The sequence below is a fragment of the Arvicola amphibius genome, chromosome 4 (genome assembly GCF_903992535.2).
Source record: "Arvicola amphibius chromosome 4, mArvAmp1.2, whole genome shotgun sequence".
NCBI classification, from domain to species: Eukaryota; Metazoa; Chordata; class Mammalia; order Rodentia; family Cricetidae; genus Arvicola; species Arvicola amphibius.
Window position 1 is genome coordinate 49,113,927 of NC_052050.1, and position 144,179 is coordinate 49,258,105.

General features: G+C 47.4%; 1 protein-coding gene across 3 annotated transcripts; it reads right to left on the reverse strand.

The window, feature by feature from the left end:
* Window positions 1–30,237: 30,237 nt before the first annotated feature.
* Window positions 30,238–70,558, reverse strand: Wscd1 (WSC domain containing 1). Of its 3 annotated transcripts, none has more exons than XM_038327394.1 (11): window positions 70,359–70,558; window positions 69,887–70,012; window positions 68,819–68,897; window positions 60,983–61,666; window positions 54,345–54,459; window positions 52,408–52,592; window positions 49,007–49,128; window positions 37,493–37,652; window positions 36,303–36,467; window positions 33,855–34,055; window positions 30,238–31,183 (listed from the first exon to the last, which is right to left on the reverse strand). In XM_038327394.1, exons 4-11 carry the CDS (start codon window positions 61,398–61,400, stop codon window positions 30,831–30,833), a joined length of 1,719 nt encoding a protein of 572 aa, XP_038183322.1. In that variant the 5' UTR covers window positions 61,401–61,666; window positions 68,819–68,897; window positions 69,887–70,012; window positions 70,359–70,558; the 3' UTR covers window positions 30,238–30,830. The 3 variants fall into 3 exon arrangements, with proteins under 3 accessions (XP_038183322.1, XP_038183323.1, XP_038183325.1); XM_038327395.1 differs by having other exon boundaries at window positions 68,819–68,900; XM_038327397.1 differs by lacking the exon at window positions 68,819–68,897.
* Window positions 70,559–144,179: the final 73,621 nt, after the last annotated feature.

Sequence of the window (144,179 nt, forward strand, 5' to 3'; positions counted from 1 at the left end):
ACTGAAGCATCCAAGACAGCACCATGAAAGTATGTCTGTCCCGAGAAGGTGAGGACTTCCTGCCTGTAAAATGGGAATGGCCCTTTCCATGGCTCCTGGTTGTGGGGAGGAATAGAAGAACAGCTAGGCATGAAAGTATAAAAGTACAGCACCTGTCCACCTCCATGGGCCCTGGGAGCATAGCAGCCCTAACCCCCCACCCCCATCTGCTCCTCCATAGAACCTAAGACTCAGCAGAGTGTGGCCCTGCTCTGAGCCAGTACAGGCTGCTCAAGCTGAGCCGCCCCCAGCCGCAATGACATTCAACAGGTGCTGCCTGTGTTTGCTTAAAACATTTCAGGGAGTAGCAGCAACACACTGGCTCAGGAACGCGCTGTCTGCCATTTGAAGCTGAGCGGGAGTGGGGCTTCCGAACACATCCCCATGCAGAGATCGTGGCATAATTAGTATAATTATTAGGGGGTTAATGAAGCCGGGAACAGCACATCAAGCACACATTTAAACAAAACCTTTTTCTAAAGTGGGAGAAATTTGCCTGCGCGACTTTCACTCTTGCCCTCTCTTTTACAATTGGGATTTCAGAGGTTGTGCTTGCTATGTGGGAACGGGAGCTCACTGCTTGCCCAACCCTGGATCTTTACTCCCAAGGATACCTGCGACATCACTAAACAGGGGTGATAGACACAGTTCTTTCACGGTTTCTTTTCTAGCTGGTGACCAGTGCTGGAAATTGCACTCCCTTTCTGGACTTTGCCCTCAGTTTTCTCTCCACTTTAACTCTCCTAGGTGGAGGCCGCCACATTCTCGCATGAATGAAAACATCACCCTGTACTAGTTCCAGAGTTCCTCTCAGGGTACCTTTTTCTTAGTCTGGGTAACCCCCAAAGGGATCAAGAGACACTCATTGCATTACTATAATAACCCGGAGACCAGGATGGGAAAAGAACATATGGGAAGGCGGCAAGGTAATAGCTCCATCTTAATCTGCGTATAGCTAAGGTCCAGAGGGCAGCTTCCAAAGTCTCAGGTCTTGCGCGGAATCATCCTGGTTTGAACTGGGTGCAGAAGCTGGATGCGGAGATACAGGCAACGTCAATTACAGGTTGGAACGTGTCTTCCAAGCCCTGAGCCAAATGACCCAAGCTGCTGCTGTATATTTTAATTTTCAGAGGAAAATACAGCATCAGCTGCCAGACACCCACTCTCAAGACAGCTCAGTTTAAGCATCAGATTGTCCTACATTCCCTCGAGTGACGTCAAACCTCTGTGAAGCTGGGTGTGAAGCAGCAGCTGGGATCAAATGCCTAGACCTAGTGGGAATCAGTCGGAGCAGGGAATGAGGGCATCGGTGCCCAGTCAGACTCCAAGCCTGGGAGTGTTTAGGCAGTGACCAACAGGTGCATGCATTCCAGTGTGTACGTGTGGTTAGTTATGGGAAAAATTGACTTTCTGTTTTCCGTCCTCACTTTTATGTACCGTTACAAGTGGTGGCTACAGTGTTAGGATATAAATACCGTTAAAGCTGCTTGACCCATGCTACCCAGTAGATGCAACTGATAGTCTGACCTTTTGCTTTTTTGTTTATCTGTCCAACCTTTCGGCCTAGGAATAAGTTCTGTGTGAAATGACCGTGACACAGAAGCTTCGGTGAACTGTGGAAGTTTGGGAAACCCTGGGTGAAGGGCTGCCCCTGAGTGGATGTAAGTTTCTAGGCCCTCAGGCTCTCTGTGCCACAGGCAAAGGGGCCTCCAGGAGCCCCAGGGCAGCCTTTGGGCAAAGCAGCACTGGTGTGGGCTTCTGGGAATGAAGGCAGCTAGGAGAAGTATGTAGAAAAAAAACACAGAAAAAGTTGCTAATGGAAAAGTACTGCCACAGTGCCTACAGTATCAGAGCATCTCAGGTTGTAAGCTGTGCGAAAACGGCCTGGACATCCTGCTCAGTGCAGTTCTGACTGAGGGCTCTAGAAGCCTGAGGACCTCTGTTCATAGTGTAGTCCAGGCTGTTGTTGTGACTATTGGTCTAACTCTAGCCCTTTCATGCGCGCGTGCACACACGCACACACACACACATGCACGCACACACACAGACATGCACGCACACATGCATGCATGCAAGCACACGCACACATGTGCACACTGGCTTCGTTGAGAACTCTTCAATCCAAGATTAATATAGAGTTATTGGGAAAGCCCTGGAACCTGACAGCTCTGAGCTAACCCAGCCCTTCCACATACCTGCCACTCCTACTTACCCCACCTCACCAATGGATAGGACACTGAATACTCTGGACAGTGAGGGTTTTGGATTAGTGAACTTGGAGCTTGATCATAGCAGAATAGAGCCTAGAACCATCATTGGCATGCCAGCATCTGGGGACTGGGATCTTCCTGGCTAGGAAGTCCCTTGGATGGACAGGATGGACAAAGCCCATTTTACAAACAGAGAAATAGAGGCCCAGGGATGAGCAAAGGCATGAGACAGGGACTCGGAACATCAGATCCCATACTCAGGCCATTCCCTATAGTTGGTGTGTCTGTTCAGATCATCTTGAACCTCAGATATGGAAAGTAGATACATAGCAGCAGTAATGTCCCTACTAAGGTACCAGGGGTTGGAGTTCACACATGAGAACTTGGGGTACCCTGAATGAAATACTGTGGGAAACATGACCACCATATTTCAAATCACCCTGTCCCAGATGTGAGGCAATGTGTCTCCTGGAAGCTGGGTGTGAGTGAACAATCTCCTGCCTTCCGTGGACAGGAATCAGGAATGGCTTTTGGTGACAAGCTATGGTTTTCCTCTCTGGTTCCTCATCCTGTATGGGAAGCTGACAGTAGTCTTTATAGAGCAAATGAGCAGGTTTCTCCACCCACATCAAGACCATGAGCCCAGAGTTTGGTCCACACAGCTCTGGAGGGGACAGCAGAAAGGAAGCAAGGTGAGGGTGCATTTTGGTGGCAGAGGATCAGTTTGGGTCCTGGTGTTTCCTCTCAGCTATCTAGGTATGTATGGCACATCCCATTCCTCTCATCTTGTTCCTGGTACTTAAATGGAGCACCTGGTCCCTTCCCATGCAACCTTATCAGATTTCCCAGTAGAAGAGGCTGAAGATGACTTCCTTCCTAGTGATGTGGGTCCTGCCCAACACTGTCATGGAGTTGCCTGTGTTGGATGGAATCTTTCTGTTTCTCATCTGCTCTGGGGAATGAGTTCATCATCATCACCCCAGAGGAATGAAGAGACTCCAGAAATGGACCAACACTTGCCTGGCACCAACACCACAGGGGCCCCATCTGCCAATGAGGGAAGGTTTGCTGTCATTTCTTAATTTTTTGGTTCTTTTGCTATGTGACATTATGGGTACAATAGCTGACAAATGGGGCCTCTAATTAGTTGCTGCGGTGAATCTTAGTGGGGTATGGGTTCTTCATCTGTATGATATGGGCCATCCCACTTACTTTGCAGCCCTTGCATTATGTCTTGATGACCTATGATGTAAGACAGCACACAACATGGAGCTCACTATGCGGACGGAGGGCTCCCCAGAAAGGAGATCTGAGAAAGGGCAAGAGTCATTTGGTGAGAGCTGGGTTTACGTGTTCAAAATGGGTGACTCAGTGCCGGGTTCAGATGAGGGTCACAGCTAAAATTCTGTTTCTGCTAGATGACTTAATATGGGCCTCAGACAGTCAGTGGGTAAAACCCATGGCAGGTGAGGGGCAGAGCAGAGGAAAGTTGGAAACCCCCTCTCCTGAGTGCCAAGCACCGCCGAACACGGGACTTGCACATGCTCTTCTGGGCCGTGGGTTCATGTGCTCTCGTATAATTTTCTGGGCAATGAAAGCAACTCTCATTTCCTGTCAGTTTTACATCAGAATAGTGGTGACAAGCCATGACAGGATGCTGTGACAACACCACATGTGTCTTTTGAAGCTAAGATTAGGGGCTTGGAGTTCTCCCCAGGCCCCCAGTTCTCCTCCTTTCCTGCTGTGCTAACATTCAGATACTCACTCTGGGACCAAGGCTTCCTTCAGCAGATGCCAGAGGATGCTGAGCCCTGCCTCTGGCAGATTAGCCATTCAACATGTGACTCCGTTTAACAGTTGCCACTTAAGGGGGTAGGGTGGAGGTCACTGTAGTCCTTGGACTCCCTGGCTCTCTGTGGAGGGTGTCTTGCTACAGCTAGTCTTCAAATGCCAGTGAGAAGAATGTCTGGGAAGGCCATCCTGGCTGCATTGTTGGCTGCCTGCCACTGTGGCACCACAGATGGGCAGGGAGATGTGCTGAGATGGGTCAACTCAGGAGCAGGAGTCTCAGTGACTGCATGCACTTGACCTGGGTACCTGCACAATAGAGGATATTGTCTTTTCTCTGCTAGGACCAGAAACCTAGTCTGTACCCATGTCAGAAAGTTCAAATAACACACCACACCACACACACACACACACACACACACACACACACACACACACACACAGAGAGAGAGAGAGAGAGAGAGAGAGAGAGAGAGAGAGAGAGAGAGAGAGAGAGAAGAAAAGGCAAATTATAAAGAAACAAAAGGATTATTTCTGAGGAACAGCAACTGCTATCATTTGGGTGACATTATTCTAGGCTGATTGTGTATGAATGTGTGCGTGTGTGTGTGCGTGTGTGTTCATGTGTGCATGTGTGTCTATGGACAACATTGCTATTTACCAACTGCTATCTAAGGAGGGCAGGTTCTGTGCAGGGAGTGGCTGTTGGGAGTTGACCTGGAGCCTCAGGATGGGTTTGGACACGTGCAAGGGTAGCCTAGATGTGGAGCTGGGATGAGGGAGGAGAAGGACTGAATTGCTCTGCTTCATAAAGAGAGAAGAGCTTGCATGTCCCAGGGCCAATCAAGAGCAGGAAGGAGAGCAATAGAGCTGAAAATAGAAAGAAAACGAAAGTGAAGCCCCAGCCCAGCAGCAGGCTGTGCCTTGCTTGAGGGAGTGGCCAAGGTACTTCTATAGGGCCACCTCATGACTGAACTACAAGGTGCTTGCTTTGTTGCTATGAAAGGCTGCAGCAGGCTCTCAGGAGCCTTCCACAGCATCCCTGACACACACAGACTTATGAGTGTGCAGGGAAGCATTAAAGAAAAGGTTTACTCAACAGAGGTACAGAAGACAGTAAGATAGCCCTGACTTTGAGGACATTCAGCAGAAGGGGGGAAAATGGGCTGGGGCAGGAGAGGACAGAGAACCTGACTGTGATCTTGTCAGCAATGTTCCTTCAGCAGTCCATGGAGATTGGGGTTTCTCAATGTATCGGTTGGGATTTAGACAGGCATTTCTTAGATCTGCAGCTGTAGGCTGGCCCTCATCACCAGGGATGTGTATGCATGTTTATGGGCTTTGTTTAAGTAGAATTTTATTTCACTTGCTGTTTTATAGCTCTTTGTGCTCATCCCTGCACTCTTGTATCTTGGCCCAACACTAAGTTTATGTCTAGTTTGCTTTTCTTGCCATCTAGACAGTGAGTTATTAGACAGGAACTACAGTGTCTGTAGTCTGTGCCCTCCTGATGGGCTCGAGGCAATGTCCGATACTTCTGTAATAGCATCTCTCCATTTATATCTTTACACACTTGTTGAGGTGGCCACTTGAAAACTAGTTTCAGGTCGGAATAGGAAAAAGAAAAAATAAAACCACCACTCTGATAAAACATAAATAGCATTGGTCATTTTTCCTTCCTTCCACCACTGAATGTCTGTTTGAAGGCCAGGCCAGCATGTGTGGGTGGTGGTGTGATTTTTAGTAAAAAATGACCAGTGCTGTCAGGCTGTTAATGGTACAGTATCAAAGCTCCTAATCCCAGAAGAGCCAAAGGAGCACAGTGCAACATCCTTCCTGTGCACTGGACCTGGGTCTTTTGGGCCTTTAATACCTACTCAGATTCTAAGCATGGGCTGTGACCGCAGTGTAGTAGTGGGCAGCGTGTGCTCAGGGAATGGATTTGTGACTCATGTGAGCAGATGCCATTTGGCTCCATGTAATGTCAGGGACTTTCTGAGCTGGGTGTTTCCTAAGATGTCCATTCACAGTACAAGCACAAGTCATTCCCGGCTTGCTTTCTGTGCGGAAGTCTGCGATGCTGGAATGAATTGGGGAGGTGCTATTCTTCTCCAGCTTTCCAGAGGAGCAAACAGAGGAAGAAGGGGCTTGAACCCTGGCCTTTGGGAGTCAGCCTGCATACTCTCACCAAAGGCCAGATTCCTGGGGGGTGGACGGAGCTCTGGATCTCTGTCCCTGTATAAAGCACCTCTCAGGCAGAGCTGCAGATGCAAGATTCATCCTCCCCAGGTTTCCCCATCTGTGTGTCTGTCTGGCAGCTGTGAGCCCAAGGGGGGGCATTCTAGATGGGCTACGCAAATGAATAATTCAATGACAAGTGAATAATTTCCATGGCAACCTTGCTAGCCCATGACCCACTCTGCCACCTCCAAGGGCCCGGTTCACCCTAATAAAGAAACACATTTGTCAGACGACACAGAGCGAACTGGGATAAGGCTATTTCAAGGGAATAGGAATGAAACTAGGTCAGCTGATGGCAGCAGAGCGGGACTTGCAAGAGTCCTGTCAGCAGGCAGGTGCTGGTGGAAGGTCCTGCATCATGCAGGGCTGGAAAGAGGCCCCTTCTGATGGGGGAGAGACATGGAGTTCAGCTCCAGGCTGTCCTGAATGCAAACTCCACATTATTCAGCAGCATGCTTAGGTCCCTGAGACACTACACTGTCAGGACCTAGGACACTGCATCATATTGCTTTCAGAGTAGAAGAAGGGAAGTGAGGCTGAGAAAGTGCCTCTTGGAATACATCCTAGGTGACTTAGCCATTGAGCAGGCATTGAGGATGAGAATGGAATCAGAGATCCAGGCTCACCATGGAAGTAACCACCAGCATACAGTCAGGACCTGGTGCCCCACACTTCTGTGTGCATAGAAGGGCATTCATTCCTATGTTTCTACAGGATACCTGGTTACCATGTCTGGGTGGGTTTAGGAAGCACTGGCTACTCTAAGACAGGCCTGGGAAGTCTGGAAACTCCATGCCCATCATATGCTATTCTTAGTGTTTTTCTCCAATGCCCATGCTGTTCACTTAGACGGGGCTTCTCTGTGCTAACCATGCAGAGCGCCCCCGATGATTTGGTTTTAGGCTGATTGACCTACCTTTCTTAGATACTTCTTTTGTAAAATAGAAATAACACCTCCCTCATAGTATTATCCTGAGACTACATAATGTATGCAGTCTTGAGATAAATACTTCAGTGGCAGTGGTGCCTGCATTTGCTGTTACTGTTGTTTGTGTGAAGGTGGTAGAGGCATCTTCCAGTACGTTGGCTCACAGCATTCTTACCCAAGCCTTTGGTTCTTTGAGACTTACATCCTATGTAAGCTGCTGGTCAAATAGAGGCTTATTGTTTCTTCCTCCTTTCAATAAGAGGCAAACGTGGAACCTAGAACCATGAGGCCAATCCAGAGGAGAGAGACCCTGGCAACCTTGGGAGCATGTCTTAGTTGCTTTTCTGTGGTTGTGATAAGATACCATGACCAAGGCAACTTATAGAAGAGTTTATTGGGGCCTTCTAGTTCCTGAGTGTTAGAGTCCATGTCTGCTACTTGGCAGGAAGCACGGCAGCAGGCAGGCAGGTGTGGGGCTAGAGCAGTAGCTGAGAGTTTACATCATTATCCACAAGTACGAGATAGAGAGAACTAGCTGGGAATGGTGTGGGCTTTTGAAGTCTCAGAGCCCACCCCCAGGGACACACTTTCTCCCACAAGGCCACACCTCCTGAGGGCCACACCTTCCCAAATAGTTCCACCAACTAGGGACCAAGCATTCTAATATATGATCCTACAGGTGGTCATCCTCATTCAAGCCACCACCACCACCAGGTTAAAGGCACTAAGCAAACAAAACAGGAAAACTGCTCTCATCCCCAGGAGTGAGTAGTACCCTCCCAGTAGAGAGAAGGGAGCCTCACAAAGAGAGGCAGGTGGTGGCCCAGTGCCCCACAGACTTCTCATGACTGGAACCTCATTCATTGCTGCCTCCCTTAGGGTTCTGGCAACTGGAAGAATCCAAGGAGAAAGGCAGGGTGGAGAGCAGAGGAACGGTCTTAAAGGCTGCCTCCTCAGAGGGGAACACTTTGGAGTGCAGCACTTTGGACGGAAGCCACGGAGGACTCAAATGAAGTGACAATCTGCAAGGGTGGTCTTTCTTTTTCCAACCCGGCATGGCTGCCAACAGCAAATAACATCATCTCAGGCCGCGGGAGAACCGCAGCTTTCGGGAACTTTGGTCCTGTCGATGCAAATCTCTCAGCACTGCCTTCCGCCTTGGCAAAGATGTCCTTCTAAATTACATTACTCACACTGGCTCCCACCGTCATCGGTCATACACTTTGTATTTTATCTGCGGGCCATCATCAAATATGCACTGATTTGATTTGGAACCTTCGGAGTCATTAGGGGTCAGTGCTTTCCTTTTGTGTCCCTTATGGTTCGGTACACCAGGTAAAGAGGATACTAGGGGTAAAAATAATAATTAATAATAATGATACCCAGGAATCTGAAAATCAAGAAGGACCCACAGCTTGGGGACCTAGTGGAGCTCTCTTCCTGGGTCGAGGTTAATTGTTAGAGCCCTTGGTGGGTAATACAAAGCCTGCGCTAAGAAGAGGTTGCAAACTCGAGGTGCTATGAACCTGATTTTGAATAGTCTGGATGCACAATGACCCACTGTAAATACAAGAATGGCCATATCCTGAATTTGATCACAGAGCAGAAGGGCATGAATAGGGGCTCCGAATAAAAGATTCACTAGGCACATTGTAACAATGTTAATGTCTCAATTCTCATAAATGTACCCAGACTGAGCAAGGTGTAACAGTGGAGAACCTGGACAAAGGCAATTCTCTCAGTTTTGTTACTCTGTTTCTGGCTTTCAAAGTGCAATCATCACACGATTGCATAGCCCTTGGTCCTCGAATCACAGTTCCGACTTCAGTGGAAGGCCAGCCTGTGCTTCTGGATACACGTGATGTGATGATCAATGTGGTCATGCTAGCTCCATGGTCTCTCACTTGTCCCTCTAAACTGCTGGCCCCAGGAAGAGGAGGGTGAAAGCTGACTTTAAGGTGCATCAGCAGAGAGGGAGCCATCTCCTTCCAGGGGATGGTATTAAACAAAGAGAGCTTCATCTTCTAATCACATTAACTCACCCCAGGGGGTGTTTCCCGGCCCATTATCACATGGAGTGGTTGACTGGGTCTCCATTTGTCACGGCAAACATCAGGCATATGGTAATGGTCCCGTAAAACATGCCCTGTTGGGTCTTAATGTCTATTTAATGACACCTGCTATGAAGGCTCCCATAACTGAACTCATAATGGGAGATGAGGGGATATTAGATTTTGGTGAAAGAGAGTTCTCTGAATGACAGGCTGCCTCTCTCCAGGAGGCCCGTGCTGGGCTGGGTAGGGTGGGAGTGGTGGTGCTGGGCTGGGTAGGGTGGGGGCACCTGGGTCTGAAGCCTCAGAATCTAACTGCAGCATGGATGCTAAGAGATATAATGGCGCTAAGTCCTCTGTCCTAATGCAGGCAGGGACACTGAGGCCCTGAGGGAAAAGCACAGAATGGGTCCAGTGTGGAAACAGGGCTTTGCATCTCTCCTGTTAACTGTTAATCTGTGATTATAAGTCCAAAGCATTTCACCGGCTGCAAAGGAAGATGGAAGTTAGGTGACTGTAGAAAGTATCACGGCTGGGGATTTAGTTCTGGGGAAACTGTCCAGCCTCCCAACCCCTGTTTTATCAAAGTGTACTAATTGCACAAAGTAATGCTTCATTATAAAATTCCATGTGTGTACATAATATTCTTTAATCATCTCCGATTGTGGTATCACTTGTTGGCCCCCCTCCCACTGATCCAACTTAGAAAGGCCTAAGCCAGGGCTATTCCGTGACAATGGAGAGGATGGAAGTCAAGTAGAGTGTGTACAGGTGCCCAAGGATGCCACTGGGAAGTCAAATTCCCTCCACCCACCTGCTTTGTCAACCAAGGCATATGGCTTTGTCCTTACCCTCACACACTGACTAGTTCTTCCATACATAAACTTCCGAGGAGAAGACAGAAGCTTCTCATGAAGCCTGTCCTCCATTTGGGAGGCGATTTCCTCACCAAGAGTCCCACCTGCCTCCTGTTAGCCGGAACTGAGATGTGGACACATGGCTGCTCGTTTCAGGAAGGGAGTCTGGAAAGAACATTTTTCCAGGGTGTAGTACCGCCACAGTGAAATCCATGGGCGTTGGGGTAGCAACTAGCTATATCTGCGTAGCATCAGTTAACTTCTTTGATTCTTACAGCAAGCCCATGCTATACCTACAGCTGATGCACTCTTGTGAATGAGGGACTAGTGGGGCAAATAGGTTTAGATTCCTTTTTTTTAAAAAAAAAAGTTTATATAACCATTAGTTAGAGTGGCTGGGGATAGCAGGCTTGTCTGTGACTCCCATGGGTCCATAAGAAGCCTGAGGGTAGGACTGTATTTTCATCATCTTGCTCATCTTCCTGCATTTACATCACTGGGCGTCCTGGTCAGGAGGATGACTGAGTCCCTTCTTGACATCCTAAGGAGAATCTATTCCTGTATGCCCCTATTTCAATACAGAATAGAGGTCAGAAAGACCTCTGTCCTGGCACAATATGCCTCTAGGCCCAAGGCATCGGGGACTTGACTGTCTTGGACTCATTTTTGTTGATTACCAGCCTGGCCATGCTGAGTTGAGCACAACCAGACTCCACAGGTCTGCATTGTTTCAGAGAGTGTCTTCAGGAAGTTGTAAGTGTGTTGCACTGGTTCCGTCACTGGGTGTGGCTGACGCAGAGGATGAAAGGCTGAGTGATCCCCGAGTCAGTCCTACCCAGTTACAAGTGTGTTTCACTTGCACCTTCCAGGGTGTTGCCCAAAGCACACTTTTACTACAAGAAAATGCATTGGATATCGACACACGGTAAAACTGCCTTTAAATCCACTTCTTTGCTAGCTCATATGGTCTGTGAAAGAGGAAAAGGCAAGCTCGTAATTACTATAGATTTTTTTAACATATTCACAGATAATTGCTTTTGACTATAAACAAGGGCAGTTGCAAGAATGATTATTTCATCTATACTTGGTTTGCTTTGGGATAAGAACTATGGAAGGCGTCTTGGGATGCAATTATTTGAGCACACATCTTTTGCCCTCATTTAACAGGATAGGATATGCCTCATCCCAGCTTACAGCCATACCTCATATGTCCTGGTGCCTTTGCTAAGTCTTAGCCCAAGTGCTCTTCATCAAACATATGAGTAAATGAAGGAAGGAAGACCAGAAGCTTCTGGAGGAGATAGTGTAAGACCCTGAAGGGAAAGGGCTCCTTGTTTGTGGTTGTTGTCTACAGTTATCTATCAGTCTGAGTTAGCATTTGGACTCAAAAGAATGAGGGTTTAAGCACCTGAAGTAGTCCAGTTGTATTAGTTAGTAGAAGTGTTGGTAATGCTGCATAACAAACATCTCCCAAACTGAGTGATATAAATAAAACAAGTGTATTCTTTAAGAATAGTGGGTCTACAGGTTGATGGAGATGTTGCCTGGTGTAGCTGGGCTTGGCTAGGTGCATCTGCTTCATGTTATTGCTTCATTGCCTGTGAGTTTCTTCTGGGGTCTAGTGTGAGTGGCAGAGTCTCACTGGCAGGTGGTTTCTAGTGGATCATTAAAGCATGGTCCAAGAAAGCTCAGCTGTGTCCAGACATTCCACACCTTGGATTGCATTGTATTTGCCAGCTCCTTGCTCATATAAACAAACTGTACAGACTCTGTGAAAGTCAAGTCAGAAAAAAAAACATTCTGTAGATTGCTAGGCTGTGGGCTGAGTGTGCCAAGTAAAAGTCTACATGACAGAGAAGAGGCTGGGGAGATGGCTCACTCAGAAGAGAGCTTGTCATCCAAACACGAAGACCTGAGTTTGATCCCTCTAGAGCCAGTGGAACACCATGTACTTGTAGTCCTGGAAGACGACTGGAGGATTTCTGGGACTTGCTGATCTGCAAGTCTAGCAAAAACTACGAGCTTCAGATTCAGTGAGAGAACTCGTCTCAAAAAACAGGGTGGAGAGTGATTGAAGAAGACACCAAACATGGACCACTGCCCCCCCCCACACACACACAGAGAGAGAGAGAGAGAGAGAGAGAGAGAGAGAGAGAGAGAGAGAGAGATGAGCTGGAATCTACCACAAAGGAAACCCTAGAGATAAAGAGTAGGGTGTAGAAAAGTGAGACGACAGAGAGAATAAAGAGGAGCTAAGGATGGGGAGGGAGGGGAAGTGAGGAAGCTGCATCTAGGTTACAGGTTTACTGAGTTAGGGCTCTTAATAACATGAAAGGTTAAGACTTCCTCCGAGCAGGCCCAGTCTAAACCTCAGAAGCATAGGATGCGTTCATTAAAACATTCAGAGACACAGTTTCCTGAGTCACGAGGTCTGCTGATGAGAGCGAGAGCAGAGGTGTGGGTATTGGGCACTGTTGAGATACCCACTCCAGCTCTGAGACTCCGTGTACCCCAGGCCAGCTCACCCCTCATGCTAATGCTCCTGCCCCAGCCCCAGGTCATGCCACCCAACAAAGATTTTCTTCACGGACACTCATCGCACTTTGGTCCTAATTGTCTGTACCTGTGACACCATCATTCAGTCCCTTTCTGAAATCCCCCATGTTCTTGGGTCCTACCTCCCGGTCCGCATCTGTGCCTGCTGTGGCGTGGGACAGAGTGACCTCACCTGGACCGACTGCCACATGGAAACAGTGACACTACCCCCAGCCTGAATTACAGCACGAGTTCAAGCCAGCAGTGGCTTCGGTGCCATCTTCACTTCCCTTCAGTTTCGGGGTGGCTTTGTGCCTGATTCATTGAGGTCTCTCCCAAAGACCCAGCCAGGGTCTGGCAAGCTGGTGTGCTGCGGTGATGCTTCCACGCTTCCATGCTTCTTTCTTCCCTGTGTAGACAGGAAGCTCAGTATGACCTTGAGTTACAAAGTTAAGCTATGCTTTCTGCTTCCGGGTCAGGACTTCAGTCCTGTCCTTCCTCTCCATCTCTCATCAGCCTGCCTCACGCTGAAGTTACTCCCATGCTAGTGTAAGTGAGCCTGTCTCTTAAAGTGAGTGCCTCCCTCCCCACTAACCCCATCCCTTTCACCACACAAGGTTCAGCTCAATGCTGCTTTGTACAGAAAGTACCTCTGATTTCCCACCAGGAAGCACCTCCTGCCTCTGAACTCCTAGCTCATCTCTGCCTCTTCTGGAGCACTGGTTAGTCAGCCCGAGCCACTGTCTTCTCTGCCTGCTCCTCACTGGATGGATTTCCAGGTCATGTGGTTGGTATTTGTTCCAAATTTTGATTTAATCCCAGAATTCAGCCAGTGATTTAAATTGAACCGGGTTTTAATAAACTACTCAATACTTGGCCTACAAATTGGGGTAGATGGTTGGGGGGGGGGGGGGGAGGGTGGAGAATGAACACTCCTATCCCAAGCTTGTATTTTTGGAAAACAGAAGGGAGAATCCATGTTTTTTTGAATCCAACTCTTTGCAGAATTATTTTGTGGTCTCTTTCATTGGGCCAATTACATTTATGAAGATAAATTATGACAGGCGAGAACCCACTTGCATGGATTACTGTGTGCTAACTACATAATTAGCGGCCTCGTCTAGGAAGGGAGTTTGTTAGATATTTCCGTAAGAAAAAAAGACATTATGATCCATAAAAACAATGAGCAATGATAATTTCATTTTTATTGGTCATTTAAAAACATTCACTGATAATTCTCCCCATGCTTAATAGGCATATGTTTGCTTCCTTCAGAATACACCCATAAATGCATCGCGAAAAGCACTCTTACATAATCGCTCAGCCTCGCTTCCATCATCAAAGACTTTCAAAGACGGAGAGTGTGGGGTGAGGCAAGGGCATTTGAGCAGGTGGTTCCCATTATCCTGAATCAGAGCCTGGTACCTGGGCCAGGTCCAGCACTCACAACCACACTGTTCTCAAGCCAGAGGAGCAGCACACCTGAAAGCTCTTATCCCTGGCTTTCATTTCAATTAGCGAACAGCCTGAAGCCACAGACTCTCCTCTCTCCTGATAGTCCTGAGGCTCTGGAAGTCCTTGCAGGAGACCTGGAACCCCGGGCCAAGCCAAGGGCAGGGGATGATAAGCGCTAACTATAGGCTATAGGACTGAAGGACCAAGGCTGGCCGCGAATGAATGGAAGGTGCTTGAAGGCTACATGGACCAGACTCGACTGGTTGAGACTTCTCAAATTCTATCCCTTGAGATTGTGGCAAAGACTTCAAGCTCATTGCCACTGCTTCTTAGCTCTTCTGGAAACAGAACTGGATTGTTGAACACCCTGGGAGCTAGTTAGCAGCCTCTCATGTTCAGAACAACAGCAACAGCAAAAGGATGCTTTCATGTGTTTCCAGAAACATGAAAAAAGAAATGGTTTCTATATTACTAGTGAAAATTAGATTCTACACATGAAGTGTGTGTGTGTGTGTGCCTCTCTCTCTCTCTCTCTCTCTCTCCTCTCTCTCTCTCTCTCTCTCTCTCTTTGTGTGTGTGTGTGTGTGTGTGTGTATGTGTGTGTGTGACTGCTGGATTCAAGATACACTTTCTCACCATTACAAGGCCAGCAACCTACGGAGAACAAGGGGATGGAGTCGCTAATTGGTATCCTCTCAGAGGGGCTCGCTGACCTTGGGAGCATGCTGATTTCATTCTAGAAATAATATTTACCCAATAATTTTGCTTTGAAGTGATTAGATCCCCACATCTGTGTGTGTAAGGGCACCCATGAATGTGTGTGTGTGTGTGTGTGTGTGCATGTGCAGAGGTGTCTCATATGTAAATAAATATATGTATGTGAGCACATGTCTAAGTGAGGCAGAAATTGTATCTATCTCTGTATGTGTGCGCATGTCTTCACGTGTCGGCATTTATATGTGAATGTGCATATGTGTGAACTTGTAAGCTTGTATGTGAGAGTAAAGGTGTTTGTATGCATGTATAAGTGTGTATGTGAAGGTGTGTGTGTTTATGCTGTTTTTCAATCTCAGTGTTTCTTTATTGCTATGTCACCAGAGTTCTCCCAGTGCAGAGCAAGTGGAGCAGAGGGCACATAGGGGACACCCCTGAGGTCCTCCTCTGAATATCAGATACTTGGCTCTTGTCTTTTGTTGCCTCTGTATAAGCCCCAGGTCCTGTGTCCACTTCCTGATCTAAGTGTGTCTGACATAGTGTTCTGTGTGACTTATAGTTTTACAGATTGTTGCCATGGTTTTATCTCCCCAGTTTTTGCATCAATGCCCTTGCTTTCACCAGTGCCCATGGTCCCCGCTGCTCACCATCCATCCTTCCTCTTGTCCTCTGCATCCCATTGGCTTCCTGACTGTACTATGGCATCGTGTAGCAGTCTTGGGTGAAGTTTGCGCTGGAGGATAGTGTAGCACAACCTGAAGGAGCCCAGGTGATCCACCTCTGCTGGAGCTGGACACAGCTCTACAGTCCATCCTCCCAAGGATACTCATATTCCTTGGCGTGCTTTTAAAATGACACTCACTGGAGTAGCTGTGACAGTAAGTGCCTCCGTGGAATGCTACTAACCAAAGAGAAGGCTCGCTTTCATTGCTTGGATTCTAGAAAATGTCTTCCTGAACTGAGTGAATAGACAGCTTCTCTAGCTGGTGACTTTTGTCTTATTCCTCACTTGATTGCTAACATATGTCTGATTCATCAAACAGTTAACAGTTCGCTCCAAATGAAGCCAGCGGTTACTATGAGAGCTGCCATTTTCAATGGGACCATGGGGAACTCCATTCCTTACCAGTTAAATCAAAGTCAGCATAATATCTGCCTCCTGGGATTGTGCTGAGGACCAAGGACAGTCACATTCTAACTCTCCGTAAATGCCATCTGTTATTATTGCCGTAGATGTTGTCACTGTGACTGAGTGACAACGGGGGTGAACAGCATGGGTCCTGCCCATGAGGAATTCACAGTCTAGTTGGCAAGGCAGATAAGGAGCGAGAGGCAGCAGGATGGAGACGAGACTGTGGAGATACCACAGGAGAGACTCTTCAATTCTGCCTGAGAGAGAAGAGGCTCCCGAGGGAGGCAGGTCCATTCAGTTCAGGCTATGAAGGATGCTTAAGACTTGAATGGTCCAAGAGGGGAAAAGGCATTCTGAGCAGATGGAAGAACTGCCGTCTAATGTTGGGGCAGCTGGCCCAATCCCTGCGTTCAGGGGCGTGGCTGCTCCAGCGGGGTAGCCATGCCCCTTAAATAGGATTGGGGAGCCGGAAGGTGCCCGTTCGTTTGCCCCGCGCTCACTCCGCTGGACCCTTGGTTCTGTAAGTTCCCTTATCTCCCTTTGTATTAAAATTGAATAATTATAAAAGGACTATTTTTGGTTATTTCCAATCTTCGCCGCTTCAGTCTAAACTGACTAACGAGATGGACTAAAGCATACACGGGAAATTAGAGTCATTAGGCTTGTGTGGCATGTTACAGAAAGTCTCCAGTGCCATGCCAAGTGGGCCTCTGTGTCTTATTCTGCAGGCCATGGAAAGTGGTTCTAACATCTTAAGCAAGGGATTCTGGCTACTGCCAATGGTGAAAGCTGTCATTATATATATAAAAAATAAGTGCATTTACTCAGTACTGAGAAATATTTTCAGGATTAAGAGGCCAGCCTTTCAGCTTTTCAGCGAGGTGGGCTGCTATCTGGCAAGGGTCAAAAAGGTTGACCTTTCAGGGGCTGTGGGACCCTCATGTCCAGAGCAGGTAGCCATCTTGAGCTTCCCAAGGACCGTGAAAAAGACAGAATTTAGCATCACTCAAGATTTCTTCTATTTCTCCAGCTCTGGCGGGGTTTGGGGGACGACGACTCTGAGGGGGAAATCACATTGAAGAAACTGAGGCACTGAGGTGAATCACAGAGGAAGTGGCAGCCACATGGGCCCGAGTTTCAGTCATTTTCCTGCCATCTGACTTGTTGTGTGAACACCGGGGACAAACAACTTCACCTTTTGGAAACCTGATTTCCTCATCTGTCAAAAGAGAAAGTTTCACAGAGCTACAGGAAGGACTCAGTGAAGGAAGACTTAGGAAGCTTCCATCTGGGTGCTGGGCATACTACAAACCCTCGCTAACGGGGCAGTTATTACAAAGACTGCTCACACGGGCCTTCCAACCCCCTCTGTCCTCACTCTCCCCCAGCTGTGCTCTGAGCAGGGCTTGGCTGGCCGCAGGATGTACTGCTACAGGAGAGTGGGAGTGGAGTGGAGAGTGCAGCCCCCGGCCCGGAGCGTGCAGCCAGAGGAGAGCAAAGCTCGGTTACCCATCTTTTAGCACTTCCCCTAAGAGGCCGAGAAATGTATCATGTGTCTTTTCCCTCTCTTGGACCTTTGAAGTATGAGCTATAAAAGGTAAAAAAAAAAAAAAAAAAAAAAAAAAAAAAAAAAAAAAAAAAACATCAACGGCGCTCTCTCCATGAATATTTATTGAGATAGCACTTTTAATACAGAGCCATTTGAAAAGTGAATCTCTGAGGAAAAACACATCTTTTGCAGCCATTGATCTTAAAATATTTCCTATGAATACACTTGCCACTAGAAAGATGACGCCCCGCTTTTTAGTATTTGTTCTGGGTGAAATCACAGATCTGGCCTCGGTGGTTTTCACAGGCTGAATAGTATTGACAAAACCATCTCCTGGACCAGATTCAACTTTTATTCTAGCCTCTGGTATGTTATTTCCTGTCATTTTCCCCCAAGATGTCTCTGGGACTCACAACAGCTGGTACACACTGTTAGCGGGTGACCCCAAGAGCAGGTGGTGAAATCATCTACATGAATGCTGGAAGGGTTTGGAAAGTCGTGTTGTCCAGTACCCATCCTCGCATGTGAGGATGCTTTTAAAGATTCAAATAGGATTCACCTCGCCACCCTCCCATTGGACAGGCCAAGGTTAAAAGGGTAAGAACTATGAGGTCTGCGTGGGGCTGTGAATGCCAATGGAATCCATAACTCCACTGAGAGCAGAAATATGAATTGTTACAGACCTGTCAGAGAACAGGCCACACATTGATTAATATGAAAATAGCACATGCCCTTTGAATCCCCAGTTTATACTTTGGGGACTCCAGCATAAAAACGCCCCTGTGGAGTGAGGCTGACTGCAGCCTCAATTGTAACGAATCTTGTTTCAACATCAAGAATCAGCCTGGATATGCACTCCCACAGAGGGGAGGTGGACAACCAAATTGTTCCCTGATTCTGCCGATTAGTGGTCTCAAGCCAGCACTTTTGATGTTATTTAATGTTACTTGTATGTATTATCTTGTGTGCATGATGAACAAACATAAACCAGAAATTTTAAAGAGTTCAGACAAAAATAAATAGGGGTCAAAGTTTGAATATGTTTCTCCTCATGTCAGTGGGGTGGAGCCACCCATATGAGAAACTCATCTGCAGAAGCTCATGTTGCATACGAAAGGAATGAACAGAGAACATGACTCAGCAGAAAAGAAAAAATCAGGGTGTCCATTGTATGGCCATATGTCCTCCTAAGTTCTGTCAGTATTTGTGGGTGGAGGTAGATGCAGACATGGCCACTTGTTACTACACATGTGTTATCTGAGTTTATACAAATGCAGAGAAAGGAGCGGATGTTATTATGCCTATTCTCTCGGGCGGGGGGGGGGTGCTCATAGGAAAGTGGGAAAAAGACAGATTTGGGGAAATGATTTTGAAAGGTCACTGAAAATGAGAAATATCAATAAAAGGATGCTAAATGAAAAGAGCTGGAAGCTATGAATAGACAGACTCAAGCCTGTAATCTCAGCACTTGGGAGGCTGAGGCAGGAAGATTACCAAGTTCAAGAACAGCCTGATCATCAGACTTTGACCTTGTTACAAAACAAAACATCTGTGCATCTACGGGTCATTTTAGCTCATCTTGGTCAAACTAAATCAGCATGAAAAGGGACAAGAGGGGCTGGAGAGATGGCTCAGAGGTTAAGAGCACTGACTGCTCTTCCAGAGGTCCTGAGTTCAATTCCCAACAACCACATGGTGGCTCTCAGCCATCTATAATGAGATCTGGTGCCCTCTTTTGGCATGCAAGCAAACATGGAAGGAATGCTGTATACACAATAAATAAATAAATCTTAAAAAAATAAAAGGGAACAAGAGAGTGGCATGGATAAATGAGAGAACTGACTTGGTGAGGTGACAGTGTTTGTCTTGTATTTAGATCATCATTTTAGGACTATATGCAATGCCACCTTCTCAGCATAGTGACACCATTCATCCTGCAGAGACCTCAGAATGACCATGTGACAGGCTCCGTGGACCCACATTCCCATGTGTTCATTTCACACAGCCAAGAAACAGGACAGGGTCTCTCAGGTCTAAGCTCAAGTCAGCAAAACTAGATTCCAATCATTTCAGCCTAGGCTCTAAGGCTGTAATGGTCCAAAGAGAGACAAGTCACAAGGTCAAATCCAGTGTCTGCTCATAAATGGTTATGACAGTGACAGTCCTGAGGGAAGGGGAGAGTGTCTTCTAAAGGTTCACAGCCAATTAGTGCTAAAGTTTGTTCTAAAACCCAAGTCTTTGGAGCTCCAAGGGGGGAATTTTCCCATTCACTGAAGTATCATTTGCTACCTCCCAGGGCTGGTGACTCTGAGAAAAGATGGCTCTGATTGATGAGGTCAGGGCAACAAGAGGAATCAACAGGAGGCATCTCTGAGAAAACGAGAGGCTAACTCACTAGGAACTGCACTTTATTAAAGAGTCAGAGTAGGTGATGGGGTCCGTAGTGGTTAGTTTTTCTCAAAGTCACACAAAATGCCGTCTTGGAAGAGGGAAGCTCAGTAGAGGAACTGCCTCTATCAGGTCAGCCTGTGGGCACCCCTGTGGGATGTTTTATTGATTAGGAAGGCTCAGCTCACTGAGGGTGGGGCCGCCTCTTGGGTTATAAAAAGTAAGCTGAACAAGACTTTGAAATGAAGCCACTAAGCAGCATCCCTCTACAGTTCCTGCTTCTGTTCACGCTCAAGTTCCCATCCTGAATTTCCTCAATAATGGACTGTGATTGGGGTGTATAAGTCAAATAAACCCTTTCTTTCCCAAGTTCCTTTTGGTGGTGTTGTTCATCAAGGCCACAGAAAGCAAACTGGGGCAGAAACTGACAAGGAATGAGACCTCTTCTCACATTGCTAAGCTATGCTGCGTTGTCAGGACAGGGCTACCTGAGACAAGGACCCTTGACCAGGTGTAAAGGAAAGAGCAGGAGCCAGTGCGGGCATAGATGCTGCCCCTGCCTTAGCTAGGAGTAGGACAGTAAGGTAGCCACATGTAAGCCTAGCCACACCAGCACAGCTGGATGGGCTAACACATGATGTCGCTGGCTCATTTCCATCTATTGTTCTTCTGCAATTGAAAATACACATAAATTTGCATACGGCATCTCTGGGCCAAGATATTTATTCAGTTAGAAGATTTGCTCTCTGGCATCCCAAGCACAAATTGTCCTTTTCCTGGTCCTATACAAAATCACATGGATCTTTATGTAGCTCACGGCTCTGAACTGCAGAGCCAAGTGCAGTCCACCGAGAAGGGGGGTGGCACACGGGGGAGGTCCTGACAGTACCTGTAGAGTGAATATCGGCATCATCATTCTGGGTACTCAGAGGAGCAGAAGGCAGCACCAGGCCCAGGATGCCACCCTTAAGGGAACCCAGCTGTGCCAGAGATGGCCCCACTGCCCCTGGCTACTGGGCTGTTTGAGAGGAAAATTGAATTATAATCTTAACATCCTTTGTACATTTAAAAATTTGTCAGAGCAATTAAATGCTAATAAGGCAAGGGAGATTAAATGGATAGTTTCCTTAAAGATTACCCTCCACCACCCAAGGTCAGGTAGAAATTGGAAGTAATGTAGTGGTGGAGTCCTATCACTCTGGCTGAATAAATGTCACATGAAAGCAAGGAGTCATTCAGTTTTCTATATTTGAACATCTCATTAGACTCTGTGTCATTTAAAGATGTATCGGTGGCAGAAAGGTGACACTTGAGGTCTCTCATGGTAAGCCAAGCCCTTCATTATCTGATGGAGGTTAATGTGGCCATGGTATGGGGGGAGCCTTGGCATATAGCGGACTAATGCATTCCGTTAAGAATAGGTTTCATGGTGGGCCGGGAGCGTGGGCCGTCCACTAGGGTGTCTAGCCAGAGTGATTCTTGCTGGTTGCATGACAGGTAGAGGCGGAGACCATGAGAGAAGTGATGGCAGGGCTGGGGTTACGGTACTTGCTGTGCTGTGCAAGCATGGGAACCTGAGTTTAGAGCCCCAGGAACTTTGTAAGGACAGGCACACAGCAGCATATGTAATCCCAGCATTCTTGGCAGTGAGATGGGAGGCAGAGACGATGGGGACTGGCCTCCATAGCAGCAAACGGGAAGAGGTTCTGTCTGAAACAAAGCAGAAGACGAAAGCCGATATCTGAAGCTGTCCTCTGATCTTACACACGCCCTATGGCATGTAATGCCTATATATGTGCTCTCTCTCTCTCTCTCTCTCTCTCTCTCTCTCTCTCTCTCTCTCTGATTAAAAACAGTGATAACCATGGTTGGAAGCGATGAGATGCTAGAAAATCATCCTCATCTCCAACAACAATGAAGGCAGGAGCCCAGCAGGATTACTGGTCCAGAGAAACTCAGCTGAGGATGCTGAAGGCTGTATAAGGGCGAGGTGAGGCCCAGGTGCAAGAAATCTCAAGATGCCTGACTTCAGGGTAGGTCCTGAGGTTTACTGTCTTTGGAGGTTTGTGCTCTTCTGCACTCCCGGACTGGGTTGGGCGACTTGCTTCTCATGGGTACAGGACTGATCAGTGATGTGATGCCATTTCCAAGAACTGGTTACAGAAGATGGTGTTGGTAGCTTGCTCACTGCCTCTTTGGTTGTTAGGGATTAAACCCAGGGATTTATGCAAATGTTTTTACCAACTGAACTACATCCCAAACCCCAGAAGGGAGCCTTCTATCAAAAGAAAGCAGTTCTGCTGTAAATTTAGTGGCTGGTTTTAGGTGAGGACCTATAGAGCCATGAGAGGTGGGGAAGCTGCTATTCTCTACCTGTTCTGAGGCAAAGAAGACCAGCACAGGCTCTGGTGTATAAGCAAGATGTGGAGCCTGTTGTTAGACTGTCTTTCTGAGCATCCATGGTCAGAGATTTTGCCAGTTTGTATCCTGTTCTTCTCCAAGAGTTAGGAACAGATGATTGGCCACAAACTAACGTGGTGGCTCAAAGCCGCACTCAGGCAGAAATTGGTGTGTGCCATGTTTCTCTCCTCCTCCTCACACCTGCCGCTCTGGGCACTTTCAACCCAGACCAATCTCCGAACTATTTAACAAACCGCTGGTAGCAACACTCCACCAACTGTCTTCCTCAGCATCTCCCAAATGGCAAAGGCACAGTTGTGTTTCCCAGGACAATACTATTTTCTTAGGAAACTCCTAGAACCTAGGTGATCTTAGGTTTCCATTAGTTCCTCTTTATATTCTACTTACAGTTTCCTGGCCTGCTGTGCAAACCAGGTTCTCTGCTAGTGGCAGAGATTGCAAAGGTAAGTACAAAATGCACGCTGTCCTTGGCTCCAGCGGCTTAAAATTCTAATGATGGCAATATATAAATAAAGCTTTCCAAGAGAATGAGAAGCTTTGGAGAACATTTTCATTGAATTAAAAGAAGCGGATAAAAATAAAGAATGGGAGAGATAAAGAAAAATTATCGTTACTATTATCGTTACCATAAAATGACTATTAGACACTGTCCATTTGAGGGAATGTGATCAAACTTGAGAAGCCAAGCGAATGCAAGTCCATCTGCTATGATGTCATTGGTGAGGCCCTGTGCTTTGAGTGGGATAAAAGACTTATTTTTTTCACATGATTATGTGGATGAATTAAGCCAGATTTTAGAATCGACAAGCTAGATGAGGCTTTAGATAATTCGTAAGCTTTAATTGTTTTTAAAAGAAGATATTGAGATTCAGAGAGAGGACATACTTGCCCAAGGCCATGTAACAAGCAAATTATCCTCCCAGATGGGAGCCCAGGTCTTCTTGGTCTGAGTCAGCATCTGTGTGAGGCTCTTAGGATGTCTGAGAGTTTCAAAGGCCTGATATTTTAGGACTGGCAATAGACTGATCAGCAAGTATCTCTTTCTCATATATACATATATATGTATTTATATAAAATAATAGATGAGCTATCTGGTAGTAGGCCAAGGAAGCACATGCTTCATTCCAACAGTCACTGGTGCTTTGGCATTGGCTCACTTGATTACTCTTCCTCCAGCAGTCAGAGCTGCCATCCCCAGATGATACAGTGGTTCACTCCCACTTTGGAAGGAAGGGCACACATCTAGCGTGTGTCTGGAGGTGGCCCAGCATACTTCCTCTGAGCAGCTTTCCAAGTACTAAGGATGCTTGATCGATGGCCCTAAGGAGGGAACTCGAGCACTCACTGTAAAGTCTCTTGGCAAAGGATTAGCAGTGAAATAAACAGTGTCACTTCCAAATGAGCCGATAAGCACATTTATTTAATTTCCATTGAGTTGTTGGAATTTTTTTATATTTGTGTATAGAGGGAAATCTATAGTTTCAACCACAAAGTGGTAACTATGGACAAGGATACTCACATTAACCTCTGGAGATCCTTGCCTTTCTCTACACACCAAAAAGACCTCCACCCTGGCGTTTAGGACATTCGCACTAGGACATCCAGACTTTCCAAGAAGAGCTAAAGGGAAGAGACGAAATCACTTCTTTTGTCCCTCCAATTTCTAGTCCACAATGGGGTTATGGGGGCAGGGCAGAAGAGAGGACTCTACTTGCTTTACCCCCCCTCCCCTCCAATGACGCTACTCCTGTAATACCCCATATTTCATTTGGAGAAAAACCACAGCTGGATGGTTCTCCACACCTGGTGCATTAGGTTTCTGTTTGCTGTGACAATACACCTGTCACAAGTACTTGAATGAAGGAAGCGTGTACTTTGGTTCACAGTTTGAAGACACAGTCCATCACTGAAGGCACAGCACAGCAGCTAGAGGATGAGACAGCTGGACACACTACATCAGCAGCCAGGAAGCAAAGGCAGACCAGTGCTGGTGCTCAGCTTGCCTTTTCCTTCTTCACTCAGTCTGAGGTCCCAGCCCGTGGACCGGTACAGCTCACAGTCAGCCTGGGTCTTCCCGCCCAACGAACCCAATCTAGAACCTTCCTCCTAGACACGCCCTAAAGTTTGTCTCCTAGGTGATTCTGGATCATGTCTACTTGATGCTCAATACTCACCATCGTACCTGCCTTCCTTCAGGAGGCAGTTTACAGCACATGCAATGGATCTGTTATTGCTTGAAGTGAGCCTCACCTGCAGTCTGAGTCCATTATCAAGAATGTCTCCCAACACCACAGATTTTCTCCACAAATGCATTATGAGAAACACAACAGGGCCAAGCTTTTACAGTTGCTATAGTTGTTACCTTGGTCTTCTTTTCCGCCAAGCGGAGACAGTAATCAAGTAGTAACAACATCAGAGGACTGAGGTGGACTGGGACAATGGACAGTGTAGCTCAAGTATCCAGTAGGAATTCTTTCCTAAGGACGTCCAGGTCACCTTCATGGACTGACCTACACACTTGTCTTGGCACAGCTTCTTACGAAGTCTCTCACATTCAGTCTCACACTGAAGAAAGTAAACTTTCAAATCCCAGAAGCTTTCTTCCTTACCGAAAGTGAGAGTGACTTCATCGTGGTCTCAAGTCATTTGGCCAATTTAGAGACCCAGTGTTACCTGTCTCCTCTTGCGCATCTAGTTGGGGCTTATAAGTGTTACCCAATGTTCCCAGGAAAGTCTATGAACTTGGCTCACATGGTTGCACAAGGACCAGTCGCTGTAACCATAGAGGTGGACTATGTTATTGATGTAAGTGCAGACCAAGGTTTCTACCTGATGATGGTGAGACTCACACTACGTGAAAATCCAGAAGAAATGAGGGGCTGTGATGACAGAAGCAGGGGGAACAGACATTGGCAATGGAGCCAACAGCCACCAGGCCTCTCATTTTTGGGGTGAGAGACTGAGAACAAATCAAGCTGGTCATCACACTCCCCATCTCTCAAAACCCCTCTACTCATCCTTGTTCAGATCAACATGCCCCACACCAGTAGCAATCAACACGCGATCAGAGCAATCAGCTCCTCCCTAGCTCTCCGTGGGCTGCTTCGGATACACTGGATTCTAACATCCCGTTTCCTGAGTCTAAAAGAAAACTGGGCCCTAAGGATTTTTGCAGCCTCAAGAAGAACCTTCAGTTCTTCCTCCCTGCTCTTGGGGCCGCCATGAGAACCAAGGAGCTCTTGCTACTTTTAAGAGGAAAAACTGCATTCTGATGTGCAAACACGCTCGCATATTCATGCACTCAAAATCTAATTTTAGCTGCAAGAAGCTTCATTATAAGATGTTCACATAATTAAGCAGTTTTCTTCTCAGGGCCTGGGAGCCTGTCTATTCTTCTCTCCCATTTACACATCACTGAAATTATCAGAATGTGTTTTAGTTCTTTAAAATTATATATTTTGGTTTTTCCAAATTGATCCACAACAGGAGATAAAATCCATGAAAATTGCATGTTTTAAACACAGGTTTGTGCCACTTCACAGCCTTGCTACTGGAGTTGGAATCTGTAGACGGTTAGGGCTTTGCTGTTCTCTTCTAATTGGGTCCCGATGCAGTTGTCACACGCCTGCTTTGCAGACAGATTGGCTTTTATGATTTGGCTAGTGGGCATAGGATCATCCTCTCTAGTGAGCAGCTGAGAGTCATTTATGAGTCAGATGGACTTCTCTAAAAGGGTGGGCAGATGCCCCCTCCTAATGAAGCTGATTGGGTTGACCTGTGGAAGGTCAGCTGCCACCACAGGGCCTTTGCACTCATTTATTCATGCAACACAGTGAGCCATATGAATTGGTAGCGCTCCAGCTGCCAGGAGGCAAGGCCTTTGGGTACCTAGCAGCTGTGAATGTATCACCCCAACTTCCCAGATAAACTCTCTGGAACTGCTATTCTCCCAGACTCCTGGGATGGCAGGGGAAGACCAGGGTATCATGTCTGGCTGCAGACCCTGCCAGGTATCCCTCCACACTTTGCCCTTTCATGCCTTCCTTCCTTTGGGGATCTATTGGGTGACCAGCAGGAGGCCACGGATCATCTCAGGAAGACTCTAGCTCTTTGCTCTCCAAAGTCTGACATCATGTCTGCTGTGTATTTGAGACTCTGGGACGCCGGTTTTTCCTGGCTTCCCTTCAAGGTATCATGGATTCTCCTAGGGAACTGCCTCAATTGTTTTTTCAAATTGAATGGTGAAGATATCCCAAGCCTGCAAAGATTGATGGAAACTCCAGCCTTCCCAGATTTATGCTGAACTGAGTGATCCTAAGAGAGGGCCAAGAATAGGTTCCTTAGATTTGGTCTTTGCATAGTGCCTTAAATATCCTGCATGCTCCATTTATGTGATTTCAAAAGGCTATTATTTCCTTTGAGTAATTCATTCCTCTATCCTGTCTTCAAACCCCCGAACTCTGCCTTCCATGTGATCAATTTTGCTGGCAAGGTTTTCCATTGAGTTTCTTATTTGATTTATTGACTTTTTTTCATTTCCAGTTTAATTTCAGTTTGGGTTTTCTTTAGAATTTCTACCTATTCATTGAATTCTACTTTCATATCCTAAATTTCATTCAACTGTTTGTTCTCTTTCCACACTTCAGATGCTTTATTCCCATTCTGAGTTCATTCTGGTGTCTGTCTGTGTCCTATTTGAAGTTTTTGAACATGCTTATAATAGTTCTTTTGAACTCTTTGTCTTGCTTTTTTTTCCTAAATTTTTCTCACGAGGGGCGCTTACTATGGGACTGGCAATTCTTATCGGGGACAGGCTGTCTTCTTGTATTGCTTATGTTACTCCAGGGAGACACAGGCGTCTGATGTTAGGTTGAAGGGCCTGCATGACTGAATAATGCTGAGCCCAATAGCCAGGGATTCTTAAACAAAATTTCTAGTGCCAGGTATGGCACTCCCTGAGTTGCTGGCCATTGTCTTCTTAGTTAGGGTTTCTATTGATGTAACAAAACACCATGACCAAAAGCAACTTGGGGAGGAAAGGGTGATTTCACCTTACAGCTTATTAAGTCCATCACTCAGGGAAGTGAGGACAGGAACCCAGAGCAACAACCAGGAGGTAGGAACTGAAGCAGAAGCCGCAGAGAAGTGTTCCTTATTATCTTGATCCTCAGGGCCTCCTCAGCCTGCCTTATTAAACTATTTAGGACCCTCTACCCAGGGACGGCACTGCTTCCAATGGCCTGAATCCACTAACAACAATCATTCATCAAGACAATGCACTGCAGAGTTGCCCACAGGAATATGATTGGGGCATTTTCTCAGTTCTGACCCTCTTTTCCAAAGAGACTTGAGTCTGTGTCAAGTTGACAAAAAAAAACTAAGCAGGGCAGCCAGCCATGGAGGCCCCAGAGTCATGGGAAACGAAAACAACGTGCATCATTCTTCTTGAATGGCTACCAGAACTAGTTGATAAGACACTATTGCTAAAGAGATCACACATTTTGTGTGCAATACACAGAAAAATAAAGCTGTAGCTGAGCTGGCATCCTCTCCCCTGACGGCCAGCTTTCACAGTACTGAAAGGTGCTAGGCAAACTACTGGCCGGGGTGCAGGGAGAAAGACTTTGTCATAGTTAGTTCTCACTGTCAACTTGAACCTCCTGGGAAGAGGGAACTTTAATTGAGTTTTCCCCATAATATTAGCCTATAGCCACATTTATGGGCATTTTGTTGATTGGTAATTGATGTGAGAGTGCTCAGGTCATGGTGGGTGGTGCTACCCATAGGCAGGTAGTCCTGGGCTGTAAAAGGGAGGTAACTGAGCAAGTCCAGGAAAGCAAGTCAGTAAATGGCTCTACTCCTCACTGCTGAACAACGGGATACTGATGGATTCTGGGAATGGGGCAGATACTGTCTTCCTCACTGATGATGCTGTGTCCTCACTGATGATGTCGTGTCCTCACTGATGATGTCGTGTCCCCACTGATGATGTATGTCCTCACTGATGCTGTGTCCTCACTGATGATGCTGTGTCCTCACTGATGATGTCGTGTCCTCACTGATGATGTCGTGTCCTCACTGATGATGTGTACTCACTGATGATGCTGTGTCCTCACTGATGAGCTTGTCATGCCCCAACAAATAGTTTCAAACCTGTGGTTTCACAGATGGCCCTGATTAAACTTAGTGGGTTACAAAACAAAACAAAACGATATGGGTGTGGGAATAGGACTCGTAGGCAGGAGGCAGGGTGTGATTAAAAAGGATAGACTCTACAGGAAGGACAGGCAAGCTTAGGAGCAGATATACAGCTAGCGGAGGCGTTCTGTGGTACATACTACCATCCTATATTCCCAGATAAGAACACCTACCTAGCCAGGGAGCAGGTTGGGACCTTTCCATGACCATCCTCTCAACTGTCCACACTGCTTCTCCTTCTATAAGCTTTGCTTGGGTTGAGGGATGTCTCCCCGAGGGCATTCCAAGGGCAAGACCCTATGCCTTGCCAGGGTCACCTCTCATGGAGAAGCCCTATGGAGTTTAGGCCCAACCTGTTCTTCACCCTTGCCAGGGCCCATCAATCCCTACCTCTTATGCCCTCTCTTGTCCCTTGCTCCCAAACTACATCCATTTCTGAGCACAAGACATGCAGCAAAGGTGACCTAACAAGGCTTGTGAGCATAAGCAGTTATTCTGGTCTCAGGCTGGCAGGCTAGGCTGAACTCTAAAAGGCTATGAGAGCCGAGTCCATTTCTACGTCCCTCCTCTATCCCCACCTACCCACTCCCTCTTCCTACTGCAGAGGTAGGGGGACCTCCAAACCTCCGCACATGCACACATGCTGTCCTTCCTTTCCTAGAAGGGCCTATTCTCGTTTAAAACCACCTCTAGACTGCCGTAAAGCATTCCCTGAAGATCCTGGGGATGTAGCTTACTTAGCCATTCTGATATAACATAACACATACGTTCCTCTGTGACTGGCTTCCCACACCCACTGGGACAATCCCACACTGGTGAGATGGGCGGGAAGAAGGTCACACCCATCATCTCCCTGTGAGTAGCACAGAGGGCAGAGTGGGGGGTGATTAAGGAAGACTATATCCCTATCTTACTGTCTTTTGATGAAGACATGGACCAAGGATGGGGAACAAGGGTAGCTACTGAAATAAAGCCTGAAGTGTGGTAGAGGCAGTGTCTTGTTAGCAGTGACAGGCAGAGTCAGAATGAATGTGGTATCAGGGAGGGCTCTGCCACAGGGGGTGGGCAGAGGCTTTGTCAAGCCTCTTCAAGGAACACACAGCACTCTGTGCTCTTTTGTGTAGCCCAGGCTAGCTTCAGACTCACTATATGAAGCTGATGATGAGCCTGAGGGCCTGAGTCTACTGCTGAACCTCCAAAGTGCTGAGAAGGAAGGTGGATGTCTCTATACTTGGCTTGTATAGAATTTTCTGTGTGACCTCCACAAGGCATGGGCTTGCTAATGTGAGGGGCAACTGCTCCTAGTGGTCCCTGAGATGACCTATCATCTAGGGTCTCTTTTTCTCACCACAAACCCCTCCTGCTGGCATGTGGTCTCCCTTGAGTCTGGGGGGTCCCCTGTAGGCCAAGCTGCCATCCCAGCCTCTGGCGCTCACTCCGTACAGACAGGGTTTGAAGCTGCAGCTTTCCAAAACAGTTGGGTGGAGAAGCAAGCGGACTACTCTTAGATGCCCTGGTGTTGTTAGCTAAAAGAGGGTAACAGCGCTGTGTTGAACAGTAGTGGCTGTTCTAAGGTCAGCATGTGTATGCTTGCAGAGGGGGGTGGGGGCAGCAATGGGTCCCATGCTGCCACAGTGTTGCCAAGTCCCCATCCATGGAGAAGAGAGAGGCAGAGACACAGTGGTTTGCAGTGCCAGGATGTCACAGCACACACATTTATGGGATGTCAGACAAACAGCCAGGGTCACACAGTACCCATCAGCAACAGTCTGTCTGTGTACCTCCATCCCCCCACTCCCCACTGTACTGCCCGGAGCAGTACCGCCAGCCCAGAATGGTATTCCAGAGCCAAGGGCCCCAAAAGTCCAGTTTGTGCCCAGCTGGACCCAGGAAGCTAAAGGCCTCCCAAAGCCTTAAGTGTGTGCACGTGTGTCTATATGAGGCAGACAGCCAGTCTCTGTAAGCATACACCCTGGCACCTGTATGTATGTATCCACATCTGGCTGTGTGTGCAAAGCTGGGAGTGTCTGGTCCACCCTATTCAAATGGCTTAGGCACATTAAAATGGGCACTGTGAGTGGTGGATGATGTCTAAGTGTGTCTGAGGATGTGCAAGTGTCTGGCAAGGAGTGTCCTGCAATGCGCATCTGTCTGGGCAGGCTTGGTGGATCCCCTGCTCATGAAGTTGCACCCGCGAGAACACCTTGCTGACTGTGCGCCAGCAGCCATGCAGCCCAGGGGTCCACAGATCAGTGCACTAGAGCAGTGTTCAGCCCATTAGTGCAGCTGCATCTCAGCAGGACCAGGTAGCCAGGGTGGGCATATCATCTGGGCACATACTCCCTGGGCAGGCCAGCCCAGTTATGGTCACGCAAAGCCTGGTCCACTGTCCGGATATAGCCATTGATCAGGTCCTTCATCTCCGGGGTGAAGGGCTCCGGGTCATGAGGGCGCCGGCCACGCCGCCTGAAGCTGCCCTCTTTGTTGTTCTCGACACAGAGAAGCCGTTCCTCGCTCACAGAGACGTTGAGGAAGGCCACCATCTCCCGCAGCGTGGGCACCAGACTGCGCCGCAGCTCTTCGTAGTGCACGACCAGGAGCCGCTTCCCGTACTTGAGCCAGTCTAGGACGTGCGAGGACCACCAGGAGGCGTAGCTATTCACAAAGTCTGGCCACTCTGAAACAGGGAGAGAAGTCCTGAAGTCAGGGTTGCCTCCTGGGGCTGCTGGCTCTGTAGGGTCTGTTGAGGAGAAGGTGCTGCCTGTTTTTGACCTCTCGACCTAAGGCTGGCCCACTTGGGTGTCCAGTGTGAATGAAGGGTTCCTGTCAGGTTCAACTTGGCAGAGGCCTAGATCTGCCTGAAAGACAGTGGTCTTGGGTACCATTTTAAGATAGATATAGCCTGCCATGTACCAAGCGAAAACTGGCCCTCTTTTGTGTGCTGTGAGTTCTTTGACCTTTGGGACTATCCTGGACAAGGAGTGTGGTTGGGCCTGTGGGCCCCAGGGCATGATGCCATAGCAAGAAAAAAAAGGGGTCAAAATCAAGAGGAAGCCCAAGCAATCTGTCTCTGTGCAGATGACCCCATAAGCATCTTGACCTTGTCCCTTGGGCACATTGAATTTTAAGGAGAGGGTGACACTCAGGGTTCTACTGCCTGCCATCTGGACCAATCTGCCTGCATTCTCTAGGGCAGTGGTTCTCAATGTGTTTTTGGGGCGGCTGAACAACCCTTTCACAGGGATTGCCTAAGACTACCGGAAAACACGGATATTTACATTATGATTCATAACGGTAACAAAATTACAGTTATAAAGAGGTAATGAAAATAAGTTTATGGCTGGGGGTCACTACAACTCGAGGAACTGTATTAAAAGGTCGCAGCATTGGGAAGGTTGGGAACCACTGCTCTGTGAATGGCAAGTGGTTAATGTATGCCATCAGCTTCTGGGCCCCAGGAAGATGAGGGTGCTGAGTAGCTCTGTCCGTCGTGCTAAGAGAATGTGGTGTGTGAAGTATGCATGCCAATTTGAACCCATGACATCGCTGGGAGGCAGGATGCAGGATGGAGACACAGACAAGGGGGGAGCTTCAAAGCTTTTGCAGATCGGTACCATGAGATGCCTTTTTTTTTTTTTTTTTTTTTACAATATAAAGAAATTATTTTTGGAGTGAGAAGAGTGTGAAAACAAAGATGGTCCCAAGTAAGAGTTTCCAATGATGGGCAGCAGATCTACTACACACCTAGAACCCTAGTGCTCCAGAGGCTGAAATAGAGAATTAGGAGTCAAAGCCAGCCTGGGGTACATAGAAATTTCCAGAACAGTCTAAGCTGAATAATATTTTGTCTAAAATATTTCCATATTGTCTAAAAGTTTCCACAGTTAAGCTACTGATATGCCTGGCATGCTATGGCTTGCTTTCTGTCATCTTCAAAATAATCCTATGAGATGAGACAATCCTGGTCTTGAAGATGGAAAAACAAGCAGACAAACAAACAAACTGATCTCTTGGGAAAAGGCTGAAGCTTGCTCAGGGTTCTAAGGCTTGTAAGCTGACCTGAGCTCAGCATGAGTATTGCAGGCGGATGGGGCTGATCTCTTGCCACTGTCCCTGTATGCCTGAAAGCAGAGGATGGTTGTTGGGGTTTGGCCTAGGCAGAAGGCACTACGGATGGAAATGACTGGAAACATCGGGTCACCGGTTAGCCCTGGAAGCACAGGTTCAGCTGGTGCTGGCCCTGTAGCATCTCTACCCAATGCTGGCCTGGGTAGCACAGGTTCAGCTGGTGGTGGTCCTGTAGCATCTCCACCCATGCTGCCCTGGGTAGAGCTTTGCTCATGACTTAACTGACATCGTCACCTCCATCAAATATCATCATAATGGGGATGAGAGTTCAATCTATGAGCAGAGGGGGCAAAGACCAGACCGCAGTGCTTCAAGGGCAGGCTCTTCAGCCAGGGCCTGACAAATGGTAGAATTTCAGGAGATGAGGTCAACAGGATCACTTCATAAAGAGAGCGTCCGTCCCATATCAGGAAACGAGGGTATTATGACTGAATGTCTGTAACATATATTGACGTCCTTAGACCTGAATATGATAGTGTGTATAAAAGAGGCTTTGGGAGGACAATCTAGGTTAGATGAGGTCATGGGGGGGTATGGCCCTTGAGATGGGATTAGTGTCCCTACAAGAAGAGAGTCTCTGACATATGGCCATGGAGTACTGTCTGAAAGCTGGGAGAAGGGCCTCACCAGACATGAAGAATAAATAAGTTATTTAAGTCCCCCATCTCCACTGCCTTGTTATGGTTGTCCAAGATGACTAGGAAGCAGGATTAAGACCCAGCCCTGCCCACCACGACCCAGGTACCCTGGACAAATCAAGTTACCTTCTGGGCTCATCTGCAGAATTACTTGGACAGTGATTCCCCTTCAAACCACAGAAGAGTCAGTGGGGGCCGCTTAGGAAGGACCATCATGCTAAACCCTGGACACAGACCAGGTGTGCACACTCCCTTCTCACTTCTGAATGGCAGGTGAACATGGCCTCCTGATTCAGGCTGAGGGGCAGACGGGGACATGTGCACCTAGGGCTGTCTCAGCTCTATGCAAGTCCTAGGCCTATGTGACCTCGCCACCCACCACTGGGGGTGAATAAAGGAGGATTTTGGCTTGCCATCAGCATGGCAGTCATATAAAGTGCCATACTGTGTGGACAGAAAAAGCTTGGGGATGATGGGGAGAAATGAGTGTGACCAGGCCTTCCACAGCCAGGAATGTGTATTCTGACCTTGCACCACCCTACTATACCCGCCAGGCCCCTGCCCAGGCCATCCGCCCCTCACCTTTGCTCTTCCAGTTGCGGTCAGGGGCATAGCCCAGGTGTCCAGCGCATTTCCTATTAAATTCGGCAACTAGAGATCTGTAGGGGTTCCGGATCAGCAGAATGGCAGAGTCAAACATCTCGATCTCCCTCCGGCCACTCTCATGTGTCTTCACACAGATGGTGCGCCGGCTCCGCCAGTGGTCTTTCTCACCCTTGAACCCTGCTCAGGAGGAATCAGAGGACCTCTGTGGAGGAAGGTATCCTCACCCCCACTTGGGGTGATCCCACTTCCACAATAACACAAGGACTGATGAGGGGGTAATGGGGGTTCTATGAATGGGGACAGGAGAGGCCTTCAGAGGAGTGACTGTTGTCTCAGGGAAAGTGTGAACAGGAGGTGTCTACCAGTAGGGAAGAGGATGCTCACATGGGCAAGAGGCAAATTACCTCCTGCAGCCCCCAGGGTCTGATTATAGATACACATGTTGGACTTTCCAGGGAGATCATTTCAGAAGAGCATTGTAAAGAATTTTGGCCCAGATGAAGACAGAGGCTCAGAGTGGGTATGTGACCTACACAGTGTCACACAGCATCCTGACACCTGTGTGCCCTTGAGTGTTCCTGTGAAGCTCCTATCTTCTAGTCACCTCTCCAGGAGAGACAAGACAGCCATCATCGGCCAGTGACTGTAAACAATAGTAGCCTCCCTATGACCTTATGCCATAGCCTCTCACAGGTCCCTGGACTATCACACGTGTAAAGATTCTCTACTACAGGATCCAGGGCAAGTCTGGCAAAGGCCTCACCCACGACATTTGAGGACTCATAACCCTACTCCCATGAGTGGAGGGTTGTCCCCCAGACCAATATCTCTGCTACCCACACCCTCCCTTGGATCCTTGGTGAAGCACTGTGCACTTAGAATCGCAGTGACAGCTGATGGAAAGGAAAGCTCAGACTGGACTCATTGGTCCCCAGAGTCACAGGATTCCACAAAGCTCTCGTGGCTCCTTGTGTTGGACTTTGTTTGGTGGCTAGTGCTATAACTTGGTAAGACTGGACTCAGCTAGGAGACAAGGCTCTGGGCACACCCGTGAAGGATATGACACTGGCCACATCCATGGGGGACAATCTTGGTTTGGGTTAATTGAAGGAGCCACACCCACCCTAAAGGAAAGTGACACCCTTGCCCTGAACCAGGTCCTGTGACACAAAGGAGGAGGAGGAAGCACCCATTGCTTTTCTTTTTCCTGACTGCAGACACGGCCACCTCAGTCTTCGGCTCCCTTGACTTCCCCAAAGGACTCCATCTCAAACTGTGATCCAAATAAACCCGCCCTTCCTCGAGTTGCTTCCGTCAGCGTTATCTTGTCAAAGCAACAGGAGGAATAAATATGACAACAATAAAGGAACAAGAGCAGACCCCAACTTTGAGGCGGTGGACCAGAAGGTGGTATGGTCCAAGTGTGGAGCACAGGGGCTTAAGGGAGCAGAGCAGGAGAACCCACAAAATGGGATGCTCTGGAGGCTTTCTGGATGATGCCCAGAGTCCCTAGTCCATAGGTCAGCCTCATCCAGGATACCAAGCTCAGAGAACAGGCTCCTTAAATCCCCATAAACTTGTTTTGGGGTTTTGAAAACATAGATGCCTCCCTTCGGTAGTGGTGGCAAAGCATCCATATCTAAGGTGGCATCAGCACTTTTCTGGTACCTGGAAAACGCAACTCTCAAACCCAGAACTGGGGGTTGCCCACCAAAGCTTGCTACTGTCATGGGTCAAACACCAGAAGCATTTGCCTTGATTGATTTTTACCAAACAGGCTAGGATGCCATTAAGAGGAAGATTCAAACTATAGCCAAATGAATGCTAGGTCATGTCTGAGAGCCCACAGCCCAGGTGCCTCTTGGCAGCCCTGAAGCTGGCAATTCCACTCTTTGGCCACTTATCTGCATGTGAATCCAGGCAGCTGGGACAGGCCTCCTAGGCAAATATTGTAGGTCACTACAGACTGGGCACAGGGGTCAGTGAGAGAAAGCAGGGCCGTGTGCTTATCTGGCAACTGTCTACCGCATCTGTAGGTGCCCTTAGCATCTCAGGGAAGATGGGCTAGGCTACACATGCACAACCAGTTTAAGAACTTGCTGCCAAGCACACTAGGTTGTTTGGTTTCTGACAGTATCAGCTCTTTTTGCAAATCAAACTCTGGTGCAGAAGCCCAGAGCAAATGCTGTACCCCGTGACAACTGAGAAATGCATTTTGCCAAATTTAGACGCCACTTGACTTGTCTGAGGGTCTGCGTTCTTGAGCAGCACACAAACTTGAGCTGGTTAAGTTAATTTTCTCAGCATAATGAGGCCTCCTTACTGTCTGGGGAGCTATGGGGGAAATTCCAGTGCTCTGAGGAGGGCTGGTTGGTGAGGGGACCGTAGGGGGCTGCCTCTTCTTCCCCAGCACCCCTGGCTTACCCTTGTTGTACAGGGTTCCATCGAAGTAGTAGCTTCCTGTGTAGAAGCCAGTGGCATGCTCAATCAGGTGTCTTGCCCATGTGTTCCCAGCTCCAGGGAAGCTTGACAGAGCCACAAACACTTTAGACTTGTTGGGCAGGAACCTCCTGTCTGTGCACCGGGTGTCTGAAAGCCCAGAAGTCACCATGGAGTCACTCACCCGCACTGTGATCTCAGAGCTGTTGCTGAAGTCCTCTGGACAGGGACTGGTGATTAAGCAATTTGTCACCTGTACCTTGAGTGACTGGTGATATAATAAAGCCTTCCATCCCTGGTGGTTGGGAGTTGGGTGTTCTGGGGACACTCACCCCACTCTATCTCTTTGGGACAGCCTAAGTGTCTTGGCATAACACAGAGAACTCCAGATTCTGCTAGGGGAGATGGACAGAACTCTGTCTGGACCCAGCCATGCCACTGCAGCGCAATGAACTGAAGCTGGGCTGATCTCAGGCCAACAGCTGTGCTTTTTATGGTCTCTCCCCAGGGTTGCTGGAAGACATACAAGTCACTAGGGGGCAATCCCTAGAGGCACTAGACAACAGCGGGGATGCTTCTCTCTATGAGTTAGTCTTCCCCATCAGTCCCTAGGATCAGCAGAGCCCAAGTGTGATGATGCTCACCCCAAGGGACTGCTAGCACATGGAGGCTTCTGAGACCTAAGTGCCCTTCCTGTGCCTCTGAGTCTTGTGTTAATCCCTGAGTTCCCTTCTCATTGCTCTTCCTCTCTGCCTCTTATACTACCATCCCCAATAGCTGATATTTTCAAAAGAAGCCTGGCCTCACCCGGCCTTTCCTCTCCCTTATCCACTGAGAAGAGATACAGGGAACACTACATATCCTGTACCCTGTGGCTTCACAGTCAGGCACACCTAGTCTTTCTAGCCTTGGGAGCTCTTTGGGCCCAGACCAGCAGTTCTCAACCGTTTGCGGTTAGAATGACCCTTTTATAGGTGTCACCTAAGACTGCCAGAAACATCAAATATTTACATTAAAATTTATAACAGTTGCAAAATTACAGTTATGAAGCAGCAACGAAAATAATGTCATGGTTGGGGATCACCACAACTGTATTTAAGGGTCACAGCGTTAGGAAGGCTGAGAACCACTGCTCCAGACCAACACAACAGTCCAGGTGGATATGCAGAGCTCACCTTGTACAGGTGTCTGGTAAACCTCACAGTAGCCAGGTAGCTCCTGAGCTTCAGGGGCCTGGCTGCACAATGTTCCATCCACAGCATCCCGCAGGCTGAACTGGGGGGTAGGGTAGGTACAGTAACAGTCCCAGCCCCGGAGGACAGCCAGAGGAAACTCCTGTAGGGAAGAAGAGGAGGAGTGTGAGGTCAGGGAGGGAGTGGCTTGTACCTGCACTTCAGGTGTTAGCTGCACTCTGTGGAGGTGCTGCCACTCACACAGGCTCGGCAGGGATGACCAGAAGGCTCTGTGTCCAAACCGGAGGTAGTCACAGAAGTGAGATGTGACTTCTGCCCTGCAGGAGCTCAGAGCGAATGGGTGACAACTGTCGCCACACTGTGTGAGCATCTGGGCACAGGCAAACAAAGCTCAGAATGCTGGGCAGGTCCTGGAACAGGGTCCAGGCTGTGGCCGGGCATCTGGCAGGAGTGGTAGAGTGGGGGCATCAGGGAAGAGATTCACATAAGTGAAGCTGTGAGGACAGGAAGCCAGCTTTACTGACACGGGCAGCTTGGGACGTGGAACACTGCTTCGTTAGATAACAGACCCGTGGCTAGTTACGTTCCCCCTGGAAATGGACAAAAGCCAACCTTTGACCTAGAGAGGTCTTACAGCAGAACGGGGTCAGATCCTATAGTCTTTTCTCCAAAGACTGAAGAGTGGAGAAACACAAATCTTGTTCCTTCCTGACATGCTCAGATGATGGATGGGACCTTTCTGAGAATGGAAAGTCTCCACCAGACAGAGACTGGACACACCTATTTCTGAGGGCTCAGCCAGCGCTCGAGTGGGCTTCTGCTCACTTTGGAGTGTCCACATCATACAGCAGAAAGAGAATCCCGAAGGCCTGGATATGAAGTCTGGTTCATGTGTACAATGGGCAAGATGCTCAACCACTCAGACCCTCACCATTGATAAAAGACAACAAAATATACCCTGTAGGTTGATGGCTAGATGAGCTGAGCCCCGGTGGTTATTCCTGACATCCAGTAGGTATTTCACATAGGAACGAGGCATATTTGGTTTCCTTCTGAGTGTTTGCCACAGTTCATTCAAGAAATGCATTCAGACCCCTCCCCAACACATGTCTGTGAGCACCCACTATGTGCCGGGCAGTAGGTGGGCCATTCAGCCCCACTCCCATGTCTCCCAAGAGGCACAGCAGGCCTCTTAGGCTCAGAGCCTGCGTGACAGAGGGAGGCAGTGGGTGGAGGATGGTGTTTGTTGTGAAGGGAGCCACTGCACAAACCTTTTTATTTTTTGCCCACAGCAAGAAATCTCATAAATAAATAAGGAAAATCAATAGCGTTTTCTGTGCATGGCTTGGTAAAGCCGAGGAGCTATGCACTCATGTTAGACAAGAGATAGTGTCACAGCCAGGGGAGGTGAAGCGGAGCCTGGGGGACACAGCCAGGAAGAAATGCTAATCACTGACTCCCACGGCACTGTAGAGCCTCTCCTCTGAGCCCAGAAACCCCTGTCCCCCACCTTCCCATCCTTCTTCATGCTAGGATGGCGCTGTGCTCACTGACACAAGGGACTGACAGGCCCCACTGTGTCTTTAAGTAGATTCCATACAGGGGCCCCACATGCTTTACAAATAAGCCCCTTTGGTAGTCTGACTAGGGACATTCCTGGAAGTCCGTCCCTATGGATGTAAACTGGTGAAAAGTGGTATATGGCCCCTGCAATTTCACCCCCTTCCTTCACCGTACCAGCATCCTGCCTTATCCTTCAGTAGAACCTTCACCCCAGCGGGGGCTTCCAGGCCCCTGTGTTACCTTAGGGGGCACACAGTGGCTTGGCAGTGCCTTGCTCATTCCCGCACAGCCTGTGATGGTAGAGTTTCAGAGTGGACCTTATTTAGAAACAAAGTCTCCATAGAGTTAATTAAAACGAAGCCTTCAGGTTGGGATGGCCCTTCATTGTGACTGGTGTCCTCACAGGAAGAGCAGGCTAATGTAAACATCTAACAACCCTGGGAGATACAGGCCAAGGAGAGAGGCTTTAGGAGAAACCAAGGCTGCTGGTACCTCCAAGTTATGATTCCAGCTTTAGTCTCCAGAGCTATATGTGAGGTTTAATACCTGCTGTTTAATCTGCCCAGTCTGTGGTGCTGAGGCAGCAGCTTGAGTCAGTTAAGACACCGGCTCTCTCTGTTCCTTGGCTACTGAGCCAGGCTCCCACCCCAGGGCCTTTGCACCTGTTTTTTCAATGGCCTGGAATGTTCCTCCCCACACACCACTCTTGCTTTCTTCTAGCCCCCATCTCAGTGAGGCCTCCTCTGTCCACCCCTTTCCAAACTGAGTGCTCTCCCTGCTCCTCCTTCGTTGTGCATACTGCTTATTAAGTTCCTAATGGAGTGCTCTGACCCCACATCTAGAGCTTGGTCAGCTCTGATGAACACACAGGCAGCACTTCCATCCACTGAGAGGTCCCACTGTCCTTTCTCCTACCTCTCTCCCTGCCTCAACCTAAGCAACCGCCATCCCGCTTTCGATCACTGCGAATCAGCAGTATCCATTCTGGAGTGTCACATAAATAGAATCGCAGAGTGTGTGTTTTCGTGAGCATGGCTTCTTTCATTCAGAAAACCATTTGTTTAATCCGTCCCTGCCACTTCACACATCGGCAGCTTGTTCCTTCCTACTGTCACATAGAATTCCACGTGTGGCTGGACCGTGTGCTGACCAACTCACAGCCGTCCAAGCTGTTTCCAGCCACTGTGGACAGAGCGGCTTTGAGACATCTAAGGATGAATGTCTCCTGTGTAAACACCCACGGACTTTCCTGCCTTTCTCTTCACCGCTGCACTCACCACCGCACAGCATACCCTAGATTTTATTTCTTCTCCTGGTTTGTTGTCTTGCCCTGTTCTCAAGGATGTAAACAGGGAAGGGATTTCTGTGTCCTGTGTGTTGCCAGACCCTCAGGGTCTAAAACAGTCTTCTAATGTGTGGCAGATTTTTAGTAAGTGTTTGATGAATGAACAAACGAATGAATGAATGAATGAATGAATGAACATCCTTTTTAGATTCCACCACCATCAAAACCTATTAACAACAAACCATGCCATATTCCTGCTAGCTAAAGTCAAGAGCATCAAAGGCTGTAAGGGAGGGGAAAGCGGTTACCTCTGAGTCAGCCATCCCATGCCTAAAGCCCTGCTATCTTGGGATCCTTGCTGAGGCCAACAGTGTCCCCAGCCCATGCTCTGCTGAGGCTGGAGGGCTCCTAACTCTCCTCAGTGGCACTGATGCTGCTGAGGTCGAGCCTTCCATTCTCATATCCTAGGGCTGCCACTTCATGTGCATGTCACTGCCCCCACCAGTGACCCAAACCCTTTTGCCTCCCTGAGTGGATTAAACTGTCAAGTTTCCGGGTGTTTGCAGAGCAACGGGGGAGCTGCACATAGTAATACAGTTTTATTTACAACATGACCGCTTCAGCGACATCCCTGGATCCTGAAAACACAGAACAATTTTCAGTCCCGTGGGATTTCGAGGACACGATTTCCATAAAAATTAAATATTGATGAATCTTATCTCTCTTCCAACTTTCAGTTCTCCCATGCCCCTGCCCCCACTCCAACCTTCAGCGAGGAAAAAAAGACAGAAGGAAAGGCGGGTAGGGAACAAGCTGAAAAGAGCCAGGCAGAAAAAGCAAGCAGAAAGCCTGAGCATGGCGTGGGGTTGTTGGAATCCAGCAGAGACTGAGGAGAGGCAGTTAGGTCTGCATCCTGGGGCAGGATGGATACACAGCGTAGTCTTGATCCTGCACCTGCCTGGGATGGAGACTTGGGCAGGATGGGACTGAGCCTGACCAGGAGAAGGCATCAGGCAAGGGCCAGGTCTTGAGACAGAAGGTAGGGCTCTGTGTCTCGCAGGAAGACATGAGCAAAGGCTTGGTCTGTGGCTGTGGATATCTCCATTCATGGGATCTAGGGGTGAAATGAGCTTCAAGTGGTTTCCAGAAAGTACCCAACAGCTAGGATGGTGGGGATATGGGTGTGGCTCAAAGATTGGTGCTAGAGGCTCCACCAGCAAGACCACTCAGTGTAAGGCTCTCCATGCAGGCCCTTTCCACACATCCAGCCTCTAGATGCCAGAGCTCCCGCTAAACATCCATCCCACGGGGACAAGAAAAAGTCCAAACATGATGGCTTGGGGAAACCTATGGGTATCAGTAGGCTTGTCATGGCTTTGAGAAGACCCAAGTCCATGGGTAATCGGCAAACTAGACCAACTTCCCAGAGAATATCTTCCATGAAAGCCAAACACTGTAAGAGAGAAGAACTGGCAAAGACACATCCAACCACCAACAGCCCAGGGACCTGGCATCTAACCATCAGGGCAAGAACTAGCTCCTCCTGAGTCAGTTTCTCAAACATGTCCCACCAGTGAAGGACTCAGAGGACTCAGAGAAACAATCATCACCTGGACAATGAGCTACTCGGGAAGCACAAAATGTTTAAGTCGTGACATCACTGGATCCATGCCACTTTCCTGTAGGCGTTCTCCCTCCATTCAGCACAAAAGGTGGAGGATGGGAGTGACAGGACCAGCCAGCATCACACATGCAAAATAGCAGGCAGGGACTAGGACTTGAACAATCACAAGTTCAAGCCCTTCTCAGGACCAACTTGAGAAAGACAAGACGCAGTCAGAAAAACATATCAAAAGTTTGTTATGTACTTCCATGTGTACATATGAAACCACAAATCCTTAGCTCCCTTGTTAATGCAGCTCAAGGAAATAATTGTGAATGTGCTCGCAGGTTAGAAAAGAAAGCAAAGAGTACAAAAGAAATAAGGAAGTAGGCCTGAGATAGGTCCATTAGTGAAGTGCTTGCCTTACAAGCATGGGGACCTGAGTTCCAGAACCCACATTAAAAAGGGAAGATGTGGTGGTGCATACTTGGGATTCCAGAACTGGGGAGGTAGAGTCAGGTTGATCTCTGGGGCTTGCAGGCCAGCAACCCAGCCTACTTAGCGAGGTCCAGGTTAGTGAGAGACCCTGCCTAAATAAAACCCAAAGTGGATGGCTTCTGAGGGACGATACCCAAGGTTGTCCTCTGGCTACCACATGCATATGTACCTGTGAGCTCTTGCACATGTGTGCTTGCCCATGTGTGTGAACACACACACATCCACGCTTGCGTGCATATACACACATACATATGCATAAAAGAAAGAAGGAGAGAATGGAGTGAGAGAGGGGGAGAAATGAGAAAGAGAAAGAAGGGAAGCAGACAGAGGGGAAGAAAAGGAAGGGAGAGAAAGGGAAGGGAGCAGAGGGAAGAGGAGGGGAGGGGAGGGTGGAAAGCCATATAGCTACAAAAATCACAGCACGGCAACAGAAATGTCCAGGTCATATTAAAGAAGAGAATGAATGTAAGATGCAATGGCCCAATGTTTACATTAGAAAACAAAGCTCTTGCACACGTACCTAGGATAAGGTCAAAAGGCTGCTATGTTTTAGCTCTTATTTTTTCTGACGTAGTAAACTTATAGGTAAGTTTTATTTCTATTTTTGCACCTTCAAATTTTCTGTAACAGCTTCCTTTCTACCTTTGCAACCAACTAAAACAATGAGTACACGCACAGTTCAGCATTGCGGTTCTGTGTGGGCTTTTAAACGACTCTGCTACGTGATGTCCTCGGGATGCAACCAAGGTCTTACAAAGCAAAACAAGAGCTCAGGGATCCCCGTCCACGGACCTTGCTTTTTTGAGATCAAGTCTTACTATGCAGTCTAGGCTAGCCTCAAGCTCACAGTCATATGGTTCCTGTGCCTCCTGAGTGCTAAGACGGCAGGTGTGTGCCACCGTGTCTGGTCTAAACACCAGTCCTGAGCTGCTCTCAGAAGGCACGTACATGGCCCAACAAAAGAAAACCCTGCTATGTCAAGGATCATTGATCTTAGACTCCCACAGAGTCCACCATAGGCAAAGACGGTTGCTGGGGGTCTCCCTGGGGTGGGACTCTCCCATCTATTTGGGCTCAGGGGGATTTAGTCAGAGCAGGAAAACGGGGGGGGGGTTACACAGGCTCAGGGTCACGCTTTCCTTTCCAGTTCCAGAGGGAGGGAGGCGGCGGGGGAGGAGGGGGGGGGGCGGGGAGGGACAGTCACACCTTATTAACCTGCTTGCAGACAGTGTCAGACTTCACGGCTTCCCATTTTAGAACCCTCACTCCCACAACAGTCTCTGCTCTTGCACACAAATATCAGTCTTTAAATTAATCACCCTAGATGGAACCAGCACGATGGAAGTATCTAACCCGCCACCCCGGCTGCTTCCCACCTTGCATGGAAGAAAGGAGGCATCAGGATCTCGAAGGTGACTGAAAGGAGCAAGCTTCCTTTTATCTCCAAAAAATCAGAAATTAGACAAGGCCATTTTAGAGGCCTTTTAAAATGCATTTTTCTTTTCGGTGGGAGGGGCAGCTGGAGAGATGGTTGAGTGGTTTAGAGCCCTTGTGGCTGTCCTGGAGGCCCCAAGTTCAGTTCCCAGCTTCCATGTTGGGTGGCTCACCATTGTCCAGCAGGGGATCTGATGCCTTCTTCTGGCTGCTGCAGGCACTGCAATCACTGTACATATCTGACTCACATAATCTTAAAAAAGACATTTTTTTTTCTCCTGTGGCGTAGCCACCAGTAAAGAGCCTATGCTATTGTAAACAACCCTTCACCCAGGATCCTGTAAACAGCCCTAATGAAATTCCCATCAATATTAATAAAGATGTGAAAATACACAAGACACTAGGTGGGAAGAGAAAAGGGGTCAACAGAAAGAGTAGGGAAACAGGAGAAGTTGATGGGATGGGTGCCCACGATAAAAATACACTATGTGTATGGTGAAAATGCCAGAATGGAATTCATTATTATAGATAATTAACATATGCTAGTGAAAACAGATCATTAGAGGTTGGTTTTTGCTCCCAAATGTTCTTTATTGCTCAGTTACCTTCCCGGAGCTTCTTAAATCTGTGTTATCTAACTAGTCCGAACTAGAGATCCTTCTCTCTGAGCCCACTAAGAAGCTTCAGCAGGTAGCTCAGAAGTGCTGCAGGGAGGGGACATTCTATCTTCTGCTTCTTAGCACCGCCTCTCACATCTGCTGCCCTAGGCTCACGCCCTCAGGCTTAGCTCTGCCCCACTGAACACCCTGCTGGGAGCACCCCCCTTCCCCCGCCCCATCCCACCCCCAACCCCGTGACTGGACACATTTGTATTGCAGTATGGGTCTGGCCATTCCCACTGCATGTGGCATCTGAGCTGATTTTCTGCCCCAGTGAAGATGTGACGAGTCTGGCGCTGGTCAGTCCTGCCATGACACTGGCCTTTCTAGGCAAGGAAGTACTTGGACTGGGGACAAGAAAGTACAGCCAAGCATTCCTTTGCTGTTGTCCTACCACGCACTCACTCTGTACAGGAAGGAAGTCAGGAATCCACTCCCTGCAGAGGCCAAGGGCAGACCAAGTTCCAGTGCATTCCCCACCCCAGGCCTTAACGCAGAAAATGGAATTCAGTGCCATGGGAAAGGCAGGGCAGGGCAGACACATTCAGTTTGGCTCTCTGGGGCTGTGGGTCTCACCTCCACAGATCTTGGCCAATGTCTGAAGTTTGAGTTGTGACCCCTGAGGGGAGAGTTCCTGTTGGCATCCCATGGGTAGAATCTGGGGTCCTTGCTAAAATATCCTACAATGTGGAGTTCCTGAAACAATGAAATCTCCAACCCTCAAGGTCCAGTCCAAGGATGAGACCTTGCTGAGGGGAGAAGCCAAACCAGGAATCTGCAAGCTGAGGCCTTGAGTCCCATTATACCAGTGTGTAAGGGGAAGACAAGGGACCAGATTCACACTCTGATGCATCAAGGATATTCTACTGGCTCTGCTCTGGCCACAGCTGGAATCCCTCACTCCAGAGCCAGATCATAGGTTTGCCAAGCATCTCTGAGGCTGACCCTGCAGAATGTTGCCTCCTAAGGGGATTTATGGAGAACTCTACCAGCCAGAGCCACTCTCCACACACACAGAATTTGTCACCTTCTTCCCAGGTGGGCCCATCCGCTCAAGAGGATTTGGCTCCTGTAGCAGCTCTCAGCTCAAGCCCTTCCCCCATGAGCTCCACAGCTCCCTGTGGTCCAGAGCATCCTGCCTACAGACGGAGAGTGTCACGAGTGTCACGCTACTCACAGCACCCCCCCCCCAACTAAATCATCAGTCGCTTCCTGTTTCCTGTTGGGGACAAGTAAAACAAAACAAAAAAGAAAACGACCGTCCACTCAACACCAACTCCCAGCTGCCTCTCCTTGCAATGTTGCGGTCATCACACAGTGGTTACCACAAAATGACCATCAACGTCCATTCCCCTTATCTATCCGTTCACACTGCCCTAGGTGCTCCAGCTCCTCCTCCCCTCTAAGTTATCTACCTCTCCTCCAGCCACTAGCCTTACTCAGCCAAGCATCCCCAGCCATTAAACCCTACCTGGCTGAGCCTCACCCATCGCTGGGCTCTGCAGGCACCTAACACATGATTTTAGCGTGGTAAACATTAGCCTAGGCGATCCAGCCAAATCCTACTAAATGTACTTTGCTAAAAGTCACTTTCAATTTGATCACTGTAAAGGGTGACTCTTTTACAGCTGCAAACCCCTGCAGCTCTCAACAATAGGACTCAAGGAAATGTCCCCCTCCGGCTCCATCGGACCGACCAGGCTGGGACAAGAGAGGAGTGAAATGATTCCCACACTTGCTACTCGGAGGGCACGGGCACCTTCTCCATGTGGCTCTGATGAGCTGTGCTGCTGCAAATGCTAGAACTAAGTCAGCAACTCACCCCTGAGATGCATCTGCAGGGGAGTCAGACAAGGTGCTAAGGTGCCAAACGGCTTATGATACCGAGAGCCTGCGGGGATCTTCTGGCACACGTCACTGTAAAGCTGGAGCGATGTGGATTTGTGCCAGCAAATATGAAGGAGAGCTGAAAATAGCAAGGAGTTTCTCATCTTTAAATTATTGTCTGCAACCACCAGGCAGAGCTCTCTGGGCTCTAGAAGGCTGCCCAGGGGGGAGACACATCCAGAATACTGGGACATTTTCCTAGGAGGTCCCCTCCCGGAAGAAAGAGAACCCTTCAGGAGTGGCCACATTCCCTCCCTCGTCTCTGTAAAGAGGTGCAAAGTTAGTACAACCTTTGCCAAGGGCAATCTGGCAGCAGAGACTGAACAACAAAGATACCTCCTGAACCCACAGTGGTTTTTTTTTTTTATTCTCTCTTCTTTTCCTTACAGACTCACTCATACAAAATGACCTAAACATAGTCACTGCAGCACTGTTTGTAAAAGCAAATGACTAGACACAATCTAAAAGCTGAACGGTAGGGGATCGGCTAAATAAATTATAGGACATCTGTGAGGCTGGGAAAGACTGGAGTTCACTTTCTAAACCCATACAGAGTGATCTCTAAGGTGGATGGTCTGGCAGAACAGGGCCAGTTCAGTGGAATGCAGGCCCTGTGTTACCCGTAGCTGTGGGATTTGTAATGGACCTGTCTAGGATGCAACCGACTGAATATTCAGTTTCTGAATGTGGTCATAGGAAGCCAGGGCAATGAGCTGACTCCCAGGGAGGAGGCTAGGTGGGAGGGAGGCAGGAGCCAGCCAAGTTGCCTTGGTATCCCTTTATTGTGTTCTACATAAACACATCACTTACTCAAAGCTAACCAGAGGGGTCCAGGCCTGCAGTCCTGGTGACTGCACTTTCTCCCCCGCCCGCTCTTTTTCTCATCTCTCCCTTACCTTCTGTCACAAGAGGTTGTAGTGTCTAAAAGCACAGATGGTGGAGTCAGGAGCCCTGGCTGTGCCTGTGTCCAGGCTTATCCCTTTGCAAACCTGAGCTGAATCCTACAGCCACCAGGGATATGAGGGGTCCCATGCTGAGATTAAAGCAGCCTTTCTTTGCAAAGGCTGACCCCTCCAAAGCTGCTGGGAAGTCTGCCTTTATCCTGCTCTAGACCAGTGGCATTCTACATTCTGAAGTTGGGGTTTGGTGGGCCCTATGGGGAAATGGCTCAAAACTTCAGGTTATTATCTCCTTGTAGCCCCAGGCAGGTCTGGCAGTTGTGTGGGTGCCCTTATTTCCTCCCCCACTGAATTCAGTTCCCACCATGAGGATGAGAAGAGACGTGATTTCCCAGGCCAGATGTCTGCGAGTCCCCAAACTGGTGACTGCTCTGTGACTTATGGGCCGGGCTTTGCAAACGCTGGTGAGGCAAAGCTGGGGAAGTACGTCAGCAGTGCACCCGGGCGAGAGGAAAATGCCTATAAAAGCTTTGTTCTTCCTCCACCTTGCCAGAGAAGCATTTCCAGAGAGCTGAGGAAACAGGAAGAGGGCAGCACCCTCTGCGGTTGTAGGGTCTGGGTCAGCCGGAGGACGGACGTCACAACCGCTGCCCTGCGGCTGCCCCTGCTCCATCCAACGCCCACAATGTGCCACGCCGCTGTCAGGTCCCAGCAGACAGCTCAAGCGTCCTGCCTTAGCTGCCTCAGTTTCCTCACCTGCCAAATGCAGGTCATCATCCCAGCCATCCTGTTAGGCCTCAGGAAGGTTGAATGTGTTAACGAGTGCTTGAAAATGATTAGCATTTTGCGTGCAGGTGTGATCAGTGTTAGTTTCTGCTCACGGTCATTGTCACCATCGTCACAGGCAATGCCCTCTCCTCCCTTAGCTCTGCTCTGTTATGCTGTTCAATACCACAGAGCCTCGAAGCTACTGCATCAGCCCTAGACCCAGACCACTGTCACCTAGGGTCACTTGCAGAGAGGCAGCATCCACCACAGTGTGAGGTGGCTGAATCTCAACCTAATGCCTTGTGCTCTGTGGACACAGAGCTCCCCACCACACCTCATACATTTCTGACTTTGAATTTTGCAACCTCCACCAGCCTTTGCCCACAGCTCTTTCTCTGCCATCGAGAAAGGACACAGTGTGGGGACAGTGGCTTTGGTGCCTCGCCCAGCTTAGCCCCAGCAGAGTTCCACTCCCCTCCAAAGCCTGCATTGAACCACAGGAGTGGTTGTGACATGGCCCCTGCAGCCAGTCACAGCCCTTAGCACAGAAAATGGAAAATCCATCAGCTGTCCCTAAGGATTGAGCCAGCATCTCTGAGTCCAAACAAGGTCAATTTAACATGTGACATTTGTGCCAAGAGCTTCCATGCAGAAAGACATGCAGGCACATTCTTTCTAGCTTTACAGCCTTCCCTGTGCAGCCTCAAATCATAGAGAGTATTACCTGTGAACTACCCAACACACCCTGTGTTGTATGGCCTGACCCTGCCCTCTACTCCTTGGCTGCCACTTGGGCTGTCAAAGTGGATGTGTATGGTCCAGCATGGGCCCTACCCCTGCTCTGAAGCCCGCCATGCACACTGTATGACTGACGCACCACACAACAGTAATAGTTCTTACTTTCTGGGAACAAAATCCAGAGCATGTCTCCACAGTCATGTTGGCCTGTGTCAGGGAGGAGGAGAAGGTATGGGTGACATTCTCTGGCAGTGGGAAGCACCCTCGGTAGGTGGCAGTCCGTCCTGCAGGGAAGAAAATGGGGTTTGGGTGAGAAGTGGTATCTGTGGTTGGCTCTGGGTCCTAAGGCCTATGCGGATAGACTCAGGAGGGGCAGATATCACAAGAGAGGGGAGGGGGAGGGATAAAGGGTCCAGACAGTCTTGAGCCAAGTACCTGAGAAACATCCACCATGGGAACCATGGTCACCCAGGGTCTCTGACAAAGGTCAGAGTTAAGGGGTCGCCTTTCCTGCCAAATATCTTGGGTGGGGGTAGGGGTGGAGGTGAGGGGTCTGGGTATCTGTTTTTCTTTCCTTCATTTTGCATTTTACTTCATGCTAGCTTTCACAGAAGGTGAGCTGGCAGGCTGGTAGTCTAGAAAGTTCTATGACTCCTGAGAATACGTATGGAGAAGTGAGTGGACTTGGGCATCTGGACTGCCTGTTGCCTCTTGCTGTGTTGGGGCAGACAAGGCACTCCTGGGCCTTCTAGCAAGGCCTCCTCACTCTGGTCTTGAACTCCTGCCCGGGTTCTAGACATACTCCTCAATCCTGTGTCACAAAGGAGTTTTCTTGCCAAGTTGTTCTTCAACCTTCTGGTGGATAAGCTCAGCTCACTATTTGGTTCCCTTGGTACTGAGCAAACCTTCTGGAATGTTCCAGCACCAGCTGCTTGGGGATAAGTTTCTTGAGTTGGCATCTGATTCGCATCCCACATTCTTCTTCCTATCAGGTCTCCTGAGGCTTGACATCTTCACTTATGCTTGTTCTCCCTGCCACATCTGGCCAGCAGCACAAACTCTCGCCAGGTTCCATCAGGGCAGGAATTTCTCCATATAAACTGTTAACTCATGCCAAGTTCTGGACCTAGAAGCCCATCTTGATTGACCACAGAACAACCAGGGGTCTGTGAATCAGTGTACAGAGCCAAGAAGGCTACCTGCTACAGAGAAAATGGCTGGCTTCTAATCCCCAGGCCCTGGGCTGTCCAGCCTGTGACTAGCCCTGTGTCACAGACTCGAGGGCTCTTCCTCACTGACAGACATCTTTCAAGCTCTGAGGACTGTTATGGATGCATTGTGTGTGTTCCAATGCCAGCTCCTGACAGCTGTATCCTACCCATCTCCCATCCCCCCACCTGCACAGGACTGTGGTACAATAGCCCAAACTAATGACATACATCACACACAAGACTCTGTGCCATCCCGTGGCAAGGTCAGGCCACAAAGAACAAAGACTTAGCTCAGGCCTCAGAGCTCAGTCACTGGCATGAGACAGAGGCTGAGGGTACAGGCTGAGAAGGACAAGGGAAGGGAGGGTCACTAAGGCAGGCAAAACACAGGAGAAGGAAAGTAACTAGTATCTCAGGGAGTCCAAGCCATGGCAGGGTTGGGGGGCAATGGGGAGTCATGAGACTCCAGAACAGAGCTCCCAGAAGGAGGCTGTGTGTGGTTCCCTTGGCTCCCTGCAACCAGCCTCAACTCTGAAACAAGAGATGCCAAGGGGTGCTGAGTGAGTGAATGAATAGAATGAGGCACAGTATCCTGGTGGGGGGACGGAGCTCAGCATGACCGACAACAGGGAAGCCACCCATGTGGCTTGGGTGGTCACAGAAATGGTCTGTGCACATCACTGATGTGACTGCTCGTGGCTAATGCCATTAAGTGTAGACTGTTCTATAGGCCTCACTATGGATCCCCAGATGAGAGCCCTGGGGCCTCGCAGGGCAGATGACACTGATGAAGTGTCAGGACTGACCCTCATCCCAACTCGAAGGCAAGGGCATACTTGTGCGTGTGTCCCAGCAGCCGCAAGCTGCACTTTATAAAGGGTGGCCACCTGGTCACCCCTGACAGCCTGTTAGCATAGCTCCTGGAGAGAGAAGCAGTGCAAAGGTCAGCCACACAGCGGGCTGCAGAGACGGCACTGACACCACCGCCAACACAACCATGACAGCAGCTCTGGCCCTCTCAAGATCAGAGGTTGTCCTGAATGACCGGACCATCTGTCCCTCAGCCGATCCCGATCGAAAGCAGAGGCAAAACAACAACAACAATAACAACTAAAACCCAAAACCAAACAACAACAACAAAAAACCAAAAAACCAAACCAAATCAAACCAAACCAACCAACCAACCAACCAACCAACCAAACAAACAAACAAACAAAAAACTGGCTGTCTCTAAGTCTGCTGGAAGTTGGTAGGGTGGCCCAGAGTCTACCTCAGGCTGATCCTGCTAGGTCTCGGGAGTAAGAGACCAGAGATCAGGATAAGAGATCAGATATCAGACTAATCATCTAAGGCCAAAGAAATAAAAGATCCAAGAAGCGAACACAGCCAGTCCAATCCTCAGAAAGCCATAGAGGTGTCCAAGGGAAGACAATGTAAACCACATTTGGCACACACTAGGTGTCAGTGGGTTTCTGCTGAGTTCATGGACTCACTAGCAAATCCTTGAGCTCGTCTGCATTGTCAGTGTCTTCATTCCAAGCCACTGCCCCATCTAGGCCTCCTGGCTCCCCAGCACATCTGTCCGATGCAAGAAGCGCCTGAGCATCTCTAGCAGCCAGGAAGGAGTCACTCTCCCTGTACTTTGGCCCTATGTGCAGTGACTGTGGCCCCCCATGGTCCTCAGGGCTGGGCTATTTCTTTCCAAGCTGTGTAATTCTGAATTGTATGCTCATCTTTGGTGAGAATTTATCTGAGAACCCTTGATGCCATTGTATGTTTGCATAGCTCCCCAGAGAGAGATTTTGTTCTTGCTTCTCCAAGGTCCTCCAGAAAGCTCCAGAACCAACCTTCATGTTAGAGCTTGCAGGCCCTGGTAGATGGTATAAGTTAAACTCCCAACACACACACACACACACACACACACACACACACACACACACACACACACACACACATGGGGCTGTAGATGCACATTCTCAAGTCTTATTTTATCTCCTCAAACCAGTTTCAGCCCCTCAAGTTCACCACCGTAGGGCTAGAGACCTAGCTCTATCCAAAGAAGTCAGAGAACAGACTGGAACCCCGCAAAGGGAACTGAGCTATCTGTGACCACACCGTCAACCCAGGCTTCCTACTCAGCTTCTTCTGCCGGGGACAAGGGAAAGTGTGTCCAGTCATGATCCTAGGCAGTTATAGTTTTTGATGGCCCTTACTCTCTCTCTGCAGCATGGCAGGAACCAGTCTGGAGCGGGTGACAGGGAAGGGAGCTCCAATTCTGGCCTATGGGCTGTGGGTAGGTTGAGTAGGGCATGGGTGACATATAAACTCTCGGGATGAGGTTGGCACACTCACGCTTCCTGGAGCCCGACTGCTGCAGCCCCACGCTGTACACGGAGAGCCGACCAACAGCCCCACAGAAGGCGCCCTTCTCCCCCTTGCATTCCTGGTTACACTCCTTCAGGCTGACGCGTGTGACTGGCAGCCGGTTCCCACAGTAGCACTCCGCACCAGCCTCCAAGCCAGCATAGACATAGGACCTGCAGGGACACAGTGTGAGTCAGTCCAAGCCGGGCCTAGAGCTAAGGCTGGAATCCAAACTATGGTTAAGGTTGGAGTGAGGTGATGACAGTTGAGTCTTAGGGATGGACTCAAATCTACAATAAAGTTTAGGTGAGCAGGCAGGGGCATTGCCAGTGTTTCTCAACCTGTGGGTCCCGACTCCTTTGTGAGGGCAAATGACCCTTTCACGGGGGTCAAATATATATATATATATATATATATATATATATATATATATATATATATATATATATATATACTGCATATCAGATACTTACATTGCAATTCATAGCATTAGCAAAATTTCAGTTATGAAGTAGAAATGAAGTCATTTTATGGCTGGGGGGTCCCCACAACATGAGGAACACATTAAGAAGATTGGGAACCACCGGCCTGGGGAATCAGGTTCCACCCAGAAATAAATGCCATCTAAGTATAGGGAATAATGTTTTCTTTGGAATAAACTATTAAGCCCCGTGGATCTTTCTTGTCAGCTTTGAGACTGAACTTCAGTTTCATCTATGGCCTCAAGTTACAAGGAATTCCATTGGTGATGGATGCGTGGGAATGCGGTTCTCAGGAGATGTGCAGAGCTCTGGTGAGCAGCGTTTGCTAATTGCTGTGGTGTAAACTCTCAACAGGTGACCCTGAGCTGCCTAATCACAGGTCACGGGTGGAGATTCAGGTGTGCCCAGCATCAGCACAGCACTGGCCTGAAGCCCACGCAACAGGTGATACTCCAGGGCCCTGCTGCCCAGCCCCTTCTCCTTGCCCCCAGGTCCCACCACAGCAAGAGAGAGCAACACAGGAGAAACAGAACCCACAGGGCATCTCAATGGGCCACAGCTATGGGAAGTGAACCCTGAGTTCATATCCCCTTTCTGGTGTGAAAAGCAAAGAATCAAACTCCACAGAGTGACGAAGTCCCGTTTGGTTGCTTGTGAGATGGTAGATACTGTCACTCGATCCCTGTGAGCCTCAGTTTCCTTAAAAATGAAGAGACGTTCACTGAAATATGAACGGAACATTGGCATCCTCATGTCCAGCCTCACCTTCCTCTGAGCTTCCAAGCATGAAGAAGGTGGGGCCTGTCTTTGCTTTCTCTAGGTATAAAATGGGGGGTAACTCATGACTGCCTAAAAGAACGAACGGGGTGGGACTTGACTTAGAGAGATAAGTGTAAAAGAATCTAAGGTGATAGAAACAAGTCAAGACACTGCTCTTCCTGTCTTCTGACATGAACATGTGCACCAGTGAGCTATGACTGTCCTGATGGTAGGGGCTACATGACATATGTCTGATGGCCACAGGAAAGCTGACAGTATCTGAAAAAGCAAATTTTGTTGTACACACAAGTAGAAAGGGTTGCTCTAACCGCTGAACTGGTCCTCGATATCCCTTTATTTGACTTTTTAAAAACAGATGAGCAAACTGAATCCAGGGACTTGAGTAACTAAGTTTTTGGTGGGCCCTCACACTTCCATAGGATACTCCTAGAACGCCCATGGGTCACAGGGAGAGTCCCTGGCACAGCAGGAATGGAAGCTAAGTCTCCAGATACTTTCCAGCACCTTGGTCATATGCTGACAAACTTTCTCCTGGGATTAGAGTCTGATGAATGAGGGTGTAACAACATCAGGGTAGTCAACCAGCAACCATGATGTCCCCTGGTTCTGAGCCTGTCTTCTGACCTTATTCTGGTGTAGTCAACAGCCTCGCTCAACACTCACCGCTCAGCGCAGGCGTCCTGACAGTGCGACACGGTCATCTTTCTCAAGTCATAAAACACTGCCCCCTTCAGAGTTCTTTCCTGGCCCTCCTCACTGAAGCATCCCAGGTAGGTGCCTGCAAGGAGGGAGCACAATAGAGGTCAGGCCCAGGAGTCAGGGAGCACCACCAGCCATGGGAAAGTCTGCCTGCCTGGAACCAGTGAGGAAAAGGGGGGATCGCCAGCCCTGCCTGACCCACAAGCTTCTCTAGAAAGTAGAGGGGATGAAAACTGTCCTTCATCTTTTCCTAGCACAGAGCCAAGTGGATAGCTGGGAAGCTTTCTGCTTCTTTGCTTAGTTAATGGCCTGCTATGCACCCAGGTAATGGCCCACTGTACACCCAGTTAATGGCCTACTGTGCACCCAAAGGTAGTGCCAGGAAACTGGAGCCAGACTGCAGCTTTCTCCACCACTCCTCTTCCCTATGCTTGGATATGAGTTTTACACACACACACACACACACACACACACAAACACACACTTAGTATTAATTGTATATACTGATGGGCTACAGTGCAATGATTCAACATATAGGTGCAATGGTCAAATCAGGGTAGTTGGCATTTTTATACAGTTGAGTATTTGTAAACATTGATGGTTTAATGGTCTTACCCTCTCTTCCATTCTTAGGCTCAGAGAGGCCCTTTACCTCTACTGCCACATTCACATGAGCCAGAGGGAGGACAGGATCCAGGGAAAGTCTGGAATTAGCTAACCTAAGACATATCATAAGCAGGGGTCTCTTTAAAACAACCTATCTGCAGTGTGTTGCTAGCATACGTAAACATTCTGTAAGTTTGAGACAGGTGCCCCTATAGAACTGATGTAATCAAGTTTTCGTGGAGCCCTCTGCCACACCCTGAGCACTTCCCCAGTCAGCGACACTTGGGGATGACTCCATAGGGTAGTAGCACAATAGACCCAAGCGTGCACACACAGGTGGGAGCTGCTGATAGCCCTGCCCTGTCACTGATAGGAAGGAGCTGTCTTCCAGACTTGCAGAGAAACTTGGAGAATGCAAGCGCAGCTCCAGGCTTGTAAATGTCACATGCATCACAGTATTTTGAAGAAATGGCATTTGGGAATTTGCAAACACACTCTCACATGGTCCCCAAACTGGAGAGGCACATCCACAAGCACTATGTTGGGAACTGGATAGGACACCTGTGCTGATGCTGCACACAGTCTGAGAGTGGCAAGCTCTGCTGCTCAGGACCTCTTAAATGTCACCTGGAGCGTGTACCAGAAACACGGGTCAGGTTTCCTAACAGCCTCCTGGCTTCATAGGGCTGGCCAGAGAAGAGGGAGGTCATGGGCCCTCACAAGGAATGGTGGCTTCTGCTGAGCACTGTGGGGAAGGGTTCCATGTCCATTCCTTACTGAAACAAGGAAGGGCTCTTCAGTCTATGAGTGCTGCCAAAGTAAAGGCGACTCAGACTCTGCCGGGTCATCTCGAATGTCCATGTCTTAGTCTCCCCAACTGTCAGGTGGATGCCCACCTTTGCTCTGGACCAGTTCCCTCCTCCCTTCCAGTCAGAGCCTCTCACCTATCCTAAGGTCAGGGTCCTTCCCCTGTCACTCCGGCTCTCCACAGGACCTCAGGACTCAAAGATGTTGTCTTAAAAATACAGGCAAAGTCAGCCAAGTCCCAGTCATTAACTTGTTGTTAAAAAAAAATCTAATCCGGAAGCCTCCTGGAGGGTAGGGACAGCATCTTTACCCCAAGTGACTCTCCAGGGTTAGGAAAAATGCCACTGCTATCACCTAACTGGAAACAGTGGGTCGCAGCTCCAACAAACCGCACTGGTAGTCCCAAAGCCTCAGGGTAAAGCAGAGGAGTCCCAGGACAGAAAGGTGGCCCAGCTGAGCACACCTGGTTCTAAGTTCCAGAGGCCTAAACTCTCAGGGCAGAAGACAGTCATGGCAGCATGAAGCTGTCTAGGGCTCCAGGGACTCTCAGGTCAGAAGATGCCAGGAAGAGGAAGTCAAAGCCACCTTCTTCAGTATGGCCTCTTGTAAATTCCATGCCTCCTGAGGCCACCTCCATGGAGGGCTGGGCATCAACACATGTGGCCACACTCAGCATGCCAACCACAAGCACCTACTCCCTGTGGGGGCTATTTCCCTGGTATGGATCCCTGTAAACTTCTCTCTCTCTCTCTCTCTCTCTCTCTCTCTCTCTCTCTCTCTCTCTCTCTCTCTCTCTCTCTCTCTCTCTGTCTCTCTCTCTCTCTCTCGCTGCAGGACTCCCCAATCCATCATATAAGCTGCAGAAAACACCCAGCCAGAGCAGCAGGCATGAATTATTCTCTGCTTGCCTACTTAGTAAAAGAAAAGCAGTGTCTGAGAGATTTCCAATGTGTTGGTTGGCACAGCAAAGAAGTCCATCGCAGCTTTCGATTAAACATTCCAACACAAGTTCTGTCGCCGAAAACGAAGCACGAAGCTGGAGAGGCACCCGGTCAAGACTTGCTGGTGCTGGAATGGTGCATCCCTGTTTCTGAGAATGGGACAGTGGAGGCTTGAATTCCTGCTCTGCCAGGACAGGGCTGTGTGACCTGGGATGTGACCCCCTTCTCTAAGATGTAGGTTCCCTATCTACAAAACTGGGGCATGGTACCGATCCAGAAGCTGGTTGTGAGAATTCTACAAGATAACATGTGTCCAATGCCTAACACAAGCCTCGGAGTGCCAGGGACCCAGGAGTGACTATTTTATTTTGAATAGTTCATTCTGAAGAATGAAGAATTCTCAATGACTTCCCTGGAACTCACACTCTTCGCTGCTAAAGTGGCGAGAAAGCTGCTTGCATCAGTAGGCTCTTTGAAGATTACATTAAACGAGGTGACAGATGGACATCTACACAAAGCGATGCTCCATACATAGCAGATGCTCAAATAAATACTGTCTATTATTATTCTGATCCTATAGTCTAACCTAGGACCTAGCGGGACAATGGATCAGTAAATATTAGTGGAATAATTAGCACATTAGTAGACGAGAGGAAGGCAATGGTTTCCACAGCCAGACTGCGGAAACTAGAAGTGGCTGAGTACTGAGCAGCTGGACTCTGTGACCCCATGAAGAGGGAGCCCCCCACCCACTGCCTCTCCGTCCAGCAGCAGCTCATTCTTGGGGTGAAGCCAGGGTTGTAGACACAGATGGCCCCTTTGGGTTGTGGGGGAGCAAAGGAGCCCTTTGTCACTTAACATAACAAATGGCTTTTCTAAATCCCTGACAGAGGCAAGAATGTGCAGAAAAGCAAGAACTTTTCGAGGGACGCAGGGATGCGCTGGGACGATCCTGAAGCGGATTTATTACTTTGGGCTGAAAGGAAGACGATGCATTACCGCCTGTGACTCTGCATCTGTTCATTTGCACATCAGAATGGACAAGTTGTGAGGCTATTAACGATGGCTTTGGAGATATTGGAATGTCTTTGAAAATTACTATCAATAAAAAACAAACTGGCTATGGAGAAGTTACTATTTTTCCCCTAGTAAACTTACTGACATTTTATTCCATTATGGATGTTGTCCAAGGTATAATGAAATGCTCAGTGATTGATGGAGACTCCTGCAGCTTCCGTGGCTTGCAGGATCCCTTTCAGGGGATGGCGGGATGCCCAGGCTGCAAAGAGATGCTTGCTTTGTCTGCTGCCCCAGCAGCTGGGCGAGAGCTACACTGTGGGCCACTCTCTAGACCAAGGAGACCTGCTTGGCCATGCAGGGCCAGAGAGTCCTCCCAGAGGAAGGGACAGGGACTCCCAGGCCAGTGGTCTGCCTTCCTCTGCAATCTCTGAAGACTCCCAGCATGTCACCACACCTCCCTCAGACACTGCTTTTGAAGAGTCTACAGGGAGACCAATTTTATCTTTAAAGTCCTGCAGAAGATTCAGAATATTTAATCACCCATGGAGGGATGGTGCTCATTGATCATTCTGAGTTCTCACTGCCAAGCCCTGAAACTGGACCTTGGATGCCCCATTGTACCCTGGTGTGGTCAGAGTTAACCCTTTCTCTGTTTGGTAATGGGGACACTCTGGAGATCAGGGAGAGGGACTATCAACAGATAAGGAGGTATACCATCTTTTTCCACACCCAAAACCATATTGTTGGACAGCAGTTGATCACTGTCTTGCTTACATCTTACTGTGATCTCTCTTGCTTTCATCACTACTGTGTCTCTAGGGGTAACGAAATGGTTCTCTCAGATATATCTACGACCAGAACCAGATCACCGGGCCCTTTAGTTCCCTCATATGCAGAGCAGATATAAAATGTCTGCTCTGCCTCAAGCTCCAAGCCACGCCTTCATCATCCTTCAGTAAGTTCGTGCAGTGTTATCTGGACATATAGCTGACTCCACTCCAGAGCACTCAAGAGCCCAAGGCAAACACACATGGGAACTAATGCACTAGGTCTTCAGTAAAAGAGGATGGAAAGAAATGAAGAGAAGACTTCAGGTCAATTTGTTGAAGGTCATAGACCCATGAAGTGGCAATAGCAAGAGAGGAACTCAGCTCTGTCTTCAGCAACCATGTACTTCGCAAAACTTCCTCTCAAGAAACCCATGGGGTCCTCTCCTGGTCACCTGCACTTTAGTCTAAATTAATTGTCCTGGTAATGCCTGCTTAGAGACCCAGTTTCTTGGTGTGTTGGAGAGATTACAGAAGGCACACATGTATAAAATGGGATGCACCACTCGTTCCTCTGTCTCCTCTTACTTGCAGGCCATGCTAAAGAACCCACTGAGACGAACATCAGTTGGATGATGTCTGAAAAACACCCTTCCCTAGAGACAAGAGCCCACAGCCTTCTAGTCTTCACTTAGTTGGGCCCACTGAGTCATCTCTCCAGGGAAGAGAAGCTGGGCTCTTTTTATGCCTTGGAATCTTCTCATTCTCAGAATAAATCAAGGGCTGGGGTGTGAGTAAACAGTGTTTACCTAGTATCCCATGGCCTGGGATTTGAGTTTCAACAACACAAAATGGATGAATCAATCTATTCATCATCCATCCATCCATCCATCCATCCATCCATCCATCCTTCATCTCAAATGCTAGTTAGGCCTGACACTTTCTCTCATCCCCTAAGCTTGACGCCCCACTTGCCTTATATCCTCCTACAGTCTTCCACTTAACACCCTAGGCTAAGAAATCTGTACACTATGTTTAATATTCTATGTGCTATGCTTAATATTCTATGCTAAGTACTCTATGCACTATGCTTATTACTTATGCTAGGCACTCTACAGACTATGCTTAAAAATCTATGTTTAGCAATCCATGAACTTTATTTTTGGGACAAGAGAACCTGGTGATTTGGGGCACAGGACTGAATAAGGTGACAACAGGCTGATCAGAGCTAACCAAGTTCAGTTTCATTCAGGCACAACTTCAGCACTTCCTATATGTTCCCCCAGGCACCTAGCACATTCCCTGGGCCCTGTACAGAGAATCTACAGAACTCTGTGCACAGAGTACCAGGCCACAGTGGACCATCTTGGGACACAGAGCAGTGTGAAGGTGATCCCATCGTTGCCCACTCCTAGGCCTGCCACTCCAGGCTGCCGAGACGTGTTCTGCTTCTTCTCCGTCCCCTCCCACCTCCAGCAGACTCCATCAGCTTGCACCTGCTCCATGGTACACTTTTCCTGGCTGCCTTCTTTCCTGGTCTCCTGCCACTCCCCAGACACAGGGTTTCCTGCCCAGATCTACCTACATCTGAGTTCTGGCTTTGGGACTAAAACCCCCAAACTATGAAAATAACCTTGACCATTCACCAAACAGCCCCGTGCCTCAATGTCTTCACTGTGAACTGGGGAAATAATGGCGCCGGATATAGTGGCTTCACGGAAGAGGAACACTGTAGAGACGAGCCACTTTTACTAAAGTAATAACAGTTTCCAGTTAGCAGGCCAAGTAATTCATGAGGTACCCCTGACAAGTGGCTCTTGGCTTAGGAGTGCACCAGGAGGCCCTAGAACAGCAGTTCTCAACCTGTGGGTCACAACCCCCTCCCAGGGGTTAAATATCAGATATCCTAATATCAGATATTTACATCACGGTTCAAAATAGTAGCAAAACTACAGGAACAAAGCAGCAACGAAAATAATTTTATGGTTGGGGGTCACCACAACATGAGGAACTGTTCTAAAGGGTTGCAGATTAGGAAGGTTGAGAACCACTGGTCTAGAGAGTAGATAAGGAGATTTCTGGTGGCAACCAAAGCAGGAGATTCTGCTTTGTTTGATGTATGACAGCCTGGGACTGTGCTGGTCTCCAGTTCCCAAGGACAGCAGTTGCTCCGGCTCTGAGACCCATGACATACTGTTCCATGAGGCCCATGACATACACCCCATGACATACTGCTCCAGGCCACCCCAATACATAACGGTGGAGTCAATGACTCTATCTCCACCTGAGAGGACCCAGAAACAAATGATGTAATCAAGGTCACCCAGTAGGGTGTGACTGAGTCAAGATCAAAGCCTGCACTCTGGGTGACAGTATCACATCCCTTAGTTGCCACAGGGCCAAGAAGAGGGGCAATGCATGGAAGCCTGGGTAGGGTTCTTAGCAGCAGCAGAGCACCTACCTTGGCTGCGGCTCACTGCTCCAGGGGCCTCAGGGCCCAGGGTGGGTGGTCCCTGGGGGTCACTGGTGAGGTGGTGGAGCCAGCGCCGCCGCAGTGAGCTGCGGTTCCTGCGGGGCCAGCGGATTCCAGGTGGCAATCGGGCCAGAGGACTCCCCAGTGTGTCCACATCAAGTATTAGGTCAGGGCTACTGTGGGGGTCATGGAGGCTCCTGCCATCCAGAAGGCCCATACCCAGTGCCACAGTGGCCACTGGCAAGGCCTGCAGGCTGCCAGAAGCCCGGAGGGCCTGTGGGAGGGCCACTCTGGCCCTCTGCAAGAGCAGCAGACTACCAGTCATCAGGTAGGCGGCTGTGAGGAAGAGCAGCAGGAACTGTGTTCTGCGGAGAAACTTCTGGAGTCTGAAGAAAGGTTTGGCCATGCCCTTGGGCAGCAGGGCTCCCAGCCGGAGCCTGGGGACGGCTCCTAGCACCTGGGCAGGAGGGACGCCAGGACCTCCAGAGGTGTCATCCCAGCATCCTGGCTCTGGACACCTGTCAGTACACTTCTGTGCTGCTGTCCCTGTGCGTTTCAAATGTCACCATCGCTTTTCTCCTGCAGCCACAAGCCCCGTGTTGGTAGTTTCTGCCCAAGAGTCACCGTCTCCCCCATCCCTCAGCTCTCCTGGCCCTCGTCAGTCTCAGGAACCTAGAAAAGTGAAGAAATAATATTAAGATGCAATAGAATCCACTGCCCCCTTCCTGGGCCAGGGTACTCCCCAGCCCTATGGCTGACTTAACAAAGTGGTAAGCTTTGTGTCAGGAACACTAGACAGAATGTTCTGATCTCAGCTCTTCTGCTGGCCAGCTGCGTGACACTGGGAAAGTTGTGGAACCTCTCTGGGCTTCAGCTTCCTCGCTTGTGACATGAGGTTAACAATGTTCTGGACAGTGGCCAAAAAAGGTCCAGTAATGACAATAGCAGTAAGTAGGAGGAAGGCAAGCAACCATGGCTTCCACTGACTCCTCAGTGGCCTCAGGCAATCAGCTCAATGAGTTATGCTTTCATCTCATTTGACTTTCCCCAATCTAGTGAGTTAGATAATGTCCCCACTATACAGATGAGAAAAACAATTTCCTGAAGCCATACAGCTGGGGAGCACAGGAACCAATGCTCCAAAGTCTCTCTCCAGACCTGTTTTCTAAACTGCTACCCAGCTCGGCCTGAAACACAGCTTTACTAAAACACATGTGTGTTCCCCACATAGACAGGGGTATACTGAAAATACAGGGGTACTCAACAAATACACACAGGGACCTGGCTCCCCTGGGATGCAGTGAAGCTGCCATCTGTATTCTGGGAGCAGTTTCTACAGAGGTTGGCCACTTACCCTCAGGAAGACAGGCCCGAGGGAGGGAGAGGATTTTTGGTGGACTCCTTGCTAGGGTGCCAAGGGACAGGATAACGCCAAGAGGACGGAGAAGCTGGTGTGGAGGAGGGAAAGTCTGCTGGGTAAGCCTGCCCAGACCAGTGTTCATGTTAAGCTGTGGTTCTCACTGGCGGCGTCTCTAAAGTGGCTATTAGGGTTGGTGGGGGGCCCTGCAGCTGCCACGAGCTGGGCTGCTGTGTGAGAAGGGCCCGGAGCACAAGGACAGGCCTGTCCCAGAAAAAAGGACCCTGGAAGCATGACTAAGCCGCTGGCCGTAACTAACATGGTGAGGGCAGCGCTTCAATGGCTGTTCTGTGCACAGACACGGCCTGCTGGGTGTGGGAAGAAAGACAATGTTTTGGCTCTGGGGCCCAGCATTCCAGGCTGCAAGGAAGCTGGGGACCAGGAGACCATCCAAAGGGGCCCGGACCAGCCTGAGCCTTCCGGATTAAGTTCTGAGAGCCTCCAGGATGACAGAGGTATGGGAACACAGGTCCTCATCAGCAAATGACAGTGGAATCCAGCTGAGCAGGGCAAACCTTTGCAGATGGTCTCCTAGTCTTTCCTTTCTGTCTAAGCTGGTTTGTCGCCAGACCCACCCCTGCCAGCTTCAGATTTGTAAAACCACAGAGAAAATCCCATGAAATCCGGACTGATCTGTCTGCCCCCAGCCTGGGCTTCTCCAATGCACAGTGCACAGGCTGCCTGGGTGAGCCTCCTTAACACGCGAATCTGATCATGGCTGGTGTTCCTCTGCTTAAAAACCTCTTTTCAATAGCTCCCCAGAGCTCGGGGATCAACTGCAAGCTCCTTAGCATGGCACACAAGGTCTCCCTGTGATCCAGCCCTTTGAGACCCATTCTCTGTGTCTCAGGGTCTCCACCATGCAGGCACATACATACAATATGATTGCAGCAGGGTTTCCTGCAATCATAGTGTCTATGACTCCCAGGCTTAGCATAAAGGTCACTTCCTCCAAGATTTCCCTGATCACATCCACCCACAGAGATAGAAAGATAGATAGATAGATAGATAGATAGATAGATAGATAGATAGATAGATAGACAGACAGACAGATAGACAGACAGACTGCACCCCAGGTCCCCAACAGCCTGTGCAAAGCCCTCCCAGCACACATCACTTTGATGCAATTAGCATTGTCTACCCACTCTTCAACCACCCCAAAGGACTCTGATCTACCCTAGTGGACGCCATCCCCTATTCATTTAGTCACTGTCCCCCAGCATGAAGCCTGGCACAAAGTGATACCTCAGTAGTCTTTGCTAGTGAAGACTGTTTTTTGTTTTGCTTTTCTCCTTATGAATGAAAGGGTGGTTAAGTGGACAGGAAAAGTCTGCTCCTGAGGGGTTTGACAGCAGCCAAACTTCAGACTCCATTCACCCATAGCTGGGAGGAAGCCTGAACTGGAGTGATGCTGACCAACATGTGGGCAAGCAGAGGTCTCAGCACCAGAGTTGAGGTATAAGACGCACATGGATTATCAAGAACACCTAAACACCTAAACGTTGGACCTTTAGTGTGCTATAAGAAGGTTCCCAGGTAATGTTTGCAGAAGGGTTCTGGATGCAGAAAGTTAGGGTCCTACTGGCGTGAACTCCCGAAAACCACAATAACAGGCGTAAGGTGGCACATCTGCTGTGGGAAGAAAGTTTCCGGTGTGATGGAACAGACAGGTGGGTGATGCCCCCACCCCTGCGTCCCCAGGTGTGCTGGGGCTTCCATCTTATGCTACAGATAGGTTGTGCTATACAAGACAAGTAGGGAAGGGGGTAGTGGAGAGATTTCAGCATGAACCCACCAGGCTTCGAACTCACTCCTGCTCTCCAAGACCTGGCAAGTCCTCCTAGAGTCCCCTGGACCAGTCCCCGGAGTGGTCTCACTATTGCAGGCAGTGTTGAAAGTCACATGCAGGCCAGAGTTCCACAGCCCAGGGCCCCAAAAACAGGCTTTCATTCTCAAGTCTTAAAATGGCAAAGCTAATTCCCAGGCTGGAACCCTGAATGAGGGCCAGCAGGGTGCTACATAATCAAAGCACCCTGAACGTGCCCTGTCCTGATCCCTCCACCACACTCCACTACTGCAATTGCTAGCGTGCAGCTCCGCTCATCTGTCAGGCTGATGAGGCCCCTCCAGGTCACAGATCGACCTGGCCTGTCTCCATAGCCCCAGATGCCAGCAAACAGCTGGTTGAGTAGCAACAGCAAGAACTTGTTAACTCAAGGGACTGGGGACTTGCAGCGTGCATAGAGTTCACAGACAAGCTTAGAGGTGTAAGACAGTAGAGCCAGCTGAGACCTGGCAGGAATCTGGCCACTTTTCATCTGTACTGGACCTAGTAGGCCACTTGACCTGTTGTACCCCAAGGTCAGCCGACCTTTATTAGAGCCAACCCAATCCCAGGGCAGAAAGAACCTCAGGCTCCTTGTCTGTGAACGGGAAAGTAGATGTGGTTGTCGATCCACACTCTAGTTGCCTAGACTGTGGCACACACTGGCTCTGAATACCAAAGAGGTGCACAGGAGCTGCTGGACGAAAAGCCCACAGCAAGTGCTCCTGGGAAACTGTCTCCTTCTGTCCTGCCCCCCTCTTTCCCAGGACAGGCCCAACAACTTCCTCCTGCTCGAAGTTGATCTAACTGCTGTTGGCAACTGCTTAATTTTCAGTGACACCATTTATTAAGCTCCTGCAGTGTGAATAAATAGATTAGATGACCTATGTATCTCATGGGCCCCGAGATCCTCATGGGAGGCAGAAGGTCTGCTTACCATCAGTTGAGAACTGTCCCCGTACCTGCCTAGATCTGAGTCAGTATTCACACCCAGACTTCTGCTCCTGGAACATGTGGCCAATAAGCTCCCTGCCCCTTTCCTCACTTTAGTTCTGGTTCTGCACGTGGCAACATGTATTCTTTAACATGGAGTGTGTCTCCATCACAGGGCTAAAACTATGCCAGGCAGAAACTCCTCCTGCTCTGGACTTTCTAGAGCCAAACCTAACAGGCACTGCCATTGGCAGGCTAGAAGGCTGCCTTTGAACCCTTCCTCATTTTCTGGAAGTCTCCAACATCTCCCCTGAGGCTTGCTTTACTGCTGCTTTTCCTTATCTAGAGCCCACAGAGTACTTGGGGTGAGGGATCCCCACTTGAGGCTCATTCAGACCAGACAAATGCCCATCCACCACCTTGCTCAGTGCTCTATACATCTTTGGAATTATGAAATTATTTTAGGGCTTAGGGAAGGAGCAGCTGAAGTTCCCTAGGAATGCGAGGAGAATTGAACCCAGAGGCTTCAAGGAGTCTTGGGGAAGAAAAGCAGACTCCTAGAGCAAGGGGTACTCAGAAAACTGGGCTCCTCGAAGAGGGCAGGTGGCACCTACCTGTGGGCCAGGTTGGGGTTAGAGTCCTAGGAGTGGCAGCAGAAACAGGAGGGGAACAGACCAGAGAGGAGAGAATCACCAAGGCTAGCCAGTGCTGGCCCCTGGGATTCAGTCATGTGACTCCACCTCAGGTCTATCTTCTGGCTAGAGAGAAGAAGCATTAGTGGAGAACAAATGCCCCCCTCCCCCACATGGCTCTTAGCCACTGTGGCCACCAAGAAAGGGTGATTCCGAGCTGTGTGCACATAGGGCACCATCGTAAAGACAAAGCACAGGGTTCGACAGGCTGTTCTCCAGTGAAGATAAGGACCTATGCCCCAGCTGCTCAGAGCCTTGGATCACTGATCAGCCAGAAGCTAATGGCTCTGTGCTTTGGGAACCTCAGTGGAACTGTAAATGGGGATTGACTCCAGTGTCCTCCTACCTCTAATTTTCCATTCTCCACCCTCTGCTGCCCTATTCAATGCCTGTCAACTGAACTCCGTCCTTCTCCCAGAGATTCTGTTCTCCCAGCATCCAAAGAGAGCAGTCATACTGATGTACAGCATCCGTGATACTAGAGCTTTCAGAAGGAGCTTGGAGGAACTGATCCAAACTCCTCCACTGCCACTCAGTGTCCTGTCTTGGTCCACACTCCCAGCCCCCTCTCTCTGACTATTCCTTACAGAACACAATGTCCCAAACAGTGTTCCTGGACAGCATCAGATGTTTCAAGCCTCCTTATGGTGCATGTTCTTCAGACAGCCAGGGATGCTCTGCCCAACTCACAGGCCTGAAATACTTTCCTGCCTTCAAGGTTCAGCCCAATAACACTTTCTCCATAAAACTTCCTCGCCCCCGGGGCAGAGTGGCTCTGCAGCACTGACAGAAAGGCTGGACACACAGTGAGCTGTGGCTGCAATCTGGGTCTTGCAGCTGCTTGTCAATATCCCTACATCCCCTCCCAGTCTGCAAGACACTCCCAGGTACAGTCAATATCTCTGCCCTCTTCTGGGAATATCTCCCTCATTTCAGGGTCCTGAACTCCTAGTCTGAGGCTGCAAAGGGAGGTAAGGCACCCACAAAACACAAACCTGCTTGGCCCTTGCAGGAATGGGGTAAAGACTGTATCTTTGAAGAGGCAAAACTCTTTGAACTTGAGCACTCCAAAGAAAGAATTCAAATAAAAATGTTTCTAGGGGCTTGGGGAGATAGCTCAGTGAGATCCTGAGTTCAGATCCCCAGCACCCAGGCAGAAGCCAGAAGCCAGGCATGGCTGTGCTTCTTAAGCCCAGTGTTGGTGAGGTGGAGAGAGGCAGATTCCAGGGACTTGCTGACCAGACAGAAGAGTGGAAGCAGCAAGCTCTAGGTTCAGTGAGACACTTTGGCTTGTAAAATAATGTGGAGGCCATACGTGGTGGTACATGCCTTTAATCTCAGCATTTGAGAGACAGAGGTTAGCCTGGTCTGCAAAATGAGTTCCAGCTAGCTGGAGTTAGATAGCAAGACCCTGTCTCAAACAAAAACAACCAAACAAAACAAAACCCAAACAACAATAATACTGTGGAGAACAATAGAGAAAACCACTGGACATCAACTTCTAGCCTCTGCAGGTGCCTGCACACACAGATGTGCACACACACACAGACTCCACACCCACATACAAAGTTTCTTTACAAGTATAAAATATAATAGCTCATTAGCTTAATTAATTCATAGTATACACATAGGTCCAATGTCACATGGTATCCCGTTAAAATACACAGTTACGATTTGTCAGTCACAAATAGTTAAAACTAGTCTTACTAAGGTCAGATTTCATGCAAATGAGGTATATTACCTTCAGTGAACTTATGACTGGAGTTCATACGAACAGTAAAGTTTTAGATGTCACATTAGAGTTACAAGTGTGTGACATGAATAAGCAGATAAAGAAATGAATGAGTGATCTTCTCACAGGCTCATGACATTATTTTACAAGTCATTATCCCTGTTACATAGAGGCAGAATGTGAAACATTGGGGGCCAATTAATTCAAAGAGAGATAAACAGCTAACGCTAGACAGAACTCCAGCTTTCTGATTCCAAGTGTGTGGCATCCCTTGCCCTGTCCCATGGCCTTCATCTACCTAGTATCAGATGGGGACCCTTCTATGCACTGTGCTAGAGTGCCACATGTGGCTGGAGGGGCCCCCTTTCTATTTGGTTGACCCAGGGCCCATCCCCACATGGCACAGCCAATCACAACCCCTCCTAAGTTAGCACCCTCACCCTAATTCGTTCATCTGTTTCTGTGCCTCCCCTGACGGTGAGTCCCTGGGGGTGGTCTTGGGCCTTGCATAGAATGTGACAGGTTAGATGGGTGTTACAACACCTTTGAGGGACTTGGATAAATCTGGCCAGGAGAGTCAGGCAGCCCTGTCTTTCTCTGACTCCATTTCTTCCAAAGGATGGGGACTCAAGCTATGGGAGACGGCCCAAGACACCTTTTGCATTCCTGTCCTTACGCCTGGTTCCTTCATGCCAAGGTGATGATCTTTTGGGAGGGAGCTCACATCCAAGCAGAGAGGAGGAGTCTTAATGCCTACAAAGAGGCATACAGATACAGAGATACACAAATAGTGTTTCAGATACAGCTCAACATAGTGATTACTAAAGTTAAGATGCACAGAAATATACGGATGAGAGGGAGACAGCCAGATTAGTAAGTCCAGAGGAAGATTAGGTCATGTTCCCCAAATAAGCAGGGCTGACCTCAAGATCAGCTTGGGATCAGATATCAGGACCCCATTCTGTGAGTATGACTACCATCCATGCCGTGTAAATACAGATCCCCAAGGTTTAAATGCTGAGCTTGGTCTTGACTTCACAGAGAGCTGGGTCTCAGGAAGACTGACCAGGATAGAGGCAGATGGGAGTACAAGCTGGGAATGTCTGCAAAGAGAAGTGGATCTGTCCCACTCGGCCCTGCACACATATGTCTCAATCTGGGCCTGGAGGCTGTGGGTTCCAAGGTTCTAGTCAGTGACTTTACAAGAACTACCCATGATACTTACTTGTGCTGCAGTTTCCGGGCTGAACTGGTTGAACTGAGACCCACAGTTAGCAACAGGCCACTGGTCCAGAATGTGCCCTCTGCTGGGGGAGGCACAAAGGAAAAAGGGACAGGGGTCCTCTCTTAGGTCTAAATCCAAGTTGTTCTCCACTTCTGGTCAGGACACAGTGCAGAACTGTCTATACCAGGACTTCAGTGCCCACTGAAAAGAGGGATTCCTTCACCCCAAGATAAGTTTCTTCCAAAGCTCTATGGGAACAACGATTTCGGGATGGAGGGGAACAGGAGGTTAGGGAGGCAAGGAGATAAAGGGACAGTCGCCCTACTTCTCCCAGTCCAGCAACTGGCCAGGTCGCCTTCAACCACTACATAACTGAACCTGTGGACTTGGCAGCCTCTCCCCACTGACATTTTATGGAATTTCAGCTAAGAGAGCATGCTTGAGAAAAACGAAAGCTGCTCCTACATCAGGGAGCTCTCCCCAGCCCTAGTATCCATTAAGTGGGCTAGCGATCAAGAGGGGATACTGTAGACAGAACGGGGCCACCCAGCTCGAGACTCGTCTACTTTCACCCCCTACAGCCCTCACTTCCTGTGCCTAATGGGACCCTGATCCCAACTATGTGTCCCCACACAGGCTGACGAGGATCTCCCTAAACAGAAGTATGCTGTACCGGTAACAGGAGAGATGAAGTGACAAAAAGTACAGTGGTATCCCGAGTGTGTCCATTCTGTCTGAAAGTAGCCTGCGATGGAGAGTGAGGGCCGCGACCCAGGGTAAGGCTGTAGGGCTGCAAATGCCCATTTGCCAATAAGGAGATGAGGCACAGGGCCTCTTTCCACTCTGACCTCCCATCGGCTAGCTGGCAGGACTAAATACCACCCGCGGAGCACAGACACCAGGAAAGCTGTTAGACGGGCTACCCTGAAGCAGCTGACCCAGCCAGGGCCGCTTTTGACTAGCAACGAAAAATGCCACACACACCAGCATCATGCCACGAATCCCCCATCCATACCTTAGGAAGATGTAAAGAGCGAGACTGGGTAATTTTCCCAACAAAATACATACGTTTCGGTTTTGTCTCTGCCTGTGTTCAAGTTCACCGAGAGACTGGAGAAAACCCTGCGCTGACCGGAAGCCTGGCTTGGGAACGGAACGAGAGAGGGGGGAGCAGATTCTGGCGAATATCTCCACCTAGGAGGAAAGCAGTGCGCACCTCAAATCCTGCTCTGAGCCCCGCCGGGGACTCAGACCCGGTGTACACCGGCTCCTGGCGGAGACGCGGCTGGTTGCAACTGCCTGTGCACCCCCCAGCCAGGACCCAGGACGTGGCAAGGCGCTCCCACGCATCCGCCACGGTCCTGGCGCGCCGAGCGCCGGCCCGGGGAAGGCGCCCCGCCAGTGCGCCCCGCGCCCCAGCAGGTGCAGCCCCGCGCGCTCCCAGTCGTGTCTACACAAACTTGTTTGCCCGCGACTGGGTAGATCCAGCTCGCAGCCTGCGCCAGGGTCCTGGGTGGGGGACCCCGGATACAGGACTCACCCCGCGATCGTGGCCGGCTGGGGCGCCCGCCTTCCGGGGCGCCGAGCCCGCAGCCCCGCAGTGCCCGGAGCCCAGACGCCCGCACGCCCCCGGCGCCCGTAGCGAGCACAACCAACGCGCCCAGGCCCACGCCGCACAGTTCCCTCAGGTGCGGACTTCCGCGCTGAGAGCAGTGGCGGAGCAGGCGGGCGCCGAGCTGAGCCGCGGCGCTGGAGTGGAGCGAAGCTGCGGGCGCGGAGCGGGCGAACGGGCGCCCCAGTCTGCACCATGCTCACTCGCGCGGCCCGGGGGACAGCGGCCGGCCTCCGCCGGGTCCTAGAGGCTCCGGCGCCCAGCGGTAAGGCCCGATGTTAGGCTTCCAAGAAGGGTCTCGGCTTCATAGTTAGGGTTAAGGAGCGGGGGGGGGGGGGGGGCGTGATCTGTCCTGGTCTGCTAGACAACGCTTACACACCCGCGGGTCCACACGCGTTACTCGCTACTGCCAAGCCAAGACACTGACAGCCGTCTCATGCACCCGCCCCAGCCTAGCACTGCAGCCTTACTGGCTCTGGCACGCCACCATGGTGCTCACACCAGGCTCGCACACATGAACACACTGGGCATTGCCACTCACAGCAGTACGCCACCACACTCACATGCAGACGTGGTGGCAGACGCACAGTGGATGATACAAATACACATGAATCACCAGCCACCCCACACTCACACACTCTGTGGGTTCTGCTCTACTCACTCAGAAACAGGGTAGAACACCGGCCAGGTGCACCACACACCACACACACCACACACACACACACACACACAAAGCACGCAGTTGTATCAACTCTAATACAAACACACAGGACACACACTGGATCACTGTCCCATGCAGAGGTAGGCACATTCACCCATCCACTGTGTCACATATCCATTAGAAACACGCACGCGCGCACACACACATTTGATACGTGAATTTGAATCACCAACCCAATGATAAAGTGCTCACACTATATCCATACAACACCACCTGGGGTTCTTCCAGCAGCTTATCACTCTGGCCCACCTCACACATAGTGACAGTCCCTTGAGAGGGACATTGCAGCAAAGGGACCACACACCACCACCAGAGAGAGAGGAGAGAGAGAGAGAGAGAGTGGAGAGAGGTCACGGGAGAGACGAGGGAGAGAGAGAGAGAGAGAGAGACGAGGGAGAGAGAGACAGAGGAGTGCCGGAGAGAGAGATTCCGAGAGAGAGAGGAGAGAGAGGAGAGAGAGAGAGAGGAGGAGAGAGAGAGAGAGAATGGACACACAGGTTTATACACTTGCCTCTTCTTCTTGAAATGAAGGCTGGCCCCTAGTCCTCAAAGGCTTACCCCACTGGAGAAGGTCCCCACTCCTCCTCTTCCAGCCCCCTAAATCACAGTATTTTCACCCTGCCTCTGCCAGGAAGGAGGAAGGAACAGCAGTGGGCCCGGGTTTCACCCAGGACTGACAGCTAAGATGCTGCGGAAGGCAGAGAACAGGATGAGAGACAGGCAGCAGGAGCAGGTGGAAGTGGCTTCTAACCTACTTCCCTGAATGGAAGGTTCAAAGTTTTTTTTTGCTTCCACTTCCGCTAGGGGCAGAGCTGCTCGGCCACTCAGAGAAGTGCGGTTTCAACAGGTGCAGGGCAGCAGTGGGGCTTCAAAGAGGACTAGTAGAATGCTTCTGGAAGGTCAAGGCACCCTGATGAAGAGCGGAAGGACTCGCTGAAGTTTGCGCAGAGGAATCTTGTGTCTGGAGATGACGACTGAGCTCTCTGGAGCCCCGGGGAGTCTTGGATGAGAACACAGGGAGGGAGGAATTCTGTGCTATCTCAGCAGTCCAGGCCTGAAAAAAAGTACCTCTTCATAGCCTTTAATAATCGTTATCAGCACTAACTTGCCGTGCCCTTTCACAAAGCTGTTTTGTGTTTAAACCCTCTCCAGGACTGGCTACATAATTTATAGAGTCCAGCGCCAAAGGAAAATGTGGTGGTAAAAAATTATTAGAATTTCAAGACATGCAGGTATGATTTAAAAATACAATTCAGGGGTCACTGGAAAGTACAGAGTTTTGTGTCTTGCATAGGCCTTAAGCCCATGAAGTCACCCACGACCCCCTTATAGCCTTTGTCCCATTTAATACTTATGACAGACTAACTTCATGTGCATCCACTTCAAAGACTGTGTTCTTGAGGCACAAAGGGAGTTGATTATCCAAGGGTTGAGGCAAGGACAGCCCAGGGGATATCCAAACCAGCTGCTCAGGATTCCAGACACTCCCTTGCAGTTGCTACTTGGGAGAAGATGCCACCTCAAGCAGCAGCAAGCTGAAACAAGGGAGCTGAGTTGTCTAAATGAACGATGGGATGGATATTAAGGGAAGAGTTCCGTGTCTGACTGCACCTGCAGTGCTCAGCACTCCAGGAAGGGTTTCCTGGTCTCCCTGTGTAGAGACACCTGTGTAAGCATGCTCACTGACTCTAGAAAGGAGAGATGAGAAAGGGGACGTGAGAAGGAACCCATCGAATAGGTAGTTGAAGAGGGCTGGGGAAAGGCAGCTTGGGTGTTTCTGTGCTGGGATGAAGCCCTTCTCTCTAGTATTGGTTGCAGATAAGGCTTTGAGAGGCAGCCTTGCATAGTCACCTTCAAACCATGCCAGCCCTCTCTCTGTGCCTAGATCCTTTTTCTGCATAGTCAAGATCCACTGCTAATCATCTCCATATCACCTGTTCCATGTGGTAATGGCATCCTAACATCGCAGGGACTTCTACCGTGGTCCTACCATGGTGTTGCCTCAGGTACAGCTAGCTACTCCTGAGTAATGCAGCTGCCCCTTCTCCTCTTGTAAGTCTAAGACTAAGAATTAAGATAGTCTCAGCTCACCCTAGCCCTGTCTCTGTGTTTGCTTCTTTACTCCATCTGCTCCACTTTATGGACTTAATCACTTGATCCCAAGTATATGCATTGCCTCCTAACTTAGTTCTGTCTCCTGGACTTTCGTCTCCCCCCTCCTCTCCTCTCTCCTCTTCTTCCCTCTCCTCTCCCCTTCCGCCCCTCCCCTCCCTTCCTTTCCCTTCTTCCTTTCATGTTGTGCTTTCTTTTCCTCACTGAGAAAGACGCCCATCCTGTGTTAGATTCCTGTTGATTACTGGAGACTGTTGCGCCAGCTCCCTAAAGAAGCATCCGGCATGGACAGCTGGACAAGAAAACAAACCTTAAACCTGGGCCAATATGTCTGTAAATAAAACAGCACCGGACACAGCGTGTAATCTATTGTTGTAAATATCCCATGCAGGGTGTTTTTTTTTTCCTGGTAACCACACACTGTTGAGTGTTCTACAGGCCCACAAGGTTTTTAGTGTTTGCTCCTTCTCCAACTGGCCTGTTGCCCAGGAGGCCTGTCCTGCAGGGGAGTCCAGCTAGAGCACCTGCCCACTGTTCACTTCCCAGTCCTCATAAGATTGATCACTACCTTCACCTTGCATCTTTGCTGGTTCTTCGTCCTTTTTTAACCTTCACAGGTGACACAGCAAGAATTTGGGCCCTGGATAACTAGGGGGATTTTGTTCCTAAAGAGCCACTCAGTGCATAATCCTTGGTACATACACATGCTCACTCAATATTCATTAATTTTTATTTGTTCATTCACTCATTCATTCATTTGGCTTTTGAAACAGCTTTACTTCTCTCAGACTTCCGGGTGCTAAGGTGGTGGTTCTCCACTTGTGGGGGGTTAAACGACCCTTTCATGGGATTTACACATCAGTTATCCTGCATATCAGATATTTACAGTGCAGTTCATAAAAGTAACAAAATTATAGTTATGAAATAGCAACAACATAATTTTAGGGTTGAGGGGCACCAAAAGATGAGGAAGTGTGTTAAAGGTTTGCAGCATTAGAAAGATCAAGAACCACTGTGCTAAGGTTACAGGTGTCAACCAGTTTGATGGTTAACACCGTGAATTTAATGAGTTTCAAAGTCACCTAGAAGGGAAGTCTCTGGGCATATCTGTGAGGAATTATCTAGATTAGCTTAGTCTCTGGAGCTGGCTATGAAGAATTATTAAGATTGGGATAAGAAGACACATACTGAATACGGGTAATATTATTCTACCAGTTAGAACAGGCGTGTAGAAAGGAGTAGTTATCTAAGCGCTGTGTTCAGTGTTCTCTGGTACCTAAATTAGATACAATGGATCCATCTGCCTAGGGTTCCCACTGCCAGGGCTTCTCCATCATGAAGAATTGTGCCCTCACACTGTGAGCCAAAACAAACCCCTTCTTCCCTGAGTTGCTTTATTTGATATTTTGTCTTAGCAGCAAGATAAGCCACCATGACTGGCTTAAGCATAATCAATTTCTAATGTGCAATGTGTCTAACATGACATTTCCCATGAACCCAGGTAGGTCAGTGTCAGTCCCTAATGGATGCTGTGTTTCCTCTGAGAAACGCAAGACACTGCTTACTAATGTTCTGTTTGCAGACATCCCTCTTGGTTCCCAGCCATCTCCCGATTGGCTACCAGAGTCAACCAGCCACCAGGAAGATCCTGGATGAAAGGGAATGGCTCACTCTGTGGTATCTATGGTCAGGGAGGAGGGTGTGCCAAAATGAGGAAGCCAGTAACATTTTGACTGCCTGTGTTTGAGTGCTCCCCTCTTAACCCACACAGCTGTTGCTCCACTGTCCTGGACTTCAGGGTCACAGGGAATTGACAGTCCCCAAGTAGCCTGTGAAGGCTGCCTTCCACTCCTGTCCCTTTCCCTAGGATGTGAACTTTAAGGAGAGAGAGAACCTTCGACATCGTCTCCAAAAGAGAACACAGTTTCCTTTCTCTTTCACCTGATGCTATGGATACTTTGTGTCTGTGTGCACAGTGAGACTCCAGGCTGGGTTAGTCGCTTCGCTGGGCTGGACATATTTATTTGCTTTCTCCCGTGAGTGCTGCAGTGACTTAAACGTGCCTCTGTGAAGATGCCAGGTACACAGATGGTAATTGCACCCCCTGCTGTGCCGGGTCTGCAGAACACAGGACTGAGGCGGGGGTTGTGGAACAGGGTAGCAAGCCTGGCACTGCCTGGGACTAGGTAGCCTCTCTGAGTGTTGGTCTGGATAGGAGAATCTGCACTCCCCAGGCATGGGCCAGAAACACCCAGAAAGTTGCAACAATTCAGAGGTAGCAAAAGGGCACAGTGCAAAAGACTTGTTTCGGTGGCAAGACCTGAGAAGGCTGTGCTGCCTGGTACAAACCTATGCCTCTGAATCCCTGTGTCTAGCTGAGGAAGGCATAGTACTTCCCTCAGAGGTAATGACTTAGTTCAGTTTAGTTTTAATTTCACACTTACTAACGCGGTATCTGCAGCTCATAGATCTAGGAGAAATTTCAAATTAGTCTGACTATTTAAGAATACTTTTTAGGAGGCTATGACCTCTCTAGCTACTCTTGCCTCTGATGGATCTGGGAAAAGTCAGCTGGGAACCTTCTGAAAAGGATTAGCCACTCTAGACCCCATTGACAATGTTAATGATCCACAGAAGAGGTCAGAATAGTAACATTAGCTGGTGTTTGGAAGGAGCTGATCTGCACCTCATGGAGGAGTTCAAGACATCAGCAGCTATCACTGTGGTGGGAAAAGCCAGTGCCAGACAACAAGAGTTTGACACAGACCTGGAGGATAGGGGAGAATTGCTCCAGACTCATGGTGAACAAAGCAGTTTCTGGAGATGGAATCTGCTCTGGTGAAGATGCTGTCAACACTGCTGAAATGGCCGAGGGTCTAGAATGTCGCATCACCTTGGCAGACGAGCAGAGGTGGCATTAGAGAGGACTCATTGATTTGGAAGGAGTTCTACCATGGGGGAAAACACTGGTTCAGCCTGCAAGATGGGAGAACATTTGATGCCTAGATTGTGCATCTAGAAGAGTGCAAAAGTAATACACCATATCTCTGATGATCCAACTCTGACACGCAGTCCTGGCATTGATCCTAACAGCGTGGCAAGTCCTGGAATGAGGGTCCTTGGCTGGAGGATTATAGTTGTCTGGTTCCATCTCCCACAGGTACAAAGGCAGCAACTGGGTTATTCAGAGGAAGAGAAAACCATTAAAAATCTCAACATACCTGTGTGGGCTGCAGTAGGCATGAATGCCATGCTGTTGGCTGTCAGCTGGAAGGTATACGACTAGCAAGCAAGCCACCGTACAAGAGGATGGTGGAGTGTAGTGGTATTTCAAATGTATTTTAATAAGTAAGGATTGCCTGAAGATCTGAGAGCAAAACAGTCCCACTGGTCAGCCTTACAGACCAGGTTGTGGTAACACACACTTTTAATCCCAGTAGCCATACTGACACGCACCTTTAATCCCAGTAGCCACATTAGTTGCCATAGAAACCTGGCGGTGCATGCTTTTAATCACCGTGGTACACACCTTTAATCCCACTCCTAGAGAGGATTATAAAACATAAAACGGGAGGAGACAGCAGCTTTCAACATACAGTCTCATTCTGAGATTCTGGGAAGCAGGATCGCCGTTTCAGACTGAGGTTGAGGTAAGAGCCAGTGGCTGGCTGTTTTGCTTTTCAGATCTTCAGGTTGAACCCCAATTTCTCTCTCCAAGTTTTTATTAATCATGCTTCAGTGGAGGCTCCTCCACCTTACTTTACTCTCTCTGCCCACCATCAGTCTGTCCCACCAGACACTGATGCCTAAAGAAGCAGCACAGCTTCTCCCCACTTTTATAAATCTTCCTGTAAGTCTGCCACCAAAGGTCATGAACTTGCAAATGATCTAAATTAAGCGACTGGCATACTTCATGCATCAACATAAAAGATCACTTTCATTTTAGAATAAGTTAAAGCTCACAAGTCAAGTTTCAAAGAGAATGGGGGTTCCCCTATGGCCCCATTCATTTCCCCTGTGGTCTGCATCTTATATTTCTACAATAATTTTGTCAAAGTTAAGACCTTGACTGACATTGGCACATGGCTGGTAGCTGAACTCCAGACTTAATTTGGATCTCACCAGTTTCCCCATTAACATCCTTTCTTTGCCCCAGGGTGCCATGCAGGGTTGCAGAGTTCATTGAGTTGTCTTGTCTGCCCAGTGTCCTCTGGACTGTGATGGTTTCTCATGGTGCCTGAGCTTTAGGTGACCTTGACAGTCTCAAGAGAACTGTCCCGGCAGAATACCCTTAAATTTCATCTCAAATTCCTGGGCATCTCTACCTAGAGTGGTAGTTGAAGTGCCTGACACCACATGTTTGTCTCCCGGACATGCGACCCACTGTCCAGGAAGGGCAGAGTCTTAAGGAAAGGGAGAGGAGAGATGCTTCCATGGAAGAGGTGCTAACAGAAGCAGGCCTGGCAGATGGCTGGAGGATGGAATAATATTTTGGAGGTAAGTTCTGAGTATGCCACTGGCAGATATCCAGAAATACACCCACAACATAGGGATCACTTCTTCCTTTCCTGTGCCTCCTGCATTCCAGGCATCTCCAGGGCACAGGCAGGGATATTCATTCATTCCTGTATCATCTGAATCCTAGGTGACCCAAGGGTGCTGATGGGGCCTTCTGAGAGGAAGAAAAGCTCTTCCCAGCTTCCATGTCCAGCTCTGACCTTCATTCCCCATGGAGAGCTCTATCCATTTCCTCAGCGACTGGGGCTCTTCCTTCCTCTGTTCACACACCTGTGTCTTCAGCCCTCCCTCCTCAGATACTTCTTCCTTAAGTCTCCTCCCTACTCCCTACGAAAGACATCCTCCAGCAGACCAGTGAGGAGCCCTCCCCACTTCCTCCTCTTCTCAAACATCTAATCAGATATAAAAGAAATTGCTCCCTCTTCCCTCAGAGGCTAGCCACTCCCTCCTGATGCTGGTCTAGGGATGGCTTTCGGATTCCTCCCCATACTCTTCAGTGGGCTCACTCCCCACTCTGCAGCCACTTGGGGCTCCAGTATCCTCTACTCCTACCTTGTTCCCTGACGCATGCATAGGTTTCTCTTCTCTTTCTCATTTGTAAAGATGATCCTGAAATTTCTGTCCCTAGTGCTCTTCTCTGTTTGCTCCTCTCCACAGACCAGCTCTCTCCACTTTAACCTCTACCCTCAGCTGTCTTATCTTACCCTCAGCCACAGCTGTCTTACCCTCAGCCACAGCTGTCTTATCTTACCCTCAGCCACAGCTGTCTTACCCTCAGCCACAGCTGTCTCATCTTACCCTCAGCCACAGCTGTCTTACCCTCAGCCACAGCTGTCTTATCTTACCCTCAGCTGTCTTATCTTACCCTCAGCCACAGCTGTCTCATCTTACCCTCAGCCACAGCTGTCTCATCTTACCCTCAGCCACAGCTGTCTTATCTTACCCTCAGCCACAGCTGTCTTATCTTACCCTCAGCCACAGCTGTCTTATCTTACCCTCAGCCACAGCTGTCTCATCTTACCCTCAGCCACAGCTGTCTTACCCTCAGCCACAGCTGTCTTATCTTACCCTCAGCTGTCTTATCTTACCCTCAGCCACAGCTGTCTTATCTTACCCTCAGTCACAGCTGTCTCATCTTACCCTCAGCCACAGCTGTCTTATCTTACCCTCAGCCACAGCTGTCTTATCTTACCCTCAGCCACAGCTGTCTTATCTTACCCTCAGCCACAGCTGTCTTATCTTACCCTCAGCCACAGCTGTCTTATCTTACCCTCAGCCACAGCTGTCTTATCTTACCCTCAGCCACAGCTGTCTTATCTTACCCTCAGCCACAGCTGTCTTATCTTACCCTCAGCCACAGCTGTCTTATCTTACCCTCAGCCACAGCTGTCTTATCTTACCCTCAGCTGTCTCATCTTACCCTCAGCCACAGCTGTCTTACCCTCAGCCACAGCTGTCTACCCAGGGTCTCTTTTTAATGGCTGACTGGCTCCTAAAAGCCCTCATCCCTAACCTGGAAGTGGTCCTCCCTTTCCTGTCCCTGAGCCTCTTCTGTCCCCTGAACACCTTCTCTTGACTCATGGCTCTAGCATCCTCCAATGAGCTGAGCCTCCACATTCCCTTCCCTTCTGCCCATCTCACTGAAAACTCTCATTCACCTCACATGCCTAAATCCTGTTTTGATGGCTCTCAACTTCTCAAACTTTCTCCACAGTGCTTCTTGTTGAGCATGGATTGAGATTTGACAATTCTCATGTCCTTTTGTGCTGTTCTCCTTGGATACAGAGTAAACCTAGGCTCTGGGGTTGGGCATCTAAGGCCTTTCAGTCCCCAGCCCATCTTAAGCCCACACCACACGTGGAGTCCTATGTTCTTTTCCACTTTTTTTCCCCAATCAACTCATGATGCATGCTATCCATTTTTTCACACTTTAACCCCTGTTATTTCTGAATGGAATCTCATCTCTGTACTCTCTTGATCTCTGAGACTTTCATCTTCCAGGGTCCTAGGACACATTTCTACCTCCATCCTATATATAATATTACCAAGATTCTATACCTGCAATTAAATCTCTGCCTTTCTGTCAGGGTTCCCATAGTTTTATGCTCAGACTAAAACCCAAGATGGGGAGACCCATCAAAGCAAGGAGAAACAGGGTATATGTGTGCATCTGTATATTGTATATATTCAGCATGTGCATATGTGTGTGTGGTATGCATGTGTGTGTGTGTGTGTGCTTTCATGTGTATTCCTGTGTGTGGTGTGCATGTATTCAAGTGTGGGTGTATAGTGTGTACATGTGTATAAGTGCATATGTGTGGTGTGTGCTTTTATGTGCATGAATGTGTGTAGTGTATGTGCACTTGTGTGTGCAAAGATGTGTGTGCATGTGTGTGTGCATATGTGTGCATGTGTGCACATATTCTAGCTGGTGCTAGTTACTGTTCAGAAAGTACTGATTTCTCCTCAGCCAAGAAGGCAGGAGATGTGTTCACACTTAGGAAGACTCTGTGGGTTGCTGGACCCTATGAAAGTTGTGTTCATGTTATTTTATTTATTTAACCCTCCCCAAATCTTTGCACAATGCATGCTGTTGGAACTCCTTTTTGCAGATGAGAAAACTATAACTCAAGGAGGGTTAAGTGATTAAGCCAAAGCCACACACCTAGAAAGTACAAATGCTAGGACTAGAGATTTTGGATCCAGAGGATCCATTCCCCAAGTGCTCAGCCTTACTTAACTGCCATGTTTACCCACCTGCTTACTCCCAAGCCAACCACCTCCAGGGCACACAGGGATAGTAATGGAAATTCCGGAGAAGCCTCAGGTGCACTCACTGTGTAGTTAACTTCCTGGCAACACAAACATACCCATCCCTCCCCTCACAACCAGTCTCTTAAATTGGGAATGAACTTTAAGGGAAAGGGGCTTCTAGGTTGTTACTAACCAGGAACATGGCAATGCCACTGTCAGAGCACAGGAAACCTGAAACAGGGAGCTCCTGGTCACTTAGAGGTCACTGAGGCAGACGGAGATGCCCTCTGGGGAGAAGGAGAGAGGATCTGCAGAAGGAAGACTTGCACACAGTTCCTTCTTCATACCCACTGGGTGCCTGATGCCCAGGCAAGGGAAAGCTACCTCACAGCTGAACTTAAAGATGCTTGCCTAAGCGAAGAGCCTGCCCTTCCTTCATTATCCCTCTGTCTCCTCTGTACCCAGGAGAACAAAGGGGAAAGGCACTAAGAACGAATAGAGAGGAGCCTGCTCAGAAAGAGCAGCCTTTGCCGTACAGCAGATGAGGTGACTGCTACTCTAGGACCACATGACTGCATATCTTCTGCAAGTCCCTTCTCCTAGAGCAGTGGTTCTCAACCTGTGGATCACGCCCCCCTCCTGGGGCTCACAGGGGTCACCTAAGACCATTGGAAACCACAGATACTTACATTCCAATTCAGAGCAGCAGCAAAATTACAGTTACAAAGTAGAAAGAAAAATAATTTTTTTTTGGTTGGGGGAGTCGCCACAACATGAGGAACTGTACTAAGGGGTTGCAGCACTAGGAAGGCTGAGAACCATTGGCCTAGCGGCTCTTGTCTCCTCACCTGAAAGATGAGGAGCAAAATGATTAAAGGAGAGGAGGCTGGGTGGATCCTCGACACTCACTGTACCGCTGCCATACATAAATGACTTTCCTTATTTCTTTTCTTGTGAGCACCTTATCATACTCCCTAGCTCTATTTTCATTTGGAAATCTACTGGTTAACATCTAGTTCTGACTTTAGGCATGCCTTCCAAGATGCCGGGGTTCACTACACTGCTCCCTCAGAAACTAGGGTTGCATCTGCACAGGTGGAACACAGGAAAGTCATGCCTGCCCTTGGCTGGTGCTGCATGCATCATCTCCCTATTCCTGCCCATTGAGGATTATGTGTGAGGTACCTCCTGGGTATAAAACACTGAGGGGTAGTGAGCAAGAGCTGGTGGCAGGCAAAGGACCTGGGAACACAGAAGGTGTCGGTAATTCAAAAGAACCTTCTGACCTTGCTGTCATTGACCTGGGCAGTCCAGAAGAGAAAGAAGCACATGTTAAAGGAAAGACAGACTTCAAGAACATTCAAAATGAAAACTGTATGGAAAACAATTATTATTATTTTTTTGTATTTTTATTGGGTATGTATGTAGGCATGTGTCTCTGTTGTGTGTATTGTTGTGTGTGTGTGTGTGTGTGTGTGTGTGTGTGTGTAAGGGTGTATGTCAGAAGATAATTTGTAGGAATCAATTCTACCACATGGTGCCTGGGCATTGAAGTCTATTCATCAAGCTTGGTGGCAAGGGTCCTTGCTGCCCTGGTCCATGAACAGCATTGTAGAATGGTTGGTAAGAGGAAGACATGGTTGAGGGAAGTCTAAAGCGGAACAGATTCCTGTTCTCAAGGAGATTACAGGGCAGTCTCGAGACAGACTAGGTTGATTAGCTAGGGGATTAGCCTTTCTCCTGTTGTCCAGAGCCTCAGTGAGCCTTTCAGTAGTAGACAGGAGCCATAATCTGGAGAAAGGAAGGATGGTAGGTCCTGACCATCATTTCTGGGCCTGCCTGACTGTTGCTATGGCAACCAGTGGTGGGTCACATGGAGAAATATCTCTGGTTCTTATATGAGGGTGATTCTCAGTCTCAGGCTGAGTTTGGGACCAATATCTGAGGCACCCGCTTACCCCTTTGAGGGTCCCCTGTGTTAGAAGCAGTTTCAACATCCCAACAACAAAGCACAGGGCTCCAAATGATCCCTCATACCTGAGGAACGACAGGACTCAGGTGTGGGTCAGGCTCTCTGGCCAGCCTCCACCCAGTTCCATCTGCCCAGCAAGGAGCAGGGAAATAAGAAGTGACAGGAAGTGCCAGGAATCACTAAGACGGTGTCACCTCGATTTGTAGGCAGACGGAACTGCTCCTAGTGAACAGGACACTTTAGAGACACTGTATCCCTGAACAGTCCACCTGAGATGAGCAAGCCCTTGGTGCCAGTCTCTGCTCTGTCCCTGTCCCGTCACCTGTCCCTGTCACACTCTTCTCCGGGCTCAGCTGTTTCCTGGACCCCCACCCCCTGTATATCCACAGCCTCCTGTCTTCAGAACTCCTCTTTAAAGCCTCATCAGAGCCATCTTTTATTGTCCATAAAGACATCTGGCTTCTCCGTGGCAAACCCCAAGTACCCTTTTACCCATCTTGAGGACCAGTCTCCTAGGAATAAATAACTCTCCGTTGTTTTTTAAAGATAACCTTTACAGAGCTCGCTTATAATAACATCCATCAATTATGGGGTCAGACTCCTGGGAATAATGAATTACTCCATCTGTGTTCCATGTCTTTGCTGCCTTTTATTTTCACCGACAGATTGAGAGGTTTTCAGGCTGCAGCGTCTATCCCCGAACAGCACTGTGTCGCTTTCGGAAACCGTCTAGACAGAGCCCTGCTTGTTACATGACAGACCTGGGAAGGAAATGTTCCAGAGGGAGACATTGCAGAAAAAGAATTTCATCTCATAAGCAGGCATTTACAATATTTCCTTCCCGGTACAGGCCACCTCACCTCCCGCCCCAGTGTTTTTACCACCTTTACTCAAGGCATGACTCACAGCCCTATATTAAATTTGTTGAAACCTTAGATTGGATTTAGATGAGTCCCAATCTATCATATATAGATTTAAGCGTATAGAGACATGGGTACCCATGAATGCTGCATCATGCACACACATGCATGCATACAGTTTATAAGCATACAGGCATGTGCACACATGCATATGTAAACAATACACATACGCATGATGAAGCTGCTTGGTGGTTGAACAGGCACACGCAAGCTCATGCACACATACACACACACACACACACACACACACACACAAAGTGCATGGTATATAAGAGTACAAGGGCACATGAACCTTCACAGGCTTGCACACATGCATGTACGTGCTCCTTCGCTTATGTGCTCATTTTCATCCTGATACTATTGTAAGATATATATATATATATCTCCAGTGTCTTGGTCCCTTGGTTCTGGCCCTCAGAGTGGAGGCAGTCGCAACACCTAGTTGAGACACTAGTGGGCACTGTAATCAGGAAGGAAGCAAGACCTAATGCTGGCTCTGCCATTGCAGTACCACAGGACATGTCCAGCCTTCTGCTTCTCAGTGGGTGTGAACAAGCAAAGACAGGTGCTGTTATCTCTCAGCCTGTAAGATCTTTGGGGGAGTAGGCTCTGTGCCTCCATGGAGGCAGACAGAGACCACTGTAATTCCCTCCACAGCCAGCATATCTCTGTCTCCCAACCCAGCTTATTTACGATGCTTTTAACTCCAAGCAGACCCACTTCCAAACTCCTGCCCCTGACATAAATTACCTTAAAGGCCCGATTTGTATCACTGTGGTTGGATGGCGCCTAACCAGAAAGCACTCTGGCTTCTCAACAGCTTCAATCCAGGCAGCACTATGGATTAATTTTTTTTTCACCCTAATTGAGCACTTCAGAAAGGGGGGTTGAAAATCTTCAATAGGTTTCATTTTTAGGGAAAGCAATTTTGACTTATTAGGCACTGTTGGCTTCAAAAATGTGCTCACTAATGACTTCTATTTAAATATTTTCCTCCAGCTGAGACACTTTAAAAAACATGGTGTTAATGGATTCAACATCCCCTAAATGAGGATTTTTCCTACTGTGGCCTTTGAACTTTCTTGGCCAGATATTCTCCAGGGATAAGGAGGTGCCAAGTGCACCTTGGGAAGACCCTGGAGATTGGGTGATGGCCACTTTCCCCTCTCCCTAGCACTTACAGAAGTGATGATTTGCTACCTGGAAGTGTAAGTTGAGACAGGATCTTTAGGCTGCCCATCCCTACAGGATTAAATCCAAGCCATTGAGCCCCTTGGAGAAAGTCCCAGTGCCCTTTACCTTAGATTTCTCTCCTCACTATCTGCCCTCTTGAGTCCCAGATAAGAATATATGACATTGAAATGCTCCATCCAAACTCGTGCCTGTCTTCATGGGTGTGGGAACCTTTGCGGTTTCATGGGACCTGGCACCAAGAGGCCCACGGCTAATTTTTGACTTGCTGTTTCCATCTTGAAATTTTCACTTGTTGGTGAATGCTGTTCCACATTTTCAATCTGCACTGGGCTCTGTCTATTACACATATGACCATGGCTAGGTTCAGGGCTCCACACACACACCCCCACACGCACACATACACACATACACACACACACACACACACACACACACACACACACACACCCTGTTCCCATCTTCTACTATTTGTTTATGCAAAGCCCAGCCCTACCACTCCTAGTTCACACAAGAGATTTTGGGAAGGGTATAGTGGACAGGGCAAAAGGCACGGCCCAGGGCCTGAATGACATCAAAGGCTAGAACATTGACTTAAGTATGGACAACCAAAATGTCCATCTGAAAAATGCAGATATCCTGTCCCTACTTGCTAAGTTGTTGTGAGCTCCGAGGGACAATGTGGGAGCACGGGGATGTGTCTGGTACCAGAGGACTGGTTGACACTGTCTGGCACCGTTGCCATCCCTTCAGGACCAATGTCATACCGACCCCTTATGAGGCCTTTCCTATCTGTCTGGACTCCTTCCCTTCCAGGTAGCTGGCGCCTGTCTGTGCTCTCTAGCTTCCTTTCCTGTCAGTACTGCAATTACACTGGTGTGTCACAACTGTCTGTCAGGAGAGCTTAGGATCACTTTACTTTGCTGGTGCCAAGATCCCGCTCAGGCTTGGGCAAAGAGAGAGGTTGCTAGAAGAAGGGTATCTGCTAGAACACAGGGCAAGAATATTATCTGAGTCCCGAAATGAAAAGCCGGAAGCCTCCAGAAATGCAGGATGACCCCTCTTACTTCTAATAGTATTTAAGCATTGTTTTTTTTTTTTTGGTTTTACGAGACAGGGTTTCCCTGTAGTTTCTAGAGCCTGTCCTGGAGCTAGCTCTTGTAGACCAGGCTGGCCTCGAACTCAGAGATCCGCCTGCCTCTGCCTCCCAAGTGCTGGGATTAAAGGCATGCGACACCACTGCCCGGCTTAAGCGTTGGTTCTTGCACTCAGTCTTCTTCCCCCTCCTCCCTCTTCTGTCCTATCCTTTCCCTCCTCGACCTCCTCCCCTTGTCCTTGTCCCGCTCATCGGTTTCTTCTTCATGGCCTTCTGATTTCACCTCCTCATTCTATGTGCTGCAAAGGTGGATACTTCCTGATCCAGCCTCCTGCAAAGGCCTAAAGGGTCCCCTTGGGTTCCATCTCATCAACAATAGGCAGGCGACTGTTGTATGCCAGCCTGCCAATTCCTTTACACCTGCTGCTCACTCCACCCGTCAACCTTGGCTTACAGGGCCACGAAGCCTTATCTTTGCCCCTTACAGTCTCCAGTCCATGCTTAGACTATAAATTGACGTTGAATACAGGAGGAAGGCGTGAACTATGGAGGAGGGTTTACCTTCCAACCTGGAAATAATGCGATCTCCTAGTTATTGTGCTCCTTGTAGAAACCCAGTTGATGAGGCTGTGCCAGAATAAAAGCCTCTGAGGCAGCAGGTCACCCAAGGGTCGCTAGAGGATTTTGCCTGGTTCTTTACCTCCCTTCAAAGAGAATCCTGCTGACCTTTCCTGCTTACCACTAAAATCAAATCTGGGCCTGATCTCCCTGAATATGCAGCGTGCTGCTTGAGGATTTAAGTTGATTTCCACAGGAGGGAACCTGCTCACTCAACAGAATCTATACTCTCAGAAATTATTAAAAGAGCAGAATTACATTCACTGGGGTCAGAGGGCCAGAAACACTAGAAACGCAATCCCAGCAGAACTGCAGTTAATTGGCACCCTGGAACACATTGGGACGCCAGAAATGCAGCTGTACTGTGTGTTCTTAGACCAAAGCCAGCACCAGGGACCCTGCTCCACTGGTATGGTCCCTGAGCTCATAGCACTGGTAGCTCCAGGACAATCTGCTCTTCCTTGATCGAACAGGACAGGAGCAGGTGCGAAGAGGAGAAAATGGCATGCCTGGATACGACTCCTTGGACTAATCCATTTAGATGTGAATTTGAAACGCACTTACTAAGTCCCATTATTAATGGCATCAAGAAAGGACTAGAAGGAAAATTCCTTCTATGCTCTCCTGGTTTCCATGTGGAAGGCTTTTCTAAGACACTCTCCGGTCCCTCTCTGTCTCGTTGTCCTCTCAGGAAAGAGCTGGCTGAAGGTAGTCGGCACACCCAAATGAGGTCGTACAGCTTGGCTCAGTACAGTAGTGCAAGATGCATAGACCTTTGTCTTTGTTCTTCATTCAACTTGTTCGGACACAAGGTTGCACATGAGGATGCTGTTTGTCGAGGTGGGCTGCTCAGAGTCCCCAGTTTTTGCAGCAAAGGTCAAAAGCTACAAATATTTTCTAAGATCAATGTTTCACGTGGCCTAAGTCAGAACCTTCTGGTCTTTAATGCAAGAACCATTAAAGAATATCACAAAACTGCAAAGCACAACTGGTCTAACTCAAACTTTTAGAAACCAAGGTCAAAATGCTTTTCAGGTTGCTGTAGTTGAATTCTGAATGTCCTTAAAGACCCATGTATTCGCTATTGGCTTCATCTGCAGCCCACGCCACCGCTGGGAGGTGACAAAGCCTTTAAGACATGGGCCCTAATAGGAGGTTTTCTGGTCATGGTGGAGTGCATCCTTGAAGCTGAGGGGATGCTCCATCCTTCTGTTTCTGCTTCTTGATCACCATGTGTGAGCAGCTTGTTCTGCTATGTGTTTGGTCCATCCTGTACTACCTTGTCACAGGTCAGAAAGCAATAACACCTCCAAAACCTCAGGAATCAAGCATTTCTTCTTTTTAAGTTGCTCAATGCGGATATTTTGTTATATTGACAAAAGACTGACAAACATAGAGGAGTCGCAGCCGCAGGCTCTTTTCTGTCTTCTCATACTCAGATTTGACGTCTTAAACCTCAGTTTTGTTTATGTCTCTTAGTAAACTGAAGTTTTGGAACATGTGGGTAAATCCTTAATAAATTGTACCTTAGCCCCCGTTTTGGGTTTTGAACAAATTGGGAAGAAAAATAAAAAAGTAAAAATAGAGGCCAAAATGTCAGGCTATGACTGCTAGAGACCAGGTGGAAAATGTGGCATCGTGCCTCTCAGGCAACTGTGTTGCTAGCACTAAACCCTGAAACTGGCAGACATCCCCACCATTGCAGGGACAAGCCAGATTGCAGCAAGCTTCCCACGTGGAGGGAGGGGTCATAGCTGAGGGAGACGTAACTGGGAGAAGTTGAGAATAGCTATTGTTCTTCTTTTTTTCCCTGTGTGTGTGTGTGTGTGTGTGTGTGTGTGTGTGTGTGTGTGTGTGGTGTTCATGGGTATGCACATATGTGGGCACACATACATACATGTGTGCAGGGGCAAGGAGGAAACCAGCCAACATTAGATGTCTTTCTCCATTGCTTACCACCTTATTTTTGAGATATGTCCTTCATGGGACCTAGGGCTCCCTGACGGGGCTGTACTGGCTGCAGCGAGCACCAGGGATCCTCTTGTCTGCACCTCCCGACACTAAGATGGCAGGTGCAAACTGCCACACCTAGCCTTTTCTGTGGGTGCTGAGATCTAAACAACTCAGGTCCTGACACTTACTGCGTGGGCCATCTTCCCAGGCTCAGCTTTTATCTTTTGTGGTTATCTTGAACCCCCCCCCCCCCAGTAGAGGGCAAAGAACATTCTGGTCATTCAGGTTGGGGGGACATGAGAGAGATTATAGGGATAGGAGAGGGAGAGAGAGAGGGAGAGAGAGAGGGGATAGAAGGGTGGGATGAAGAGAGAGCTGAGATGATCTCTCTCTCTTCTAATCTTTCTTTCTCCTTTTCTTTTTTTTCCCCTCCTCTCTCTCTCTCTCTCTTTCTCTCTCTCCCTCTCTCCCCCCTCTCTCTTCTCCCGCTGCCTCTCCGCTCTCTCTCGCTCAAGATCCAGAGTTCTCCACTCTTCACCCAGTCACCCTAACTGTGTGCTAGGATGACTCTTTCCTCCTTCTTGCTCACTTCATACACAGAAACACTCACCACTAAGTCCTGTTGACTTCAAATTTGCTTTCTAAACAAACTTTCCATCTGTATTCTGTGTCACATACAATCGACACTGGTCCATGCTATCTCTCTCTCTCCTGGGAAACATTTGCTTGTTTTTGTTTTGGCTTTTTCACTTCCGAGTCAAATCTTTATCTAGCACAATAATCCTTCTAGAATAAAGTCTGGTTGAATCAGTTCCCTTCTTAGGAACTCCCGTTCCCTCCAGCTCTGCCTTCATCTCCAGGCTCCATCTTCATCCCCTGTTTCTTATCATATGTTCCCATTACGGGGACCTTCTGGACTTCCAATGCATACTGTTTTCCATTTCCTAGGGACTTTAATATGTGTAGTTTGTTCTGTTGGTTTATTTTCTTGGTTTTCTTTTACTTTTTCACCTGGAATATTTTAATCATCTTTCAAGGTAAAACAAAACAAAGAAACCAAACAACAACCAAACAGCAACATTGTAGGAAATACTAATAGTGTGTGGTTTGAATTAAGAATGTCACACACAGACTTCTGTTGGGGCCACTTCGTCCCCAGCTGGTAACACAATTTTGAGAGGCTGGGGCATCTTTAGGATTATGACCTAGATAGCAGGAATGATAGCAAAACGCCCACCCAGCTCCTGTGAATTGTGTGTTAAGTGAATGAAGCAAATATTTTAAGCACAGGTGAAAGGATGCAGGCGTCCACAGTGAGAGATGAGGGCGTCTGCAGTCCCATCAGACAAGATGTGGTTGGAGCTCCCCCAAGAATTGGGTTCACAGGTTGAGAGCCAGCGCAGGGCTGCCACCGCGCAGATTCCTGGAAACATTGAGGGAACTGGAAAAGATGTGATGCTCTGTCTTCACGTATGTCTTCAATGGCTGCCAGGCTGTCACGAGAAGGAGGAAAAACACATACTTTGGCATCCCCAAGTAGCCAGTTTGCTGTAAGGCAAATTCTGCCACATTTTAAAAATCAAAACCGCCAGGATCTCCAGGCATTTACATGGGTTCTAGGAATTTGAACCTTGGCATCCCCAAGGTTCACTAGGTTTTCACACAAGCCGTACACGAGGCATCCAGTGAGCTTCCTATTTTCTGTTCAGTTGTGTTGTGTCCCATATCTGCCTGTCGGGGGCATGGCCCCTCTCCCTGGCACAGCTGATAGGAAAGGACAGATGTGCCTTGCTCTGGGTCGGTAGGAGAGGATGAGCCCGGATGAACACTCAGGACCAGCGCATTCCAGAGCCTCCACTGTTGGGAGACGGCCCCAGAGGGTAGAAGCTAGTGGTGATAGTGGTATCCAGGGAAAGACTTGATCCATCACTTAGCTGAGAATAGAGAATAGAGAATGCACAGGAGACAGCGGGAGGGACACAGTGAACTGAAGGCCCTCTGATCCCTGGGCTGTGAGCGCATCCACTCTTTTTTTTTTTTTTTTTTTTTCTTTTTTTTTTTTTTTTTTTTTTTTCAAGACAGGGTTTCTCTGTAGCTTTGGAGCCTGTCCTGGAACTAGCTCTTGTAGACCAGGCTGGTCTCGAACTCACAGAGATCTGCCTGCCTCTGTCTCCCAAGTACTGGGATTAAAGGCCTGCGCCACCACCGCCCGGCGCATCCACTCTTACCATTCCTAGTACAAAGGTTATTACAGCAATGGATTTGGCCTAATGAGCCTACTTTAAAGAAGATCTACCTGCCCTTGGGTGCTAAATGATTAAAGTACTTGCCAAGGTTCAAATTCCTAGAACCCTTGTGAATACCTGGAGATCCTGGTGGTTCACCTGTAATTCCAACCTCTGAAGAAGGGCCCAGAGCAAGCTGGCTATCTAGACTAACCATATCGGTGAGTTCTGGGTTTGATTTGGAGACCCTTCTCAAAGAACATGAAAGTGAATTTGAGGCTGATTCCTGGCATCAATCTCAGTTCTCCACAGGTATGGGCTTATATTTGTATATGTAACCCCAAATATGCACGGACCTACATGCAGGAAAACATGAATACATATGCATATGCAATACACACACACACACACACACACACACACACACTTAGAAAGGGGGTAGGGTCCTACCCGTCCTCTAGGCTGTCCCTACAAAACTTGTAGGCCACATCTGGAGTCCTACTCCACAAAACATACCAAAAATTCTTCTCTAGAAAGATGGTGTTTTGATTGATTAGTGATGTCTGTCAAGGGCACAGAATAGTAGCTAGTAGATTCTTGCCACCCATTTGTCACCCTTGTTTTCTCTAGAACATACATTTAAGCTCTAAAGAGGCATAACTGGATAATAGCCGTAAAGCCACATGCATAGAAGACGAGACCCAGAGAACATCCTCTTAGAGCCAGAAAATGGATTAATTTCAACATGGAGATTCGCAGCCATCCAGATTCCAATTCCCTATATTACTCAGCTTGCTTCCTTGTGGGCCTGTCCTTTAATTAGGAGGCTCTGCAAACACTTCAAAGCTGAGCAGCTCCCCAGCCCAGTGCCCGTTCCTGCCAACTCCCAACCTCCCCACAGCAGCACCCCAGAGCGCCAGACTGGATTTTGATCACGCAAATCAGGATGTATGTTTCCCACTGTGAAATAAATAGCCATCCCCCAACCACATCTTTATCCCTGAAGCCAATTAGAGGCACAGCTGGTTTCCCAAGCAGAACTGGGAGGGAGCCACTCTGTCTCATCTCTGCCTTGGTGCCCCAGGGATCCTGTATCTTAGTTGCCCTGGCCTCCAGAAAATCATGAAGCTTTTCTTGAACAAATGACCTACTGAGTGTTCTGTGACACCTTTGCCAGCCCAGTGACACACACCCTCTTACTGATGCCTCAGATTTAAGATGGTAGGGTTTGGAGCCTGGTAGACCCCTTTTCAAATGCTAATTCTACCGCGAACTTGCTATGTTGCTTTGGGCAAGTGGCTTAGCCCATCTGAGCTCACTGTGTTCATTTCTGAAATAGGAATGATGTGACAAACCTCATGATCCTTTCATCAAGGTGCTTTCTCTTCCTTCATCCATCCCACTTTCCTGACAAATCTCTATTTTGTGCATCCACTTCCTGCCCCTGTGATGCTTTTTATTCAAGCTTCTTCAGCTTTTCTCTGTCTGAGGCTCCTACCTGGGTACATAGAACTCAGTCTTGGACTGGTTGTGTTTTAAGCCAGAGAGGCTGCTGTCCAGAGCTGTCACAATCTCTCCCTGTAGAGCGACATTAAATTAGCATGGGGGCAGATTTCCTCCTTCTAGGGAAAACCCCCTGAAAGGGGGAGAGAAACAGTTTGCTGTCCCCAAAGGAAGGACAAAAGGTTTTCCCAGCCATACCTTTGTAGAGCAGAGCTGGTAACCGGGAGGAAATGGGCAAGCTAGAGGCCTCTTAAAAGGAGAAGAAAAAATCATGAACTCAACTTCTTCATATCTGTAGTTCAGGGGCACATTCTGAAGAGTCTACTGGAAGCCAGGAAGGGAGGGTTCACTGAGAGAAAGGTGGGAGCTGGATTCCAGTCTTAGCATGAGGGTCTATCTGACCACGGAGACCGTAGTAGAAAGCTTTTCCTTCAGGGAGATGTTCCCTGGAGACACTCCCGCAGCTGGAAGCGAGGTTTGTCCTCAGGAACCAAGGAAGATGCTCTGCAGCCTGCTGAGAACAGAACTGGTCCACACAGTTGCCATCAGCCAGCTGCATGCAGCTATTTAAGGTTAAAATCAAATTAATTAAAATGAAATAAACTGGAAAATTTAGTTCTTCACTCACAACTGACCACATTTCAGAGGCTCAATTGCCACATGTGGTTAGTGGCTAGAGAGGTGTGGAATGACAGCGTGCCCACCGCCATGGAAGGTCCTACTGCTCACACAAGGTCCAGGTGTGCTGGGGGCTACCCCATGCCTTACCATGCTTAGCGCCATCTCTAGGCTTCCGCCTAGAAGATATCAGTGGTGAGTGGTACCGGTGCCTGTATTCCATCCCCTAGCTGAACAACCCAAACCTCTCAAGATAGAGCCGGTGTCTTTTTAGTTAGTGCAAAAACCACTCCAGAGGAGTGCTCTTATGTGGACAAATCCACATCTGGCTGCATCAGTTTCCTTCGGAATCTCAAGGGAGGATCAACTTAGCACGCAGCTGCCCCATGCAAGGGATGGAGCCAATGTCCAGGGGAGTTCACAGGCAATTGAATCAATCCGTCGGTGATGAAGTCACAGCCCTTGCAATCTATTCGTTTCTCCTAATCCCCTCTCTGAACCCCATTGCATGGGTCCTAAGCCTTCAACACGAGTCATGCAGTTAGAACACCAGTTCCACTATTCTGTGTGAGCTCTGCCAAAAATCTCAGGTGCCCTGGGCCTCAGTGTATCACCTGCAACATAGACATGTTACCTCCCTCATGAGGCTATCGTTAAGGAAATGGACACACGAAATATCTACTTGGCAGTGGTCTGTCTGTCTGTCCAGAACTCCTTATATGCAGCTGGCTGTGGTCCCTGAATGACTGCCACTGGCATCTGAGGTCAGTTTGCCATGGTTCCTTCAACTTGCAGGTAGAAAGTGCTCCCCTTCTGGAGCATCAAACTGTACCTGAAATGGCCTGTCCATTGGGCACTGACTCTAGCTATCACAGGGCCATATGACCTGAGTCATGGATGCACCATATGACCTGAGTCATGGATGCACCATATGACCTGAGTCATGGATGCACCATATTCCTCGAGCCATCACGGTCCACTCAGCTCACCTTGGAAAAATATCTAATACCTCTTACCAAATGAAAAACAGCCCCAGAGACTTTGGAGGTTACCATGGCAACTGTCTTCTAAACTGGATTATTGTTACTTTATCAGAAAGTTCTCTTTTCCTTCAGCTTTCCAATGCCCCGAAGTTGGATGAATTTTTAAATGTGATTTTATTGTATCTTGGAGCGAAATCTTTCCTGTGTGCAGCAGAGACCTGTCCTCAAATCAGGATGAAAGCTGATGGGAGGCTAGGATGCTTTTCAAAGCCAACCTTTCTTCTCTGCCGCAACCCACAACCACTGGTAGATAGTAGCTATCTACCAGATCATGACACCTTCTGTGCCAAAGGGGTAACGTCACACTTTCCACTGGCCACTCACTGACTGAGGAGAACAGATGTGGACTACCTACGGTTCTGGAACAAATCAAAGTGGGGGATGTAATAACAGCAGCACATATAAGCAGGGCCAGCCCCAGCCTCTTCCTGTGGCTCACCCGGGACCATCTCCCAGACTCCTTTAAGCTGCTGCAGCTGCTGGTCCAGGAGGATCAGGAGACTGTGGGACCCTGACTCAGAGATGTGACACACTGGCCCTGCAGCTGATGGCTTAGGACACTGAGCAGAGAGGAGTGCTTGAGTGGCTGAAGCCAGGGTTGTTTTAGCAGTGGATGGTAGGTAAAGCCTCTTCCCCTTTGGTTCTAGGATTCGCAAGTATGACCAAGCTAACAATACTGAGATAAGAGCCCATGGACCAGCTTGGGTCTTACAAGTGCTCTGACTGAGTGAATGCACCAACTCTACTAATTAATTCCTTGCTGTATCTCTTTCAAGTTTTAGATGACAGCCGGGCGGTGGTGGCGCACGCCTTTAATCCCAGCACTCGGGAGGCAGAGGCAGGCGGATCTCTGTGAGTTCGAGGCCTGCCTGGTCTACAAGAGCTAGGTCCAGGACAGGCTCTAAAAAAGCTGCAGAGAAACCCTGTCTCGAAAAACCAAAAAAAAAAATAAGTTTTAGATGACAGAATGATTATTGGAGTTTATTATAAGCTACAAAGTGCTCCTAAGCACATGGGAGTGTTGTGAGGGTCATGCCGCTTGATACTAAGAAGACCACTAGTGGTTTGCCTGGCCCACCAGCTAAATGGTGTCAAACCAGACCTGGTTCAGGTCAGCTCCTCCAGGTCAGCCCAGCCACAAAACCAAAATAAACTCTTCCATACTTTAGCTAATTTTGTCATATTCTTTTGTACCAACAATAAGAAAAGTAACTAATATAGAATCCATTTGAGAAATACCCTGCCCCAGGGAAAATGGCCAGGCTGGTATGAATCCTAATCCCCAACCCCAAGATTAACCCTAACCCTAAGCCCTAGCTCTACAACCCTAAGCCTTGACTCTAACCCTAATCCCAGTTTTAACCCCTAACCCTAAGCCAAGCCCCATTCACTACAAAGTTCAGAGCCTTTACGGGAGACATAGCTTTCTACTGCTGAAAGTTAAGTCAAGTCAGCTAAACAGCTAAAGAGAATAAAGTGGATCCCTCCACTAAGACAGGTGCTCTGGAAGGTCCTAGGACAGGAGCTACTGAGAGAGCAGCGTCACACGCTCCATAGGTTGCTCATGGTGGGGACATCTTACATCTGTGAAGATGGAGGCACTCAGTCTAGACTCAGTACTGAGGGAAGTGAGCTGGCACATTGACTGCACCTCTATTTAGGGGTCTCTTCTTAGCAAAGGCAGAGCTAGTTCCTGGTCTACCTCTCTGAAGCTCTCATGGCCTTTTCCGGTAACTCCTCAGACTCCATTCTTGGGCACTGGGGCCCCACTTCTGTCTCTTTTTTTTCTCCAGAAACCCTTTCTTAGTCCTCAAGCCCAAGTTTATGAGACTTGGAGAAGGGGTAGTTGAGAACAAGGCTGGGACACCTGGGCGGGAGCAGAAAGCTTTGGAAGGGTCTGGAGAAGACAAAAGAATTGATAGCATCATTTAGAGAGTCAACGGCCAGCTAGAAGAAGACCTGAATGCAAAACTCAAGGGCTACTTCTTTTTAAAGAGAATCTTGCTGGCACAAGGTCAGGCTACTAGTATATTCACTATCAGTGCCCACATTGGCCCCAAGTTAGCACCTAGTGAGCAATTTCTTCATTCATGACTGACAGCATTTGGGGGAACAACTCACTGGATTAAAGGGGTGGCCTTTTGTCTTCCTATCCTGGTCTCTGAGGGCCTAAGCTTAGCTGGTCCATACTGTAAATACTGCTGAAAGGTCAGGCCTCGTGGAGCCCACAGCAGGGACATCTCAGCACTAACTTTGACCAAAGGAAGAAACAAAGCTATTCGAAGGTTTCAAGTTGCTAGATTGTTCAAAATTCCTGCTTTTTTTCCACCACCAAATGACCAACGTCACAAATCCTGTTCTACCCCAAGAACAGCCCCTTATGCCATCTGACTGCCTCCTGCCTTAGCTCTGACCACACCTTCTTACTTGTGTAGTTACTCAGCCTCCTCCCTGGTCTTTAACCATCACCCCTCCCCCACTTAAACGAGACCCTCAGGAGTCTGCCTAAGGAACATAATGTTGATGGTTATGAAATGAGGATGATGATGAGGAGGAGGAGGAGGAGGAGGAGGACAACGACAAGGACAATGATGACAAAAGCCACCTTAGCATAGACTGGGGCACTGATACACACCAACCCGATACCATGCACTTCTTGTGTATGGCTTGCTTACTCCTTATGACAACCCTGGGGAAAAGCTAGCACTATAAGCCCTGTTGCAGTTTGACTTCACCCCTAAAGTCATGTACGGAAACTTAATTAGCAACACAACTGTGTAATGGTCAGTGTTCAATTGCTCTGACAAAATACGTAAGACATCTAAACAAAAGAAATATTTATTTGGTCTCACGGTTTTCGAAAGTTTCGATCTGCAGTTGTTGGCACTGCTGTTTGGGGGACTGAAGTGAGGCAGGAAGCATAAGTGGCATTAAGTCATTCATCCCATAGAAGCCATTAAGTAAAAAGAGACAGGAAGTGCCTGACTGTGGCAGCTGGAGGTGGATCCACGGCTAATGTGGCCTATGAGCGGGGGAGGCTGGGAGGGCAAGGCAACCTGATGCAGGATTCTGGTGGACACATGAACTAGCAGAGGCACAGTGAGACAAACAGGACGACCTCTATGGTTAGTCAGCGTCCCAGTATGTGACCACCATGATGTGCCTCAAGCCAGAGTGTCATCCTGAGTTCAGTCAATGACAGCAGCATGCTCCACATGCTCTGACCAAATGTCTTTCTTGATATTTCTTTTTCATTTATCTTACACTCAGGCCACCAGCAAACCATTCAACACGGATTCTAAACTGCAGCTGGAAACTGGCCTTTCTCACCACCCCTCTGCCCTGAGACTTGCTCCCGCCTTTTCCAGCCCTTAGAAAGCCACAAGAGACTCTGAATTGTCCTTGTGCTGCAAGTTATTTCTCATAGCAAACAGAAGGTGACTTTTGAAAGTCAGAGAAGGGGAGATGGCTCAGTGGGCAAAGGGGGCTGCTGCTCAAACGTGGTGACCTGAGTTTGATCCCTGGAACACATGTAAAGGTGAAAGGACAGCCATGATTTGGCAAACGTGTCCTTTAACCTCCATATGCATGCACATACACCTGCACACATACACACACACATACAAATACACATACATCATGCACACACACAATAGTAATAGCAATGGTGATGATGATAATAAGCTGAGTCAGGCTGTGTGAATCCTATGCCATGCACTTTGTGTGTACGAGTTTGTCATAAAAACTAAATGCATAAGAGGCTGGTGATGGGCATTTTCACAAACAAATATGCACAATGTGAAAGATTGCACCCCACACCAATTTTTTGCATTTTCTTGAGCACATGTTTTTCCTTTACACCTTCACACCCTTGGGTCTTTTTGTTCATTTGGATTTATTTCATTTTTTTGGACAGGATTTCATAATGTATCCCACACTATTCCCAAACTCATGGCAATCTCCTGTCTCAGCCCACCAAGTGTTGAGTCACATCTGAGCCATTGTGCCTGGCTGCACCCCTGGGATTTGGCCAAGCTCTTCTCTTTGAGTGGAAGTCTCCTTCCCTAGATCATGCTGCCCAAGTCTGGGCACCCATGGCCCAGCTCTTATTCTCTCTTCAATGCCAATTTTCTCCCAGACCTCTTCCTCGGAGCCCGCATCAGTGAATTTAGCCTTTCTGGACCCAAGGCTGTGGACCAGCTCCTTGGCTCACTCCCGACCCCCTGCTGGGTTTATGGCACAGAGGGGTTCCTCAAACTCAGGGGCTGGAGCTCCCTGCCCAAACTGTATTCATGGTGGGACCTTGATAGATATTGTTTTAATTGGATCATAGTGGCAGAATCCAGGGGGCAGCTGTCTCCCTCTCAACTGTTCTTCCAATCAGATGTCTAATTGCTTCTCCATGATAGAAATTAATTGATTCAAGAGCCATTTTCCTAAAGAAAAGAAACCAATTTAGGATTTTAAAAATAATTGCAGCTCTGTTAAGTCCCATTTGGGAGACATAGGAGACTCAAACCCACAGACTCTCAGCATGCAGGCAGAGGCGGCACCATTTCTTCTGATAAATGATGTAGTTAGTGTCTTAAGATCACTTGCAAAGTGCCCTCCCACCAGCTGAGGCTCCTTCAAATGCCTGAGCACCCCACCCCACCATACTGGGGCTTCAGAGAGGCAGGCCCTGAGCCTGCTAACTCTGCTCCAAGTTCTAGTAGCCTGTGCCACCTTCAGGTTGGCATTTGCCAGTCTCTGCTAAACTCCCACAATAGGCTTCCAACACTGTCTATCAAATTTCATGTGTGTCCATCCTGGACCATCATGTGGGCCATGGTGACACCAAGTAGTTCCTCAAGACTTCCCTGCCCTGCCACTCTTCCTGCCAACTGATACAGAGTTTCCTGGAATACATGTTGGGACATGCTCTTTACTTTTTTTTTCCAACTTGAAAAAACTTTCCTGTCACTTTACAATCTGTGTTAGTGTTCTGCTCCGTGAGCTCTTTTTCTACCTTCCTAAACTTCAGGATCCTCCTTGAACTACTGCAATCTCTCTCTCTCTCTCTCTCTCTCTCTCTCTCTCCCTCCCTCCCTTCCTCCCTCCCTCCCTCTCTCTCTCTCTCTCTCTCTCTCTCTCTCTTTCTCTCTCTCTCCTCATTATACACTTTTATTTTAAAGATAGAGAAACTCTCAACATTTAAAAGCTCTTTCATTTTTTATCTTTTGAAATTAAAATATAACTACATAATTTTTCCCTTTCCTTTCATATATACCTCTTCCCACTCTATCTCAAATTCATGACCTCCTTTTATTTAATTGTTGTTATGACAGACAGAGATCATTACAAAAAAAAAAAAAAAAACAAGTTCATCAAAACGCAGAGAGCAGCCCAGCCCCAACTAATACACCTATGACACAACTCCTGAACCTAAGGCTCCAGGAACATTGGAGGGCTTGGAAGGATACAGGGAGCTAAAGATGCTGAGCAGGGGAGAGGGAGAGGAAGAGAGAAGGAGTTTTCCCCAGGGAAGAGTCTCCCATTTGATTAACCAGTAACAATTTTTCAGCCCCGAAATCATATACATACAGGTAACATTATACAGACTGAATGTGTTTCATTTATATATTTAATAATGTTTCTTTATAACACTTTCTGTTGTGTCCAGGCTTGCTTTGAACTATCACTTCATGTCCCTACCATAAACCCTTCAGAACCTTGACAGTGTCTGAGGAATCCTTCACAGTTCTGGTGACAGCTAATAAGGGGGCAGAGGAAAGGAGGAGTGGCTCCTCACTGTATCTTAAGTGTGAACAGAACTGGCTACAGTCTGTCAATCTGCTGTACGCTTACCCGGGAGCACCAGTGGTATGGAACAGATAGGACAGGGTTCAGGGCAAGCGGCTCTCCTCTCATGATCAGGAACCTGGATGCTTTGCTGAAACTCTGGAGAAGGCAGTTTCTCAGAGCTTGTCTTCAAGAGAAGGTAAGATGCCATGGCAATGTAGTTACTCCTGATGGTGGGTGTGAGCCTGGTAGAAATGATGGCTTTGTACCTTGCAGGCTGTAGGCTCTTCAAGGCTAGGACTACCTGATTGTTCTGTATCCTCTACATTGCTCAACACAGAGCAGAGTCTGATGGATACTGCATTGGATTCTTGATTGCTGCCTATGGTTAGCACAGGGAGCAGAAAGCAAGTCTGCAGGTTGGAAGAGTCTATGCTTGGAGAAGAAAATGACTGGCCAGCACCTCTCTCTCTCTCTCTCTCTCTCTCTCTCTCTCTCTCTCACACACACACACACACACACACACACATACACACACACACACACACACACACACACACACACACACACCTCGAGTGTAGCCTTCTTTACCCCCTCTATGCTCCAACAATTAACAGACCATGTACTCTATTCTACAGCAATCTCTTGGTTCTTTTGTAGGTGCGACATGGTAGCCTTTATGTCTTCAAGAGGCCCAGATCTTGACTCCATAAGTTTCACCTGAGTCCTGACTTTCCCTAGCTCCAGCCTGAAGTAGTTAGCCCTGCCCAGAGGTGGGTTTTCTGTGTTTGTCTTTGAGAAGTAGCAACACTTATTTAGCATGGATTATCTCTGGGATAGGGGCTTCCAGGGGAACTTTGCTTAATTCTTTATTCTTTGCAGCGTCTTCTTAACATGGGCAGTATACTAATTTAACAGCCAGAAAATACAACAAATGCTGTCTTTTCATGTGAGAAGAGATACCCATGAAAATACTACAGAGTAGCACGAAGGATATGTGATCGGGGAACTGGTAAAGAGGAAGGAAGATGGCTACAGTTATGGGGACTGGTGTTGGAGAATTAGGTGTACCTGCTTGTGTCCTCAGGAAGTTCTTCTGGGATGGAAGGCTGATGGACTCAGGCACCGTGGGCATGTGGCTGTCCCTGAAGGATGGGCTAGCACTGACAAAGGCTCCCAGGGCTAGGGCAGACATGCAAATGTGGCCTTCAAGGAGAACTAGGAGTCATGGGGGCCATGAGCAATGGTGTTTGAGGATCAGGCTGTGATGGGCATCTCAGGCTGTGGCAATCAATTGGAAGGTGGCAGTCACAGTCAGAAGGAGAAAGGGTGAGGGACTGAGCTGCAGTGGTAGGGGCTAGGGAGAAAGATAGCCATGAGAAGTATTGATGTTGTCTGTTGGTACAAAGTTCTGAGCTTGAGAGAGATGGGGCATCCAGTTGAAGGGATTAAGGGTTGGGATGAAGTGTTGGGAAGGCAGAGGCTTGTGAGCAGCAAACATTATGCTCAGAGTCCTCTGAGTGGATCTGTTTCTCTCTTATCTCAGGCACTGTGTGTTCCCATTATTTTCCCCAAATCTTCAGAGCAGATTTCTTACTGCGCCTGCGTGTTCACTTCTGGCTCTCTCCTAACCAGTACTTGAGAGTGGCCTCAGAGGACAAAACAGGACTGTTCACAGCAGTCAGTGCACAAGATCCTGGAATCATTAACACACAGACTCTGGGATGTGAGTCCAGGTGAGGTTGGGGAACCTGCATTCCTACAAGCACCCAGGTAGGACCCAGTCCACCAGACCTTGGACCAGACCTTGGATGGGCATGTCCTGCACAATGACTTAGCCATGTTCCACAGCCCAGCTGGTGGGTGGAGTCCAAGGGTATCCCAACTCCTGAGGTTGTTAGGACCTCACTCAATCCAGCTTTCCATCCTCCGGCTTGTTCCATCTTTTACTCTCTCCTTTCTCCATCCACGTAGAGCCTCCTTTCTTCATTTGTGAGCTGTTGTGAAGTCTCCATGGCCTCCTCTTGTTCTTGCTAGCTGTGATCCCAATTCTCCTCTATCTTCATGGAAGTCTTCCCATCCCCACCTGCTAAGACATGCTTCACCCTTGTGAATATGGTCCTCCTATCTTCCCATACACTCTGTCTTTTCCCCAGCAGGTTCTTGTGGGTACCCTGTACATTTTCCCAGAATGGGTCTGTATTAAATATTCACACTGAGTCTGTGCAACTCTCAGGCCAATAATCAAGATGTTCAGAGGCTCCCACAGAGCTCATTCGTGACTCTTGCTGTCCTATTCAGGATAACTGGAACCAGCCTAGACGACCATCAACACATGACCAGATAAAGAAAACGTGGCATATACACAGGGGAATTTTATTCAGCCATAAAAACATAAAGTCATAACATTAATGGCCGTTTTGAAGGATTAACAAGTAAACAGAAATAAAGCAGATTTTAAACAACTGAAGACAAGGGTCAAGCTGCCACAATGATGAAATGGAAGAAAAACTTGCATAATTGTATCACCAAATATGACAGTGTATACAATAGAATTTAATATCTACTTATGATTAAAGACAAGTAGAAAGCCAAGTGTTGAAAAGGACCTCCTTATTCTGAAGGCACGGAGCAAGTGTTGTTCTCAGTGGAAGAACACTCGCCTTTTCTGGGGCTGGGAAGGATTTACTGAGAGCAGTTCTGTTCTGCATTGCGCTAAAGGTTCTGACCTATACAATAAGGCCATCTCAAAGTGTCTAGAGTCAGAGAGAAAACATTGAGCTGTCAGTTTCACTAATTAAAAACACAAATATAAACTCAAAAAACTCTATAGGGAAATGATAGAGTAAATACTCAAGTTTAGCTAGGCCACTGAACACCAGACCAGTAAAGTCAGCTATGTTTTATTCAGTAGCAACAAACAAGGAAAAAAGTTCACATGTACCTTTTACAGTATCATAAAAAAAATCAAATACTTAGAAATAAATGTAACAGGAAGCTACAAGGGAAACCATAAGATGGTAAAGAGGCGATTTAAAGAAGCCAAAAGCAAACGCAGAGCTATACCATGTTTATGGACCAGATGATAAAACATATTAAGATGTTAGTTCTTCCCAAATTAATCTATATGTTTAAAGTAACACTGGCAGAAAACTCCAGAATGTAGAGATTCATCATTCTAGCGTTCCCATGACATTCAGGACAGTCGTTTCCAGATGTTGAGACACTATAGAACTGCAGCAACTGGCAATGCAGTGTTAATGCACAGATGAGAAGCTAGACTCTGGAGGAACTACCTACAGGGTGTGTGTATGTGTGTGTGTGTGTGTGTGTGTGTGTGTGTGTGTACACACGTGTGTGTATGCATGTGTATGAGTATTATGTATAGGTGTAAAAGTGCTGCACAGTCGTGGAACAGAGGGGTCTTCTCACTAACCACACCGGGAAGACGAATGCTGATCTTCATCCTACCTCACACCACACAAAACCTGCCAGCTGAGTTTTGCCTCTAAATACAAGGGTCTAGTGATAAAGTTTCTAGGAGGCGATAAAGGGGACTGAAAATAAACTAGAAAGAAAGTGATGGACCACCTGAGCAATGCTGCGTTTAGAACTTTGCTATCAGATGATAACCCCAAGAAAGGGAAAGACACTGGCAAGACAGTGTGGGGAAGACTGTCAGCACGTGCAGCTGACAAAAGACCAGTGCAGAATATGCTTAGGACATCTAGGAATAAGGAAGAGAAAAACACACAAAAGGCGGCAAAACGCTGTAACAGCACTTAAATGGCCAATATGCTGCAACAATTATGCACAAAATCATTGGGAATAGGGGACACACGTAAAACCACAATGAGATCTGTGAGGCTGTCTAAAGCGAAACCATTTTCAGTTCTGACAAAGATGTGGAAAGAGCCGCCTTTTTGTTGCTCGTGGGATTACATTTGGAACACCCACTTTGGAAAATAGCTTCACCCGATATTAGAAAGACGCATGCCTTTCCCCAGGCATTCCGCTCTAATGTCGGATCAGCAGAAACACTCGGCTATGAAAGACATCCAAGGGGCTCTCCACAGCAATGTGACAGTCACAGCATGGGGAAAGTCTCAAATAGCCCACTGTCCACTAGAAAAGAGTGGGTTAATGAGTGACAGTCTTTTCACAGAGTGAAGTACAATGAACACCAGCAAGCTGGACATAGGAGGGTGCAGACCCACCATACCTGCCTATACCAAACTCAAGGTGCACAAAGCTAACCTATGGTGCAGTCAAGATAATGGTCACCCCTAGGGAAGACTGGCTGGGTGGGTTTGGGGCCAACAATGATACCCTTGTTGATCTCAACAGAGCTTAAATGGATGTGTCGTGAACAATTATATCAAAGTGTCCATCTGAAATTTGTACATTTTCTGTGAACATAATTTGAATTTTAATAAAACAGGTGTTGCTGATTTTGAGGCAGGGTCTCATATAGCCCAGAACTCTCAAACCTGGAACTCTGTGTAACTGAGTCTAACCTTGAACTCCTGATTTTCTTGCCTCTCCTTCTCCCCTCCCAAATCATAAACAGAGTCAAGGGTAATGGTTCAGTGCATAATACATTTACTGTTCAAACATGAGAACCTGAGCTTGGACCCTGCTCATATAAAAGCTGGGCATGAGGTGTGTGCCCATAACTCTACTAATGGGGGAGAGAAATGGGAACTGGAGGATCTTGACGACTTCATGATGAGCTGAAATTTCAAATTCCAGTGTCAGTGAGAGATCTTGTTTCAGAGAAGAAGGGTGGATGGATGGGTCCCTAGCCTTCTCTGAGGAACTATTGACTACTGGTGGATGTTGGGAGTGGGAGTCATTGTCGTCAACCTTCATGCTTGATGACTAGTTCCATACCCATGTGGATGTCCCTGGTTAAACTCAGTGGATATACATACCTACCTACCTACATACATACATATATGAACATAAATAATTTGTTTGTTTTTGTGCATATGTGAACACACGCACATATATATGTATATATATATACATATGTATATGTATATATGGGAGGGAGACAGGTAGGGAGGCAAGGGTGTTGACAAGCTTAGGAGGAAAATAAGAGAAGGCATGGGGAGACTAACCAGAATGTGTTATTTGCATGTATCAATTTGTTAAAGAATAAATTTAATTTAAAAACTCAAAAAATAAAATTGGGAGGAGAGTATTAGAGGAACGTGAAGTCAAGATCCACAGGTGCATGCATAGAAGGGGGAACACACATGTGGTCACACACATGCACACAAACAAACAAATGTACTTACTTTTGATCTGAGACCACGTAAGCTAGAAAGGAGAAGGAAGAGAAGGCCTTGAAACATTGCTGCATTGTGGGCACTGTGAAGCTCAAGCGTCAGATGAGGAGGACCACTGCCTGGCACAGTAAAAGAGAAAGACACAAGAGGGAGTTTTTGTTTCTTCTCTTACCTTCAAAATTCCAGTGAAGGACATCATCGGCCAGGCTGACACGGTGCCCTGGCGCATCTTCCTAATGCATTCTTTGGTGAGTTGGTGATGGGTTTATGGCCTTGGGAGTTGGTCTGACATTCTGTTTTCTGCTTCCTTAGCGTGTGTTTCCCTGCACCTTAGCTACAGCACAGCAACTGCTGAAGAGCAGGAAATCAACAGAGGACTTGAGTTCATTGGGTCTGAACTTATGACTTTCCATTGTGAAATAATTTTAAGAATTGAAATCCAGAAAGTGGGGCAAATTTATGAGTACATTCAGGATTTGTAATAATTCTGCAACACTGTTTTTTACTCCTGATCTGCCTTGCCTGTAATTCTAAACACACACATACGTATGAGCATGCATGCGCATATGCATGCATTTGAGCGTGCGTGCACACACACACACACACACACACACACACACACACACCCTGATAGCATAAATTCCTGCCGAGTTCTTGGCCTCAGTTCCCCTTCATGAACAATGATGGTGGCTAGATGAAGTGATTTCTCTGACACTACCTTTCTCAGCCTCTAGATCTTGGATACATGAGTCATTGGGTCTCTTTTGAAAGCAAACACGTAGAATTGAGATAAACAGAGCCCTTGGAACTGTGAATCTAGAATCAGCTTAATCCCCAGGATGGTCACAAGGTTTCAGTTTTGTTCTAAATGCAAAATCATATTCTCTTGTAGCTGGGCTGTGGAATGGGCTGGCTGTAGCTCAGAAACATTTGCTTTCTTATCCCCAATGCAAATATCCCCAGGACAGTAAACTTTCTGCCCATAGAGTGCCAACTTTATTCACTCATCCATTCCTCTCTCCCTTCCTATCTTCCTGCCTTACACATTGTTTGTCCATGCTTTAGACTATTCTGGAAGGTCAAAGATTTGAACAGAACCCCCAACACTATCAGACACAAGTCCCTGTTTAGCACTGATGTCTAAACACAGACCATCAGCAGGTGCAATGCCTTTGGCAGTCTGGTTGGCCAGGGACTGCCTAGCTCTCTTAAAGAGTAGCCCCACATGGAAGCATCATGTGGGTCACCAGGAGCTGACCCTGAAGTGTCCATTGCTTATGGCTGTCTAACTCAAGCAACCTCCTCTGTAGTTTGAGGGATCCCCGCAATGGCCCCTCCCATGATGATGAGAAACCTGAATCTGGAAAGCAAAGCTTTCTGCTGAGGGCTAATGGAGACCCCAGCGGGCAGAGCAGAAACAGTCTGGGTAGCTGCAATCAGCCTTCATGTGGTCCTCATGAGCGGCTGCATTAATGCCGCTCTTGGCTCAGAGCATCACATTACCTGGCTTCCTTTCAGCACAGAGGCTGCTCAGCGAAGGGTATAATTTCCTGACTCTAATGCATGACAAGGTTCACTTAAAGGATAAAATAAAATTACCTTGGGAGGCAGACACTGGGAAGTCATAGATATGACTTGGCCCACAGGGAGAGCCAGGGCTGGGCAGACTGAAGAGAGCACGAGGCTCCACTACTAATGAGAGCCAGTATCCCTGGGAGCTGCTCTCTCAGGTCCGCTGGCTCAAGGCTTGGTCTGGCCAGAGTAAGGATTCTTTTTGAGGCCACGGAGGGGTGGACTTTTAATTGAACTGAATCTTTCCTGTCTGGAATCTATTTCTTTGAGTACATTCACCCCATACACTAGCCACTGGCCTGTCAGTCCAGTTTTTTCTCTTCCATGAAGATCCCTTGCAAAGGCTGGGCACTCTGCAGTCATGCATCCAGCCCCGCTGAGTACTACCCAGTCTACTGCATTATGCAGAATAACATGGGGCCAGGGCAGGAAGGGCTGGGATGTACCCAGGTTATCAGGTAAATCGTCAACCCTGAACAGAGTTTTTTGTAATTGGAGACAAGTTTATGACACCAATGAAGAAGAAGCCACCCTTACCACCTTAAATTGTCCCAGTATATAAAATGAAAAGGGACAAAAGTGAGAGGAGTAGGGGAGATGCAGCAGGAACATTCCTGTCTGGAGGTGAGGGCATACAGAATCCAGCTTCTCTTGGCCCAGAACAGATTATGCTCTATATACAACTATAGAAAAGCAGTAGATCCTCCAGGAAATCCTGTGTGTTTCCCCGCCTCTTCTTTCCCCACCTCTCTTTTGGAAGGGTAGTTAAGCAAGGAAAATGTTTGGGAAGATGTGGGTGGGGAATAGATCTCCAGCTCTGGCCTCAAGAGAGGCTCAGCAGCCCATGACTTTGTCATCTACACATGGCTGCACCACTGTCAGGGTTGGATGAGCCCAGGCCCCTCCACTCTCTCAGTCTGGGGCCAGGGTTGGCGTTAACTCTTCGAGCATCCGTCTGTCAGTGTTCTGGGTCAGAATCAGAGGCTCTCATGCTGCAAGAAGAACACAGAGCAGCTGGGCCCAAGGTTTAAGACCTTTCTCCATTTCTATCTGGACTTAGGGAATATGGAATTCTAGAACTATCTCCAGCCTAAGAACAAGGGATTCTTGGTGACTTCTGAGCTCGCTCTGAAGATTGCAATGGAGCCAAAGATTAGAGCTGCATGGAGACCGCTCCTCATAGCTCCATGAAGGTCCCCTTACCAGGCTGCCTTCTCATAGGACCTTGCCTCAACCACCTGACCTTGCTCTTCTGAAAGAGATGAACTTTGGGTAGGGTCAAGTTCTGTGGTTGAGTTTTAAGAGTTATCAAATCAGTGACTATTAAAATGGGAGGGCACAGGATCTACATCAGAACAGCAACCAGAGATGGACTACTTAGAGGAAGTGTGGACAAGGGTCAGAAGATCCCAACTTGACCACAAGAGTCTTAAACAAAACTGGCAAAACTGTGTCCCAGATTTCTGCTTATGAGCCTCCATTTTCAAGACAGACAACCACTAAGGGCGTGGGAAAGGAGCCAATGAGTACAAGGCATGAAGTCAGGTCTGTAGACTGGCAAAGGAGGCCTTCTCTCCCTCCTATTGGCTCATTCACTAGAATGTAGAGTCCACTTGGCACCAATGAGATACGCTTGAGCTAGCTAGTCTTACACTCAGGAGGGGACAGGAGTTTGGACTGAGACAGGTTTCAAGGAGGAAATACCAATATTTGAATATTCATGGAGTGAGTTTCACGGTGGGGGTGAGCACTGAGCATAACAGCTGGACGTGCAGGTTGCAAAGAGACCTAATTTTAGAGTTGTTTTGACATTTTTCCAAGGTTTAGTCACTGGTGCCCGGAATGAGAGGAGTCCTTAAATAGCGAGTGCTGCTTTCTAAAATGCGTGTCTGTCTAGTTACTTCTGATGCACAGAGAAAGTTCTAGTTAGAAACAGGAGCTGCCATGGCTTTCTCACCATAGTCAAAACAGAGAAACCACCTAGAAGTTCAGAAAAAAAAATGGATAAACTCCAATAGAGCCAAATGGTAAGAAATCAGTAATAATGCAGAGAATTGAGGCCTGCTGGCACATGCTGTAACATACGTGGGTCACCCCAAATCACATGCTGAAGACAGGAAGCCAAAACAGAAGCAAGGGTACAGGCAAGGGGATCTTGTTTAGATGAAATTTCAGAACAGGCACGTTTGTCTGAGCTAGAAATCAGAACAGAGGTCACTGTGGGGTAAGGAAAACTGCCCGGGAATGGGAACAAGGGAAACTTCTAGAGTGTTGGCATTATCTTGTCTTGGAAACATTGTATCTCTTCTCGTCTGTGTCTTTGGGTCCAGTAGAATAGAGTGACTTCTTGTCTCATAGCTCCATCTTCTGTTTTGACTCATGCCATTCAATCACCCTAGAACCTCCCTTCTCTGTAGGTCTAGAACCTTCTACCTTGTAGGAACTAGGCACACATACAGCCTTCTCCAGGAGGTCTCCCATGCTCTATTCCTGCCTAGTTGTAGTTACGCTGTCCTTCTGGTACGATCCTATACGGTTCTCTTCCCCCTCCTTTATTTCACTGGATCCTGATTACTTTCTGTGTTTTGTGTTTAGAGTTGGTTATATCCATGAATTAATTTCTTTGCCATGTTTTGACCAGGCTGTACTGTATAGATTCGAGCTACCCATTCCTGGCAGGTACTCAATAAATATAGGACACAATATGTCTAATCTTGGTTATCAACTTAACTAGATCTGGAATCAGCTAAAACAAAAGATTCTGGGAATGCCCATGAATGATTTAATTGGTTAGATTGTTTGGAGTAGGAAGACCCAACCTAAACATGGGTAGCGCCTTCCAGTGACAGTCTAGATACCAGGGAGAGAGAGGAAGAAAACTGTGTTTAGTCTGCTTGGCTTCACTCTTGCTGGCAAGTTCATCTATTCTGTTGCTGCCTCTGCTATATTACTTTGTTGAAAATAGAACCAGTATCTTTGGGCTTCTAACATAGACCAAAGACCAGCAGTTCTCTAGGAATCCTGCAGGCCTTTCATTCCAGAATGGGACAGCTGAGACGTCTAGCCTCTTGGACTGAGCAAATACAGAATTCTTGCCCCGTGCAGTGTGAGATATCCACTGTTGGACCACTCAGATCCTCTTAATGTATACAGCGTGTATGTATGCCTGTGTGTGTGCCATGTGCTGTGCTGTGTGTGTATGTGCGTGTGTGTGTGCGTGCACACACACGCACGTGCGCACACATGCACATGTGTATGTTTAATTGTGGTTCTGGGAATCAAACCAGTACTTTGAGAATTCCAGGCAAGCACTCTATTGATAAGCTGTAACCCTAACCCAAGTCTTGTCTTCTGTGTCTTCAGAAATGCACTGTATGGTACTCTGGCTTCCTTCATTTTTCAGCCGTGTAGGATGCAAGCCACATTGATCTTTGCAGAAGCATCCTTCAGGCCTCCAGAGAAGGCCAGACTGCCAACTTTTCATGGAGTAATTAAATGACAAATTACCTGCAGGCTCTCAACTGGAAAACCTGTAGCAGCGCAGCCTTTCCATATTCATAGGACTTAATCAAATCTGAAAGCACAGAAGGCCCTTCTCAGCCTTTGTCCTAGGGGCTTTTACTAATGGATGGGGAAACTGAGGCTCAAAGTGTCAGCCCTGTGACTCATTCAAGGACACAGTGGTCTTGTCCTGAGTAAAGTGCATATTAGCTTTTCCTTTCTTCTATTTCCAGGGACAAAGGACCTGTCTATGCATCTCTCTGGCAGGACAGAATCAGAGGCATTTTCCTTCTTCTCTCCATCCCCTTCCTTCCCCTGGAAAAGGAAAACGTTGTCAGGTTGGGGGATTAGTGCAAAATAAAGCTGCTGAGCAGGCACTGTCCAGCTTTCCAAGTAGACCACAGCCCCCTCACACACGGTAGGTTCAGGGTTAGGATTTCTGCACCCCCATTGTTCATGCCAGGGAGGTCTACAATCCCCACACTCCCCAGCTCTTACTGAGAGATAAAGGAGAGAAGAGAAAACTGAAGTCATAGTCTGGCTCAGTCCAAGTTGAATACATCACTGTGCCTTTATTGGTGATAAAGTTGCTAGTGTGTGTGTATCTTAAGGGGATTCCTGTGTGTGTTCTGAGAGTTACGAGCAACAAGCACTTTCATAATGGGAAAAACATCTGTGCAGGGGTTGGAGGGGCAGCCTGACTCCTGCTGCCCACATAGGCAGATCCTTTAGGAAGGATGGGGGGAACTGGGGAAGATAGCGTTGTCAGAGGAGCTGTCTCAGTTTCTAGTTTGGAAGACCAGATGGATGGGGAGGTTGCTTTAAACAAACTAAAGACAGTGAGACTCAGGGAGAATGAGACTTAAGGATAGTGTGGTCTGAAGAGACTGAAGAGCATCCCAGGAGGTGCCCGGGAGGTAGGTGGAGATATTGCTACACAGAACTCCTAGCAGAGGCCTGACTTGGTAGGAAACATTTGGGCACACGGGTGTGGAAATACATATATAAGGAGCGTGTGCAGAAAGATAGAGATACAGAGAGACAGAAGGGCAGAAGGAGAGACGGAGACGCAGTGAGTTTGAAGACCAGAGTGAGAACTCAGGGCAGGATACACAGGGGCTCTAAAGCTGGGGGACGGATAGAAGAGCTGGGAAGATGAAGGGCAATGGGGACCAGCAGAGTTGGAGCCAGGACAGTGCCGTTTCTGGAGAACCAAAGGTGGAACCCACAGACCAACAATCTCTGTCACCTGGGAAATTGGTAGATTTGTAACTTCTTCAGCCCCGCTACAGTCCCCTGCTTTAGAGGCCCAGATGTCTCTGCCTGAATCAACACCAAAGTTGAAGATTGCACGGTGTTGAAGTGAGCTCTCTTTCACATTAGTTAGGTCTATTCCTAGCTACATTTTAGATGAGTTTTAATGCTACAATAAACATCATTTTTAAACTGATATTTCTAGTTGCTTATTGCTAGTATATGTAAATGAGCTGATTTATACTGGGTTTTAATGCTTCAGCCTTGCAAAATTCCCTTGTGCATTCTACTAATCTAGTGATGGGTTTGTTCCTTCGGATTTCCTGTGTGACTCCCGGATCTTGTAGGAAGATGACAGAGAAGAGGCCTCAGATTTGGAAGTTTGTCTCTGTGGACTTAGTGAGAGTCAGGCCGTTGGAAAGCGGGAATCCCAAGTTAGACTGCAAAGCATTTTGCTGAAGGTTCTGTGTTTTCAAAAGAACTTTCTGTATTTCGTTTATAAGAAGTGTGAGCTGGATTGCAGACAAGCCTGATTCTCCTTCCTATTTGTCCCACTAGGACTGCCATACTTTCACAAGGAGCCAAGCCAGAAGTTGGCCTTGTTGACTGACTAAGCGTAGCATATTTGCCAAGTAAATAAATGTGGCTTCTCTGATGTGGGCTGGATCCTGTTCTAGCTACTGTGGCCAACTATTGTGAGCTCCAGATATGTAAGACCTTCAATCCTCAAGTGCAGACAAACCAGGATGGTTGCTCCTCCTTCTCCCTGATGTGGCTTCATGGTGTTGAGCTGATTGGCTGTCCCCCAAATCCAGAGACTATCACCGAGTACCGCCTGATGATGAGGCTGGTAAACGCAGGTCTGGAGGACTGTGAAGGCACTTCGTGGATTCTGTTTTTGGATGGTGACCTTTCAGCTTTTCAGACCTGCACCCCTGGAGTTTGCACATCAAGATGCCTTCTGCTCTGAGCTGTAGTCTCTACAGCAGTTTGTACTTTAGAGGACTGTGAACACATCTGGGTGGGGGGGACATACGACATACCCACAGAGACGGCAGGTCTTGGTGATGCTTCCTCTTGACATCCAAGGCAAATTACTCTATATACTTTCCATCTCATACCTAATCGCTTTCTGTGCAAGGAAACACGAGCAAGAGAAGCTATTCTAATGATAGCATTGAAGAGCCTCTGATTTTCAGTTTAAAGCCTGAAATTATTTGAAAATGACAAAAATTTATTACTAGTAAGAGACTCCGGGCTACATGGCACGCATGTGCCCCCCCCCACCCCGCATGTGTGTGTTCATTACTTCCTGGAAGGGACCTTCAGATTTGAAACTAGTTCCTTGGGGGAAGAGGACACCTGTGGGTGAAAAGATGATGGCTGGGATGTTAGAGGTGACCAAAGGTCCCAGCTGTGACAGTAGGTTCTGATCTGACAGCCCAGATGGAGATTCCAAGGTCACAGTCTCCAGACTCCTCTGTCACAGCCTCTCTGTGGGAGGCTGAGCCCTCATGAAGGCAACAGGTCTCAGAGTTCACTTCCTGTCAGGCTGGGTGCTTGAGGGTTCAGGTGTCCTGCCATCTGCTCCAGCGAGGTCCTGTCACACCCCAGCACTCTGGTCACTGGCTCCAGCGAGGTCCTGTCACACCCCGGCACTCTGGTCACTGGCTTCAGGGCAGTTTTATTGCAGCAGGGAGAAATGGGAACAGCTAGGCATCGAGTTGGAAGACCTCGAGTCTGGAGATTTCAAACTGGTTGTGGTGACCCATGCCAGCACTCTGGAGGCAGAAGCAGGTAGACATCTGTGAGTTCAAGGCAAACCTGGTCCACACAAGTACCAGGCCAGTCAGAACTATAGAGTAAGACCTTAAGAAGTGTCTTAGCTTAACCTCTCTGAATCTGAGCTTCCTTGTCTTAAATTTCTCCTTATAAGCCTACAAAGCCCACTAGTTCCCAGACAACAGTCATAGTAGATGGAGCAAGGATTCCGAGGGCCAAACCACACAGTGAAAGGATGATGGAAGATAGAATGTCCACACTTCCTCAACGATCATGCGACAGACTCCTGTCAATTACAAAAGACTCCATCCCAAAGCCTTGTCGACTTTTTGCCGTTGTTGTGGGGTGCAAGGCATCCAGTGCTGAACAAGGTCTGCATTGTGCACACTTGGAGACATCCTTGGAGTAGCCCTCCCTCCATGGCAAGGCAGACTTTGCAGCTTGGATGCTGCTGCTGAGGCAGGTAGAGCCTTGGCCTCTTGGGTTGGGGATAGGATGAAATCCACCAGCCTTTGTGAAATACTGGCTGATGCCGGGACTCAGATCCTTCTTTCTGTTTCCCCTGCTCCCTTGCCTTCTCTTTTCCCGCCTCTATCCTTTCAGCCTGCCACACCTCAGGTCAAAGGACAAAATCACCACCAAGACAGGTAGAAGTCCTACACGCTGAGCCTGTGGCTCAGAATCCTGACACATGGGCAGTGTTGTAAGGTGGTTGGTAGATGAGGGAGAAGAGACATTTTTAGGTTGTCGTTTTGGGTCAGAGGTCAGGCAGATTTTAAAGCTTCAAAAGAAACCAGTTTCTGGGTTCCAGAGACCAGAGCTAACAGGACACAGGACTCAACTGCCCTCTGACAAAGTGATTTCCCCCTTCCTGACTTTCAATTTCTTACCTGGCTGAATAGACAGTGGTTCCCCATCTTAGAAAGTCTCTGTAAAGGTGGATGGTATGCTTGTGGGCTCTGGAAGATAATGAGCAAAGTTAATGCAGAATCCTTCATTGTAAATACCCAGAAGAGCCACACAAATGAGAAATAATTGGTTAAAATGTAGAACTCAGCACTAAAGAGAAAATTCTCAGAAACCAAAGCATTAAGAGTGTGAGCTGAGAAACAGGATGGTCATGATTACACCCATTATCCAAACCTATGTCATGGCAATGTGGCTTTTGTTCTTGTTGCTTGAATAAAGGTTTTGCTGTTAGCCTAGAATTTGCTGTGTAGACCAATGGACTCGAGATCTGCTTGTGTCTGCCTCCCAAGTGCTGAGATTAATTGAAGGTGTCTGCCACCATGGTAGGCTACAGTAGCATTTTAAAAATTTAATTAACATTTTTTCATTTATTTTACTTACCTATCACAGTTCCCCTCCCTCTTTTCCTTCCGTTCCCCTCCTGTCTCCCCCACCCCAGCTCCCCCATCCTCCCATCTACTTCCTCCCCTTCCACTCCTCCACAGGCTCCATACAGAAAGGGACAGGCCTCCCGTGGGCTTGAACAAAGCAAGGCACATCTAGTTGAGGCAGGACAGAGCTCCTCCTCCTGCATCAAGGGTAGGAGAGACAATCTAGCATGGGGGACAGGTTCCCAAAAGCCAGCTAAATACTGTCACACACATGCAGACGGCCTAGGTCGGTCCCAAGCAGGCTCTGTAACTATTGGTCCAGAGTCCAGAAGCTCCCACGAACTCAGGTCAGTACAGCAGTATTTTAAAACAGTTCCAACTTGGATGCAGCCCACACATCCACCTTAGAACAAACAGAAAGAAACTCAAGTGATAGAGCATGAAAACAATGAGAACAAAGAAGCCAGTTACTCCAAAAAAAAGTGGATGAAGTTTGCAAAGTTGAGTAAGGAAGACACAGTGGAGCATTCGTGCGCTCTGAGGTTTTCCATAGATTCAAATAGAGATGAAGACAGCAATTCTCTGAAATTGGGCATGATATGTGACTGCTTGCATTTGTCAGAACCCATGAAAATTCATGCTGAAGAGTGAACTTTAATATATACAAAGCTTTTTTTTATTCCTTTAAAAAACAAACTAGGATGCCTTAACAGAATGTTATCTGTAACAAAGAAGTTAGACATGTATTGCCTGACCACACTGATGGGTTGGGGGTAGTAGGGGCTGACCTAAAGTGAGGTAGCACTAAAGACAAAATGATCTGTACTCAAGGACTGACCTATATAACTGAGGATTGGACTGTACCCTAGGATGGACCTGTACCAGAGGATTGCCCAGTATCTGAAGACTGGCCTAACCTGAGGACAGAATGTAGCTGATCATTTTGCTTCTCACTGAGACGTAAGTTGGCTATTCTTAAGGTACTTTAGAAGCATCCTAGGACTGAACAAATAAGTTAATAAGTGAGGCGATTGTGGAAGCCAGCTTTCTCCCCATCAGAGAGTTACAAATGCACAGGGCAGCGAGGCTAGAATGAACGCACTGACATTGGGCTCAGGCCAGACAGCACGATAGATACACAGACGGAGACAGAAATAATTACAAGTCTGGATGTATGCATAGGCTACGTACAGGCACACATTTCTTAGCTTTGTCCATTGACAGTTGGGTTAGTTTGCCTAAATGGAGGCTTATGTAAGTGCTCAGAGTACATTTGAGGCAGCCTGGGCATTATAAGCTATCAAGATGAGGTATACTAAATGCATTTCAACTTCCAATGTTTTCAGTGCATGCTGGGTCTATTGGGATGAGCCCTATTATAAGTTGAGGAGCATCTGTAGGTGACATTCTAGGGCAGGCGGATTGAGAGATACACAGTTGCCAGAGGGAGGCAATGCAGGGGAGGGTTTAATAGGTGTGACAGGAGGGAAACTTCTAAGAGTGATGAATACGTGACACTTTGTATTGATTGAAACTCTTGTCACTTCACAACACAAGCAGTGACTCGTAAGGCGTACAAGTTTTACAAGACCATTTTGGAAGTTGAGGATCTCAGATGGAACGCTGAAGGTACCTACTGACTGTATCATAAATGTATGGAACAATCCCCTGAGAAAGATGAAGGGATGTCAACCGAAAGAACCTTAGACATATGTCTGTAAGACTGAAGGCAGCAGAAACTGCATGTAAACACTTTGTAATTGACAAAGATGTTTTCCACGGGGCATGGGGTGCTCATTCTAAAACTTCTTTCTCTAAGTACTCGGTGAAATCAAGTGCAGAGGGCAGACGGTACCAGCTCCCTCTCTCACACTAAGAGTGGAGGCAACGAATAAACAGGAGGGAGAAACTGATAATCCACATTGTATCTAGTTGGCATTATAGGCACAGAGTGCATTTATCTTTAGCTTGTTATAGATACCGAGACTTGTAAAGATCTCTCATTGTTCTATAAGATGAGAAGGTGAAAAGCAGCTACATTTGTCTCCATTTACCATTGGGAATATATTCGCCAAACTGTGGATTATCGCCAAGCTCTGTGTACAGACTAGGAGTCTTCATGTACAAACCTATTGTACTCCATACTTTGTAAGTTATACACACTATGTCCCCTACTTGTGGATCATGATGTGAACTCTTGCCTGTTCCTGCCACCATGCCTTTGCTCCACTATTATGAATTCTAACTCTCTGAAACCATATCAAAATTTACAGCTTTTTTAGATAGTCCAGTTGAATTTGTAAGAAAGTTAATCTACATGGGTGACTACACCAGATAACTGAGAATGGTCCAGTAATAGAACACATTCTTAATACTGTACCTACTACATCTTCACGGAAGAAGGAGTCATGTGCTTTGCTGGCCACACTGGGTGGGGTAGAACTCAATGAAGCTGGTAAAGTCTGGTTACAGGAAGAGCTAATATTGTGGTTCTGAGACTCTTCTCTCTCATTACCTTATAGTCAACAAGGGTGGACATTTCCCTGTGAGTCTGAATGAAGCAAAACTGTTTTTTGCTAAAGGGGCAAATTATGATTCTAAAACCTATTGGAAAACTCAGAGAAGCCTACTTAAAGCTAGCCTTGAAGAAAGAAGAAGGAATATGGATGGAAGACTCTGGGGGGAAAGGTTATTTGGGAAAATTCAGAGATTCCTTGAGAGAGGAATGGGAAAAAAAGAACAAGTAAAAACAACTGGAATGGATCTCAACTACTGACAAAAACAAACAAACAAACAAACAAACGCCAAAAACATTGTGGCAAACTTGCGGAAGCTGGAAGGACAACATGGGCAACGACTCTCTAGTTCTGAAACTTGGGGTTTGTGTGAGCAGCTTTTGCTCCTGGGGAAAAGGAGAAGGCATCCATGAGGTCTAGAGGAGATGTCTACAGAGGGAAGTGGGCAACTACGTGAACGTTGTTCACTTAGTCAAAATGGAAATTTATTCAGGTGATCAAAACCCTAGCCTAGTGGTGCTCAGAGATTTGAAACATTGTAATGCCAGGTTTAATTTAAATAAACAATGATGGATGCAATGTGCTTGTAGGCAAAGTGGCACACTATAAAATATTACCAAGTAGAAGGATGTGTATATGTAGAACTAATGTTTTACTCCCTGCCTCCCTCAGGACTGGGGATTGAACTCACGACGTCACGTGTTCTAGACCAGTACCACCACTGAGCTACCTTCCCGGCCTTATAGTGTTGATGTCTGAAGAGAGAGTTTTGACTGCTGGGTTAGTTATTTGGAGCAGCCATATTTTAATGGTTGTTGACTGTTTCAGCTTTATCACCTTATTTATAAGAACGGACTTTAAAGAATACTGTAATGGAAAATGAGCTTGCTCTTTCTCTTATAGACACACAGTAGGGATAAGCTAGCAGAAGGGCTGGGTCCCACCCAGGCGGGATGGCAGGTGATGGAACAAGGTTTTATTCACCACACTGGTCAGAAGATCACAGAACTTGAAGCTTATGAACTGTTTACTTCTGGATTTTCTGTTCGGTATTTCCAGACTGGGTAACTGAAATCATGGAACGCAACACCTTGGATTGGAGGAACTATTGCACATCCCCACAGCAGTGACCACAGCCACAGACCACCTATTGGTTTGTACTGTTCTCAAAATGACAGAATCCTGGGCCTCATGAGGCCCAGTGTAACTTCTTGAGCCTAACTTGAGTCTGGAGAGGAGTCACTCAGCACAGCTTGACCTAGGCCTGCCTCTGCCCAGTCACCACTGACATGGCATGATACTATTGGCCCTTATTCCTTACTCCACCTCACCCCACCCCAAGACTCCAGCCCACTACCTCAGCCCTATATAAAGTTCCTGCCCTGATGCAATAAAATGAGTTCCTGCTTCGACAGTCTCCAGCTCATTGTGTGTTTCTCCCTGGAGGCCAGGGGGGAGGTCTGGGTGTCAACACTCACTGTCCCACTCAGCCCAAGGGAGAAACAGGCAGAACCGGCTCTGCCTCAGCCCTATCTGCTGGAGAACCCGGCAACAGAAGCAGAACATCGTGGAGAAATGATTGATTCTAATATTAAAGCAGAAACCGTACATGGTGAGTGCGGAGCATGTCGTGCCAGAATGTAAAGAAGTTTACATTGTAAACACAGCATAGAAGACTGAAGAGCTATCCTGGCAGTTAAGAGTACTTGTTGCTATTAGAGAGGACCCTACTTTGGTTCCCAGAACCCATGTTGGGCGGCTCACAACTACCTGTAACTCCAACTCCAGGAATCCAACAGAGTCTTCTGGTGTCACATGCTCATAAACTCCATATACATCTCCGTATACACATATACATAAACATATTAAAACTTTAAAAAATCTTTAACAGAATGCACTGCATGCCCACACATACCCTCCACTCACACGTTGAAAAGACAAAGGAGCTCCCAAAGAAGACTCACAAGGGCTGTTGCTGGAACAGTTGTAACCACAAAGTAAAGTAATACTGGGTTGCAACTCACAATCTGAAATAAATACCCATGGGTTCACACTGGCATAAATAAACAGTTGAATAAATAAGTGGCAGAGAAGAGGCAAATCTCTCATCCAGAATAATTGCAACTGATTTATGTAGGCACTTTGCTCTCAAAGAAATGAGCACCATCTCTCATCCTCCTAGACTGCAATCCTGAGGCTTCATGCCAATTAGTACAAGTTTGAAAGTGAGGGGTTAAAATAAAGTATCTTTACAGAAACAAAAAACCTGGCAAGCGTCACCCAGCATCAGGACAGCAAAGCTGATAGCAACAGCCGTGTGTTGTGCTGATCGCAGGGGCCTTGCTCCACTGTCGGGATAATGGCTCTCTTTCTGCAATCTTCCTTTCCCCAGTGAGCATCGTTAGTCAGATTACGAGACAAACGTTAGAGAAACCCAAATTGAAGGATATCCTACACAGTACTTGACTCTTCAAGACTGTCATGTTCCAAAGCAAAGGCAATCTAAGAAGCTGCTGTGGCTCAGAGGAGCTGAAAGAGACACAGTGACAAAATGCAAGGTGGCATTTAGGGGGAAATCCCACAAGAGAAGAATGTGTGGTAATGAGGTTCTGCTCTTAGCACTGACATCGTGACTCATAACCATCCACAATACAGTTCTGGGAATCCAAAGCTCTGTTCTAACCTCCACAGGCATCAGAGAGGCACATGGTGCACATAAATACACACAGGAAAATTGCTCATATACATACAAATGAAATAAGTCTAAAACAATTGAAAAATGAATAAAGCGGCGATATTGATCTGTGCATTGCAACAAATGCATTGAAACAATAAAGGCAATATTGATGGCAAAAACCGAGGGGTGGGGAGCATCCAGAGACTCGGTACCATTTCTAGAAGTGTTCTATAAATACAAAAGTATTCCACAATGAAGGCCTTACTTTAACTTATACTAAAAGGCTGCTTCTCTGTGCATCAGAGCAGGAGAGACTCATAACGATAAAAAAATATAGTGAACCCTGAAGAGAGAGACCTAGAGAAACTGAGGCGATCTGAAAGATGAGAAGGAATGCTGGGAATAAGCAGAAGCGAAGATGGGAGGCGTTGAAGGGCCAGCTGAACACAGCCTCAGCCACACTCTTCCTTAGAGAGACTCAGAATTCACTTTCCAAAGGTAAGCTACAGAAAAACCAGGCAGTCCTACCCTCAGGGCAAGCCCACATCCCCTACAAATATCAAACCCACTTATAGATTTTGGTGATCTGTGCCTCTTCTGGCAGCCAGGGGAAGAATCTATTTCATAATGCTATGCAACTTGGTGGCAGGTGCCAGGTCCCATTTTCAGAGAGCCTTTTGTTGAAAACTGAGCTGTCCCAGGGACTTGAGATCAAGAAATACCCACAAGTCAGGAGCTTCAGTTTGGCTTGCTAGGACCTTTGGGGGGAAGGAAGGCTGAATGTGCAGGGGTGGAAAGTAGGCTAGCTAGACAGTGATGGGCATAAAAGTGCAGACAGCAAGGGGCTGGCTCAGGCAGACAAGTTCATAAGGGTAGGCAGCCCTGCCCTTGGTTGTGGGAAATAGTTACCATCAACTGGGAATCACAGTGGAGTCTGGTAGCTCTCAGCCTGGGATAGCAGAAGGTAGGTTGCTGGAGCTGCTTTATCTGTTATTCATTGCTGGAGAGCCTGAGAACTTCGAGGTCCCAGGGCTGTCCGTGATATCTAGAGTGTCACACCTCCAGCGGGTGATTAAAACACTCAGGAGGACTTGAGAGCACATGTTTTTCTTGTTTTCTTTACTAACTACACATCAGACAGGATTAATACCCAAGTTAAACAAAGAACTAAAAGAAATAACTACTACCCAACCAAATCATTCAGTGAATGAATAGGCTAACTGACTGAATAGATGGTCCTCACAATAAGAGACACAAATGGCCAATAAACACTTGAAACGGTATTCAATACCCTCAGTCACTAAAGAAAATATAAAGCTGCTTGAGATTTCACCTCTTCCTCAGACAGAAAGACTGTCATCAAGAAAGTAAATGGCAAGAAATGTTGCCAACGAGATAAAGAACCTTTATACACTGAGGGCAGAAAGGTAGACTCATGTACTTACTATGGAAATCAGGAGGAAGTTCTACAAAAGCAAAGCAAATAAAAAATATTAACAACAAACAAAGCAGATTATAGAACTACCTGTAAGTCAGTTATATCACACTCGGGTATATATCCAGAGGATTCTAATTTAATATACTGCAGAGATACTTGCCCATCAGTGCTTTTAGACGCACTGTTCTTAGGAGTTAGCAAACAGAACCATCCTTAATGTCTATCAACTTGGCAAATGGGCCAAGTATAACGACACATATGTGTGGAGATGCCATGATGAGACCCAGCACGGTGTCTGCTAACCTAAAACGTTAACTTAAAACAAAAACTTGACTGTACCTTAGAGGAGTAATTACCGTAGAAACATCAGGGGGACAGCAGTTACAAAGAAAATAAGAGTCATTGTTTCTGGGTGTGATCTTACAGAACTTCAGGCTGTTGAATAAAGTGTTAGAAAAACACAAAGCCACATGTGGAAAACAAAACCTTGGCAGCTGGTGATGTATCCTGTTGTGTTAAAATCCTGAGGAAAATCCAGAAAATCACTATCTTAAAAGACAACACAGTAATTAACTCTGGTGGGGAGGTGATGTGGGAAGTCCTTCTGTATATGTGTTGCTTTTATTGGTTAATGAATAAAGAAGTACTTTGGCCTGTGATAGGGCAGGATAGAGCTAGGTGGGGAAAACTAAACTGAATTCTAGGAGTAAGTAGATGAAGTCAGTGAGACGCCATGTAGCCGCCAGAGGAGACAGACACTGGAACTTTGCCCAGTAAGCAATGACCTCGTGACGATACACAGTTGAATAGAAATGGGTTGATTTAAGATATAAGAGCTAGCTAGCAATACACTTAAGTGATTTGCCAAGCAGTGATTTAATTAATATAGTTTCTGAGTGATTATTTCAAGTCTGGGCAACTTGAAAACAAATGCCTGCCAATAGGGAGGGGCTAGAGGACAGCTCCTGGAGAGTTGGCAGTGATATGCCTTTTGGGTTCTGGTTACATGGGTCATATGTTTCAAATAATTAGAATCTGTACTTTGGTGTTTTGCAAACTTTTCAATGTATGTGTTATGGTTGGGGAAGAACTCAACACAAAAGAATGTGTGGAGATGTTTAATAATTGATAAAAGCCATGAATATTCAGATTGAAAAATCTTGGAACTGCTAAGGATTCCTTAAATAAAGTAAGATCTCTTACTATCTATCCATCATATATCTATCTATGTATCTATCTATGTATCTATCTATCTATCTATCTATATCTCTCTCTCTGTATGTCTGTCTGTCTGTCTGTCTGTCTGTCTATCTATCTGTTTTTGTTTGTTCATTCTTTTCTCATACAATAGATCCTGACTGCAACTCTCCTCCCTCTGCTCCTCACAGTCTCCCCAACCTCCCATTTCCCCCAGATATACTGCTCCTCTGTTTCCTTTCAGAAAAGAGCAGTCCTCCCAGGGATATCAATATCAATGCTGGATGAAGCAACCAAGACAGGGGTGGGGGGAAGGGTTCTAAAATCAGGCAAAGAGTCAGAGATACCCCCACTCCCAATGTTAGGAATCACACAAAAACCCCAAGCTAAACAACCACACCATACATGCAGAAGACCTAGTAGGTGTATGCAGACCCATACAGGACCCTAGATTGTTGTGTCAGTCTCTGTGAGACCCTATGAGCCCTGCTTAGTTGATTCTGTAGCCTGTGCTTTTGTTGTGATTTTTCCAAGGTCAGGAGTAAAATTAAGTACATGTTGAATAGCCTGAACCTCAAGCCAGAATCTGACATGCTTTAGAATATGAATCTTTTGAGTGTCAGGGCACTGAGGATAGGAAGTTTTCAGATTAAGGTTACTCAACTGGATTAAGGATACACAATCGGCAAGGTAAATGACCCCCTCAACATACTAAACAATTCTGAAGGAGAAACACCTCTGGGCCCAAGTACTTTGCATAAGGGACACTCAACTTCTGTGAGAAAACGTTTGCATTGTATTCTATCCGGAAATTGTATCCACATAGGTTGTGCTATTTTCTGAATGAAATATTTTAAATAACTTCTATTAAATTTATTCTTTGACAATTTTACACACGTGTATAATGCATTCCAATTAGTCTCATCCCAGCCCCCTTTTATCTCTTTATCTCCTTGTCTCTCTCAATTCCACTTCCTCCCTGCATGTTCTTACACTCATGTTGAATAGAATATTTTTTATTGAGCTTTTTCATTTGTTTTCATTATTGGTTTTAGTGTAGGAGAACCGATGAGAGAATGCAGGAATGCTTATTAGGGTAAATCAGAAGAGTAGCTACCTAAGAAGGGCTAGGACTGGCCAGGCTACTTAGTTCCAGGGGCTGTTGATTTTGATGTTTCCAACAGACCACTGTTGTGTAAATGTGCCCAGAACTTATACAACATCACAGTTAAGATAAATGGACTTTATGTGCTTTACTGGTGTGTGTTAAACACTGATCAAGGAGTTGAATGACGCATAAAAGCAATGCTTTGAGCACATGCCTGTGATACCCTGTAGGTATTTTGTAGGATTTTTCTGTAGGATTATCAAAGATTCATTGATAATAAAAGGAGAATCTACAGCAGATACAGTGCTAAACTCATAGCCCAGGGGTAGGGAATGCATAGGCTACAGGGCTCTACAAGAACTGGGGTAGAGGCACCCCAGAATACCATACCTTAGATCTCCTCTCTGTCTACCCTCCTGTTTCTCCCCCCCTCTCTCTCTCTCTCTCTCTCTCTCTCTATCTCTCTGTTTCCCAGTTTCTCTGACTCCCATAACACAAAATGAGGCAGAGGTCTCTGAAGGTGTTTATGGAAGGAGTGAGTTGTCTTTCAAAATTCTAGAGAAGGATTTTGCTTCAATGATCAACCTAGAGCTGGCTACAGGAGTGGGCACTCTGGAACCTGTAGCTGGGGCAGAGTGAGTCAAAGACACATCAGTGGTAGTCAAGGTGGCAGTGCGGGCTCCAGAAATGGCCTATGTGAGCAAAGGGAATCATGGATAGAGGTGGAGCCCACAATCCAATAGGTGGACTCCATTCCATGGCAATGCCCTGTGTACTTCATGTCTGAATCTGTTCCTTTAGTTTTGCTCCCTTAGTTCTGAGTAATGTTTTCTCTCTCCAGTACTATTTTCAAGTTTGTGATTACATTTCATTTCAGTTTTCACATATTTGGGGATTTGATGCTAAATCCACTGTGTGGATGAGATGGCAGGTTCTTGGGGAACAAACGACAGTGAGAAGATTGCCCAGCCAGGACTCAGCTCCAGGTGTTCACAGTGCTGTAGCTCCTACACCTGGGCATCACCACTGACTCCCTTAATGACAAGCTACAGGTAGAGCTGGCTTGCTATGGAGCCAGCACCCATGTTCCTATGACAGGGGCTTTTGAAAGACTGAAAACTATTTGCATATTAAAACAGTGGTTCCTGCAAGGGCATTCACTGCATGTTTCTGCAGCAACATCCAACCTGCTCTTCTTTGGTGGCATATGGAGTCTGGATGTCTCATCCCAGAATAGTGGAATATTCCAAGCAGATCCGACATTGCAGAAAGAGCTGGGAGGGTGCAGACATAAGCCATTAGCACCATCTCTCTGTGGTTGCTGTTATACAGAAAGCCTTACTTTCTAGGATATTTTGGAATATCCTGTCTTGATTGACCACAACTCCCTGGGGCCCATTGCCAGTACAATTGTGCCTCATAACTACTCTGGGAAGGCTATAAGAGTTCAGGAAATCTAGACTGTTTTGGGGCTCTATATAGCCTAGGCATTCCTGACTCATGGAATTCCAAACCCAAGGATTTCAAACCAGGCCTTCTGACCTCTGCCCATTGCCCTGTTCTGTCACTTGTGAACAAGGCATCTTCAGGGAAGAGAGAACACAGCTGCACACATAGAGAATAATTAATATCTCAAGACCTTTGAGAGAATAAAGAGATGCTACATCCAGGTTTGTCCAACCTGCTTTGTGCAACCTCATGTGACCAAGAATAGCTATGAGTTTGGAAAAACATAAAATCTTACTTAAAACACTAAGATGTGTGTGTGTGTGTGTGTGTGAGAGAGAGAGAGAGAGAGAGAGAGAGAGAGAGAGAGAGAGAGAGAGATTTCTTTTGAACTCAATTGAATAGGTTTTGAGTGTGAACTTTGTAGATGACAACATTGTATCACAATGTCAAAAGTCTAGACACTTCTCTGAAAGGGAGGCTTTCACAAATCAGAGGTGCCTTCCACCACAGTTAACTTTTTCCCCACTTCTCTTCAGCTCCATGAATGAAGCAGTACCATATTTTTTTACTTTTAAAATAAACTTTCCACCAAAACAGAGAGGGGCAGAATTCAATACTGGAAGGCTGGAGGTCACAAACTCTTTATTATGGTGTAGTCTACTTTTGCTATTAACATGTAAGAAATCCTTGGCTTTCAGTGCCTTGATAATTGTCTCCGAAAGAGTCTCACAGACATTGCTGGGTACTTTCATTCTTAATAAAAGTGGTAACTTAGAATATTCTTGCCAGGAATGATGCCAAGGCTTTGTGGCATGGGTTGACTTGTTGGAGATGAAGAAAAGGAAACATTTAACTTACCTAAAGTCACCTAAGTCAGAAGTGATGGAGATGAGATTTAAACTCATTCATTCCCTCTCTGGTCTCAATATTTTCTACCAACTTCTTGAACTAGCCTTTGGGAATTTAAATACACATTTATTAAAGATAAAGATGAATCTACTCAATCTTATCCTTAATATTTATCCAGATTACCAAACAGGATCCCAGATTTCCCAGTGTGATATCCAGGCAATATCTAGTCCTCATCAGCCTGCATTTACATCCGAATTGTGAGGCAGACCAAGTTTCCATAAATAGTCCATCAGTATTTCCAACCCCATATTATTCTTCTTCCCACAGGGAGATGGGTTCTTGCTTTTTCCCATGAGACCTTGGAGGGCTTGTTGCTTCAGAATTTCCAAGGGATGGTCATACAAAATAGCACAACCTCCATGAAATTCTCTTGGGATGCTATCTTTTGGAACTTAAGAAGAGTACTCAAGCAGAGAACCACCAGAAAGGGCATTTCACAAGGACAGAAATTGAGGTACCATTCTCCACTCTCAGACCCAGCTGAGATTCTCGCTGGCAGCTAGGGCTGCTTTGCCAGTACTATGAATAAGTGGGCCACATTAGACATGGACCTCATCCTGGCAGAACTAACTTAACTGATGCCACATGGAGCATGAACATGGCTTTCTCACCCAACTCTGTCTAAATTGCAGATTCATGAGCAAAACAAGCATTGCTTTGGGCCACAGAACATGATTAGTAATGTGTCATGCCACAAATGGGAACAAGTTCCAATCTCTATTTTCTTTCCAACTCATACATTCAACTGTCTCTTACACATGATCACTCCAAAGTCCCCAAGTCACTTAGATTTACTATGTTGAGCAAATCTTACTTCTACTTTGGACATAGACATTACACAAAGAAACGCCTTTCCCATCTTTGCTATGAGAACAATGCCAGATAATCTAAAAGATACATAATCTACAAAATGGTATGTTTTCTTAAGGTCATTGAAGGGCTGAGTGGATGGAGTCCTGAAGGCTAGTGTTAGTCATTGTACATCATGGTGATGGAACAGCTTCAAAATGCAGTTTGAAGCAGGGAGAATTTATTTTGGATCATGGTTTTGGAGCTTAGTGCATGCCTGGCTCTTGCTTTCAATTCCACAATGAGGCAGAACACCACAGGGGAAGAGAGTGGTGGGGGAAGAGCCATTTACCCTATGGCAGCCAGGAAGCAAGGGAGTAGGGAGGAAGAGAGGAGCTGTTGGAGCAGATAAAAGCACCTTCTGTGAAGGCTTGAGAATTCTCATCCACATGGAAAACTAGGAATTGTCTCACACCTGTAACCCGGTGTCTTTGAGTATCATGGTCTAGTTCCAGGTTCACGGGGAGATCCTGTATCAAGAGATAAGACAGAGAGTGATTCAGCAGGACACCCAGTATCCTCCTCTTGCCTCTCCCTCTCTCCCTCTCTCCCTCCCTCTCTCTCTCTCTTTCTCTCTCTCTCATACACACACACACACACACACACACACACACACACACAGGTTGCCAGTGACAAGATACTCTTCATATGCAAGTCCCAAGTGCCCTACTTATTCCAACCACTCAGATCCTACATCCCTACCAACTAAAAGTAAGAGCATCAAATTTTGACTCCATGGGCAGATTCCTCTGTTGATTAGATTGGAGTTCTCATGGTTCAATCACCTCTCAATGGTTAGATTTATTTTATTTTCTTGCAAATTCCTTTTTAGGGTCCTTAGTTTTGGGCTCATGAGAAGCATCAGAAGGCAGGAAGGAGCCTGGCAAGCTCAAGATGGTGAAGAGACACCCAAACTTAGCTGCAGCTGTTCACAGTGCTTCTGTTGTGCCACTGTGACAAAGGGCCCGAGATTATCAGCTTGATCTGGTGAAACACCCATTTTGCTGATGGTCCAGGAGGTTTCCATGCATGGTTGACTGGCTCTGTTGCTGTAGGGCCTGTGGCAAGCAGCACACTGTGGCAGGGAGCTGCTTGTCTCACAGTGGCTGAGTATTAACCACGTGAACAATGGGTAAAGAAGAAACTGGGGTACTCAAGCCTCCTCAAGGGTGTGTTCTAAGTGACTAAATTCACTCTGCTAACACCACCTCCTGACCTTTCCATCATCTCTCAATGTGACACAGGCTGGAAACCAAGCCTTCAACACATGGACCTCTGGGGACAATCACGACACAAACTACATCAGGTGCAGATACAAAACTCCATCGCTAGCTGACTAGTCCTAATAACAGCCGTCTGATGGTCCCAATCTGGTATTTCCAACATCAGTAATACCTTTAAGTCCATTTCTATTAGTTGCCTATCTCTTGTTAATATCTGGTTCTCCTATCCTTCTCATTGGTACCTAACAATTTTTATTGCATGTCAAGCACTGTGCAGAAAAAGAGAAGTTGAGGTTCATAACCTTTATTCTTGAGCATAGGCACACTTCTTTTCCCACCAGAGTCTTAGTGTTGGTGCTGAGCTAATCTAGTGAAGGAGTGATGTAGGTTAGGGTGTATTGTTGATACCTTTCTTTCTGGGTGTCTGCTGGCTCTAAATCCTGTAGAGGTGTCCTGTTGTCATCCTATGTGCAGTATTGGTCTGGCATGCCATGGTTCTTTCCTGTCCTTCTTCATGTCCAGTTCCTGGCAGCTCCTGCATTCCAGCACCGCAGGAATTGGTTCCCTTCTCTCACATTGCTGTCATGCTCTGAGAGAGGACTGGGAGGGTCCAGGGCTTTTCCTTCTTGTCCGCGACAGCCTTAAGTAGACTGTATGTTGCTGGGCTTCAGGGATTGGTCTTGTTCCTCTCTCCTGTGGCAGCTAAACACTTCCTCAGAAACATGATACAGGGTGGAAAAATTTGGATCTACTCAAAGAAATGATGTCCCTTAAAAGTGTAAAACTCTGTGTAACTATAAAAGACATTTTAAAATGGATTTTAAAACTGCTTTAAAATATAATAGACTGCCTGAGATGTTTTAAAGAGTGATAATGTATTGGGGGTTTATAGCATCTGTAGAAGTAAAATATACGTCAGCCATCATACCAAAGTTGGAAAGGAGATATGGAAATACACTTCTCTTGGTTTCTACCACTGCATATGAAGTGGGAGAGAATTATGTCAAGGAAGACTGTGGTAAGTTAAAGAGATATGTCATAAACTCGACAGCAGTCATTAAAAAGTGAAAAAGAGATATAACAAATAAATCAGCAGTTAAGACAAAGGCAAGATATTAAAAATGCCTAACTGAGCCAAAAGAAGTTAGGAAAAGAGAGTAAAATAGATAACTCTAGCAGATGCAAGCAACAGTGAGTGTGGAAGGGTGGGGACGCTGACCTCCGACTTCAAGGCTCCTGCACCTGCTGCACACTCAGGTGAGTATGGCCTTCTTCCAGATCTCAGCAGCTGTGATGTGCATCCAGCCTTCTGCCAACTCCTTCTAAGGTGTCAAGGCCACTGGTGGGGAGAATAGATCTCCTGTCTTTGTTCCTTATTTCACAATCACAGGTTGTTTTAAGCCCCAAAGAGTCTTTACGAAAGCTTAATGATTGCATCAAAAGTTATCTGGAGATAGGAATGGCCAACAAGTGGAGTACCACTCAGAAATCATGGAACCTGTGCCCTCCTCCTTCAGACTCAGTGCCCAGAGCTCTGTGCGCTTCCATTCAGTCTGAAATGGAGACTCCTCCTCCTCCGCCTCCGTCTGCTCCTCCTCCTCCTGCTCCTCCTCCTCCTCTTCTTCTTCTTCCTCCTCCTCCTCTTCTTCTTCTTCCTCCTCCTCCTTCCTCTCTCTCTCTCTCTCTCTCTCTCTCTCTCTCTCTCGTGTAGTACAGGATGGCCTTGAATTCAAATTATAATGGGGGACCCTCCTGCCTCTACTGCCCCTCAGTGCTGGGATTATAGGTGTGTATCACTTTGTCTGCTTTTCTGTAGTTCTGGGCATCAAACTCGGGGCCTTGTCCCTTCTGGGAAAGCTTCTATTGTATCCCAAGCCCTGATTTGGAATCTCAAGCATAAGACATTTTTAAGACTCAGTGGATTGAATAAATAAATGTAAAAGGACATGAAGTTGGGAGGGAGATGAGGGGTGTATCTGATCATTGTTTATATGTATGAAAAATTTCAAAGAGTAAATAAAAATTTAAAAATATAAAATCAAGTGTTTCTATAAAGTAAGAGGAGAAAAGCAACTAGTATAATATGCAATTAAAATGTATATTTAATTCAGTGACATAATAATTAAATACAAATGGCCCAAGCTACCAATTAAAATAGAAACACTATATTTTATTAACAAAAGGCAAGGCCCAATTCTCTACCATCTGCAAAATGTACTTTATATATAGATTTGTCAATAGATTAAAAAAGAAAGAATAGAAAATGATACATAATTTGAAAACCAATGAAAAGAAAGCTGGAGTGGTAATGTCAGTACCAAACCAAGTCAACCAGAAAACACATTACCAGCTAAAAAAGCACAGCAAGTCCCTGTGTGCACACATTTACCAGCAGAACCTCAATGTGTGTAAAGCAGAAATGTACTGAGATGCAAGGAAGGATGGACAAACCCACAACTGTACACACCACCATACTTCCAGTAATCAGCACAATGTGGACAGGAGACCAGTAAGGCCACACACAACCAGAGCGACAGAATGAAGAAAGGGAAAGACGTCCCAGCTCATTTTATGAGGCTAGTTTTATTCTCATGTGATCATAGGCACTACAAGAAAACGAATTTTTACATTATTTACTGAGTGGTACATGATATTTTCAGAACATAATTCCAATGGACGAATCATTCCAAGAATGGGTAAAGAATTCTAACAACTCAATAAGAAGGTAATAGCAATAGCACAGCAATAATGAAGATAAAGTCCATCCTTTTATCAAAGAAGATACAAATGGAAAGAAAGCATATAACATCCTATCTTAGTTGCTTTTCTATTGCAGTGAAGAGACATCATGACATAGACAACTATAGGATAAAACATTTACTGTGTGAGTCCATGACTATGATGGTGAGGAGCATGGCAGGAGGCAGGCACGGCACTGGAGCAGCAGCCGAGAGCTTACATCCTGATCCACAAGCCCGAAGCAGAGACAGAGGGAGAGACAGAGGGAGAGGGAGAGGGAGAGGGAGAGGGAGAGGGAGAGGGAGAGGGAGAGGGAGAGGGAGAGGGAGAGGGAGAGGGAGAGGGAGCTAACTAAGAGCGGCTTGGGCTTTTGAAACCTCAAAGCCCACCTTTAGTGGCACACACTCTCTAAGAAGGTCACAACCCCTCATCCTTTCCAAACAGTTACACTAACTGTGGACCAGGTATTTAAACATATGAACCGGTGTGGGGGCAACTCTCATTCAAGCAACAGCACATTCTATGCCACCCCTCCAAACAGTCAAAATTAAAAGCAAGCAAACAAAACGCAACAAAAGCAGTGCTGTGCGTATCAGGAGCAATGGGAATGCTCAGATAGTTGAGGCAGCACGATGGTGCGGACACTTGGTGAAAAGTTGGTGACTCTTACAGTAAAACACACATTCACCATGTCCTAGAAATCCTGTTTGTCAAGGAAGTGAACATGTATCTGCACAAAGAGGCATCCATGAATGCCTACGGCTGTTTTGTGGGTAGCAGGCCTGTAGTGATGAGTCGAGCAGGTCTGCTTTTCATCCAGCCTGGCTCCTGCCTGGTTAGCTTTACACCTGAAATAACAACACGCAAACTGTATTCATTTAAACACTGCCTGGCCCATTAGTTTCAGCCTCTTATTAGCTAATTCTCACATCTTGCTTTAACCCATATTAAGTAATGTGTGTAGCACCACAAGGTGGTGGCTTACCGGGAAAGATTCAGCATGTATGACCTGGTGGCTGGCTCCATGGCGTCTGACCCAGAGAAGAGAGGCATGGCGGCTGCCTGAGGCATATGACTAACTTCCCTTCTTTCCAGCATTCTGTTCTGTCTATTCCACCTATCTAAATCCTGCCCTATCAAAAAGCCAAGGCAGTTTCTTTATTAACCAGTGAGGGTCTTTCATCACAGGCCCACACCAGAAACAACCAGGTTGCCACTCAGCAGGTGAAGGGATAAAAACATTATAGGCCACCCACACAAGGAAATCGAAGGTAAAAGAGTCCACAGATGCAGCAATGTGGGTGCTGTGCAAAGGTCTCATTCTGGGTGAGAGATGTGATGGGTAGCAGGCTTCATTCTGCATTACTCATTTGCTACAGTCTGGAAAAGTCATGTGTGATTGTCATGGCTGTGGAGAGCTGTGGGAGTCTGACGACAGAGGAGTGGGAGAGAAGCTTTGGCAACTGATGGAAATGTTCAATACCTTGATTACAGCAGTGACTACACGACTTCACACATGACAAAGATTATGGGACAAAGATGACTCTTAACTGTATATAATTCCATTTTCAAAAAAGAGAACTTTAACGTGTCCAAGTCAAACCCACCAGGTGCCCTGCCCACAAGCCACTTTCTCAATGCATGGCATTTAGTTATCCAAGCTAAAGGGCAATTCACAAGGCCCTTTATGCCACGTGCAGTTATTAGACCCCATGGATTCCACCATCTGTTTTCTTCCCTCTTCTCTTGCTCTCTCTGTTCTCACTCATTCATCTGACTCTGTAATTTGTCTGTCTCCAAATGATGTACAGTGGTACCCAGAGTGGATGTTCTCAGAGCACATCCCTGCCTTATTCGGAGCCCTTACTTGGTATTCAGGGCACGATTGAAAGCTTAGGAAGCAACAAAGGATTGGAAAATTCCCTTCCATGCCACACTCTGTCCCCACAGCCTATGTTCCAGGCACAGTAAGCATCCTCTTCTTATGAGACGTCCCTTATTGGATGCTCATCATTTTCCTGACACAGCCTGGCTACTCATTTCTACAGACTCTGAGAAAACTTAGCTTTCGGAGACCACACACTGGCTCCAGTCTGCCAGCTCTGAATCAAGAGCCAAGCACCCGTGTTTCATGTCTTTTGGAGACTGTTTACATAATGTGTTCAGCCCTCGTCTCTAACGTGGGGATATTAACTGCCTCTGATATTGTGAGTCATGCATGTTGGCTCGACTTTCCGTCCTTGGTTTGTCTTGGTTTGGATGATAGTTGTATGATGTCCCTCAATGTAGAGGTGGTGGGGGTTTAAGTGAGTCGATCTGTGTTAAGTACTTGAAGAAGTATGACTTCTGCTAAGCACTGTGTATTTCAGAAAAATGCCCAGTGAATGAAGGGTTTGAGGAGAGAGAGGGAGGATGGGGTTGGGGAAAGAGAGAAAAATGACTGGGGAGGGTAAGAGAAAGGGGAGAGGGGAGGAGTGGGAAGGCAGGAAGGTGGATGGTGCTTTTGTGACAAGTTGCCTCTCTACAGACCAGGAGGAAGCTGGGCTCTGCCTTCCCACTGACTCTGAGTATCTAATGTAGTGCCAAGAACAGGATCTGGGCTGGGCTTTATAAAGGCCTTTGTCGTGGTCTAGGGAGCCACAGTTCTTCCACAGCTGGATCTATTAGAGGATGAGCCATTTGTTTCCAGGTCCTCAGCAACCCTTGACTGGCATTCATGGGGATTGGGTGAGTGCTGTTCCCATCCTGTGTCCTCAGAATTCACCCTCCCCAGCCAAAGGCTCATCACCATTTTCCTCAGTGACTGTGATTAGCATCAGTACCTTGTGGATGAAGTCCAGACCTCTTCCAGATATGGGTCTTAAATGTTGCCCTGTGTTAGAAGCTCCTGGCGACCTTGTCAACTGCTGAGCTCTGCTCACAGAGTTCTGGTTTGGCAGGTCTGTGGGAGGGCCTAGTGACTCACATTTTTAAGAGGCTCCTAAATCCCACTCAGACTGCTTGTGCTGAAACCACAGGCTGGGGACCTGTCTCAGACTATACATAGGACTTCCCTGCCCAGCCACACCCTAGGGTCAGATCATACTCCAACAGACAGCCATCCTCCACCTACACACCAGCTTCACTGGGATGCTTGACCATTCAAGTGTCCTTATTGGCTCCCTTTGTAGAAGCTAGGTTGTGTGAGAAGTGTCTGGGCCTGGAAGATTTGTCATTTATACAGATGTTTTTATCATTTTGAGATGCAAGCAAAGCAGCTTTTCTGGAAACCCAGTATACACTCCAGGTATAACTGTGGTATGGGTTAAAGAAAAGGAAATGGCAGGATCACTACCACTGCTAACTTTGTGAAGCTGTTGGTGAGGCAAGAGAGAAATTAGCACTGTCCAAAAGTAATATGATGTGACCCTTGCGTGTCATTTAAAGTATGCTCTTTCATTCTATTTATGTGCTTGGAAAAATGAGAATATTTCAGTAAGATTCTCACAGATGGTCTTTCTCTTAAGATTAGAAAAGTTAACTTTGTGTGTGCATGTGCATCTATGTGTGGATATGTGTGTACGTGTGGGTGCAGTTGTTTGTAGAGGTCAGAAGACACTGGCTGCCCTGGAGCTGGAGATAAAGATGGTTGTGAGCTGCCCTCCATGGGCCCTGCAAAGAGCAGTCTGTACTCTTGACTGCTGAGCCATTGCTCCAGCCCCGGGAGATGTTCTTTTCATACTATCCTCCTTCTCAAAGGATGGACACAACAGAGAATCTGAAAACACATCAATGATCTTTGCTTTTTTAAAAAAAAAAACTCAGTTACATTAAAATATTTGGCCTCTCTTGAACTTTGGATTCATCTTTTCCTGTATAATTTTGCAGGAATGCGTTAGTCATTTGGAAAACATCAGTCCATTGGGTTATGCAGATCTTTTGGGTGTTGACACATTTCATTATCTGATATTATAAATTTACATCTGTTAATATCAGCACAAATCTCATCAAATAGGTCTTTAAATATTGAAAGCTCCTGGGCTCATTACAGAAGTTATGGCATCTACGAATCTCTCATTTTCATTTGGAAACTTGATTTTTAAAAAATCACTGACAACCAGTACTGGAAGTAATTTCTCTTGAAATGAACACATTTTAATAAGAATTTGAAAGATACCTAAGCTTTGCTAAGCATTGCATGGTTATCAGTTATTCTTTCACCTAAATACACAGCTCCATAAGAAAGATTGATTGAGCTCATAGCCATTGTACATTTCTTATTTTGTCACAAGGACTGTTCAAGCAGTGCAACCTCCACCCCGTGTGTGTGTGTGTGTGTGTGTGTGTGTGTGTGTTCATATGATCACACATGTGGAGCTCGTGTTCATGTGTGTACCTGTGCTTGTGGAAGCCAGAGATGAACACTGGGTGTTGTTCCTTATCAGTCACCTTGCTTATTTCACTCACCTCTTTATTTGATTCTTGAAGTGAGATTTCTCACGAGATCTGAAGCTCACCAATGAAGCTAGGCTGGCTGCCAGCAAGTCCCGGGGACCTGCCTGCCTCTGCCTCCCCACTGCTGAGATTATGAGCCTGTGTCACTGTGTCTGCTCTTTGCATGGGTTCTGGGGGGGCAAACATGGGTCCAGATGCAAAGTCGGGTCCAGATGTGGCAAAGACTCTACTGGATGAACTATCTCCCCAGCCCCCAAAAGATGTTTTCTTAAGAGTCAATTGCTAATGATATGGAAAATGCTTGTTGCTTTATTTAAAATCTCCACGAGTGACCCTGGTGCGTTCTTCTGCTTGGTGCTGAGAGACACATGGCTGCTGCTTTGGTTGCTGCTGCTGTCCTCATTTTCAGCCATGGTGTCAGCAGCATTTGTGTACATAGCTCATGGTGGAAAAGGCAAATAGCATATTATTATTATTTTTATTTTTATTATTTATTATTATTATTATTATTATTATGAAAATCACTCTGGCCTTAGGGGGTCCTCTGAAATGTCTCAGACTCCCAAGAGCCCTAGATCTCGTTCTGAAACTTGGTCCATTTGTAGGAACTATCCTGCCGTCCTGAAGTGTTCATCCATCTTCCTCCACTTAGCCCTCCTTCCAGACTACACTGAGCAGTGCCCTGAGAGTTCCTATTCCCTGATGCCTTCTTGGGCCAGGGCCTGAAGGGGGCTTTTAGGAGCTGTCCAGGGTCCTGGTTTTCGATGTGAGGCCAATGGTGAGAGGTCAGGCAGAGGCCTCAGGATGGCTTGAACAGATGCACAGGTAGCAACTGTGTATGTTTCTAGATCCATTACTCATTCATTTCATTACCTGAAAGCATTACTCACAGATCCATAAAATCAAAAGTGTAAGGGAAGAAGAGTCAAAGTGGCAACCAGGAGAGAGAGAGAGAGAGAGAGAGAGAGAGAGGGAGGGAAAGAGAGAGAGACCAGGAGAAAATGATAGGGGCTAAGTGGGAAGAATTCTTTGACTAGAAGAGAGGAAGCTGAGTGTGGTCAGTAGAAACACAATATATAAAACAAGTCTAGGCTTGAGAATGTGGATATATGCTTAATCTTTGCAGAGAAACATGAAACAAGGAGCTAGGAGCTGCAGAACAACCATAGTCTGTCTATTTATTTATTTATGTGTGCATGCATGTGTATATGGTGTGTGTGTGTGTGTGTGTGTGTGTGTGTGTAAATACCTGTGGGCACACATGTAGAAGCCAGAGAAGGATGCCAAGTTTTTTTTCTCTCTCATTCTCTACCTTGTTCCCTTGAGGCAGGGTCTCTCACTAAATCAGAAACTTACAATTTTTCAGCTAGGCTGCTGGTAGCAAACTTGTGTCTTCTCAGCTCCCTACAGTTTAGCACCGAGGCTACAGGCATGTGCTGCTGCATTTGTATTTGCAGTTGGGGGCTTGGGATATGAAATCAGATGGCCAAGCTTGCACACCAAGTGTTCCTATTCACCAAGCCATTTCCCCGCTAAGTTCTTTTGATAAAAGCACGAGGTGAGCCAAGAGTATAAGGTTTGATTGAGTGCAGCTAAGAGTTGGCAAAGAGTCACACCATTTCTCTAACACCTCCAGATTGTCTTGTCAGTAGGTCTCTCTCTGGGGCAATGGCATTATAATAAGGAAAAGCCATGTATAAAGCTCTCCCTGCATGTCTGTGGGAGATTGATGCAAGATCCCCTGTAGACATGAGAATATGTCAGTGTTCAAGTCTCTTCTATTCAGTACTGGAGCATTTTCATAGAACATACGCACAGCCTCCCTTACACCTTAATCTCCTTATAATATCTTATTTATAATAACTGCCTATAATAACTCCTTATAATGACTTATAATATCAGCGTAATACACATGCTGTGTAATTAATTCTTGTATTGTACTATCTAGGAAATGAAAACAAGGAACTGCATACATGTTCAGCAAGGCATTTTTTTCCCTCAAATATGGTTCAAGTCATGGATGCCGAACCCTCACACACAGAGTCAGCTGTGTACGAGGCTAACTTTGCTCCTCTTTTGGAGAAGATGCAGGAAGAGATGTGGAGAGAACAGAGCTGTGAGGCAGATGAATGAAGACGCCATGAAGGGAAAGGTTAACTGAGCCTAAGGAATCAGACAGGGTTTCTGGGGACACCTGTGGTGTCCGCCCCTGACATTTGATGAAGCCTGCATGGGCTAGATAAGCATATGGCCCCGGATTTAGCTGGGCTGGGTGTCATGTGGTTCCAGAGCCATGGTGTTTTGCCTGTTAACTCATCACCAGGTCTCACTTGGAAAGAAGACATGTTGCTTGGCAGAAGCTGGCCCACAATCAAATCACTTCGCTGAGCAGGCTAGCGGCTTGTGTCTGTTCGTGTCTCTTAGAACCTCAGTGTGTTAAAGAGGATGTGGGCATGAGTCTATAATTGAGAAAAGGCTGTAAGCGTTCAGATAGTTGTTTGAAGCTTGTTGATAGATGTTAGCTCTTTTTTCAGGGTGATAGGGGAACACTTGTTGACACAGTAACATGAATCTTGGGGTGATCTCAAAATATGTTGTTTTAGGACAGGGATTAATGCTGAGGACTCAATTCGGCACCTAGATCTAGAAAGCTCAATGAGCCTCAGCTGGTGATTGGAAAAGAAGAGGAGCTTGTCAGAAGCAGGGAGATAAGAATTTGGTAACCTGTAAACAAAGGTGAGAGAAATCACAAGCCTTTTAGGGACTTGGAGGCCATACTGGCCTTGGATGGGTGTCCTCTGTGGATTATCTAGGAGAAATTTATTTCTTCATGCTTCTAGCGTTTAGAAGTTCTAACACAAAACATCAGCAAGTTTGGTTCTTTCTGGAAAACTCTGAGGGATTGTTCGTGCATGCCAGATGCTCCTCATAGTTTCTGGTGTTGCCTGTAAAATCCAGAGTGCCTTGACTTAAAGGCTTTTGTTTCCAACCTCTACTTACAATGTTCTGTGTAACTCTATGTGAGGGTTATTTCTGATGATGGCATCTTACTTTGAATACATCTGCAAAACCCTTATTTCCAAACAAGGTCCAAAAAAGACACAGCTTTTATATATTTGGCAGGGGAGGGGAGAATGTGACTTATATCAAGCCCCTACCACAAGCAATTGGGGCATTTCCAAGAGGCAGGTGAACAGGAAGGATGGTCGTAAATCCAATCAGGTTTATGTCCTAAGTGTGATGCTCAACCCCAGATCTGTAGGTTATGATGAACAAAACTGGAAAGGCAAAAGCAAGGAAACCCCAAACCTTAGTACACAAGGATTGTTAAGGGTGATGATCAGAAGCAAGGCAAGAGGTCAAGGTCCAGATGGGATCAGCAGTGAGGCTGTTTCTGACCTGAATCCCTTCCTTGGGGTCACGGAATCAAATTCTGCAGTTGTGTTGCAGGTGAGACACAGAGGTCCATACCATGAGGAAAGAGTGGGAAGAAGAGGGGCAGGCAGGGGCAGAGATACAAATAAAGCTGACAGCGCCCCCTAGGGGAAAAGTATTCCCTGTATATTCTACCCTCCTGAGCTCAAGTCTGGCCTGTAAGGCAAGAGCAGGTTCCGTTTATTCTGGACAATTTGTCCTCTGTTGTCTTGATTTTCTTGGGAGATGACTCATTTGTATGAGCATGTTCCTCCTGCATCAGGAATGGGAACCATGGAGAAGTCTGTGGTGCATCCCCCTCTAAAGTCATTGGTGACAGTGACAGAAGGAACTGGGGGTCAACAGTAAAAGATAGGGGCAAAAATTATTCAAGCTCTTAAAAAATGGGGTAATAAGGTAACTTTCTTCCTCCCGGTATGAGCTCATATAATTGTAGAGATCTTAATAAATTCAGCCTGATTAACTCCAACCTTGTGGGGGAAGGTTATTCAGTGTCATGGAATTAATTTCAACAGAAGCCAGAAGAAGAAAAAAGTGGAAGTGTGAAACAAGAAACCTTCAGTACAGAATAAAGAGGAGGAAGGTGTGTGTGTGTGTGTGTGTGTGTGTGTGTGTGTGTGTGTGTGTGTGTGTATGCAGGTGCCTTTTGGAGAGCATCTGCTGGTGGATGGTGGATGGTGCCAAGCTGGTTTCTGAAGTCACAACATGGCCTTCTCAAACCTGATGGAACCCCAGACTTTATATATTGGCTTATATACACCCCCAAATTGAGCTGTGAACTATCCCGAAAGGTCTTCAGTATGATCTAGTGCCCCTGTCTTGCTTCAATCCACCTGTCCCCTATTGAACTCTAGCGTTATCTTGCCTCTAAGCAGCTTGGGATCCTGGCTCCTATAGTGCTCTGGAGCCAGGCAGGTGCGTTTTTGCATCTGGGTCCTTTACTTACCAGTTACTTGAACTTGGAAACATTTGCCTTTTCAGACTTCGGTTTGTAATCCTCACTGGGAGGATAAAAATACTTGCAAGCAGAGTGTTCAACCCCACCTAAGGAGAAGGAAGGCTTGGGGTTGAGCATCTGCTTGCTGCTGCTGCTGCACCATGCCCTGTATGATGGTTGGTGGCGTCAGCTTGACAGAATTTCAAACCTCCTGGGAGAAGGATCTCTGGAATGCTGTGGGGGATTATCTTGATGACATTAACGAGGAGGAAGACCTTCCCACTGTGGGTGGCATCATTTTCTGGCTGGGATCCTGGACAATATACATGGTGAACAGAAGCCAAGCAGTAGAAGTATTCATTGTTCTCTTCTTCATGACGGCAGTGAGGCCAGCTGCCTTAAGCTCCTGATGCCTGACTTTGCTGCTATGACAGACTGTGCTGCTTCCACCTGTGAGATAAAATGAGCTTTTCCTTTCGTGAGTTGCTTTTGTCGGGGCATTTTATTACAGCAACAGGAGACACTAAGACCTGTCAATGATGCCAGGCCAGAGGGTAGATCCAGAGAAAAGATGTCTTACTCTCTCCAGCCTGCAGGGGGCGCATGCCTGTGATTAACATTACCCTTTAACCTACTCTAGCTGTTTGGTGCCTCGAATCCATCTTCACAATAGGAGTAACCACGGGCTATTGTCAGTTTGCTGCCTGCTGTCCTTGTCCTTCAGGAGCTTCTCTTTGTCCTCAGTGGAGTCTGAGTCCCCAGCACAACCCTGCCTGGCTGTAAGCTTTCCCAATCTTTCCGCCCTAGCAGGGCTGAACTTCTGGCCTCTCCTTGTATGCTTCTTTCCCCAGAGGACTTGACCCAGCAAGGTCAAAGCAGATTTTTAAAAATCATCACGGGTCAGCATTGTTGTTATTGTTTTAACTAGTGGCTTTAACCTATTGGTGATTGTAGAATTAACTTATTGGGGTTGTAATCAGCATCTACTAGATCTATGAAATTGAATAAAAGAGAAAACATCAGAATGACTTTTATTCAATAAAGGTGAATGTTGTTTGGCGAAATCATTGGAGTCACATGTGAGTGAGTGAGTGTGTGTGTGTGTGTGTGTGTGTGTGTGTGTGTTCCAGGGCTATGATATAAAACACATTATTTTACCATGGAAAATAATTCCAAACATGAAATCCACAGCTGCACGTGCCTCTGCCACCCAGCCAGGCTGAGAATCATGACTTAATTTCAGGAGCTTTTATAAGCATGGGGTAATGACTGGAGTCGTGTTTAGGACAGGAAGGCCCACCACTGTTCTCATTCTTCTGGACTCTGTGGGAGTTACAATAGGTATATATGGCTACACTATGTCTCTGGGGCTTCGTCTTCCTAGAATCCATACCTGGGTTCTCAGCATACTCCCCCACCTCTAAGTACTCAACCCCTGCCAGTTGCTGGATGGATAGCAAAGGCCCAGATGTCTACTGGCTGTGGGTGTTCTATGTACACTGTAGAGCCCCTGCTTTCCAACACTTGGTTGCCTCTCAGATGGTCGTGAGAGAAGCTGCCAGATCCCACTGTACCAACTGAGAGACTCTTGTGGGATCTACTCTTGGCAGGTGGTAAGGACTTGGCTTTCCTGCCCCCGTAGCCTGTGGCTGAGGGGAAATGTTGGGGAGCCAACCTGATGTGTACCTTGCTTCTGATCCAGGTTCACGGGCTCCCCAAGAACAGTGCTTAGCTGACTTCTATAAACAAGGACATTCATCTTTGTCAGCCCTAATGAACCACATTTGTCAGACAGGAACCAGGGAGCAGCTGCGTTGGAGGGAGACAAATCACTTAATCCACAGCTCCTGATGTGGCAGCCCCTGGCGCAGTGGAGATCATGGCATTTAAGCAGGGAGGAGCCTGGAGGATGCATGTGGGGGAAGAACTGGCTGCCCTCAACAGTTCCTGCTGGGAGGGACTGGGAGGGCTGGCAAACTCAGTGTGTGCATTGGCTGGTAGTTCGCTCCCGCTGCACCTGCTTCTGGGTTGTGCATCCTGCCGACACCTGGACAGGAAGGGAGGGAGAGCTGGCAGCCCCTGGTCCCAGCATGGAGCAGGCTCAGGAAAAATGATTGTGATTGGAGTTGTGCCTTCCAGTCCCACCAACTTGCTTCTTTTTAAGAGTCTTTAGGAAAGGCTATCAAACGAAAAGGACAGAAACCCATCTCAAACGAGCTTCGGCAAAGGGAGGAGTGAGGCTCGACAGCTGTGTAGCCATCATAAGGAGGACACAGCTGGGCTTCCTGAAGAAGCCCATCAGAGAACTCAGACAGGATGTCGATGACTCTGCCGCCTCCTTCCTCTGTGCTTTTTCCTAGAGAATGCGTTCCTTCATCTGCAGAAACGGGGCCGCCGGCAGCTCTTGAGTTTAGGACTTCACCATGGGAAAGTGGATAGAGATTTCTGTGACCTGAGTGGGTAGGCAGGATGGGGAGTGCAAGGGAACGGGGAGGGGGCAGGAGGGGGCTCCAGGAAACAGCTCTTACTAATTTTCAGTTACTGAGACCCTCATCTATGACACAAAAGGTGGTCGTCTCAGGCGGCTGGGATGCTGGGAACACATGGCTGACACAGGTACCGTCTCAGGGGGACACGCAGGGGTCAGCAGATGACAGGAGCTCACACCTCCTTTTCATCCTCACATCTTTTATCCCCACCTCCCCTCAATCCATACTCAGTGCAGCTCCTCTGCTAGAAATACTTTTTTGATCCAGAAAGAACAAGCAGTCATTCCTCTTAAGACACTTGGGGTGAGATCGTGGAGGATAGTGGGTTTTTAGGATGCTTCTCTGTGCCCATCCAATTTTCAGGACAGCATGTGACATCCAGGAGAGATGCCAGGCAGAATGCTATGCTTTCAGGTAGCATGACTTTGCTGGTTTTGACAGACCAGAATCCTAGTGTTCTTTGCACACTTACTAAGCAGCTCAGCCTCTGAGCCAGCTGAGGTCTCAGATGCACCCCACACAACAAGGGTCGTCCTACTTTTGAATGGTGGTACCAGCCTAACTGGCAAAGGTCTTTCACACCCATTCTCTCAGCAGAACCGTGAACCTCAGTAAGAAATATATCTGATAAAAAGAAACAGATTATTTCACATCTTGACATGGATGTATTATAAATCATGAATGTATTTATAAAATCAAATTATAGAAAGTGTATCTACCCTTGTTGTATGAGCCATGGCTTATTGCTTTTTATTGTTGCTTATAGTTTTCTATTTTTTTATAATGTCATTTTTTGCATGGATCAAAGATGAGACTGGCCCCACATTTTTGTAAGCATACAGATCTCATATATTCTTCCCACATTATTATCACATTGAACAGTCCTCTTCATACCAAGAGCTCTGTATAGTGTCCCTTCTGAATTCCAGGCTCTTGTCTTAGCTTTTTAGATGTGTCTTACTTAATCGTCTGTTGCTTTTATTATTTATAACAGAACTGAGGAGCAGTGATTGAGACCAGATGGTAACAAAATTCTGAGTAAAATGATTATGAAAGCCCAGGCTGTAAGACTAGGAAACTCTACGAGAGAGACCCAAGGCTTCCCTAAGTAGAACTACATGCTAACGGAGGTTAAAGGTGATTCCAGCACCTTTGCTGATTCTCCCATGATGCTGTCCTCTTAAGTCTGGGCTGGAACCAGCAACTGCTTAACCGGCAGAAGAGATGAAAGTGGCATTCTGGGATAGAAGTCTTGTATCATCTGCCTGGGTATCTCAGATCATCTCTGTGGGTATGCTGGGCAACCCTATTCTCAAGAGCTATGTACAGATCCTGTGGCTAGCAAGAGGAGTTCAGCCTCCCAACCATGTCCAAGACCCAGACATATGAACAGAGATCTTGGCCACACCAGACTTACTCATGTGGAATAGAAGAATTACCCAGCTTAGCTGAGTGCTGCTCTAGCCCCTGACTCCCCCCATCATAGGACACACTAAATTAATTACCTACTGTAAGCCACTGCACCTTGGATATTTTGCTCTGTAGCTACACTGTTTGCACATGCTTTGAGATGTGATCTTTAACCTGTATCAGAAAAAGTCTCAGGAGCTTCTGCCTACCCACACTGCTATTCCAGGTGGGTCTGATGAGTCTTTGACTCTACAAATATAGTTCAATGTGTCTCAAAGTATTTCATGCTGTTGGCTTGGTCCCTAGGGGTGCAGCGTTCACATAGGGGAACCTTTAAGAGATAGGGCCTAGTGAAATGAGATTTGGTCAGTGGGGGTACCATCCTTGAAAGAGATCAATGTAGTTCCCAGGGTACCCTTGGTTGTCAAAAAAAAGTACCAAAAAGTAAGGCTGGGAGCTGAAGGGATGGTGGGGTGGGCAAGAGTACATTCAGCTCTTGCAGAGGACTTAAGTTCAATTTCAGAACCCATGCTGGGCAGCTCACAACTGCTTGTAACTCCAGCTCAAGAGGGCCCCAGTTCCTCTGGCCTCTGCAAACACCTGCGCCCACATCCACAGGAACCCCATACAGTTTCACACATACTTGTACTTAAAATTAAAGATAAAATGCATCTCTAAAAATGTTTTAAAAGCAGCCTGGGCCGGGCGGTGGTGGCGCACGCCTTTAATCCCAGCACTTGGGAGGCAGAGGCAGGCGGATCTCTGTGAGTTCGAGACCAGCCTGGTCTACAAGAGCTAGTTCCAGGACAGGCTCCAAAGCCACAGAGAAACCCTGTCTCGAAAAACAAAAACAAAAACAAAAACAAAACAACAACAACAAAAAAAAGCAGCCTGGCCCCTGAATCCCTCTCATTTCCCTTTGCTGTCTGTGATCAGTTCTGTACATTCTCCCGCCACTGTCCTTCCAGTACCGCGAGGCTCCCCACCAGAGCCAAACAACTCAAAATGAGACAGCAGAGGCCAATCATGGCACACACCTGTAGTCCCAGCTCCTTAGGAGACAGAGATTAGATCACCTGAGCTCACAAAATGCAAGCCCATCTTGGTCAGCATAGTAAAGCTCTATCTTAAAAACAGCCAAGACAATCAGACGAAAGCCAAACTACTA

Excerpts from the sequence above, each read along its gene's own strand:
- Wscd1 (XM_038327397.1), bottom strand. The coding sequence starts at position 61,400 with ATGGCCAAACCTTTCTTCAGACTCCAGAAGTTTCTCCGCAGAACACAG. Across the intron at positions 54,460-60,982 it reads AGCAGTGAGCCGCAGCCAAG|GCACCTACCTGGGATGCTTC; the intron begins GTAGGTGCTCTG and ends CCCTCCTTGCAG. Across the intron at positions 49,129-52,407 it reads GCAGTCGGGCTCCAGGAAGC|GACGGACTGCCACCTACCGA; the intron begins GTGAGTGTGCCA and ends TCTTCCCTGCAG.